This window comes from Anomalospiza imberbis, chromosome Z (assembly GCF_031753505.1).
Source record: "Anomalospiza imberbis isolate Cuckoo-Finch-1a 21T00152 chromosome Z, ASM3175350v1, whole genome shotgun sequence".
Classification (NCBI taxonomy): Eukaryota; Metazoa; Chordata; class Aves; order Passeriformes; family Viduidae; genus Anomalospiza; species Anomalospiza imberbis.
This window is the reverse complement of record NC_089721.1, coordinates 28,148,337-28,292,515: the sequence shown is the minus strand read 5'-3', so window position 1 is coordinate 28,292,515 and position 144,179 is coordinate 28,148,337. Positions and strand designations below refer to the sequence as shown.

General features: G+C 38.9%; 1 protein-coding gene and 1 long non-coding RNA gene across 6 annotated transcripts in view; both read left to right on the top strand.

Moving 5' to 3' along the window:
• Positions 1-30,449, top strand: part of LOC137464711 (uncharacterized) — a 93,245-nt gene extending 62,796 nt beyond the window's left edge. Inside the window, exon 5 of one of the 2 annotated variants that reach the window (XR_010994381.1) lies at positions 29,906-30,449. This is a non-coding gene — a long non-coding RNA (uncharacterized lncRNA). Of the gene's footprint in view, positions 1-15,963; positions 16,608-29,905 lie in introns of those variants that run through there. The other variant, XR_010994383.1, reaches the window with a different exon arrangement.
• An 8,421-nt stretch (positions 30,450-38,870) lies between these two features.
• On the top strand, positions 38,871-137,397 carry LOC137465114 (transducin-like enhancer protein 4). 4 transcript variants are annotated; one of them, XM_068176876.1, is made up of 20 exons: positions 38,871-40,148; positions 40,580-40,677; positions 41,792-41,855; positions 43,239-43,283; positions 70,483-70,545; positions 78,513-78,587; positions 93,966-94,167; positions 94,572-94,588; positions 123,309-123,428; positions 123,971-124,024; positions 125,052-125,204; positions 126,396-126,528; positions 126,799-126,992; positions 127,183-127,259; positions 130,344-130,593; positions 131,677-131,924; positions 132,804-132,951; positions 133,586-133,736; positions 134,064-134,140; positions 135,673-137,397. In XM_068176876.1, exons 1-20 carry the CDS (start codon positions 40,104-40,106, stop codon positions 135,778-135,780), a joined length of 2,322 nt encoding a protein of 773 aa, XP_068032977.1. In that variant the 5' UTR covers positions 38,871-40,103; the 3' UTR covers positions 135,781-137,397. The 4 variants fall into 4 exon arrangements, with proteins under 4 accessions (XP_068032977.1, XP_068032978.1, XP_068032976.1 ...); XM_068176877.1 differs by having other exon boundaries at positions 93,963-94,167; positions 126,396-126,513; XM_068176875.1 differs by having other exon boundaries at positions 93,963-94,167.
• The last annotated feature ends 6,782 nt before the right edge of the window (positions 137,398-144,179 follow it).

Genomic DNA, 144,179 nt, shown 5'->3' with positions numbered 1-144,179 from the left:
ATGAAGTCTACTAGTCTGCAGGATGTCATCACTTTTATTCTTCTCTTTAAAATAATTAATATTAATGAAAAGTATATTACATGTAATTGCAAAATTAGAGTATTTTTAATACTGCAGTTGGATGTGTTTGTTTATTTCCATGATAAACCATGCAAAATCCAGAAAAGGATACAAGAATAAAAGACAAGTCATTTTTAGTTATGCAGGGATTATTCTATATGCAGGACCAAGTTGACCTCTTATTTACAGTGGTGCAAATAAATGGCAAATTTAATTATACTCCAATTTACAGAAGAATGGTCAGGAACCTCCTTATTCTAGGGACTAATATATAATGTGAGAAGCCTAAATAACAACTGTGTGTTCCTCGAGGGACGATGTGCTCCAGTAGAGGAGTCCAACACAGTACTTATGTAAGGGGCTTAAACTTGGTTTATAGGTATGGGCCTAGGCTTTACAAACTCAAGATTCATTAGGATTCATTTTAACAAGTCAGGAGGATGGAAAGCAGCTTTTAGCTTTCAGAATAACTTCTATTTTAAATATTTTAATGTTTTTTGTAGCAGGCTTTAGTTGATGTGTAAATTGTACAATACAATTTCAAAAACAAAAATTTGTAATGAGCTCACTGACATTTTAAATTTCAGTTTTAATTCATCTGTAGTAACTCTGAGTTTGGAGAAATATGGATTTTTCATTTAAAAGAGGCATTTTGTCCTTAGCTAACCTGGCAAAGCACGTTGGAGGCTCATGATTTTGAAACTTCATAAAAATTACCTGTGTTTTCTTCTTGCAACCAACAATATAAAGAATTTGGGATAAAATATTTTTGTTCCACCATATCAAAGGTATATCTCTTTGTAACCAGTTCTTTCTGTGATGGTTGGCTGTGATCTCTTTTGGGATCAGAATTTACAAAGATGATGCTCGGACTAGAGTCAGAAAACTCTCACCCTTCCAGAATAAATTAGCAAACAAAAGTACTGCTGGCAAAGAAAAGGGTTTAGAAGCTAAAGTGTTAGGATAATTAAATGCACATTTCAGTAGAATTTATTTGGCATTGATTGGCTGAGGCCACTTACTGTGAAGAGTTGAATAGTTAATTCAAGTGCTAGACATCTCCTAAAGGAGATGACCTTGGGGTTATATAATTGTAACAGTAATTTCTTTAGTCGAAGCAAATGAATATGTTCTCAATTAGCTTAGCAGGCATTATAATAACACTCTTGGGATTTATATTTGCTTATGTCACTCTGCTGTAAGAATAAAGTTATTTGATCTGTTTGCCTGCATTTAGTTTCCCTGTTCATGATTCTTCAAAGAAGAGATGTAAAAGTTTTCTCCACCTGATTAATAGGTGACCAATCCCAATGCTGCCAATACTGGCATAATCACTCAAGGGAGCTGTGGGATATACAGCAGTATCACTGGCAGAAGACAATGTTACTTACTTAAATCTCTCATGCTAATTTTTCCCCCTAATATATATTCTAAAATTTACCCCATAAATTGGTGCCTGATGTAAGGTTATTCCACCACTGGGGCTCTTGAAGTTTTATCACAGATATTTTATTCTGCTGGGACATTTTTTCCCACTGCCTTAATCTGCTGTCAGTATAAAATTGGAAAGTACTAAATCAACTGTTCTCTACCTCAATAATGCTGCAATCCTCTGGTCTAAACTTCCTCATGTATTTTTTAAATTTTCAAATATTAAATATTAATACATTTTCAGTCTTCACTGGTTGGGGTACATGCCAAAGAATGTACAACCTACCTGACACAGCAGCATATGATTGATTAATGGAAACATGCAATCTAGAGTTGTCCATTATCACCAACTACCATTAGAAATAAAGCAACCATTGTGATTTTGTAGAAATTGCTCCATAATAGAACTGGAAAAAATGGGTCACCAAAAATTTTTTTAAGAAAAAGGAAAAAAAAAAGGAAAAAACAAAGGAAATATTTTCAAGGCTTGTCTTTCAGCAATCAGAAGATTGAGTAAGCAGAGGCTTACCGCGGCCAAAGAGAAGCCCAGCGTGACTTCCTGAGCTCTGCCAGGAGAGGTCTCTGCAGGACACACTACTGCAGAAATGGCTGGGCATACTGTGTGTGGTCCCAGACTTCCCCTTTGGCAAAAAGCACTTGATATATGTTCCTACTCTACTCTATGGTTAGGATATAGGCAGCTTAGTTTAATCACATGCTTCCATTTATAAAAATTAGAGGCAGGTTTGGAAATCTTTTAGAGTTATAAGTAGACTAATCAAGTTGTTAAAACAATCCGGTCATTTCTAACAAATACCATTCACATGCCCCAAGAAAGATTTGAGTGAAACAAAAATCTTCCTACCCTCCTTGTGGCATTTACAAATCATGCAGAGCACTTATGTCCAAGCTTTATTCTCTTACTTATAAACATGCTTAAACATTTCATTGAGCAGAGCTGACTGTTACTCAGTCTGTATAATAATTCCTTGATTGTCTTATTTTTTCAGTCCTGGGGAATCTGCTCCCACTGTTTTCCTGATTGAGGGAAGTCAACACATGCACACAGCACTCCCAAAAGTCAGAGGACATTCGGTGGTCAAAGAAACTTTGCATAACCTGCTTAAAATTCTATGTGATATAGAATATCTGTCCTCCAAAGTGTGCAATAGGTAAAACTGTGTTTAATTTTTCTAGTATTTTGCAATCAGTGATGGTACTGAATTTAGCATATAGATACAAATAATTTTGTAGCCAGTGCCATTTTACAAAATTTTCCGAGGAAAAGATAGTTTCAAAGTAAGTTCATTTTTCTGCCTATGTTGTGAAGTTGTGCAACTCTGTCTGCAGATGTTTGGGAGAAGAATTGTTTAGTTCTTTTCAGTCTCAAGCTCCCTATCAACTAGGATAATTGTAAAAAAGAAAAACCAAATGAGAACTTTACAGTCATAGTAGAAAACATTTTAGGAGCAGTAAGCAGTATGTTTTCCATTTATTAGTCAGTGCTTTGAAAGAAATTTTTGGCAGTAAACAGTAAATGAGTAACTTTGATCAGGATACTTATTTTGGTGTTGGAACATTGATTTCAGTGTCTGTCTATGGACATTGGGGCTTGAAGGTTGACTGTTACTTCCTAACAAGTTAAAACTTTTTTTTTTTTTTTTGTCCCTTGAGTCCATTATGATATTTCGTTGTAAAAAGATTATTTACTGTTGGGAAAACAATAATCCTAAAAAATCATCCATCCTTTCCAGTAGAGTCTCATCACCTCTTAATCACTAGAAGGTGATTAGGAAATTTTCACTCTGTCCCAGCTCTCACTCTACTCACTGTGTGAGGCCTCCTGTTGATGTTATATTAAGGCCTTTAGGGCATGACAAAGGCTATTGAATGTTACAAGTTAATATGCACATGCACCTTCAAATTAATAATGAGTAATCTTCACAACAGCTGTGAGAGTTCTGGCTTGTTGCATGAAATGCAGTATTCTATAAGTGAAAGAATATCTTTGTGCAGTCTTTCACTTTGAACAGAATAATTTTGAAAAAATCTTCTGTATGTTATGTGTCCTGTTTTATAGCAAGTGCTGTAGTATTGTGCAAAAGCAGTCTGAAACACCAAGGTTTACCATATGGATTTTACAGTGACTATTGTAATGTTCTGTGTGACTGCTTCATATAAGCACTTTCAGTCTACCAAGATAAACATTAGTTTAAATACTGGAATGCTGAATGCTGTAGGTCCTATTTAGATCCAGTGTACGTAGGCAGAGCTTCACTGACTTGGAGGAAGTTGAATCCACTCTCACCAAATCTGACCATGCCCACAGCAGTGACATCAAATTTCTTTATATGGAATAATCTGTAGTCTATATGTAACATATATGTAATAAAACACATTTATTTCATGGCAAGCCAAGTATTTTAACTTGGTGGTGGAAAGGCTGGAAGAGATGGGTAGAGGAACTCTCTCCATCCCTTAACACAGGAAGAAGTACCAGAAAATCACTAAGATGCTTCCCCAGTGCTGTGTTTCTGTGATATGTCCTCCAGGAACTCCCTATCCCTGGCCACATGCAGCCTGGAGGACAGTATCCCAACAACTAGCACTGCTGCCTTCAACCTTAGTCTCTCCCACAGTGACAGCAGAGTTCTTCAACAAAATTTTTGCTTTCTGGCCTCTCCCCATTAAATTCTCAGGTCAAACAACAATAGAAGATTTTCCTGCTAGTTGTGTTGTTCCATTTGCCCATGTTCTGCATTTTATGCTCACAGAAATTCTAGTGACCACTGAAAAAACGGTTGTCTCGGATTGTAATGAACTGCAGAGGCAAAAGGGACAGATCAGCAAATAAATGACATATGGAAAATCTGTGACATTTTGAGTTGTCTATTGAGAAAAATTCCACAGGTCTAGGTTTCCCACTGGTGTAGGTTATCTTTTATTGGCATCAATGGCACTTGGCAGATAAGCTTCCTTGGGAAAATTACTGTCTTACTGTCCAGATGGCTGACCAGTAACCACATGAGGAAATCATCATGGTCATGGTGGAACAGTAGGTTTTCTGAAGACAGAGCACATTCTGCCTCTTGGTAGAAAAGACACCTTTCATCTCAACAAGCTTGAGATATGGGATTTTAACATTATAGTCTTGCTGAAATGAAAGTGCCATGGGTTATATCAGTACATTTTTAATAAAATTCTATTACATTGATCAATCTATGCCCTTAATGTAAAGCTGAGATTAATTCCCCAAGACACACTATGGTACCATATTAATACTTGAAAATGTTTATTTTGTATTTGGCATAACTAGTGTACCACTATAGAAAATGCTTCTATTGACCTTCAGAATACAAATTCGTTGGATTATCATGACTGACATATTCAGAATTACTCATTCTTGCCAAACATAGCATAACAGCTTTTTAACATTCCCTTTTCTCTCCAACTGCTTCCACTTTCATTATATGAAATATAGCTGTATTATATACACCCTCTCATTGCCTTACATGTTTTTTTCAGAGTTCGAGAAGATTTACATTTGGATCTAAATGTTTCAGTGATTGCTCTGTTGGATTTCATTATACTAGTGTAGTTAATCAAAGCAGGTCCAGCCTTGCAACCATGATTCATTGTACTTTTTCTGAACTTAGTCATTTATACTGAATGAATATACACATTATCACCAGAGTACCAGATTTCCTCTAACAGCCTGCACAACACTGCACTGTAGTGCCTTAGTAAACTGCTTATGCCATGAGCACACAGCAGCTGCTTTTTTGTTTTCTTATTTTTTTCCCTTTTTGAGGAATTAATTTAAAGCCATTCTCCTTACCAGGGGAATGAGGGACTCACTGGGTGTGTAGCCAGTGCTAGGGAGATGGTATTCTGTTGTGGTCCTAATGACTGCAATTTCACTATACACACGGATGTTTTCAAATCTACACACTACAGGGATATTTGCAGATCTACTACACATGCAGCTGGGTGCACAATAGTTATTAACGAGAAATCCCCATATAATTGTAACTTGCTCAAGTTAGGCTGATGTTTATTCAACCACATGTTTAATAGTGTAGTTCATTTACAGGCAAGAGAACCACTGGGTTTGGTATGGCTGAGAAAAGATTTTGAGGTTTCTGTTTCTTTCTCTTGGACAATCTAATCTTGGTTTTGCCACTTCTCTTGAGAGATAAAATGCTTTTACGCTCCAAGAATCCCTGGAGGTGAAGAATTAAGGTAGTAGCCTATGTTAACTAATACTTTCTAACTATTTTGCAGAGTCTCATGCTGCCTAACATCTGTATTTAATGTGATGGCAGAGTTGAGTTAAAGCCTCAGCAACCTCTTTTAAATGCTATAAATCAAACACACAGAGCTATTTATCTGCCTAGAGGTGAAGATGGGTGCTTAGTAAGATTTATCTAAATGCCTAAACAGGTCAGGTACTTAATTCCCACTGAAATCAAATGACAGTACTTCCAATACCTCTGTAAATCAAGATGCTTGTACTTCTGCCAACAATGGATTTTTGAAATGTGTTAATACTAGCACCTGCTATTGTCATACTTTTATTCTCTGTTGGAACACTTGTGACAGTCACATGTTTTTAGTATAATGTGGAGGAAAGCAGTACTATGTGGAGGAAAGTAGTACTAGCAAAACCAGTTTTGACAAGTGTCTTGATAAAATTCAGACACAGCTGACTATGGTATCTCTGTATTCCTAATCTCTGTTTATGCACAGCTGGCTCATTACAGCATACTCTGTGTTGTTCACCATTTCCAATACAGACAAAACACACTGGCTGTTAGGTATAAGGTATGACTGAATGAAAAGCCAGTCCATGTAAAGAGAACAATGGTGATTGTCCACTTTGCATTAGTTGCTTAGTATAAGTAAATGTGGCAGGATGGGAAAAAATATTAATCCTGTAGATAATTCAGTATGTTACTCTTCTGTGAACACTGATGCCAGCTTCTAAACTCAACTACTGTAAGTCTGCATCCAGTATGTTAAATGGATACAAATTAATTGTATACTGATATATAAGATTTCCTTGGTTAGAAGTATCCTCCACTTATTTAATGCCCCCCCAACAGATCCTCTGACACAGCTCCTTTTAGCCGTTGTCATAGAAGAAGTATATTACAAAGTGAGAAGTGATTTTCACCTCCTCAAGCAACCCTGAGGACAATGGTTAGATAGCACAGCATGGAACAAAATCAATTTTGAGGATGACTATTGGACAGCTGTTGCTACTGTCAGCCTAGTTTGCTACTGCCTAGGAACTATTTTTTTGTTTTAACAAAAGGTACCCAACAGCATCAAACAATTAGGGGACATAGACAAATAGTATGCAAATATCTGCCCCTGGGATTGTCTTTGTGTCCTCAGTGTCACTTATCTGCCCTACCAACAGCATATTGTTAATTCATTCGCCTGTCTAAAAATGAGATTGCATATTGTGTGGCTATGTGATAATGACAATCCCCTTTTGTGTTTGCTTTCTACACTCATTTGAATGATTGCCTTTTACTGGCACAAATGGTCATAGAACACATGCTCCTCTGTCACATGCAGGGGTATTCACTAAAAACTAAATGTCATAGTCGCATGTGTAAGTATTTCTTTCAGAAGTATATGGTTGTTTTTCTACTGCATGAATAGAAAGAACAACTTACGACTCATCTGGCTCATCACAATTAAACAGTCCAACCAAGTTATCAAATACTTGCATATTGGTTTTGGCTTCATCTACATGGTTAATAGTTACTTTTAAAAAAAAATTATTTCATGTAACAAATGAATCTGGAAAACGATGAGCTATTTGCAAAAAGAAGGCAACATGTGTCTGATGAAATATTAATTGTGAATTATTCACCAGACTCAAACTGTAGTAAGTGTTATGATAAAAGATCTGTAAACTCATCAAACATTCAACAAAATTCACCAAGCCTGCTGCATCTTTCTTTTTTGTTGTTTTTTGGTCATGGCATTTCTGCCTATGAAAATATACTCATGAATTTGCAAGATTCTACATATTTTATGCTTATTTCCCAAACTAACAATTACTCAGCAGTTAAAGCAAATCTATATTTCCAATACATCTGTGATGTTCTTTATTATTGCTTTACTTCAGAGATATATTAGTATTTCACACAGATTAATGCTTCTTAGAACACATAGCTTAATTTCTTCCCAGTGCATACGATTCCAACAACTCCAACTCTCCAACAAGAGGGGAAGATTATCCAGTCTTCCTGATATTAAGTAAAAAGAATGCAAGTAGGAGGAAGTAGTAGATAAATATTAATTTATCTTAATCATCCTTGTGATTTTATATTATTAACTTACTTACATGTAAAATTTTTGTTATCTCCACTAAGCCCTGATTTGAGGGCATGCATTGTCCTCATACAGGGTGTTGAGCTATTTGCTTCTGGTGAAACACTCCCCAATGTACTAGGGCTTATATATGTGAAGATAGCTGGGAACTTTCCTATGGATCCTGTAAAGATACACCTGTATAGATAATCCCTATTGCAAGCACCTTGACTGCATTTTGATGAGTAAATGCAAATTTTTGGCAATTTTTAAAATACCTAAACAGTGGAATGTACAATTGTTGATTTTTCAGACCTAAACCATCATTCAGTTAGACTATTTTTGGCAATAGAACTTTCACCACAAAAAGTCTGACTACAAAATTTCCTGACCTCTGTATAGGAAGTGATTGTATTTTATGACAGGCTAGAAAAGGGTTTATTGGGGGATAAATAGCCTTCTTAGATGGGTTTCTTGAGAGAAGTCGTCCAGCAGATCACATTAAAGATTGCTTTTTTAATAAGAAATCCTGCACATAGTTACACTCAGACAGGAAATACAGCATGGGTTTAATAGAATAGCACCATCCTTTTTTTGTAAAACACACAAAAGCTATACTGGTTTACTTCCAATTAGTGAGTAGGAAATAAAATGTTATACTGAGTATGAAAATATGTATTTTTAGAGCACTTAATTGTGAATACATAGAATTTTTCAGGCAAACACCCCCTTCCCCCAGTTCTTCAGAAATGTGACTTCTGAAATCTATAAATTAGGAAGAGGCAGGAAAAAAAAATCCTCTTTTTTTTTTTTTTTTTTTTTTTTTTTTTTTTTTTTTACATATATAGATAGTGTGGAAGAAAATGTCTATCTAAACATTTGGGAAGATGCTTAAAGTGTGTACACAAACCCTAAAGCAACAGTTGGTAAGTCACCAGATGGAGATACTAGAAGGTGGCTTGAAAGTATTGATCTGTTGTGTGCTTTGTTATTGGTCAGTTGAGTCTGTTGAAGATGTTCTAACATTTTACTGTCAATGACAACAGAATCCTGGAGTTGGGATCACTCCAGCATTGTTAGCATTTACTAGGATAGATGCAGGCCACATTTCTAGATACATCCAGAAGCACTAAGTGTGAAAAGGCATCCTTCCTAGCCAACATAGTTAAGTGCTAGTTCCCAGTATAGTATGTCCAGGCACTAGAGCACAGGGTGTATTGGTCTCTTATTCATTCATTTAGATTTATTTATTTAATTAAAAATCAAATGCTTACAAAGTGCATGAGGAGACCTCAGGTGGGATGAATCACCTTTATCTTTTTCCACCCTCAGTAATCCTGCTATTTGACTCATGATACAGGCATTTGAAAATAGATACTAATGGTACAGAAATGTGTCTTACTAATTTTGGATCCAAGGTACAGGTACATATATGAATGATCATTTCAGATAAACTAATTTTCACTAAGACTGACTGTAACTTAAGAAAATGTTATTTTAAGATAAAAATAGGATTAGCACCACCTGTATTCTCTGGCTCACTATATGAAATAGGAAGCATGTCGGAATACACATCAGGGTATTAAAAACAACATATGCTCCCATCAACTGCATGTCACATACTACAAAAAGCTTACTGCTAAGACTACATCAGAACTGAAGTGAACAGGAAGATCCCTTTAAAATTATTAGAGGTTTTAATAATGAAGTTTTAAAAATGAACCCAACCTAAGGAGAGACAATCCATGTCCATGTTATAAGCTTCATGATGTGAAAAGTCTCCTAAGCACTACTTGCATGCACAAAATTGTTGAGTTTCCTGCTATTTTAAAGGCTACATTTTAAAAGTTAGGTTTATATAGGAGGTAAGACTGCAAACCAACCTGAGCAACAGAAGGGTAAGAAGAGACGAACAGCTCTTCTAAACAGTGTGTTTAGGAAAAAAGGCAATTTCTAGAGCTTCGGTGTTTTATTTAGAGGCAGTACTGTTCTGGATATTACCAGAAAAAGGCCACTTTGAGGCTGAATGACTCAGTGTGAATATCTGTGAAGATTAGCCCAGGCTACAGCATGATGAAGCGTGAGCAGTAGTATTTAATGCAAGGCCAGCAGGTGAGTGCCTCCTTGGTAGGTCCTGACAGATGACCCCATATCTGAAAACCTTCTGTATATGTTTTATGTGAGTCAATTGAAAAATTCATTGACTTTATAATCAGCACCTCCTTTAGTCCCTTCTTGAAATGGGTCAAGGGATACAGGAAATAAAGAATGCCAGACAAAGAATAAATAATATAGGCAGAGGCGAAATTAGTCAATGCAATTATATGCTTTGGTTATTTTACCAAAAAACCAACCCACCAAACATGCAAAGCCAAAACATCCCAAGAATACCTTGCATTTATTTATTTATGGCTTAGCTGTACTTGCTTCTCATAGAAATAGTCTGTGTTGCATTATTATTACTATTACATTATTATTATTTATTTTTCCAGAAAACTACTTCCAGAAAAATACATCCCCTCTGACTCAGGGGAAAATATGCTTACACGTAAGCTATCTTGGCAGTGTTCAGCCCTTTCTGTCATATTCTTCTGCTGTGCTTATATTTAAATGTGTAAGCTCCAAAATTATTTTAGCAGTGTAAAGTTTTTCTTAGCTCTAATAAAAGACAGAAGACAAAAGTGTCACCAACTGTTATGGAAACTTCCCTGTCCAACCATCCAGGATCCACTCTGGCAGTCACTCCTGTGGCACCTTCACAGCTACCCCACTATGCTCACACAGCCAGAACAGGTTTCCTGACCAGCATGACCCCACACATCCATAGCACTCTCTGGTGTCTTGATCCTTAGAATAATTTAATCTTGGTGCAATAACTAAATAAGAAAAGTAACAGGTTGAGACGGGTGCCTCTAAATAGACCCTGAACAAAGGATCCCCTGGGCTTTTACACCCTCACAGTCTAAGGAAAGGAAAGGAAAACCTGGGACTCACCTGCTCCTGCGGTGTTTCAGTGTCCCCCCACTTGGCCAGGCCACGGGTCCCCAAGCCCTTTGTTACGGAAAGGGTCAGCAGTTCCCAGCCTATTGCCCAGCACCCTCACCTGCAGCTCCTACTGAAGCTGCACCCACAGCTACCTGCACTGAGCATGTTCCTCAAAAATCACCACCCTCCTCCACCCTACACACTTTATCCTAGGCATCATTAAGCTGGGTTTAATTTCTATTTACTTATTTTTCTCCAAATCCCTTGGGCCCTGTGCATCATTATCTTCAATGAACATATTTAGTAAACAGGACATTTAAGTATTTTTGTGTTGTTCTGGCTTGTTGCAGTTGTTTAACAGATTGGATCACATGCTGCTTTGATAATTTAAAAGAGAAAAGGTTTTTACAGCAAAATACACTTGAATGTTTTGCAGCAGCAGAATAAGGAGAGAGCTGTATTCATTTTGTTTATTTTCTCAATGACATATCAGTTTTCAAATACCTCAGAGATTGCAGAATCCCTCCCCACACACACGCACACCTTCTTATCATCTTGACTTTGAAGGTTCAAGGTTAATCACTGCCATTGCATAAAGAATTCATTTTTCCTTAAGAATCTTCTGAAGTTAATTTCAAAGTGCACTTGAGTTGGGGCCTGCCATGGAGTACTTCAGGTTACATCACACATGATCTTGAATCATAAATCTCTTGGTTTGTTGCTAGTCTAAGATAAGACAATTTTATTACTGATACCTACAGAAAAGATTGGTTCTTTCCTGACTGTCGCAGTGCACTGTATCGTGCTGGGCAGTGACAGCAGAGGCACGACCTTCCCACCGTGAGCTCTGCTATTCCCAGTTATCGCTTGGTCCGATGCAGGAACAGATAATGACGACACAGGACTTGGGGTAAAACTGGATGGATTTATTAGGCCCACGACCTGGGACCCGAAGACAAAGCCCAGGGGGTCTGCAGAAGTTTTTATAGAGGGAGTGGTATAGGGCAACCAACCAATGAGGGCATGGCATGGGAGGAATCTAGGGCAGGATTAACATTCTATAAACCCATCAGGGAGAGCAGGGGAGGGGGATAATACAAAGTAACAAATGGGGTATGGAATACTACAAGATAGACAAGGAACACTCTGGAAAAAGGGGTAGGGATAGGGAGGATTGACCATTTGGGAGGGAGGAAGTTAGGGAAGGGCTTGGGGAGATGAGTAACTCAGGAGGGGAGGAGATTAGGGAGGAGAACAGTGGGCAAACACAAACTTAAAGCAAAAACCACACCACAGCACTTGACAGTTCTGTAACTTTGGACTGATCTTCAGGTTTGAATATGAATATATTGTTCATCTGATGAAGTTTGCAACAATTAGAGTAACTTGAAAATTCTGCCTTAGTGGTAGAAAGAAATAAAGTGGTTGTTTTGAGTAAATCCACGCATGCTTAAGTAAAACAACAGCTCAAAATACGGAAGACTGGTTGTTCTATGTCATATAAAGATTTATTTATGTCTCAATATGGGGGAATTTAAATTGGATTAGAACTGCTTTGGGCTGCCCATGGCAAATCAGCATGACAGTAGCAGAGGGAAGTGAGGTTGGTCACCTTCGCTCCATTGCTCCCTCCTCATCCCAACTACTAGACATAGATCCTAGCTAGCTCTTTTTGCTATGTGTTTTATAATAGTCATATCCCAAAAAGTTCCAGTCATTGGTTGGTGACATGATACCACATTTCCAACTTGAGTTTTCTAACGAAAATCCTATGTGTTTTATTTTTCGAAAATTGTTCCACAATCTAGAAGAAGTGAAGTTTTAGGGTCAAATCTTGAAAAAAGAAAGCTGAAAAACTACATGAAGAGCACACACTCTCTCCCACACACACATGGGCATTTGCTCACGTGCCTGTTGCTTGCAGCTCCAGTAACACAGAAAAGCACTTTTTAATCAGATGTCAATTTTTTCATATGCTACTTGGAGCCCCTGCAATGAAATTTTAAATGCACAAACATGGTTGGTTATACTCTTTGTATGTAGATATTCAACTAATATTAGTAATAAATCACTTGAGGTTTCTTTTGTATTAATTCTATAAAATGTTTTGGGTGAGCTTCATATCTAAGCACAGTGAATCTGAACAATGCTAATAAATCCAGATTGTAGGTTTTTACACTAATTTTGCTTAGCTAGAAGTAGCTGCTCAAGACAGAGAGTCAAAGAGTGAATATTTGTGGAATTAGGCCCTGTATATAAAGTCTTCTTTCTCGGGGATTTCAACAGCATTAATTAATTCTCATCATCCTGCTGTGTGTAGCTAGAAATTTTACTATCCCCATTTTATAAATGGATAAAATTAGTCATATAAAGGTTAAGTGATCTGTGCAAGGTCATGTAGTAACTCTGTAGCAGGGCTTAGAACAGAATTAAAAGTCACAACCTGTGTTACCTTGGGCTAATGACAAGTCCACATGCCACGTGTTATCCTCTCATAAATGACAGATACTCAGACAAGGGCTGACTATAAATTAAGTATTTAAGAGATTCTTTATATAGCTCTTCATATTGTAAGTATCATAAAGGGGTTCAGGTGCACCTGATGAAACATTTGATTCTCTGAGTTGAGAAATAGCCTTGTCCAATTGGTGAAATGCATAACTTGCATGGACAAAATGAACTGTATACCAAATGCTCAGCTGATCCTAGTGTTGTTGAAGAAGTCTGTGTACAAGACCGTAGGGAAGAACAAGTCAACTAGATTAGAAGAGTGAAAACAATTTCCGTGGGAGCATCTGAAATGAAATCCTTCCTTTCATCCTTAAGAGAACGTGAATGCCTTGTGTAGGTGAAAAAACAGAAGTTCTTGCAGGGTTAACAGTGAGTAGATTCTCCAAATCTCTGAAAGAATACAAATAGTCGAGAAAATCTTCCATTGCTGCAAGACATAATTTCCTACAGTTGCCATCAATGCTGAAGCTAACAAAACTCTCAATGTCTGTCTCATCTATATAATTCAGCAGTAATTTTATAGCTCTGGGATAGAACCACTTCTTGGTTCTGCTTGTCACTGAATAAAAAAAGTGTCTGTGTTAAATGACATGGCCTTGACTGGACTTGTGGTGGTGGGGTGGGGAAACCATGACATTCAAGCATTTATTTATGAAGAGGAGAAATTATGTTTGTCAGTTTCAGATAAAGCTTATTGTTCCAACCTCGAGACAACAGACAAGCAAAAACAGGAAGGAAAATTTCACTGCTTTAAAATAATTTAAGTTTTACTTAAATGTAATAAAAAATTAATTACATAAGAAACTGGCTGAGTTACTAATAAGATTTGAAGTGTCAGATAGTACTATTGCAGGAGTTAGTAGTCAGAGATCAATGATGTGTTTTTCTAAATTGCATTCTGATGGTACCCAAAAAAGTCATCAAGATAAGGATTGAGTTATAATTTTTCTTTTTTTTTCCTGCTGTGTATTGTACTAGGCACAAGGAAAACACACAAAAAGAGCAATCCCTGCCCTGTCCCTTACAGTCAAAAACAGTTACTGGGATAATAAAAGGGTAAAGTAGTATCTCAGTGGTTTCATTTCCTTCACTTTTAAAAATTCATTTATTTTCATTTTTATTACAGTAACAGGGAATGAGGAAGTTTAAAGTGGCTGAGGGAGATGAAGAAACAGCAGAAAATTAATTGGAAAGGAAAGAGGACACCAGAGTGGAGGTGTGGCAGGAAGGCTGAAAGTCAAAAGCAGAATAGGAAAGAAAGGATGGAAGGTAGCTGGCAAGCAGGGAGCCAGATGAAGCCAGTTAAGTATTTTAGAGCAGCTGTGGGAAAGGGGTTTCCCTATGAAATTTTAAAAGGGCAGGGGTTCTCACAAGACTCCAAGACTTCTTTCTTTTGTGCTATATTGTCCTAGTGATTAACACCACTAAATTTTTAACACCAATTAGCAATGGCAGAAGCCTCAGATCAGTTCTGGTGCTGATGTTTTGGTTCTCCTGGCTACAAACTACTTTTGACCCTTCCAGCATATAAACCTGCCCCCAAATTGCCTCTTTCCATTATTTTTAATGACTGCAGAGATACTCTACTGGTAGGGTGATTTTATTTTATCAAGTGGATTTGGTCAAAAATGTTGGGGGGTAAATGGAGGATGCTGGTGGGAAGGGAGGTGTGCAGTTAATATATTGATGTGAGGCCTGTAAGATCAGAGATAAAGCACAACCATTACCTTCTCATACCTTTGCATTACTAGCCATTACTGAATGACATGGTGCAGAAAGGCTGTTAGAGAAGGCTAATGCCTATACAGCCAGTGTAATGAAGAAATGGAAGATTTAGGCACAGGAAACCACAGCTCCAACAGAAGAAGCTGAAAAGATATAGATAAGATTAGTGACATATGTAAAGGCACAGATAATGTGTGACAGAGTCTGCCCAGCTGAATAGGCTGAAGCCAGCAGTAATAGGAAGTCCATGTTCTCCCTAATCCTCCCAGATAAGCTGTTCCATCCAGAATTATCAGCCAAAAATCTTCAGGGTATCAGGCTGAAAATGAAGTTTCAGACTGCTTTCATGCCTCATCCATAAATGAGAAAGTGCCTGAAGGATCTTTATTTATTCTCGCTCCCTCCGAAACACTCTTCAAAAAGTGCCAATATACTAGCAACAGATGCATAAAGCCTCGCTTACTTTGATTGACAGAACATGATATAAAGCAACTCTCACTTGACATTTCATTTTCATAAGGCTTCAAGCAAGTGCATGTGTGTGTAACTTTAAAACTTCACAAGGAAAGGAAAGGGGATTTACACAAATTTCAAGAAAATGTTTTCTGAGTAGTGTACAACACTTACCTTGTTTCAAGAGCTTGTATGACAAGTAATTTCACTGTATTGCTTCAGTCCTATGTTTATTAAATGCCTGCAATTCTTGCACCTGTTGGTTTTTGTGAACTTTTAAAATAATTGATATATATATCCCTAGGAAATATATTTAATTTGAAAAGTTAAAGAAGTTTAGAAAAAACTTTCAGAATATAAATCAGCATGAAAAGGAATATGAATTCATATCTTTTTTCAAACAAATTAGAATTATCAAAAAGGTAAAAGAAGAATTTTTGTTGGGTTTTGTGTTTCTGTTCCATACAGGGATGAAAGGAGAGTGGTGGAACCCACCTGTAGTATGCCTGTTTTCCTGATGTAACTACTGTAGTCTGACTCCCCTGAGGAAGCAATCTGGGCAATGGTTAGGAGAAATATTTGCACTGTGTCCTCATTAGTTTTTATGCTTTAATATGTTTTTCTATTTTTACACATGATTTGTCTGGAGCTTCCAGTGACAATATATTCTAAATACATGAACACTCCAGAACACTGACAAAGCTTGGGTATTAAACAATTTGTACCTGGAGAGAAAGGAAACTCCTTGAAAGAATCTATAACCCTCAACCCTTTATGATAGGATACATCTGCTCTTCCTAATGATGAATGCTTTTCACCTCTGAAAGAAAGAAAAAACCAAAACCCCTCTGTGTGTAAGTTTTGTTGGGGAAAAGAACAGAACCATGATCAAAGGGAACTGGCAGGTTTCTTACTTTTATTTACAATGGGCAACCAAGATAATTAAATAAAATATGACTAGCGGAAGAACATTACAAAAGGGAAATTGTTCCTGAATACTATCAGGAAACTTCAAAGAAAGGGTGAAGAAATGTAGATTAAGCATTCCAACTTTTCTTTCCTCTGGTTCTATTTCCCCTACAAAAAGCTGTAAATTACCTGCCTCCAAACCTTAAAAAAAAAGTTGTTTGCACCTATTAATCAATTGTCAAAAAAAAGCTGCTAATTTTTGCAAAGCAACTAATATTTCAGAATACTAATTATACGATAAAATAACTAACAATTTTTTCAGAAATAATCATGTTTTTCAGATATTGCAAGACTTTTTAAGGCACTAGCTTTACCAATACTACTAGTACGATTGTTCTATTTCCTCTTGCTCTTGCTTGATTTTATTTAACGTAACCAAGATAAATGATTGAAATGTCCTGTGCTATTTCCTACAGAGAAAAGAGTAAAACTGAAGGAGATACCTTTCTAATACTAATTGCAATACAGTTACATTTTGAGGAAGTATATGCGAGCTTTGAGAACACTAAATACATTCCTGATTGATTCTCCATAGTGTTTTGCATTTTCCATTTTAATTTGTTCTATTGGCATGACTGTAAAGAATTTCTCTTTACTATGTCTGCTGGTTAACCTGTGCTGAAGAGTGGTAGCAGGTCATTACCAAATCACTTACAGGAATACACTCTAAAATCAATGCCCCTGCTACTGAATGCAGTGACAGGACTAACAGAAATCTCCAATCCAAGGAATTCTGTTGGAAAATCTGGGAATAAAGGAATGAATCTTAGCTAACGCAGAATTAGAAAGGGAAAGCAGTAGAAGTTAGAATAAAGGTAGGTTTGGAAACAAATACTTCATCTTCAAATGCAGACAAAATGTGTCTTTCTTGTCCTCCACTACTGGGCCATTCATATCTTTTCTGAATTCCTAAAACAGACAACCTAGAAAACAGGATACCTTTGCCCAGCTTTTCATCTCAATATATTGTAGAAAATCAGAAATGTAGTTTTGTTTCTGCACTCTTAACTATAAGGAAGTAGGAAAACTCTTAACTCTCTCTCCCGTTACTAGACTTCTGTTTGCTGAAAGATATTAAGAAGAAAAATAAACTAATATTTACATTGTTGAGTGTCCAGTTGAATACTGCAGAACAGTGGTGGGGAGTAATGTCCATGTTCATGCTTGGAGTCATGAGACACAAATGCAAAGTCTCACCAAGGTCAGTAGGGATTGTCCTTACTTAAATGACCTTGGAACTGAATCCTTTTGATGTATCTTTAGCCATCTTATCAATTCAATTAGTGGACTTCAACATATGTTGGCCTTTTTAATTTACAGGTGGCAGCCATTGTGAATGGGCTAAAGACAAGTCTGTAGGCATTGCTTAATAAGTTTTCTCAGCTGCAGATGATTCTCTTGTACATTGCAGCTAGATGTTTGTCTGTGGATATGAAAAAATGCCTTCAAGTACCATATATGTTTTAAGTGAATAGTTTTCTTCAGCCATGCTTTAGGATGAATTTCAACTGGCTAAGAGAAAAAGCACAGTTGGAAGACTGCTCTTTGTGTACCAGTGAGACCATGCTTTGCCCATACATAATATGTGAGAGAGGGCAAAACAAGAAAAAAGAGATTAAGGGAAAAAAGATAGGTTCTGTTGATTTCAAACAACCAATTGAAGACATTATTTTGAGGACAAAAATGACATTGAAAGGATTAAGAAATCTGTTAGGTTTCTCAAAGCCTTATGGCAAGGCTGTTTCCTCCACCTATGAGGGTAGGTTAGACAATGAGGTGAAAGCTTGTAAACCTCCACTTTTTTGTACTGCTCAATTTAGTTAGCGTAACTGATGTTCCAAATGCCTTCTGCACAATGCAAAACACCTTCTGGAAGTCCTGCCATGCTGGCATAACCTGTATTCCAAAAACAAAACAAAACAAAACAAAACAAAACAAAACAAAACAAAACAAAACAAAACAGCAGAAAAAGAAAAAATAAAAACAAAGAGGAGCTCAGCAAAGAGTTAAAGAGTTAAATAATTTGAAATGCCACAAAAAGTGCTCCCACAGTTTTAAAATGTTAATCAGTTATGAAAGTGTAAGTCATCCCCTGCTGATAAAGAAAATGAACACAGGAACAGAGGAAAAATTGGAGTTTCTGAATTAAGAATCTGTGTGGCTTTTCATCAACACTTGGTAGGCAATCCAAAGACTCAAGCCTGTCATCTAGCAGACTGGTATACATTTTGCATCTGCATTTTGCATTACATATGCATTCAGAACCATGATGCCTACCTGTGTTTCTGTGGTAGCCATTTTTGCTATGCAGGTGCTGGGGAAGACAAAAGAGAGCACTGAGACATTTAGAGGTCTCTCTGAAAGCACTGAACTCACTGATTGTTTTCATTGCCAATTACCACGATTCTAACTTAGATAGTCCTAAGGGAACTATCACCTGCCCTATATCCTTTGCTCTGGCTGATTTAGCTCAAGTGGAATAAGAGACAAAGAAACAGGGAAGTTGTTACTGCTCTGTGGATATTTGCAGAGATGGATCTTGGATTCCCACCCTGCCACAGAAGCCTCTGTGCAGAATGAAGGGGAGCTCTCTAAATTACATCAGCTTTACCTTGCAGTACATCTGCAAAGAGATTTTGTAGTTATTTCATTTTGAGTGTCCTTTTTCTTTTGGTCTTCAGCCTTTGTCTTGATATTTTTAGTTTTTAGAGCTTAATTTGATAAGGTGAGGACAGAGGATGGTTAATTCTAAAGAACCAAGGTGATGAGAACCCCACTCAGGGGGCAAGTCTTCACTATAAGGAGCACACGGCATAGTTTTTTTTCTGTAGATTATACATTATAACAAAGCTGGGAGAGAGATAAAAAACCAGCAAATATAAAGCATATTTTTTCTTCTTTTGCTGCAATCAAAAAGATGCCTTAAACTTCTTGCACAAAGATGAAAATACACAAAACAGACTTTTCTAATTTTAAACTGGCATTTGCTTTCTGCTTGTGTATTTTAAATATGTTGCATTTCATAAATTCAAAACTTGTAAGCTCAGAATGGGATGCCTCTCATGGCCCCAAGCAAACATCTCTATTTTATACATTCTATTATGCATGGATGAAAAGCTAAGCTAATAACTAATTTTCACCCTCACAACACAGCCATCTTTGACAAGATTAAAAGTGATTGTTTCTAAGGGATGTTTACTAACATTAGCTCAAAGTGGACAAGTGGGCAAGTCAGGAGGCAAAGTGCGATTCTGCATTAGAATATTAGAACCAGGCAATTTTGGTACTGCAGATACGAAAATACACCACATTCAAAAGACAGGAAAAGACATGGGCAGAGACCTCATCATATTAATAAACTAAAAGCAACAGAGGAAAAGACTATGAAGAAAATGCCTAAGTGATTTATAAATGAGCATTTAGTTTCATGCTGTCTGTGAATATTACACAATCTTTCTTCATCTTTATGCCCAAAATGGATGTGTTGTGTATCACCACAGCATATATGAGAGTGTGTGTAACAACTGTATAACAGAGAATAACTTCTTCTGCATTAATATGAGCGTACATACAGAAATTTACTCCTTATAGTGAAATAATATAAATATTTTTCATCTTGCAAAATAGAACCACTTAAGGAGCTCTCAATAGAAACAGAAATGTTATATCTGGTCATGTAAACAATTCCTTTGTTCAACTTCTTAACAACTGCTGTGGGTGCACTACATTTTAGCTTACAGAAAATACATATCTGTTTGTGGTCATCAAAGGCACTATGGTACTTTCCATGGAGATGCTTGTGGAATGTCAGTGTCAAAGTTAAACTGTAGCTTGGGTATCAAGGTCTACCTAAACTTCCCCATGTGGTTTGTCTGAAGCTGTTCTCTGTTTCCTTTTCTCTCCAGGATGGCCACACAGTGCAGCTCTGAATGGCCTAATAATTACTGCATTTTATCTGGTGCTGTATGTGACTGCATCTCAGCGGAGAAATTAACGATTAATTATACTCATCCATGTTTTTCTAGTTTAGTTTTGTTGTTTTGTTTTATTTGGTTTGGGTGTTGGGTTTTTTTGTTGGTTTGTTGTGAGAAGCCAATGAGTTTTGCTATGCCTCAACAAAAGTTGCCAGAGGCATATGGGGGAGGGGTTGCACACGCGCCATGTCCAGGAGGCAGCCAGGAGAAGATGGAGGAAAGCCTTGTCTCTGGGGGGACTTTACCTGGCCACCATTTCATGTCTCACAGGGAACAGGCAGTCAGCAGGGGACCACCAAAGGCACTGTGCCCCAGAGACACTCTCCAGTCAGACAGCAGAAGGTCTCTGCCTATGGATTGCACCAGGACATCGGACTGGGCCATGGTCTTCTGTCAGCAGGCGGACTCGGGGAGGAGCCGGGGGCACAAAAAGTAACTGCACCGGGGGCTCCGGGGGCTGTTCTGGCCCTTGCCTTTCTACTCCTCTGGGAGCTTTTCGAACTTGCTTTTGAAGTTCTGCCTTTTGGCTCTCCTGCCCTCGCTGGCTCTTGCTCGCCCTCGTGTCTGTCCGGCCTCCCTGAGTCTCTGACCAGCGCCCTGCCTGCTTCGTCCCAGCAGCCCTGTCCCAGTGTCCAGCCCTGCCTGCCTCCGAGCCTGACCAGAGCCCATCCTCACCGCGACCCTGCCCAGGCTCCTGCCCGATCCCCCTCCCCTCGTGTCCGGCCGCTGCAGGAGCCGTGCCCCGGCCAGCAGCGTGCACAGCCCCCCCTCACTGGGGGCCCCCCGACCTGCGGGGATAACGCCCTCTTTTCCCTCTGTCTCCTCTCCCTCTCTCTCTACACCCCCCCATTCTTTGCCCGTTTTTCTTCCTCTTGCTCTGTCTTCTCTAAAGACAGCCCTCTTTAGTGGTGTAACTTTTTTTTTGGTTTGTCTTTTTGTTACCAATAAACGGTTCTCAGATACAACGTTTGCCTCATTTGGCTTAATTTCGTTCCCAACCAACCATTTTTAAAAGAGCTCATCGCTGTTCCCCACACTGGAACACGACACTTGTGTTTTGGGGATTTTCTTTCTGAAGTGCTGTGCACCTTTAGAAGTCCACTGAGATTTCAGGGCTGTAAAAATTCTCTTACTCATTATCATTACTAGCAACACAAAGATGCTGTTTAAATAGAAAACAAAGCTAAAAGTCCTGAATAAGAGAAAAGATGTCAAGAAATTACCCTTATAATTACTGATGACTGCAGGTGAAATATAACTGTAAGGTTGACACATAAATTGATATGGCCATTACCAAACTGTGCAACTTGTGATGTATCTCTTAGTGTCAGAATAGATAACAAGATCAATTGCTCATTTCAGCCAAAGAGACAAGAGTGAGTATTGCCTGACCAGGACCTGAATATTGCCTGACCTGAGTTTACACCACTGTACAAGAAGCAACTGCAATTTGTATCAATGCAGTTAAGCTAGATTTAAACTAACTCTGATCTCAATGGCAGTGTAGCTATAGAGATGCAAACTTAACTAGTTAAAGGCATTAACCATACCCATTTTCCCATGCTTTACACCTCTCTCTCCAGAGAGCCAGTGTAACCCTATTTGTTATTCAAGTAAGTTTATTCATAGCAGAACTCAGCATTTCTTTCAATATTGCTGTCACACGTGGAGTGTGACTTTTTTGCCTCTGTTTGAGTGGTACAACCATCTGGAAAACGAATCTAGCTGACTTGCTGAAGATTACCCATTTGTTAAAGCACCTTCCCGGAGTATGGCTCACAATACCTGACCTTCAGTTCTGAGTGACCCCACAGAATCTCAGGTAGTCAGCAATGACAGAACAGTTTTAGATGGCTCTATTTCATGCCAAACTCAAACTGGCATCTGCCAATCCCAAAATCACAAGACTATAAACATAGATTCAGGCCATGCTTTTCCTACCTTTCCTTGTAGTTCAGGCAGACAAAGGGCTTATCCAGCAGCTGTACACTTACCGATTAACTCAGAAAAGTCTCTTCTTAAACAATTTAGAAATTTGCCTTAAAAATAAAAATAGTTTATATTTAGGATATTGTAGCTGAGAACTGAAATCTGAAAGCCTAGGACAGCAACCTTAAAATGCACCCTTTTCCCTTTGTTTATTTTCCCTTCTACTCAAGAAAGAATAATTTCTCAGGGAACAAAACACATTTATTTATAACACAGTATGTGATCAGTTCAATCTACCCTCTACCAATAGAATTGACAAATTTCTACTCAGAACACTGAACAGAAATACATTAAAAACATGACATGGGCCCTTCAGAGGTTTTCAATTATTAGTTTTCTTGCATTGCACAGAAGTACAAGCTGTCATTGTATAGTGGCTTTTTAAAATTCAGAGTATGAAATAGATGAATTTTCTCCATATACAGATGTTAAGCCCTACCATTGCAAGTTGTAATCTCTCCGTCTTTTTAATCTCCTTGTTTCTTTAATGATTCCTGAATACTACAGTTTCATAGATGGAAAATACAACAATGAAAAGCATCAGAGCCCATGGAGCAGGATATGAATCTTTGGGATGCTCTATTTCTTCTCCAGGCTATGTCATTAGCTCCCCATGTTGCCACAAACCGGTCATTCTGTTTGGATACTTTGGGCTCCCTGTTATGCAAAGAGCAACAAGACCACTCATCCATGTTTTAAAAAATTCTGAGGAAATAAAATTAGATTTACTTATTAAAAAATTAGACTGAGTCTGAAATTCAAGACCGAAATCTATAAAAGTACTTCTACTGAAATAAAAGTCATTATAATAAATATTATTCCTAGTAAGAATTTAAATGCAGATAATTATATATAACTTATTTAGATTGGCACTTTTCATTAAATGTATAAAATAATTCTACTTCATATCTTTATTTAAAGATGACAGTAAAGCCAAATGAACTTGTCATCTAAATTTATTCCTGTTGTTGGAGGCTACCATATCTTTAAAAGTCTGCTAGTGTGGTGATAGATTCTAAAAATTGCCTGTTAATGTAACATGTTTGTGAACTTCACCCAGTACATAATTACTTAATAAGTTCTTTAGACTAGGGAGAACAATATAAAAATTATAAAACCTATAGTCTTGAGTCATAGATCAGAGTCATCTTGTGCACAGAGTTCAGAGATCCCTGCTATGTCTTTTAGCTTCAGGTAAAGACATACTTAAGCACAGTGAATGGGAACAATCTATGTCTTCACACTTACATAGGAATTAGTATCTCCAGCATAAGAATGTGAAAAAACCTAGCTTAAGATATGGTGTTTGGCACGTAAACCTTTCCAAGATTCCAAGGAAAATCATGGTGTCTGAATTTGTCTTGCCCTTTCGTAGTCAGTCACTCCTGGGAATATGGTATAGGATATATACTTTCTTTAAAACTCATATAATGTATTTTTGGCTTGCAATGAGTACTTTCTGCAATTAATGCAGCAAGAAGTATATTGTCAAAGAAGTTAAAAAAATTGTATAACAGTGGTAGACTCTTAAAGGATTAGTTTGTACCAATGCTGCCATAACAGCAAATAGCAAAAACTTGAACATTTCAATATATTTTCTAAAATATTAGCAAATGTGCTTTAGAAAAACTCTGTAGAGATTGATGTAAAAACAGAAGTACTATGCTAATATGCTTTCAGCCATATGTTATGTTGTTTTATTTTTCAGCACATGTCATCAACAGTTTTCTTTTGGTATGATTAAAGAACCATACACATTCACTCAAATAAGGTATAAAGAAATCTGTGCTTCTTTTTTTCTTTAGTTTTCAATCTTTCATTTTGTCTGTTCTCTAAACAAGAAACCAGGAGTGTTCTCATGGCTAAGATGTATATCAATTAAAAGTGAAGTATGTACTATAGGAACACTAAAAACTTCAGCATCTTTCAGATATGTATATTAATGGTAGGAACCTGATTGCACTCCAGGGAGATACTCTCATTGTCACAAAAGGAAAAAACACATATACAGATAACTGGATTAATTAGAAGCAACTATTTTGGGTTAGTGAACTGAGCTGGTAATGGTATTCCTGTATACACTCTTAGTTTTCATTACTGGCTAGAGGAAAACATTATTATATACATTTGTGTTTTTCTGGCTGGGCTCCACAAGTGCATCAAGATAAAAAGAACTTCCATTTTTGAAAGGACTTACAGTAGTGGTGCAAAATCTCCTCACACTCACTAATGCCAAAATTAGAGATTGATGCAATAACATAAAGCCACCAGACATAATCTACCAACATTTTCCTGATCCCATGAAGTCTCCTAAGATAGTTTGTACTAAGATGGAAAATCTTTTAATATATTCATTATAGCCAGTTTGCACTGGAACACCTATGACTTCAGCTCAGAGAGAAGGAACAGCCTCATGGTGGGGGGGGGGGGGGGTAACTACTTTCTATATTTTGCATGTTAAACACTGAAAAATCATGACTTTGCCCAAAAAGTTCTCTACCAGTCTTAAAATAAGGAGGATTTCTGGGAGCCTTTTTATAAATGCACCATTCAGATTCTTCTCGGATGCCCTGTGATTGTCTTCCTTTTGAGAGGGAAGGTTGTGTGGAAACTTCTTTTCTGCAACTAGAGAATCAAAGCTTGCTCTAGAAAAAAAATTGTAGACACTTTGGCAGATCCACAGCTCTGAATGTGCTCCCTTATCTCCAGCATGTGAAGAAGGTTAAAGGAAGGGAGCATGAGCCTAGAGATCTTGCTTTCATACTAAGCCCCACTTATAACTGTAGTTAGTGCAGTTCAGCACTCTTGCAAAGCATTATAAGAGCTGAATTTCTACTATGTCTACGTACTATTTGTACTATGCCCTTATATTTCTAGTTGTGATTGGCAATGTAACTGCTTCTGTGCCTACAGAAGAGATGTGTTTTGGCCATATTGATGTTCACAACAGCCAATATGGCAAAACTATTAAAAAAAAAAAATAGTGTCAAATGCCTAAATTGTCCTAAACATTACTTCTCTTAGTAACGTAATGCTATTTTACTTCAGAAAGTCTCAGGTTTGTGTGGAATGAGCATTCAGCTTCTCTAGATCTGCCACTACAGAGGTACTGCTTAGTCTATGTGGGGCAACTATAAGCAGAGGGTGTGTATGTGTGTGTGTGTGTATACCATGGCCACAGCAAGCTGGTAGCAGAGGCTTCTCCTGTTTCAGCTGTGCAAGTGCTCAGCTAATTGACCATGGATTTAGACAGTAATATAGGAGCAAGATACAAGGTGTGCATGTCTAAAAACATAATGCACAAATGTACCATCACAGGGCATGAAACCTTTTAGAAGGGTCGGGGACCAACACTATTTTGTAGATTTGGTGCTAGTACAGACTTTTTTAAAGTGAAGTTGAGAGTTTCATGACAAGACTTGGAGCTGAGAATATAATAAAAAATATCAAGTACTGCAAAGTTGTTGTAAAATTATAAGCACCAACAGTGTCATGCAGAAATCCTCCCTTCACCAATGTCATCAAGAGTTTTACTGAGGACCTGAGAGGGCAAAGGACTTCATGTTATGTTTTTATAGGTGATATAAAACTATGTTAGTCTTGACCTGCTCATTTCAGCTTGCCTACTAGAGCCCTGGAAACTTTTCAGTGATAGCATTTTTAAACTAGAAGACCTGTTTAAATACAAGTTTCTTAAATACTGAAGACCAAGCATACCTATGTGTCTTTACACATATATGTCCAGTCACAGAAACAGCAAATCTCTTAAAAAAAAAAAAAGAGAAAAAAAATCTGCATTTTCAAAAAAAAAAAAAAAAAAAAGAGAGAAAATGTACAGTACAGACAGTCAAGAAAAGGGATCTAATATATAGCTTCTGAAAAGAACAAAGAAGTTAACCCAAGGATACTGGCAATGATCCAGTTCTAAAAATTTGATTTTAGCTCTCTGAATTTCTTCTGTAATTTCATACAGATATAGAATTTTTTCAATCCCTGTCCTAAGGTGTTGTGTAGATTTGCTGTTCTTTAATGAACAATGCCATTTTCCACTCAGGCAAAGCTTAAGTCATACATAAACTATCTGAATTTTATCAAATTAACCATTAAGAAAATGCCCTAATTACAGTTTAGTTACATGTAACTTCTCAGGTAGTTTCACTAGTAAAAAGAATCATGGTTCTCTAAAGTTCTACTTCTTCTCTTCAGATTAAATATCTGAGATTTTGATATTACAATACACAGCAGTGGTATCTTTTGAATCAAATAAAAGGTATGTTATTCAGATGACCACAAAAGGAATTGTGTTACTCTAGGCAAAAAATTTATATTACTAACATTCAACAACATGTGTATCTACCAAAAAAAAAAAAAGATAACAGTTTTTCCTGAATTTTACTCTGTCGCTAGGTACATTTTTTTCTGATGTTCAGCCTTTACTGAGTACATTATGGACTTCTCTAGGGAGCAGAAAATGTGTTTTTTAAGTAAACATGAAATGCTTTGATAAATGAAAACACTCAAATGAAATTGCTATTGGGGGGAAAATGTATTCAGTTAAAACTCTTGTTCTATCATTTAGGATAATAATAAAACCCTTTATCCCAAAAGACTGAAACAATTTTTGATTCATTGTGGCCATACCGCACAGTTCTAAAAAACTAAACTGTCATATTGAATGTAAATAATGTATTCCCATAAGCTAATCAGAACAAAATGAGAAATTGTCTACAGCATACTGAGTAATCAATATTTTAATGCACTAATAAAAAAGAATCCTCAACTTTTCAGTAAAAATATTCCTGTTTCACAGATATTCACCCTTTACTCATTCAATAGGAAACAAAGCAACCTCTACAAATAAACCATCCATCTTTTGAATATTGACCTGTGATGGTAAATTTCAGGCCACTGCTTAAAATAGTCTTACCTAACTCCAGAGGATTGTTTTTACCCAAAACCCTATACTTCTTACCTTATACTGTTTTAAATTACACCTTGAAATCTTATGGCTATGCAGAGATTTGTTCTTAAGGAGGTAAACACCCAAATATCTACTTTTAAGTGAAAGCCTTATTTTTCAGCTTTAAAACCCAGACTGTAAGCCTAGTACTACAAGGCAATATGCACTGTTCAGCAGTGCCTGTTATCTCCAATAGGCTCCTTGCAATTAATTTGAGACTGCTCCATAAGTGGAAGATGCAACATACATTTTACATGCATTTCTTATGTACTGTACTACAAGTGATAAAGCTGATGTTAAAAGTGCTGAACAGGAGAAAGAACTTCAAAAATGTAACATGTAATAGCCTCATTGCAGTTGCCTGGGGCATGGTGGTTTAGAGCACTACAGATTTTAGCTTTGAGAAAAATAAAATTAGTAAATATGAGCTACAAGAATATGAGCCATACACAGTAGAATTTGAAAAGTTTAGGTAACTAAATAGGAATTAGTTTCTAGGTAAGTGATGGTACTTCTAAATCTTGAGAGATCTCTTGCCCCAAAATGACTTTCACAGAAATCTAACTTCACCACTTTCAGCTGGATCGTGAGCTCCTAAATCAGCAGCTCTGACCTCAGCAAGTTTGTAAAGGACACCTAAATCATAAACCTAACAATCTGCTACAAGTCCAGCAAAGCATTTAGGCATGAGCTTAATTGTAATGCAGTGATTAGCTGCACTGAATTAATAGCACAACTCATGGGCTCAAAGTTAAGCGAACACTTAAAGCATCTTACAGACTCAGTTTCAAGTATCAGATCAGAGTTTCCCAGTGCTGCTTTTCTAACACTCACAGAATTCTAGTTATTGTGAGACTAGAACAAGTGTTGATGTCTAAGAAATCCCTGACCTCTGTTAAAGCCAAGAAGCACACAAATTGCATGCCTTTGCAGGGATTCCTGAATTTACATATGCTAACCTTGGAGCCTCTTTCTGAAATATAATAAATAATTTACAGATTCCACAGTCCTATAATGCCAATTACAGCAAGTATTTTCACACTTCTTTAACCAAACTGAAAAGAAATTGTCCAAAGCCAGGCAGTGAGTGGCGAAGCTGGTATCAAGGTTTTACTACCCATTTATTTGATCCTCACTTCGCTTTGCTATCTAAATCAAAGATTTAAACATTCTTGTTTGAGAAATCAGACTTCGGGCTGAGGTTATTGCATTTAAGCTAATCAACCCTAGGTGGAGTAACTCTAAAATTCTTTCTTATTTTTCTTTGGCCTTTAGTTTCCAGGACGGGAAGTAGATGAACTTTTTAATTTGGAAACATAGCATCAACTTTTAGGATTCCCTAAGTGAAAGAATGTGTGACAGTGTGCAAGTACAAACTTCTCCTTAGAGAATCCAGAGGAAAAGCACATCTTGTTGGAGGGGGATGTGGATGGTCTTTGTTAAGTGTGCTTCTAGATACTGTTACCAGAACTGCACCTCCATCATCAGCTCTTTCCGCTTAAAGTGCTGCTACCCGAGGATCTGCATTCTTCTCATGACATGGAGTTGTGAACTCCAACACTTTACTATATGAAATAGCATTCTAAATGTTAGAATCCAAGGCACTTCTGTATGAATCAAATAGCACTCTTAACCTCTTAACTATACTGCAGTCTGTAATTTGACAGTTATCATTAGTAGACCCTATAAAACTAGTACAATAGGTGTGTGCACAGTGCTCTCTAACTCAGAATAATAATCTTTCTACAATTGTGTTCACTGTTGTTCATTTAACTTTAGGGAAAAAAAAAAAGAAATTTATCAATGCAATTGAATGAACTCAGTATTTACCTCTCCCTTACCATCTCATATTAAAAAAATACAGAGCATTTTTCATTATATCTGTTTGGTAAAGCCAATTGTAAAAGGCTAGTGTAGAAAATAAGTGCAGAACATTTAAACAAAAATATTCATGGAATTGGTAAGTATACAACTTTTATAAACTGTTTTCTGCTGGGTTGCTGTATTAGGAGTCTCAAAGCTTCCTCCAGCTAAGGTTAATTTATTGTTTATATTAGCACATATGCCTTAACAACATAAAGAGCATTTCCTACAGATCAGTTGATAACATGCAACATAAAGAAAGGGTCAAATAATGTTTATTACAGTCTACTTAGTGAAGCTATGACTACAATACTCCTCTGCTGAAGTCAGTGAAAAGACACCAGCACAACACAATCCTAGAAAATGCAAGCTGATGCAGCACAAAAGATTCTCTGTTTAAGAGCAGCAAAAATGTCCAGCAATTGTCTGAAGATGCATGGCATAAGAGAATGCAATTAAATAACAAAACAAATCCAATCTAAAGGACAATCATTATAAATCAGGATAGGGACACTTTGTTTTAAGTGCACACAATGAATTTTAAAGATCTTTCTTTAGAAGGGGAGTGGGATGATGACCTAGGAGCTAGGGAAGGGCTAAGGCTTACTATCTAGGGCCTACAGTGTGTACTCTGTGTTATCTTTGCAGATGGGAGATCTGCATAGTCAACATCAAGAAGGGATGAACTGACTGAAGGAGGAAGTCCTATGGAGACAGGAGGATGGTCCTGTTTTGGCTTTGAAGAATGACAGAATGGCAGACTCCTATGACTGGAACTTTGAAGGACACCCTAACAAAGAAAAAATAACTTTTGCCTGACTAAGGGTTATTTAAATTGTAAAGTGCACATTCTGCATATCTTAACAAGCTCAATTAATTACATACTATGACATGTATTACTATTTTACACAACTTGCTACCTGTATCTGCTACATGTAACACATGAGAAGGGGAATAAGATTGGACTGTATATAAGAAGGGTAGAAATTTCACTTAGGAGGAAAACTCAGAAAGCCTTGAGACAGAGGACTGGCTACTCTCCTCCTTTTTCTTCTGACCAGTGTAAATTTCTAATTATTATTACCCAGTTTAACACAATGTTACTGTTATTGTTAGAGTTATATCCCACCTAATGCATTTGTCAACAGCAATTCCTAATCTGTATTTCTGTTGCTTCAATAAACTGCAATATTCATGAATTTTTGCTCTCAAGGCTCTTGAATAATGTGACCAGACCTATAGTGCCAGATTGGTTAATCACACTATTCATGAATCTGTGATGGCATGAGTTCTCATTGAACATGACCTGACCTATAGCACTGAATTGGTAAACCACATTATTTGTGAATCTGTGGTCATTGAACATCCTATTGAATGTGACCAGACTTAACAGTGCCAAACTAGTTCTAATGAGAAATTAAGCCCAGTTTGCACCCAACTCTTCTGAACTCTGAGGACCAGCTAGAAAACAAGTGTGTTTATTTTCTGCCAGATTTCTTAATTTTAATGCAAAAAGTATTATGGAAGAGTGACACATTTCATGGATGAGTGGGTTCTAAAAAAATCTATTATTAATTACTTTTTAGTGTTTGTTTCTAGTAGATTTTTATTTTATTTCTAGCAATTTTTATTTGAACAGGCCACATGTTAGTATGGTTTTGATTGCAAGAAGTTACTGACTGTTTTTAAATGGGATACTATTAATTTGCTATCTTCAAATTCATCCCTCCTTTTTCTGATAGGGATTTTGTTGTGTCAGGTGCTGTTTTTAAATTTAAGGGGAAAAAAAAGTCATGAAAAAAAGTTTGTTTAGTAAATTACTCCCTGTTTTGTTTTCAGCCAGCTCATATCAAATTCAGTCCAATACATGTTGCAAGTTATTCTGAAAATAAGCAATTTAATTGCCCCTCAAATTTAGCCCAAATCAGTTTGACCCTGTGGGTTGCATCCTTTCTCTCTTTTATATCAGTGTTCATCCAAAGCAGTGCTACATAACCTGATGGAGTCACTTGAGCTACAAGCAAGTAGGGAGTAAATCTCCATTCACTGTTTCCTTAAGTAAACTTTACAGAAGTTAATGAGATTGCCCTATTGAAAGGATTTGTTATCAGAAACAAAATGTCATTGTTTACCTTTCAGGCAGGTATGGGTTAAAGGGCTGGCTGATACCTGGAGTACCTGGAGTGACAATCACTGCATGCATACCCAGTTATACAGATATATGGATTCCTTCAATAACAACCATTTCCTCATTACTTTCTTTAGTTATGATTTGTGAATGCCCATTTGTCAGTACCCAGTGAAGAGAAGTGCATTGTGTTCAGATTTCATGGAGACCAGACTCTGTCCCAACTATAAATCATACCTAAAAGAGAAAGCAGAGTCTCCCACTTACAGAATCCACTCTTCTCTGCTCCAGGAGAGTGACAACAGCTCTCCATCCCACAGAAGATACTCTGGAGTCTCCACTGGGCTTCTCTTTTATACTGGGGACAGGAAAGAAAAATATGTCAAGGTCAGGAAAGACAAAGCTGTAACACAGGAGAGCATGAACTATCAACTCTCCAAATCTGTATGAACAGGAGTAACAGAAAGGTAACCTCATATGTGGCTTTGACGAAATCTGATGTCTTGGCAGTATTTCTCTGCATCACTGCAAAATATGCATAAAAGCCACAATAGCAATTGTTGACCATTTTCTGAAGAAATTACTCCATCGATATGTCCATGTCCAGGTCATGAATATGACCCTGTCCATACGATTTATCCATTAAGCACAGAAATAGAAGCAGAATGCATTCAATGATTCTCAAAATCCCACATATTGTTCAAAAGTTTCAATGCTGAAATACACTAAAAAATCAAAAATGCCTGCACTGTAGGACAGGAAACTCACATTTCAACTACTGAACTTACTTGAAGCACATCATCTCCACTATTTCCATTCTGAATAACAACTGGAGAGTATTTCTTTACATTCCTTAGGAAGCAAAACTGTGTTTAAAAAATAATCCTGGTTGTTCATCCGATAAGAACACATGGCCATAGAATTAGTTTTCCATGGGTTTAGAAGAAAAAATATATTTACAGCAGCTATTTCCTGAATTTGGTCTCTGCTAAACATATTTATCTTTATCAAATAGTAATTCCACAGCTACTATAAGAGGTGTGTACATCTTACTTCTGAAAGATGCTCCTAAGGAAGGGCTGAAAGAAATAAAGCTGCCTCACAATACATAGCAGTAATCTCCCAATTCCTGTGCTGGCAGAGTCTGCAGTACCATGACAGCATGCAATTAGATTTCAATATATAATTAAAAATTAAAAGTGAAATGGTGTCTTCACCTTTTCAGAGCAACTAGGAAATTTTCAGTATAGGATGTGAAAAGGAGAAGTACAAAATCTTATTTACACTTTGAAAAGAAGTTAAAAATATTTTTTGAGGTTCTATATTAGATAATATTTTTGTGCCACTCAGTTTACTTAGTTTTGCCAAAGTTAATTTTAACAGAGCCACTATAAAGAACATTAAGCGAAAGACATACTATATCCAGTTAGAATTATTTTTCTTTTTTTTGCTTCTTACCCTTCAGTATGAAGTTCCCTTTTCTTACCTTATTTAAAGCACTTCAAACTTGCAGATTTAAGTTCTCTTGCATGTCAAAATATAAATAATTTGAAAATGTTAAGTTCCAAACTGGTGGTTTCTCTTTCATCAAAATTATATGACAAAAATCCCCTTTTCAGCTTAGTATTTACTTTTAAAAAGCTAATGTTTTGAAAAACGCGGAATAGAATTTATTGCACCTAGGAAAATGTCAGTTAAAGAGTTAAAGAATTTGATTTAGTAATTAATATGTGCCAGAGATGAAATAGTGACATTTTTTAATGGTATCGCAAGGGCTGGGAGAACTTTCTTTACTTTCAAGGCCACAGACTGCATCTTGAGTAGCAAGAAGGAATGCTAAGCCCATTCACCTCATCTCCTAATACAGTTAGTAAACTACTAAAATTGCAGTAAGCACTGAAACCTTGTTAGAGAGATTGAAAGGCATGGTAGAATGATAAGCCACGTATTCTACTATAATTATCACTCCTAATAAGGAAATCCTTGTTCTTTTACTGGGGTCAATGCAAGAGAGGCTCTGTTGTGTGAGTGGTTGACTTCCTTGTTAAAACTCTGGATTTTAACAAATATACTTTTTTACAAAACCATCTGATTAGTTTTCTGTAAGCTAAGAAAATTGTGTATCTGATGTTGCAAATCAAGTGGTGGATTTTAAGTTATTGAGACTAAGGTGTTTCTTATGAATAAAAGAAACTCTAATCGTATCAGGGGTATAACCTGTGATGTAGATGCAATCTGACTATAACTGTAAGAAAATGCTTTGTTTAGGTCTGGTTTTGTCAGTTCAAGCCTTATTGCATTTATTTAATGTTTATTGCAACTAAGAATATTACCACAAAATGTGGAATAAGCAGCCTTATAGCGATATGCATTTAATAAATTTTGCAGGTGGGCCTTAGGACTTAAGTTGCTTGACTAGGTAGTACTCACATACCGAACATTATAAAAAGACTTATATACAACTTAATGACAGCATAGGACTTTATGAGACTTCTCTGATAGAGTTAAAGTTTTCCTCCCAAAGAATTTGTTGGGGTTTGGCCATGGATAAAAATATTTGCTGCTGTTGCACCACTCAGAGTCCGCCCGAGTGACCTGGCTAGAGGGGCACGACAAACAGCAGAGGGCACTCCCTTGGGATCCCTCGGGTTTTCCAGGAATGCCTCCGGAGGAGCGATGGACAGCTTTCCACTGAAGAAAGAGGCTGACTCTAGTTGGGAGTAAAAGTCCAGGAGTTTATTGGGAGCTCACACGAGCCCAACTACGCCCAAGAACACCAACCAGCAAAAGCCCCGTGAGAGATTCGGCAATAGTTTATAAACAGGGGGGTGGAAAGGGGAGGGGAAAACTCAACAACCAATGGGATACACTTGTGGAGTGGCTCTTGATAAGAGGGGCAGTGATGACAGCGTATCAGGGAAGGTTAGGGGAGGGACCCCTGGTCCTTGCCCAATCACTCGATGCCCTTGATGGAAGCTTCCAGACTGTTAGGATGGGATGTCGAGTGATGGACAAGGCACCAGGGAGGGGATACAGGAATGACTCAGCAGTTATGCTGAGTCAGGAGGCAGGTTCAGGGAGGATTGACATGGGTGAAACCATAGGGGTAAGGAGAGGGTACAGGAACAAACCATCCATTCAACAGAGGATTAAACACAGGGATAACCAAACACAATACAACAATTCGATACTGCTAGTTCACAGATTTTAATGCAGAAAGAAGCAATGACTAAGAAAAATTACATTAATTGCAAATATCTGCCTGAGCCATTTTGCACCACGTAAATTTGCAAATCCAGCTTCTAGTACAGGATAATAAACTATTATTCTTCCTGCAGAAAATAATGCCAATGTACTTTAACACGTTTTCCTGCCACATACCAAGTGCAGTTCTTGTAAGGAGAACTGTGTCATTACAAGAATTCTGCATGTAGTGAATCAAGCAAAGTAAGATCATAATCCAAATCACTAATGCCTGTAACAGAACTAAATAATATGTGACTTTGGCAATGTAAAAGAAAAAATACTTAGATGAAAAATAGTTTAGAACATGGAAAATTCTTGTTTTGCAAGGGAGCTAGATATAAATTGGCATATAAATCATTGCATTATACATAGTACCATAAAGTCTCTTAATGTGCTTACCAGCAACAACATATCCCTAAGGTCACTAATGACTAATTGTAAGTAGGGAGTGTTTTAACAACTTGCTGAGACAGGGTCACTCGATAGCACTTGTAAAACACCAGATCATAAACTGTGTGTCATGCTGCTACATTCTTCCACCAGTAGAACCCAACTTAATTAAAATTTTTAAGCAGAGAAAACTTAGTTTCAATTAAACTAACAACCACACTGAGTTTTATCTTTCTGAAAGCTAGGAAGAGCATTTGTTACACATTGAACTTAAATATGTATAGGGATTTAAGATTTACTCTGGGGCATTCTTAACTGATTATCAGTTTAACACTTTATTTTTATGAGTGTCTCTGCTTCTGTGTGTGTGTATGTGAGTATACAGATGAGAAAGTATGGTGACCTTGTAACTTGGTCCCAAAATAAACTAATAAGTTGCAGTGCTAGGCACAACGGTCTTGGTCTTCAGCTACAGTCATACCAGACAGGGAATATGTGGGGTTACATATAAAACAGCCTCAGGATTGAACCCTTTCTTAAAGGTGCTGATAAAATCTGTACTAAGGTTATGATGTGACTGTAGAAAAAAAAAAAAAAGAAAAAAAGAAAGAATCACAAGAGTCTGAAAGTGGGTTAGAAAATTTTCGGTGGAAAAGAGTGTTTTTTTCATTTATTCAATTAAGTACATATATAAGCACATATTGTTGTGTTGACTTCACTCTAAATTTTGAATGTAAACAAAAGCAGGCTAGTTCTGAACTATAAGGACTAAATAACCAGTTGCCTTTCTTGACAAAAGAATGGAAGTGATATTTTGCAACCTCTGGCTCCTCTGAGATATTTTATAAGGGTTTTTCCACACCAGTCAAAACCCAGCACACTTACTGTGCATACAAAACTGCCTAAATATTTCCTGCAGTCGATTCAATTATGAAAAATCATTAGAAATATGTATAAAACATTTAAAATCTAGCTTCTGCACTTCTGAAGTAACAGTACAGGTTATATAACCTACCACAAAAGATTTTTCATAAAAGAAGGAAAAAACAAGGAACTTTAAATACAAAACAGCCCATATTTAAAGATCCATCAAAGCTGTGTCAGAAATGACAAAGGATAGGAAAACAGAATGACAATGACATTCTGATCTTAATTCACATAATTTAAAACTGGCAAGTTATAGCACACTTCCTCTTAAACTTCTGAGTTATGGATCTTGACAGAATGCTGCGAAACAGTACAAAAATAGACATTGATTAGTTACATAAAGAGTTAAGTATATGGATATATATGTCTTGCTAAAGCTTTGCAAACCAAGCTCTGCCTTAGTTTTAGCTACACAAATTCACTTAAGACCAATGGGCAAGCAAGACCAAACACTGGTGAAGCTTCAATCAACATTGCTGGTAAACTGAGCAGCACAAGAAGACCAGGGATTGCTTTGACCAAAAAGCTGTACACTTTTGCCTTTAGGTTTTGCCTCTACCTAATGCCAAACTCATGCAGGGCAGCATGGAACAATGAATCCTGCTGTTACTTTCAGAATTCAGTTTCCTCAGATATATTATTTATTTTATAACTGGACTTACCTTCTCCACTTTGTAGATTTGATAGTGATATCCACTGTGAACACCCATCAAGGTTTCTAAAGATGCTTGCAGCTCTGCAGAGTGAATTGTTCTGTTCCTGCACAGCTTTCACACTATCAGTGACAGCCACTTAAGCATTTCTAGATTTGGCAGCCATACTTCTGAATGTCAAGACTTGGTCCAGGCATATGGAGATTGTCCTCTATTTCAGAGGAGTTGGAAGTGCGCCTCGGTTTAGTGAGCAGTGCTCGTGATTGATTTTTTAGAAGCACTTTAAGTGATGGAAGATTTAGACATGTGAGAAGCAGCATTTTCATAAGTAGGCAGGTGTTCTATCATGAAATCTTTAAACAATATTTAGATGTCTCAATCCCTATAGAAATCCGATTATGACCTTGGTAAATATAAAAATTAGAGCAGAAACTACATATGCAAGTAGACTGGAGGCTGAGTACTGCAATACGTAACATGTAGATATTTTTGGTGGCATAAAAACAGAAGGTGACAGGGGTGGACATATTTTGGCCCACTTTGCCCTTGTGATTTGCACTTGCAAAATCTTTTTTCAAAAGGATTAAGGATCTGTTGTGACAAACTGCTCTAGATGCTACTGATGATAGCACTCACCATAGAGGACCAGATTCTGGTTACAAACTCCAGAAAAAGGTAGAATTTCTACTGTGTGCCTCTTGCAGCTGAGTCCGAGGCAGCAGCAGAAGACGGATGCCACCTTCATCATCACCACAACTGTTCCACTGGATCAGTCCTTGAAGGTCACTTTGCAAGGCAAAACCTCAATAGTAAAACTTCGGTGGCATGTCCTATCAAGGCCTCAAGGTGCTCAGTAGCTGCAGGCCTTAGCAGAGATTTGTAGGCAGTAAAGAGATCTGTAGGCTGTAAAGAGAATTTACAACCAAGCCTCTAAGCATACGTAATTTAGCTACCATCATTCGGGTATTAATTGCTGAGTGTATGTTTTAAGACTATAGATTTGGTATACAAACATCAAAAATGACATGACTAAACCATATCTATTTTGCATGCAGGTTCAAACTGCAACTCATCAGGAATACAAACTGCTTGAAGGCAAATCTAAGCATGACCGACACAGAGAAGAAAAGAAATCCAACACTATATGAGCTTATCCCTCATGTATGCATCATTGCACAGCACTGTCTAGAGCGGGGCTCTGCAGAAAAATTGTTCTGGGGTTTTTTTAGGACACAGCACTACTACGTGCAAAATCGTTCCTTTTTTTTCGGGAGAGTGTGTGCGGAATCAGGTGTTCACGTTCCAGCTCTTCAGTGACAGCCCTGGAAAAAGCATGTGACACTCAGGCCTGGGAGAACACCTGGGAGGACGCCTGCTCCCCAGATCCCCAGCCTGCAAAAGGCAGCAGCCGCGGCTGCTGCAGCAAGATGAAGCCGTAGTTTCTGTCCTTTCCTCCCCACAGGTCGCTTCCAGGTGTGTTTACTGTACGTTCCAAAACGTGCAGTACGCAGAGGGCGCAGCCGCCCTGTGAAGCCGGGACAAAACGCCCCGTCGAACACAAACGTGGCATTACAATAGAGCATTTAACGACCGGGTCTTGAAGCGTTCCTCTTGCGGGTGGAGAACACCATGGCCCTGTCACCGCTTCTTCGAGGAAAGGCGGAGCTCCTTCAGTAAAGCCGAAAAAAAAAAAAAAACAAACCAACAAAACTGAAATCACGTCGCATTCGGCGACTGTAGCAGGGCACCGCTCAGCGTGCCCAGTGGCACTGGGAACTGCGGGAGCCATCGGGCGGCCGAGGCTGCCCCGGCGGAACTGCCGCGGCCCCTCCCGGGCGCTGGGAAAGGCCTCCGGCCCGGCCCGCCGAGTCGAGAGCAGGCGGGAGCGCCCCGCCTTCGCGGCGGGCAGCGCAGGGCCAATTTCCCTGCCCATCCACGAGGGCACCGGCGACGCCGCACCCGCCTTTTTAAGGCGATGTTGCCCCTCAATAACGCCCGTCCCCGGCGGTGTCCGCGGGCGGAGCGCGAGGCAGAGCCCCCCGCCGCCCCCCGCTCCCGCCGCGCCACGGCCCCGCGCGGAGAAGGAGGAGGCGGCGGGAGCGGCAGCGGCGGCGGCGGCGGCGGCGACAGCCGACACCGGCCCCACGTTACTTTGATTGACGGCTGAACAAATGTTTCCCCTGTTCGCACGCCGGCGCCGCGGAACGCCGGCGATCTGCGGGCCCCGCCTCGGGCGGCGGGCTAGCGGGGGCGGGGGGGCGGCGGAGAGCCTTCTGATTGGTTAAAGGTCCGCGGCGCGTCGGGACCCCACGTGGGGGAGAGTCCGGGGCCGCCCCTCTGCCCGGGCCCGCGCGCCCATTTGTCAGCGGGGAAGTGATGGGCATTAGTGCCGAGAGGCGATTAATGGCAGCCCGCCGCCCATTGGCCGCCGCTGCCGCCCTTCATGGGCGAGGCGCGTGGGGAGAGGCTGACGGCGTCGCGGTGCTTGATGGGAGGAGTAGTCCTTGGAGCGGCTGCATGCGGGTAGTCTTAACGTTGGCAGGACTGCGACTCCCAGGATGCCCCTCAGCGGCGGTCTTCCGGCTGCTGTGAATATGTATCAGAATGTTAATGACAAGCCGCTGCTAAATTTGGTCAAAGGAGTCACTTCGGCAGAGCGTGCTGTGGGAGCGGCGCGGAGCGGCGTCCGGGCTGGACCGGACTGGGCAGGAGACGGCTGGGCCGGGCCGGACTACGCTGCGCTGACGAGCCGAGTACGGGGCTCCGCTTCGCGCGTCGCCGCCGGCACCACCGCCACTTCCCGGAGTTTTGAAAGGCGCGGAGGGAAAAAGAGAAAAAAAAAAAAAACATAAATAAAGCTGCCCAGACCGTACCGTATTTTTAAATCTTTCTTGCTCTTTATTTTTTTTTTTTCCAATTAAAAACCAAAAGGCGGTCGAGCAGCACTAGCGGGGGAGATGCGGTGCGGGCGGTAGCAGCGAAGACCGGACCGCCGCACAGAAGGGCACCGCACCGCAAGCACCCCCGCCGCGGCAGCGGAGCAGCCGCCCGACCGCCGCAGCCACCGTCCTCGCCGGGGCTCCGCGGCTCGCTCCGCCCGGCGCCGGGAGAGCCGCCGGCAGCAGCAAGTAAAAGTTTTCAGGAAGGGAGGAAAACTGCCGGCGGGGGGAATCTCCGGTGGAGCGCGCGCCGGCGCCGGCGGAGGGGCTTTCCCCGCCCTCCTCCACCTCGCCCTCCGCCGCACGGGGCTCGCAGCCCGCCGGAGCCCGTGGAGAGGCGGCGGCGCTCGGGAGAACCGGCCGGCGTCGCCCGCTGATCGCCCCCGGGGGATGTGGCAGCGGCCCCCGAGCGTCGCGGACGCCGCCGCCGTCGCGCCTCGCTGCTGCCGGCGGTGCCCCGCCAGCCCCGGGGCGGCGGGGCCGGGGCGTCCCTGCCCGCCGTCTCCGCCGCCGCGCCTGCAGCCGTGATCCCCGCTGCTCCGGCCGCCAGCGCCCCCCGAAGCGGCGTGGATGATCCGCGACCTGAGCAAGATGTACCCGCAGACCCGGCACCCGGTGAGTGGCGGCGGCGGCCCCGCGGGCAGCGCTCAGGCGCGGGCACCGCGGAGTTGTAGCCATTTTCTTATTGTTGTCCGCCGCGCCGCCGCCGCCGCCTCCCGGGGTCGGGGTTGGCTTGTTTGAGTTGCCCTCGCTCGGTGCGCGGCGGTCCGGGCGGCAGCCCCGCGTCCCGTGGCTGCCGCCGGTGCGGAGGGTCCGAACGGGTGACACCTCTTCCAGCGCCCGTACCGCGCCGCCGGCGGACACGTCGGGGCAGCATCTCGGGACGCTTGGGGCATCGCGCTTCCGCCCGCGGACGAGCGGAGACCTGGGGGGCTGCGCTTCGGCGGAGCCCCGGTGCGAGGGCCGCAGCGGTGGACGGTGGCGGGCGGGAGGTGGTGACCGGATGAGAGGAGGCGATTAAAAGACTTGATGTTCCTTGCTTGCAGGCTCCTCACCAGCCAGCTCAGCCCTTTAAATTCACCATTTCAGAATCCTGCGATCGGATTAAGGAGGAGTTTCAGTTTTTGCAGGCTCAGTACCACAGGTAAGACTTTGCCCGAGCCCTGCGTGGTCTTTCCGCTCGCCGTTTTCAATGCCGCGCCGGCGGGGTGCGGGACCCCTGGCGGAACCGGGAGCGGGGCGGACCCACCCGAGCCCGGCGCTCCTCGCCGGCTCCTCCACATCCCGGTTCGTTCCCGGCCCTGGGGACGAGGGGCTCCTGTGGGCCCCGAGCCGAGCAGTGCGAGCGGATTTTCTTGTTTTCCCCGCGTTCCGTTTTTGTTCGTGTTTTTTTTTTTTTTCCCCTTTTCTTTTTTTTGGTCTTTTTGTTTACTTTTGGATGCAGAGTGGGGGAGGGCGGGTGTTGATAGAAAAATATGTGTCTGGTTGGACTCGTCCTTTGGTTTTCTTCGAAACGCCGCTCAGGACAAGCATCTTGTCTTGGCTCGGCCCCCTCGCGCCTTTCATTGACATGTCAAGTGCTGATAACCTGGAAGTGAGGCGGCGAGCTGTTTCATTATCCTTAGGTGGAACAGTGCTGTGTCCTCAAAGCGACGAGTGACTTCTGGCAGGATTGTTTAGCAGGCTTCTGAAAACAAAATAAACACTGGAGGCGTTGGTATTTGCCACGGTATTCATTAAATTACACGGAGTATTCTACTTGCAGTTCTATCATCAGTAATAGCAAAGAGGAAAAATTCAAATCCACAAGTTTTTCTTCTTGAAGTGGTAATGTACATTTGATTCTTCTGTGGGTTGAGTAAAAGAAAGAGGTGTTTCTAAAACACCTAAATAAAAACTCTGAAACCCAAATTACATTTTTGTTAGTAGCTTCTCAAGCTTAACTGTTAAAGATATGAACCCCTGCATGCTTCTTCTGTGAACCAGTGTCAGTGTTTAGCTTTTTTGTCAGAAAAATAATTTTCTGTGTATACCACATGTATGTCTGCAGTTCTTTTAGGAGATGAAGATGTTCCATAATAACCTTTGAAAATGGAAAAGTGCAAACCCCCATCTTAAACTCCCAAGCAAGTGCTGGAATATGCATTTATATTTGGGTAGTGGAGAAATGTTTGAAAAGGGGAGCAGCCAGTGCTCAAGAGAATGTCACTTTAGTGTTATGAAGTACCCATGCTTTTTCCTTTTTGTCTCTTGAACAGTTTAAAGCTAGAATGTGAAAAACTGGCCAGTGAGAAGACAGAGATGCAGCGACATTATGTCATGGTAAGCAAGCTGCATAACAAATTCAAATGTCTATTAGCCTGGTATACTGAGACTGACATACATTTGGATTGCTGGAGGCGAACAGGAAGATTGTAGTAGCACTGCTGTTGTTGAGGTTGCATCAGTGCTTCCATTATGAATCAGTAGTTTCTAGGGTCTTTTAACTTCTTTGCACCTGTCAGTATCTGTGTGAATCTGGCTTTTTAACCTTTTAAGCAATTGAGGATGTTTCTTCCAAATGCTAGCAAATCACTTGTCAGCCCTTCCAAGCAGTGTGCAACTTCTGTAGTGTACCTGGGGATGATTTCACTTTTGTAGACTTTTCCCAGTGGTCATATCTCTGTAAAATGGTTCTTGGTAGTATTTTTTCCTATGATGGCAGTAAGACAAAATTGTACCTAAGTGCATGCAAATCCAAAGTCTACTTCCTAGAAGAACTGTTGCTCTTCAGCAGCTGAATCATTGTTTCATTAAATTGAGAATGCTGGGGATCTCAGCTGTGAAAGGGATTTCCTCAGCTGATGTGGTCTGCCTGGTTAAATAATGTGCATAGAAAGACATCTCTAAATAGGCAATTGTGTGATGGATCATGATAACTGTAGAGGAACTCTTGCTATCTCTTCTCTTGTACATCTCTGAAGGATTAACCGTTTTCCATATGCACATGACAAGTAATACTCTTGTATACACAGAAAGAGTAAATAACCTTGAAAAAATCTTAAGGGAGAGCACAACCAAATTGTAAGGCTTGCAGTTGTCATTTTAATGCCTGATATGCCTAAGTCTTGGAGATTGGTATTAACATTGCACACTGAGCAGAGTTCCCTGCAGAAATCAGGCACAGCAGGACATACTTAGATTGGTGTGTCTGCTCTGGCCCTGAATTTCCATGCACTTTTCTTTTTTTTTTTTTTTAATACCTGCAATTTAATTACATGTATTTTTTGTGGATTTTTTTTTTAAATTTAAAATATTGAATCGGTCTGTTAGATGTTGCTGATTTGTATGTTTTTATGCTTGAAGCACTTTGGGTGGGTTTTTTTTTTTTTGGAATATTTTATGTGTGCTAGTGAATAGAATCTTCATAATTTTCTGTTTCTAATCCTTGACTCTGTTTGTGATTATTTTTCGTTATTTTTTGTTGTCTGTTTTTGCCTTGTTTTACAGCTGTTCTTTGTAAATGTGATATGAAACAATGTAGATAAAGCAAAAAAAAAAAAAGTTTATTCTGAGATATGCTCTTGGCAACTCCAGGACCTCTTCAAGGCAAATTAATGTGTATAGGTCTCTATGTCTTTGTACAGATGGTATTTCAGTCAAAATGAATTCCAAAATAGTTTTCACAACTGCAAGGACTAATAGAGTAATTTTCTTTTTTCTTAGTATTACGAGATGTCCTATGGGCTGAATATAGAGATGCATAAACAGGTAGGTAAAGAATTACTTTTGTTGTAAGAATGGTCTGTATAATTTCTCCCATCAATCTTAAAACACATGTATTCTGTCTGATTTGCCTTAATTGCATGCTTGAGTGCATCAGAATTTTTTTTTCTTCACCTGACCCTGAATCTTTTGTCTCATGTTTGGTATGCAGACTCTTTGTAAGTTACAGTCTTGTCTGCCAATTGTGCATTATTTGCTTGACTTTCCACATGCAATTTTTGCACATGCAGGCATTCCTATACTTGACAGGGAGGGTGTCTGTGAGTATGGATGGGTTTGTGGGTTGTATCTTCTTTTCTATCTGGTCTCAGACCTTTGGGGTTTTTGAGATATGTGTATTAGGAAGAGGAGAGTGTGTGGAAAAAAAATGCCTGTTTTGGTTAACCTGGGCTGATATAAGCTGGAGCTGCAAATGCTGTTGATGTTTCCCTCAGGCTGCTTACTTGGACTTCTATCCAGAACCAATGTGTTAGCATCTCAGACACAAAGGAGTAAAGGAGCTTTCTGTGAGGGTGTAAGCATAGAATCACAAAATGCTTTGGGTTGGAGGGGACCTTAAATAAAATCTGGTTCCACCCCACCCTGCCATGGGCAGGGAAACTTCTGTTAGGTAAGGTTATTCAAAGCCCTATCCAGCCTGGCCTTGAATATTGCCAGGGATTGGGCATCCTCAGCCTCCCTGTTCCAGTGCCTCACCATGTTCACAGTAAAGAATTTATCATAATACCTAAACTAAACCAGCCATGTATTCAGTTTAAGGCCATTTTCATTTGTCCTATCACTACACGCTCTTGTCAAAGGCCCTTTACAGCTCTCTTGTAGGCCCCCTCTAGATACTGGAGAGCTGCTATTGGTTCTGTACCTTGAACTCTAGCACTTAGGCCAAGATTAGCAAGAGATTAGTCAACTAGAGCATGCTAGTGTAAATTAGAGTTTATTTGATAATGTTTGTTTTTTAACCTTTTCTAGAGGAGAATGCATTGAATATCTGACCTCTTTTCCAGTGAGGGAACTTTTTATGTAGTGGCAACTCATTTTAGCAAATGGTTGAGCAATTCGCCAGCATTGCTGGGGAGTGTAAACTGCAAAAATAAAGAAATGATTGGATGGGAGAAGAAAGATCACCTGAAAATTAGTTTGTATGTGCTTTTGTTCAAAGTTAGGGATTTGCAACTTCTCTGGGTTTGGAAATAGGATTTCTTTATCTTGTTGATCTTTATTGGCAGACATACAATTCAAAAGTTTTTTCATGTTATTTATTATATTTTGTATTCCATTAGCATGTCAATGGCAAAGAACTGATTAGGGCCATTTTTGCTAGATGGCATACATAGGAAGACCCTGGGATTTCCCTCCTCAAAGCATTTTGAATCTACAGCTCCAAACTTATGGAACCTTGTACATACAAGTTATTTTACAGACATACGTAGATCTTTAGAATTCTCTGAATCCTTCTCACAGATAGTGTTAAGACTCAACAAATGGCTGACAGGAGAAGGCAGTGATTTCAGCAGATTAGATTGTGTGCACATGCTGATTCTCTGGACCTGATCCTTGTCATGTCTGCTGTTGGAAAGATTGGTCACTGACTCTAAGAAGTGTTGGGTCTGTTCTCAAATGAATATCTGGATTGTTTCAGGTCCCATTAGAGTAGAAGAAAAACCAAAATAAAACCAAACAAGTCCTCAGTCAGTAAAGCTGTAGATATGGAAACAATTCACAAAGACCAGAGTCTCTACAGGCCACCTACAAAGCAAATTCTTACAGGCATTTGAAAGCAAGCATTGCAGTCAAACTTGTTTATATTTCTAGATACCCCATTTTTACAGCAGTGCTTTAGACTTACACTGACGGCACAAAATTCTTTGCAAAAACATCAGCTTGCAAGTGCAGTGTGTAATGGAATTGTATTAAGCAAGGGGAAAAAAACCCACAGAAAAAGACTTAATTTTTAAATGCTTTACTTCAGACATTTTACACGTTTATGGTGATGGAGTCGTCAGTGATACTCTGCAGAAATTAAATACTTAGTGACAACTAAGTGTGGAGATTACAAAGGACTGGGTTTTAATTAGAACACCTTTTTCCATCACCATTAATTTTATTTGAGTTTTAAGTATTGTGCTCTTATGCAAAACACTGAAATATTTTGTCAGACGATGAATCAAATTAGTTGCAGCTAAGAAACTTGTTCACTTTCATTCTTAAATCTGGTATCAATTTCCCGTCTTTCATAACTCCCTTTCTATTGACACAGTGTTGTAGTTTTCCTTTCTCCTCTTGCCTCAGAAAATGCAAAATATTACCAGTTTTCATTATGATCACAGTATTGCTGTCCAGTTTGGTCTTTGTATAGATGGCATTGATTGCTTCATTCGATGTGTCCAAAGCTTTTTCAGTCTACCACCTTAAATTCCCTTTTCCTCCTCTCCCATCTTTGAATTTCATGCGGCTGAAATTGAGCGATTCACCCTTTTTTATTTTCCCTCTCCATCGCCCCCCCCAGCTTTCTAAATTCAATCATATAAAAAATCCTGAGGGCAGTTTATCACATTATGAAATACAGACAGCCCTGCAAACCACCAACTTATTATATTTTCTTTCTTTTTTTCACTTTAGCACAGAGGCATATCTGTCTTTATTTGTTTTTCTGGGCAAACAGCCTTGGTTCCTCTCAGGTTCTTTTCCAGATGTACTCAATGGATGCCCTTGTAATGGAAAGCAGGCAATAATGCGGTGAAGTTGCCCTTCGGCTTAATTGGGCCTAGTTCTCAAGATCAGGTTAGGCTTATTCACTTATTAGATTTGTGTCTCAAAGAGTTCAAGAGCAGGACTCCCTGGAGTCCTTGGAAGTACCCTAGTAATTGGTGGCCCTGATATTTGAAACCTTTGTGTGTTTTTCTGTTAAAGCTTCTGTTCTTCTTGGCTGCTTCCAGCCACAGAGTATTTATTTTTAGAGAAATTTTTCACTGGAACAGAAAATGATGTGTGATAGAGTCATGACTCTGTGACTTAGCAAATTGATAAAAGGATAAACGTGCAGAAAGCAGCAGTAGTGAGAGTGCCTGTGTGGCTGGGGGCAGAGAAGGGGGGAAGAGCATTTCTTTTCCCACCCCTTGTGTGATGCTCATCATCAGTCATCCTGTGTTGATTTTGATAGAAGACAATTAAAGTGAAACCTATGGGGAATTTGTCATTCTGAAAGGAAAGCTAATGTAATTAGTACCAATTAAAGTACATTTAGTAAATTGGATTTAATCTTAATTAAGCCTGCATAATGTTGCCAATTTTTAACAATTATGTTTGAGAACATAATTAATTTAAATTTTGGTAACTGAGTAAATAACATTAGACTGGTAGAATTAGGCATTTGTAATTTTTTAAAAGACAAATGTAGGGTGTGCTGTCACATGTGATGTTATAGCCTAATATACTAAGCTGATTTTTGATATTCTGTATTAGGATCAATACAGCTTCAAAATCAACACGTTCTGGAAAAAAAAAGATACTGGAATAGGAATTTTGGGCTGCAGTATAAGCAGATATGTCCCTACTGTTATAAATTTTAATATTAGCATAATGCTTGAGTATGGTCTAAAGATGCCCATTTGTTACTAAGTTGCTTTTTTAAACATTTTTAAGAGGCTCAGTTGATAGTTTGTGAATGAATAGTTAATTGACTGATCTGTGTTTCTAACATAGTGTTGGTGCTTGGAGGTGGTCAATTGGTTTAATTTGTGAAATTAGAGTGTTTTAATGTTATGGTAAACAATTTATTTAAATTGCTGTAATCAAACACTCTTGCTGAATGCTTAATTGAGAATTGTAATTGTAAAATAAGTAACTGTATTTGGCTATAGACAAGAGATATTTATGAATGGGACTGATGAAAAGTATAAATAAGATATGGCATTAATCTTTTATGTTTCTTGGAGATGTCAATACATAAATTCTTTTTTGCACTTTTTGCCTAGACTGTCATCCCTAAACTAATTCATGTACTAGAATGCTGAATTTCAGCATTTTTGGAAGGAAAATTTAGGTCTTTTAAGAAGTTGGGTATTAAAAAATAAATGAAGTGGCTTTTTAAGATCACAGGGAAAAAAAATCAGCCCAATCCATGTAAATTTTATTACAAGACTTGAGTAGCAACCCATTTGAGTGCTGCTAAAATATTAATTGGATAGAAATGAAAGGGTTCTGCTAGCTGATAGGATATCATAATCATAGCTGCAGTAGTCGATGGTAAATGATGATAAATGGCATTAGGAACCTTTTAGCAAGCTGTAATAACTACGAGGAGGGAAGCAGTATGGATTTGCATTATATCTGATACCCTCCAGTACCAAGTGGATTGCCAATACTGCTTGTTTAGCATTTTCTAAGGGCAATAGGATATTGATTTCTGTCTTACAAGGAATAGCTCTATTTTCACCATTGAAAAGTATTGCAGGTTGTTAAGAAGAAATTGACTTGAAGAGGCCTGACTGCTGCCCATCATGGAGCAAATAAAGCAAAACTGCCGAAGCATGGTGGAGCAGTGAGATGGGGCCCTCAGCAATTTGTTGCTATTAATTTACCATGCTCGACAGCAAATCAATCGGCATCTACTTCATCTGCTGGAGAAAATGCTGTCCAGGGCAGATAAAAGGCCCTGTGTGGTACAGGGAATAGACTGGATTGGCCAAACGGAGGCTGCAGTTAATGTGTAAATAAGTGAAATCAAGGCCACTGTTGCCAAGAAAGCTGTTTTTAATTAGGTTAGGGCTTTATAGTGAGCTATTTAAGAAAGTACTATGGAGAGTAAGGGAAGATTTATTGCTGACTGAGTTAATATATGGGCTCTATGACATCCCAGCCTTTACTCTGCTTGCTTCTTAAGACTCAGTAAATTATTTTCCTACGGGGCTAAAGATGGGAATAAATTTGTTTAATTTATGGCAGAATTTTGACTGTTTTTCATCTTCATGGTGATAAAACACATACATTACAGAGAAATGTTTTTTTGTATGCTCTACCTGTGCAACAGAAAAATACACTCCTCTTTCTCCTCTTTATTTTTTGGCAAAAACCTGGGCTTGGCATGAACGTATGTTCATGCATGTGTGGACTTTATTTTTGACACATTCAGTAGCTGAGTATATGTTGTCTTGCATTTGAAAAATAGCTGGAAAGCCAACTAAAATTATAGTGACTGAATTTGTTCTCTGTTGTAAACAGTAGGAAAGATTTAATAGAGATACAGGCAGTGGGTAGTCAGAACTAAACGGAAAAACTTCAAAATGAGAGAGATTAGAAGTGAAATTTTGAAGACTTCAGCTTACACGGTACTGTTAAGGAGAAAGAGAAAAACAAGTGGCATTTTGATTAAAGTCACAAAATGTAAAAAATAGGCTGTCAAATCAGTTTGACAGCTGAGGCTTGTTTGTCCCAGTTTTAGGTTATTTAGCCTCTGAAGCCAGCAGAAAAGCTTAGAAGCTTATGAAAAGTTGGAAAATCTATTATTCTGGAGTTAAACCAGAAACCTTTTACTTGGTAATAGCTGCTAAATTCTGTAACAAGGTTCTGTGCTTTCTTTTCCTCACAGCTGTTAGGCAGCTGTTCTGTGGAAAGGTCCTGATAATTACTGAGAAGTTTGTTGTTGCTACTACTCCATGAGTTACTATTGAAATAACCTTTCCCCTTGCAACTGCAGAATAGTATGCGTGACAACAAGAACTTCCATATAATCCAGTTTTCACTGTTCATCAGCAAAGTGTTGTTTTCTCCCACTTGTTTAGGCAAATTCAGACAGATGCTTAAGACACAGGAAGTAGCACAAAACATGCTGAGCAAATGTTTAAATTAAGACATATGCTCTGTTTTTACTGGCAAAAGGCTGTGCTCTACCGTGCTTAACGTAAAAGCATTTCTCTATCTTTGAAAGATACTAATTGCTATGATGCTGCCTCACTGACTGTATTAGTTTATGGGCTGACTTGCAATTACAGAGGAGGCCAGTGGTGACCCTGTGGTTATGGTCACCTAACAGTTCCCCTTATTAAAAATCCTTGCATTTAATTTTTTTTTTTTTTTAATTAAAGGAACTGCTATAAGGAAGAGTGTTCTGGTGAGAACCCTCAGTCCCTTTGCAGCAGTGGTGGAGGAGAGAGAAAGCAGAGGGAGGGAGAAAAGTGATGTGTACCTTTGCAGTGAGAAGCTCCCCTCCTGCCTGCCACCACTGCTCTTTGGGTTGTCTGTTGTGACTGGAAATACAACACAGACATAAGGCTCCTTCTGAACAATCAGGACTTACTATCCACCAAGCAAGACAAGCTGTGTCACCATTTTGTGTATAGCTTTTGCACTATTTTGTACTGTGAGATTTGCTGTCCTTCTAGGGGCAAAAAAGAAGTGCTGAGGTCATTCAGCACAGGAAAAAAACATTAATTAGCAGATAGGTTTCAGAGTGAAGTATTGCTTTGCTGGGATGCCCAGGCTTTACAGCATTTGTGTAAACTTGATCCTGCCCTATTGTGTATGTGCATTGTGTTGCAGGTTTTAGTTATATACTCGCTGATCTCATTACCAGTTTTCCTAGAGGAGCTCTTTCATTGCACAAAATAGACATTAGGAAAGTAGAATTAAGACTGCAGAGCTGATTGTAAAGCTGGTTTAAAAGTGTTTGGCTGCTTGTCTCTGTTAAGGACATAACTTCAAACATAAAGATTCAGGCATGTGAAATAATTGCCATTGTAAGCTCCTTAAGATTCTGATTTTGATTTATGTTACAAAATGTGAAGGGGCTGCTTATACCAGTCAATGACATTGAATACCATAGACTTGGTGAATTAAAACTGGTGAAAAATTTTAACATTGAGGCTCTCAGACATAGAGAATTCAGAATTATCAATCTGGTCTTACTTTTTTTTCTTTGTTTTATGGATAATTGTAGTGTACTGTTTATGGATGTAATAGAAAATTGGGCTGATATGTGGGTCCGTTTGTGAACAGTGCAATTGTTAAAAAAGTTACCTTTGTGGTCTACAGATTGTGTACATCTCGTCACTGACTTTCAGAAAACCTGTTCAGCCACAAGGTGCAGTGGGAGCAGAACAAAAATGATAATGTGAAAGGCGGGCTATATAAGTTGTTGCTTGCATTAGCTAGCAGGTGACAAAAGTGTATCTGGAAGCCAGTCCTATCTATAGTCAAGAAATGATGTTCTACGTCAGAAATTGAATGTTCAAGTTAAAAATAAATCTTTGTTTTAAAATGCAAAAATATTTATCAGTTTTAAGAATACCTACTTGTCTTTCTGTTTTTCTGTGTTCTTACAGGTTTTGTCTTGGTTCAAGGTGATAGTTTTACAGTTTCAGTGGTACCCAGTGGAAGATGTCTCTGCCTATGGCAGGGACTAGATGAATTTTAAGGTCTCTTCTAACCCACTCTATTCTGTGATTCTACTTCTAGTACTTCTCTGAACCTTTTCCCCTGATAACTGTTTGTCTTAGTGGTGGCACAAACTCTGTAGTTCAGTGTAGGAGATATGGTTTTGGGCATAATGTCAAAACCAGGTGTCCATATTCCTCTTGTTTAAATAATAGTTTTTAAATATAACTGAAATATGTAACAAATAATATATAGAACTCTAAATGGTGATTTCTTGCCTGTGTGGATAGGATTTCAACATAAAAATCATCTTAGCCCCAGACAGGTCCATAATGCTCTGGTATTGAACACTGGTGTTACGGTTAAGACACTTAAATATGCAAATGTCAGGCAAGTCAAAAGTTATAGTCCCCATACTAAACTTGAACTGGTCTCTTTATGGTTATGTAGATGTATGGTATGCTGTATTGCCAACTCCAAATGTTAAATCATGCCAGTCACTGGAATATCATGAGACTGGTTGAAAATTAATAATGAGATATAAACATAATAAGTTTGGACTTCATTTTACTTTCATTCTCATTTTAAGCTGCCAAACTGTTCATGTCTCGTGCTTCTTAGATATCTCTCTTCTTCTTCCATAATTGGTTTGTTTTGCAAGTAAGGAGGAAAACATACCAAGATTCAGGATAAAGCCAATGGAGCGGAGTATGAGATACAGCTGACAATTTTTTGTCATACTTTCCAGCTGTCAGAAAATGTGTGAGGTGTACTCTTCTAAGTAGAAATAGTACCAAACTGAAAATATTTAAAGAATCTTTCTGGAACTGCTTGTTGAGTTTTTGTGTTGTAAGGTGGCAGAGATAGGGTGGTGACAGTTCTTCATGTGTTAGAAGGAAACAGAACATAGTTTTGAGTGCTGATCTTCTAAGTTGGCCTCTCTTTTTTGGTCTATTTAAATAGCTTCTCTGCAGAATCACACACAGAGGTTTTTGACATTTGCTGCAGTAGATTCTAATCCTTCAAACAAGAAAAACTTTTCACTGTTATGTTTGTGATGTGAAACATTGGCAGTAAGAACATGTGCTTTTCTTTTTTCTTGTGTTTGCTTAAAAAACCTTGGCAGAACATCTCACAATTGAGCAGAAGTAAAAGTTGTCCCCTTCATTTTATAAAGAATCTGTATAACACTAGACCTTGCCTCTAGATTTTGTTTAGTATGTATTAGTTACTGTGTGCATGTCCTGAATGATTACAGATAGCATTTAATTTTTAAAAATGCTGCTCTCTGTCTAAAGTATAGTAAACCTCTTTTATGTTAGTCTGCTTATGGATGTGGCTTGGCTGTTTGGAGACTTTGAAAATGAGAAAACCCCCCTGGGACCCCATTCTAGCTTACCCCAGAAAGAAGTGATTGCCCTAGGGCTGAGTAGCCAGTGAAGGTGTAGCACCATAGAGAGGGCAGGACGAAGCTGTTGCTAAGGCATCATCTGCATTTCAGTTACAGGTGTAGCCCATGGTGCACATATACTACAGCAAAAGAGTGCTTTAGAGAGCAAACAAGATGTTATCCATTTGTCTTTTCTGACTTTGAACCCTTAATCAACAAGTCAGAACAAGGCCAATACAGGCTTCTCTGCAAATTCTTAATAAAATATTGTGGTACTTGTCAGCAGTCACTGTAAACGCTTTTGGAATTTAACACTGACCATTTGAAAACCAGGAACAACAGCAAAAAGGCGTTGCTTGGGTCTATTGTGTCCTCAAGGCAATTGGTTTCCTCCCAACTCAGGAGTGCCCATGGAGTTAACAGCAGCAGACTCGGCTGTGGATGCGGGGAGGAGCAGGTAACCTGCTGAACTGGCACAGTGGTGAGATCCTTGTAGAGGGTGGTAGAACACTTGCTTGATGGTGCACAGGCCTCAGAGCTGGCAAAGTCAGGGTTACAAGATGTCACCGACAGTTGCTCCATGGCTGAAGCTGTCATTTGCCATGTTAACTTGACAGTATTACTTAAAATTATTCGTAAGGCAAACTTGAGTGAACTTTTAGCTGGGGGGTTAAGGAAGAGAAAGCATTTTGATTACACTTTTTCAAGTCTTTTCGTTTCTTGGCATGACAGGTGGATCTTCATTTTTGCACATTCCTTATAATGAGATAGACAATGGGAGTTCTAATTTAAAATATTTGCATATCTAGTTAATCTCTCTTTCTCAGTAACTTACATGTGCTGGTAAACCAATTTATCCTATTTTTCATGAGATTAAAATGTGACTTTTTAAAACTAGAGAGAAAACAGAAATCTTTGAGCAAAGTTTTTATCTTGGATAGCCACTTTTCTCCTTTTCTACCCTTTTACAGGGGTGAATAAGAAGTTCTCAGCCATGCTTCATATCTGAAATGATTCTCGACTTCTTTTTGATGACACAGTGCTGTTTTCCAATTACACTTTCCTGTTAATAAGTGCAAGGGAGACAAAATAACTAGTGCTGTATTTTCACCTGTCTGCATTGAGAGATCTTGTGTTGGAAGTGGACTAGCCACCATCTTGCTGCTTGACAGCCAAGAAGCCAGTGGCAGCATGGACTCCATGTGGGTGTTTGTGTCCAGCAGCTGAGACAAACTGTGTCATGGTTTTGGTTAAGGGGGATTTGAGTCTCCACAGGAGTTTTATGGTGGCTGCAGGAGGCAAAAGTTTAGTACTTGTCCTTCATGAAGCATCTGCAGAGAAAGTCAGTGTTGCTGTTTGTTCTGTTTTGTGCTCTAGATACCTGCTGATGCTTATCCAGGGGCTTGCTTGCCTCAGATCCAGGAAAGACGCCATTTTTGATTTAGGGCATCTGAAAATGGGGTGGCTGGGGTTTCTCCAACTGTGAGTTTGTGAGCTCTGCAGCCCTTTGCAAAAGTCTTTTGACTTTTCTGTCTCTGACTGAAATGGTTGTGATAGGTATGTGATGGTGTGTGACCTAAGATTTAGTTACTTAACATCCATTATTAGATAAGAGATTCTAGAGAATCCCTGAATATTGATTGAATATGTGTTTGCTGTGGAAGGAAGAGGACTTCTTCCAAACACATGTTCACTGTGTAACAAGGTCCAGCAGTACCTTTACTGCTTTGGAGTCTCCTTTGTCCTTATGCTTCAGGGGTTACCAGGAGATATAACATCACAGATACTTGAGCAGTCCTCCTGTCTGCTATTCTGTTAATTGTATTTGGAGACAGGAGGACTGCTCAAGTATTGCAGTATTGCAGAGGACTGCTCTGGAAATTGCAGAGTCAAGTCTTTGTGATAACATTCAGAGAAGGAAAGAAAAGAGTGCAAGACCAAACCTAGCCAAAACACTTACACTTTTCCATTGGAGGGACAAGGCAAAGAAAAGGGAATGTTTGGAGGAAGCTGTTAAATTGGTTTTCTTCTTACACCTCCTACTTCCATGCGGTGCCATTCACTCTGTATGAGAACCATCCACTTTCTTAGTGCCCTCTTTGAAAGATGGCACTGTGCTGATGTGTAAAAGAGAGTCAGCTACAGCACCACTAATGTCAGGTTTCTGTAATTTTGTAGAGCATGTAACTAGATACAAAGTAGGTACCTCTCCTTGAGATACACACAGTCTTGAATAACACATGGTTTGAAAGACTTTGGGCATAAAACACTCCCTGTATGCTTGTCTCAGTGTGTTAACAAAGGATAGATTATCTAGTCATATAGTCAATTTGACCAGTAGACTTTCTGTCCTGATTTCAGAAGGCTGTTGCAGTCTGAACATGTTGCTTATTTACAGTTTTTATCAGTACTTCCTAATTTCTGCTGGCAAGATGTATGTTTCCTTCCTGTCTCATTCTAAACAATATCTAAAACAACAGCAAAATCAAGCATTGATGAGGCTTTCCTGCTTATTTGTCATATTAAATATCTTTGGCAACTTCATCCAAATGTCAAGGGACTTCTTATGTCAGAGCTACTTTTTATGTATTTATTCTTGAAAAGCAAATTGTGTATAAGTTCTTGGTGTAAGTAATTCAAGAGTGATATACTGTTTCCTTTGCATCTCCCTGCTTTAAGTTTTTTCTAGAGGTGGAAAACAAAGCTCATAATGTGTCTTGAATGTGAAGAATATAAATTGAACATTTTCCATTGCTATCTACAAGGCAGTTAGTTTTCCTACCTCCACAAAGTTCCCTTTTTTGTCTCTATAGACTAGCGACACGAAAAAATGCATCCTGTTTCGGTTGTTGGCGGCATAAGAAAAAGTCTTACAACTGTGTGCCTGTGACATCCTAGAATTTCTAGGGCGTGGTTCCTTTCTGGCATTTTTTCCTAAACCCACAATCTACCAAGGATTCAAATTGTTCTTAGGTTTGATCATGTATATAGAGATGTAAAAAGCAACAACACCACAAGACTGTACAAGAAGAGGGGCCCCATGAGCATACATGTGGTTGCTTTTTTCTTTCTGAAGTTGTAGGTTCTTGTTTGAGGATGAGTTTTCAAGCATGTATACAAGATGCTTTTAAAACTAACATTAGCAGCCTTGCTATTATACACCTAAAGAACCTTTGTCCATGGAAAGACATGAGACTTTTCTTTGCAGATACAAATGTCTAGCTTCTTCGCATATGCAACATTCTTTTTTCAAATATTCTTTCAGTCAAACGGACACAGAGGCCTTATGAATGTAGGAATTGTCTTTTGTCCTTTGTTTAGTTGCTGTCAGCTCATTTTGTGCCTGGAACTCAGGTGTGTATTTCATCTGAAGCCTTGATTTTTTTAACATCTCTGTGTAGGTGAAAGAATCCTGGAGTAATCTTAGTTTACACATTTTGAAAGAAAAATGCAGCGGTAAGTATGCACTGCATTAAGGGTCAAGAGGGTTTTGTTCAAGCCTGTGACAGACCTGAGGGCCTGAAAATCTGTAGACATAGGAAATACCTCTCTGTATTAATATAAAGCAAGGCAGAAAGCTCTCAGATGGATGAGATGCAGCTGCCAGGATCTGGGGTTTGGAGGGAAGCTAGTGCAAGTTTCTGGACTATATGTGAGACCTTAGATAAGCTACTTTGACTGCTCTCTGCAGCAAGATGGGAGCAGTGGTGTGGTGTGGGTGCTTTTACACCACTGGGCTGCAGAATGAGGGCAGACAAGTGCTTGATGTGTGTGGTGTAAGTGAAACGGTACCAAAGAAACCTAGCGCACACGGAGGAATAGGCATTCATAGGGGAATGTTGAAGTTGCAGGAATGTCTCAAATCTCTCATTGCTTGAAGTCACCACATTAGGTGCTGTCAGGACATGTTTCCTTGGCTTAGTTTCAGAATCACTTTTCAAAGAGTGGCACCTAATATTTATATCAAAGTAGAAGCATAGTATGGGTTTTTCTTAAACAAGCTGCAGAAATCAGGACTCTTGATTCATCTTAGTTCAGTTGTTTTTTGTCTACTAGCAAGACCCATGTTTCTTCTGTCCCAGGAAAATGACTGATATACCCAGCAAAAAAACCACTCTGGTTTGTGTGAGATTACTAATGGTCCACTAAAGCTGAAAGAGGAGAGGTGCATTCTGTGTTGTCCTCCCTGGAAAACTCTGGTCAGCTGGATGACTTGTACTGGGTTACAGTCCCTGCCCAAAATCTATTTACATTGTTTAGCCTGTGGTGTTTTTTCATGTACATTGGTTCTAAGCAGCGACTGCAAATGAGACTTCCCTTCTTCAGGGGAAGCAATGAACATATTTCCACTTTTCACAGAAATCTATTAGACAGGGAAAGAGAAGTAAAGAAAGAATATAAGTAATGTCTAAATTGGTCCGACTAAGCTCTTTAACCACTAAGCTGTTACACAGAAGTCGGTCTGATCTCCAGACCTTTTTTTTTTTTTTTTAATGTGTTGCTGCTGGAGAAGCACTGAGTTTTGGGAGTTGCAGGGACAAGGTTTTTGCAGGGCTGAGTTGTGAGCTGTGTGACAAAGAACTCGATAATTTCTAAGCCAAAGACTCAGCAGGATTAGTGGGTAGTTTCAGTGCTGAAGATGGAAACTTGTATGTGCTTTTGGTGACTTCATCACTGTGTCATTCCTGTGTGGGGAGACTAGGGGCTGAAGACTAGTTTGGGATTTTTCTGGTAATGTGCTTTTTTTTTTTTAGGATTCAAAGCTGTAGTTACATAGCTATAAGTAAGGGTAGAAGCCCCCAGGTGCTTAGGTATTCTAGAAAATCCTCTTGAGTATTTGTCTGTTGCTAACCTTCTGCAGAATTACATGTCTAGTCTGTTAAGACATTTTTAAAAATCCCATTACATATCTTCTGGAGACTTCACCTGTGGCTTTCACTGCTTCAGATCTCTTTCTGGGAAGTGGAAGTAATATTGTTTCCTGAAGCATTGCCCTTACAACAGGGGATTGTTTGGAGAGCAGTGTGTTAAGAAATGGGAGGTGAGATGCTATTACATGGGAGTCACTTAGAAGTGTCTGTGTTTATCTAATAGGGTGGTATGCTTGGGACAAAGTGCTCTTTCCCAAGACAGTTTTGTCCTCCTTTTGTTTCCCAATATGAATCCTGCTTTCTTCTGTCCCAGCTGCAATTAACAGGTTCCAGTAATGTACCTTTCAGTGGTAGTGCGGTCAATGCTTTGGTTTGTATTGAGGAAGTTTGCCTGTGGTAGTCCATCTTCTCAGCCTCTGTCCTCCATTTGGACAATGTGGTAATACTGCTTTTTTACCAGGATGGGATTTTCTGGGGAAAACCAAAACAAAATTTCTTACCTTGTGGTAGTATTCGTGCAATCTGTGTGCCCAAACCTTTACAATGCATGTGTAGCTATGTGTGAGTGGTTGCAGCACAGGGGGATCTTGGTTCTCTGGTAGAAGCAATCACATTGTAAAGTTACAGATAATAGGGAGTTTGATACACTTTTCTGTGCTGGGTGGTTCTATGTGGAACTATTAGTCTGAGGCACGATCTTGGTGTAGCTCTCTAATAGATAGTTTCTCAATCTCTTTTTAACCGCAATTGTATTTTTACCTGCCCACTAGACAATGAATTCCTCAAGGCTCTTTCTTGATTTATTTGTTGCAGATGTTGAAGGAAGGAAGGTAATGACAATGAGAGATGTCAAAAGATTAGGCAAACCAGCTTCATATTCTGTAGTGAGGATCACAACGTTGACTGAATCATCCCTCTTTGGTATATGAATACCCTACACAAGAGAAGCTGTAAATGTAATTTGAGCATAAATGCAAGTTGAACTTTTGAAAAGAAGTGCTAGTCTAAGGACTCTCACCAATACACTATAAAAGAAAGGTTTGATATTTTGCTCTCTCTGCTGCAACACTGCTCTGCTTTTCCACTTTGGTGAAGCAGTGGAATTTAGGTGGTAAAGCAGGTCACTTTTCTGTATTCAAGCATCAGTTCCTTCTACCTAATTTGATTACCCTCCTTCAGAAGGGAGTCAACTTTGGATGCAGAACAGCTATGAATTTAACAAAACTATAAAATCTCTCAAGTGTACAGTGTAGGTTAGTCAGTAGAGCTGGAGAAAGTCTGATTTACAACCATAACACAGGTTCTGCAGTGGATATTGGGAGTAATTCTGTACTGCTTCAGAGTGCAGAAAAATAGCATCTATTTTAAATACTTTGTTTACAGGTATAGAGTTAAAATAAAGTGGTGTTTGATGCATGTGGATGGTATTTAAGAGAGACTGAAGTACACACAGGTGTGCTTCAACAGACTTGCCCAGGTCCTAATAACTGAAGAGTTCGCAAGTTTTTACTGTGCTGATTATTTGTTCAACTACTTGGGTTATTCTGTAGCTAGTTTAAAGCAACTTCTGTTTTGTGTTCAGGAACAGAAGTTATACTTGTCCTGGTAAAAGTAATTGTATCCCTTGCTGGGGACATAAAAAATAAAGGTTTTCTCACTTCTCTTTTCCTTGCGTTCACCCACACTTGGTGTGTTATAGTAGTGAAAATGGACTTATTTCAATAAATAAATAAGTAATTTTATACTGATTTCACTTTATATTGAAGTATACTATTTTCCAACTTATTCTCACATCTTCACTTTTTCTCACACAAAGGAAGCACAGTCTGAGCTATCTGCTTGTCGTCAAACCTATTTTCCATCCTACTCCTCCCAGCATTTTCTGCTTCTTTTGTGAAAAGCAGATAATGATTTTACACAAGCAGGTTTGCAAACTGGCAGTAGGTAATGCAGTAATTTTAAGGTTTCCATTCTTGTATTTCTGGCAAATTTCTAATGCAAACAGATCAGCACAACCAAGTCTCTTAATTGTCATGGGAAGCTGCTATTACAAAAAGGAATAATTATGATAGTTTGTGCAAACCAGATTTTCATAAACCAGAATATAGCCAACCTCTGTGTATTTTTGTGGGTAAAATGTTAGGGTTTGAATGAGTATTTTTCATGTAAATACTTGCCTGAAACCTTTTTCATTAAGAGTGGCAAGATTACAGACCTAGCAAGCTAAATATGAAATTAACAAGCCCAGAGATTGCATTTTGGTAAACCATAGAATTATTCCATGACAAAAAGCCAGAAATGCATTAAATACACAACAAACAGGGCATGGAAATGTGGTTTTGCTGTCTCTCATTCTGTCTTCTATAATTGAAAAAAACATACATTGTTTTGTGAGTGTGGGTTTTTCTTCACAGTTTTGACCACAGTATTTAATTTCTTCATTTGATCAGTACTGACTTGGTATGTCTGCCACTAATTTGCACTAGTTTGTATTTATTTGTTGTTTTGAATTCACTGTGAAGTTGGATATTGGTGATTTGATTTATCAGATATTTATCAGGTGGCTCTAAAGGCTAGTTAAAACTTCAGGCTAAACCAATCATGATACTAAACTAGAAATAAAACGTTTTGGATATGATTGATACCAATATGACTTGATGGCCGTGTAGTGGAGGAAGTGAAACAGGGTGCCTTATCTTGCCCAGAGAACTACTGATATCTCTAATAAAATGAGCAGCTTGACACAAATGCTGCTGCATGCTCTTAACTGTGCTTTTGTTTTCTGACTCAAAGGAGTGCTCAGAAAAATTCTCACCTTGGAGATTTTGTGTATCTAGGACTGAAGTCTTCTGTGCACTTTGAGCGGGCAGAATACGGCAGTAGTAATGAAAGGGGTGATCCTACATTTGTGTCAACCCTGTGGTAAACTGGGCCAGGGATGGTGTGTGTATTTCAAAAAATATAGTTGTTTCATTTGGAAATGGACTCTGCTTCAGTGTGGATAAATTCATTGCTTAATTTATCACATGCCCACAAAAATGTTATCAATAGAAGAATGGCACAAGAAGGATGGCGCAAGAAGGAGCTGGATTAAGGGTACTTCTGTGGATTAAGGCATCTTCTGTGCCTAGTGCATCATAATTGGTGAGTGTGTAATCCATGTTTCTGGCCCATACATGTTTATAGTAGAGGATCATGGGTGTGAAACTGGTACAACATTGTGAAGGAATCTTCTCCTGACTAATGCCTCCTTTAATATGAACATAATTAAAGAGAACTGCTTTAATCACATGGTTAATCTGTTTAGAGAGTTATTTACTCCCTATATTTGCTTATATTTGATGTGTTTACCATGTTCTAGATGCTCTTATTAGAGTTTATTGGTGTAGTATCACGAAAAGCACATTTAATATATGGTTTGTCTTGAGTATTTGTCTGAAATTAATGCAGTTCATAGTAGCGCTCCACATAGGATGATCCTACAGAAGTTACACACTGGAAAATGTTCCATGAAATCTCTATTTCCTAACCAGATAGTTCTTCTTGCTCTATTCTTTCTGTTCTGCTTTTTATGGCATTGTCTTAAACTTTGCTTTTCTACAAAAAGTTATTTTGTGTTATTTTGAAATCCCTTTTAGGTGAAGAGTGTGTGAAAACTTCAATAATGCTGCTGTAATTTAAAGATAAATGCCATTAGTGTTGCTTGACTCAGATTCTGTCTGTTCTGGTAGGAGTTTTACTGGTGAAATACCATTCAAATGAATTGAAATCAAGATGTACTTAGTGTATCCAGCTGTCTTGGATGAGGGAATTTTTGTGAACATATTAAGCATGCATGTCTTACAAATGTCTTAGCATTTCCTTTGCAAATATGTCTTCTTAGGAAGGTTGAAAAGAGAATTGTAAACTACTAGTTATGATGAACAATGATTGAAATTATGAGCAATGAAAATTCATACCAATATTTTCTTCTTGATAGAATTTGGAACTATGGTCTTTTTTCTGTTGTTCCTCTTCAGAAAGCAGTATTCTTTTGCATCAGAAATCCCCTCCTTTTGGGCTGGTTTCTGCAGCAAGTCTTTTACTTAAAAAAATGCAAATAGGAATCCGTATCATCTGAGTGTGAGATGATACTGAGATGTGTCAAGTGTGGAGTGTCCAGTCTTTACTTGTTGGCTATTCTGCTCAGCTCCTCAGCTCCATGGCACCGTCCCTTGTAACCTCAGGGCAACATGCTTCAGAGAAAAAGGGAATTGGGATCCTCACTGGCTGTGTCATCCAAGGTGTAAGCTCCTAGTGACAAGCTGCTGTGACCTACATGGTACTGGAAGTTTTCTGCTGGTGCTTCTGTAGGTCTGTGTCATTGCCATCTCAAGCATGAGGAAATTACGAACCAACACCTGAAGCTGAAACTTGCATTTAAATTTGGAGTAAAAGAAAATGTGTCCTACTTATGCATTCATGGTATTTTAGTAAACTTTCACTTGTAGTATGTTGAATTAACAGACAAAAAACTATTTAGATCAGAAAGGGAGATAGGTGTCTTAAATGCACTCTGCTTCTCAGGTGAACACTCTATTCCAGCATCAGGAATTTGATAGAGTATGAATCAGTTCTTTATATTGAGAAAGAACTAGCAGGTATCATACTTCAGTTGGTTTAAAATGTTAGAGAGTAACACCTTATTTGACTTTCTGTCTTCATAAGGATTCAAAATCGAAACTTGAAAATACCATTGTCACAGAATCCATTGCACTGATTTTTCATCTCTTTCAGGGATGTTAAAATGTTGCTGCTTTGTATTGGCTTAAAAGGGACAATATTTTTGTCTGTTGTTTCAAATACTGAAATCCGTTGTGTTAATCTGAAGAAATTGCATCTGAGTATTGCTCATTTTCATGGTAATGGAAAATGAGTTAAAATGTTTTGTTTCCTTTAAATAAATACCTTCTATATTTTCATTTTTTGAGCTAATTAACTGGTGTTTGTGACATATTGAGAGATTGCTGGGTAGGAAGAAGAAATGAATAACTGAAGGTAATACACAGCAATGCTTTCAAGTACTCTGTAAACGGAATTAACAAATCCACCAAATAGGTCAGTGTTTATTCTTAGTATTTTCTTTTGTGGAAGCAAACACAATCAAGTGTGACTATCAATGAATCAGACAAACTATAGGCTTCACCTTTCCTGACCTGCAGGGCTGAGGCAGGCAAAGGAAACCAATGGTGGAAGAGAAATAGTAGTCTTGTTCCTGATGCAGAAAGACTGTTTCTTGGATTCCAGATGAGTTTGGAAGAAAATAAACTTGAGTTCAGCAGTCACATTGTATTTTTTGTTTTTATGAGTGACTTCTGATTGCTGCTTTTATCAGTTTATTGATTGGTTTTATGTAGTTCATTAAAATTTGTAAGAATACTTGCTGGAGAAACTTAATTTTTTTTCTTTGCAGACTGTTGTATGTTGCCACTGGTTGCAGTACTTTCTGCAAGTATTAGGACTGTAAAGTATAAGTTTTTTAGGTGTAACTGGAAGTCTGTCCTAATCTTTGCAGTTCTCAACTCTGGTAGCATGTCAGCTTCTAAGTGATTAACATTTGAAGCACGCTGCTCCAGCGTACGCAGTGTAGCCATAATATAGAGAGTGGATGCAAGATAACAAGTACCTATAGCTACTTCTGAGTCTTCCTTTGTATGTATTTGCAGATAAAAGTGAATTTCTGGCAAGGGTTAGAAGTGGACATTAATGGTTCCGTTTTGTAGTGGGAAAATTATTGCAGTGTTTATGGTAACATTATTTCTTTAAAAATCAGAACCCTCTTTTGTAAGCACAATATATGTAAATTTTAAAAGCATGGGTTTTTTTAGATTAAAAGGCTAGATATTTTCACCTTTTCCATGGAATCTTACCCCCTTAATATTTTTTCAGAGCAGTTAAGGCCTCCACTTCAAGTTAAACACAGGTCTGTAGAGAACAGGTTTTTGCTCTCTTTTCTTGTCTTTGTTTAATTTTTCATGATACACCATTAAAACTACTGATCTGCAGCATTCTTTTCCTATTAGTTTTCCTGTTGCCCCTGTGAAACAAAGTGTAAAAAAAACTTGTGATGTAAATAAACATAGGAGACTTTTCTTTTCCCAACTAAATTAAAACTGGAGTCTAAAACCAATGTATGCATATAGCTGCAAGGACAGGCTCAGCCTGGCTTGTGCCATTTCCAGCAGGTGCAGAATTGTGGTCAGACTCTTTGGCAGAGTGTGTGAGGGCAGAAATTGAGTAGTAAGAGATTATGCATGTGCTATTGTCTTTCAGCAGTTATGGGAAAGATTAAAATGGGAAATTCTGAACTAATTGCAGTTAGAAAACAGATGCAAAATACTGAACTTTGAGCTGAAGCTGCCTTAGTGTGGTGCCATAGATCTGTAAGTTTAAAACTTTTTTTTTCTGTATTTTATTTAACTGTGAAATCAAAGTTTAAAAATTGGTAGAGTGGTGGAAAGTTCTCATCCCTATGTAATGAGGACATATTTCACAAAAAAGGTATTGCTGTGAAATGCTGAGGATTGCTTGCTGGTGAAGGCGTAGTACCTTAAAGAGGACTTCAAAGCTCTACAGACAGAAACAGCATTTCCTGTGGCAGTGTCCTTTTACTCATTTTTGTCTGGTTTTTCAGCAAGTGTTTCCTGCTGCCTTTGAGGAAGGGAAATTGAAGCCAGTCTTTGTCATTTCAAGTTCCACTTGCAGCCTTTTTTTGGATGCTTTGCAGGTACATAGGGCAGGGCAGGGCAGGATGCAGCTTCATGGCTGCCTGAGCAACTGAAGAACTTAGGTAATCTCCAGGCTGTGCATATCTGTTTTCCTACTTGCTGATGCAAGTTGATGCTAACAAAATACCATCAACTTCATCAGGTGTCAGGCTTGATGCATGTTTATATGTCACCCTACTTGACTTGCTTTTTATTGTCTTAATCATGAATGTTTCAGGATGTATCCTTTTGTGCTCAGTTCAGCTCCATATGATTCTTGAGACATTTAATAAAAGCTGTGTCTTATCAATTCACTTCAGCAGCCCACAGAGCAGTACATTAGAAAATTGATTTTGAGAAGTCTGCCACTCCAGTTTATTGCTTATGCTGCTGTTTATAGTATTTTTTGCAAAACAGACAAATAAATGAACTTACAAAACACTAAATTGACTTGCAGAGGGAAAGTTACATCACTTTATGAGCTTAGCTGGAATGTTTGTAAAAAAGCTGGTAGGAAAGTGAGGTGGAGAATGCTACTTGTGATTATATGGCAGTCTGTTGGTGGTGGGGAATTGTATGTGCATTGCTAAAATTGTTTCTCCTAAACATCTGCAATTGGCTTGGTGAAGAAGATCTTTTTTGTTTAGTATCCTTCTTGCCACAGAAGGTAAGAAGATATTTTCCCTCCACTTGATTTGACTACAAGGGTAGGCTCTTTGTCTCTTGGTTTCCAAACACTATTCCTTTAGGGCTGAAGAGAAATTTCATATTCAAGGCTTGTAGTATTTCTTCCCATTCTGTGGAACTGGAGTAAGCATTTCCAGACAAAAATCTGTGATTAAAACAAAACACATTCTTCTTTATGAATGAAGAGTTAATTTTCTGTGAAATACTAAGATTAGCTTTTTTGCTTGCTTTATTCATAATCATGCTATGTTTCATAAAGTGTAATAATGTTTTTTTTGTTCTCACTAATTTGTGAAATGCTTGTTTAGGGTGTGTGCATGTGTTCTTGGTAAGCACTTAATAAACAAGATTGATTTTTTTGGCAAAGGCTGCATTGTGTAGAACAAATTAAACCTGAAATAACTGTTGTTGCAGATTATTTTTCTGAAAGCGTAATTGCATATATTCTTCTTCCTACTGGCTGCTGAAATGGGTTTCCCAATAATGTTTTATTATTCTGGTTTATTTCAACAATACATATATAGTAGTTTTGTTTCTATTTAACTGACAAACCTAGAGCCTGCAGTGGTAATTCTTTACCAGCAATTTTTTATAATTGTAATAACCATGGAACTTTGTCAAATACAGTGAAAATATTTTCCCAAAGTTTATGTGCTATAAATAAAATCCCAATTTTCTTTTTTTTCACAGAATCATTTATGGTTTTTTTTCCCAGGAAAAAGAGAGTGCAAATAGATATTTTTCAACAACAAATTTATTTTGAACTCCCTGTCTATTAGAACATTTCTGAATACTTTAATATATGGAGTTTATATGACTCTTGCTTTTTTTTTTTAAGATCCATCAGTGCTAAGAATTGGGGCATATGCTAAAATGCTAATTAAGACACATAAACATATGAACATGCTTATGTCCTATTTTAGCTGTGTGTGGCAAGGGTAAATGGAATTAAACAACTACGTACCCATCCTGAAAGGGATTTAGGATTCTAATGGTCCATTACATGCTCCTCTTTTCCTACAGCTGATAACTATGGAGCCATGGTTGTACTGCAAGGACCAGCTTTGCTGAGCCCCCTTCATAGACTGGGTCACCTCATGTGGCCTAAGGTATAGTCTATAGACTTACCTTTGAACATTTTTCAGAACACTTTATAGGCACTTGTGAACTTAAGGTTTCAGGTTTTTGGGTGTATTTGAAATAAAGTACCATTTAACTGTCAGGTAAAAAAAGATTTCCCTGTCTCAATCAGTAACTTAAGCTTTTGCTCTTGTGTGAATCCCTGCAACAATGCTGAGGGGACTGTTAACTGATACAGGTCTTTGTAATTTAACTGGGCTCAGATTCTGGCACAGTGATTTTATCATCATCTCTTTATATGCAGAAAAAAATAAAAAAGTTAACATTGTAGTTAATAAATATTTGATCAATCTTTTTATAAAATGATGCCACGTAAGGGTCAATGAAAATAGATCAAAATTTTAAAAACAGTGTCTTGTAGGTATCTCCTAAAGGATGCAAACAATACAAGCTTGCATTACATAAGCAAAAAGGCAATTCAAGACCAAGCCTTTCCTTTCTGCTTTTCCTTCATCTTTTCTGGTTACATGCTGGTGTGTTTTTATGCAAAACCAAGCATCTTTTGTCTTCAGGGAAAGGAGTAATAGAAGTGTCGGTGTTTGTTAACAGATTTGACAAACTGTGGCAGCCAAAGCTATCTTTTTTATATTTTGGCATGAACAGTCACCCTTTTATTGGGCCATTAATGCTGTTTCAGAGCGTTGCTCTGTATCCACAGGCAATAATTTAGTAGTTGTTTATCAGGACCTTTCATAAAGCTTTGAATAGTATTATAACATTCAGTAACACTAACAACAGCATTTCAGAAAACGTGCCAGTTTACATGGGATATCCGTGAATATAGTTGTTTGGGATTGCATGACCCATATAACCTATAAATGTAATTGAAATTTACAGTGCTGGCATAGGCTGATGGATAGCAGATTAGAGCCCTGATTAACCTTGTGATTCACAAGCTGGGAATATATTGTCCTAAGGAAGATTCATTAGATGCAATCAGAATTTCAAGTGGTCAGATGAAATTCAAGTATGCTGTTTGCTTTCCATCCTCCTCACCCCCCCCCCCTTGTGTTTTTCTTTTTAGGTTTCCCTTTTGCTCATTTATTTATTTATTTTATTTCCAGAGCTGGAAAATACTACTTTGATGAATCTGTTCCTCACTCTAAAGCTGTCTGTCTGTTATTCATCAGAAAGCAGGTCGCAGTTCAGTGAGCAGAAGAAAAGATTTTAATAGAAGCTGTGCCAAGGGCTGTAATGCATCATTTTAGGTCCCTAATTACATTACAATGACAAATATCAATGGTGACAACAGCAATAACCTACATCCTTTAATGGCTATGCTGGAAAAGGAGTTTGGGCACTGTGCCATCAGATTAGACTTAGTTTAAAAACATAGGCCATTAGAAGTGTGTGTGTCCACAGCATTGCTGGCTGATAACTGAAGCCCAGTGGAAGGGCCTGTAAATAAATGAAGCCTCTCTAAAGCCTGGTCCTGTGGGACAAAAGAGGTAAAATTAGATGACTGTGGAAGCAGCCGTGTTTCCGAGGCAACTTTGACTTTCTGTGTGAGGAATTGGATGCCTGGTTTTATGAAATCATACAGTTAGACTGATCATGAAAAACCCATTGACCTGATGCCTAACAGAAAAAAGAAATTCTGAACTGTTGTTTAAATGTAGGGTTGTAAAAATGTGTGTGAGTAGAAATGTGAATTTGTGCTTTACCTTGTGTCAGAGTTTGTACCTTAGGCAAAGAAGGAGTTTCCAGGCTTCCTCCAGGAGTACTAGGAATAGGTCTACTGAGATACTAATCCATGTCATCAGTACCTACACCTTCAAGCTTCAGGGCAGCATCTCAAGAAACTCGCCCAACTAGCTTCTGGCAGCTAACACCTTTCTTTCTGTATGTTTCTTTCTTTCTGTATGTTTTGTGGCAGACAATCAAGCCTGTTGCTGTGGCATTATCTCCTGCAGTTAATTGTCGAAACAGCTGAAGTATTGAGACAGAGTGTACTTCATATTTACTGTGTGAAAATGTCTGGTTTGAGACTTTTCTTGGTACAGAACGTGTACCTTCCTGTCATTTGTGCATGTACACAGTGTTTTCCTTTATGCCTTCAGACTGCATGTGCCTCCTAAGGTAGGTAGTCTGTGTCTCAGTCATGCTGTGTCTCTGCAGTCTGCTGCTGCTCAGTTGGGCTGTTTCCTTGCTACCTGAGTCTGGAGGATGATAACAGTATGCATAACCATGCAACTGGGGATGCTTTTTGTTAGGGAAAGTGAGGACTGTTTTAATAAGAAAGAATGCAAACACTTCAGCATAGCAAGGGCTTTTTGGCTTTGTTGCAATTGGCCTAGCAGAGAAATGCTGCTGAGGAATGTTTTGACATCACTTGAAGCTGTTTTAGCTTCAAGTCTCCATCAGCTCACTTCCCTGTATACAGCATGAAAAGACTCGTTCTGCAGTCCAGTGGGATTGATATCAGGAGATTTATTGCTGTTGTGAAATTTTGAATATTCAGCCACCTGTTTTCAGTTACAGCTTTTTAGAAAACTCTTTTTAGTTGAACATTTTCCAGGTTCAGAATATGCCAGAGGTGAATTTTTATATAAATACTGAGCAAATACATTTTAGCCACATTTTGGCTAGAAGAGCAGTAGGAGAGAGACATACTTCTCTTGGGGAGCGGGGAGAGAAGTGATCAAAAGAAAAACATCATAACTGAAATAACTTGAAATATGGTTGAGTACCTTACTTGAGAAGAAATGCCTCAAAGTGAATTGAATAAAATTATTTTTGTTGACTAAGCTATGTTCTAGTTGAATGGTAATTTATGGGTTTGATGGGGAAGCCAGTGAAGTTTTACAGCCTGTGTTACTCAAGAGGTCAAATAAGACAATTGCAACAGTCCCTTTGGGCCTTAAAATCTATGAATCTACAAGCTTTTTAAAATTAGATGCTGAGCTCCTGCCTAGCACTTCGAGCTGGTTTTGTTCTCAGTTCCTTAGCAGTGCAGTAAAGGTATCCAGCTGAGGTAGCTGTGGAAGAAAAGGGGTTTTCCGAAGGCTACTCCCATGGAGCTGTGCAGGGCAAGGTTGTGACAGGCATTTTAAAGATGGGGAGGAGTTGTTTTGCAGCAGAAGAAATCATGTTGTGCCTTTTTTTTTTTTTTAACAAAGGCACATGTGTATGTTAAATGGCAGGTCAGAGTGGCTTCAGCTTATGCCAAGACAAGGGTACTGGGAAATTTTCTGCTCATGTGGAAAAGCCTTGAAGAATAGAATGAGTAGTTTTCTCTCTGGCTTTAGGGCACCTGAGAGATTTCTCAAATAAAATAGCAGTGTGGCTGAAACCCAAAATTTGGAAATGACTAGACTAATGGTGCTTGAACCACTAAGAAGAGGTACTTTACAGCTATGTGTTGTATTACAGTCTACATTTCCTTAATCAAATACTGTTACTCAAGTAATGCTGTACTGGATTTTGCAGCCTTTCTGACTGAAGCTTAGGTGCACACAACTTGTCACTCCCTGTGCTGCTCTGTGTAGCAAGTAGTTAATAAATTTCCTTGTCATGTAGTGTAATGAATGCTCTCTGATTAAAGGAGTATTTAAGTTTTGCCTTCTGGAATATCTGATATTATACATGTATTTGCAGTTTGTGGGTAATTTAGATTTTTGCTGAACAGAACATATTATAAAGTATCCTATAAGGTACCTATGCTGCTGAATAAATAAAAAAGATGTAGTAAACAAATACAAAAAATCATTAAAATGCATAAATTTAATGATATGAGGACTTGCATAAACAGTGAAGACCAGTGGGGAGATACAAGGACATTTTAACACAGAAATTGCTATATAAATAGCATATGGAAATCTAGGTGGATTTCAGAGAAAGGGAGAAGTTGTATTCAAAAATAACATGTATTAAGTTGTGTGTATCACACAGTATGCACAAGGGGGCAGAGTTAGTTTCACATGTGCTCTTACCTCTTGCAAACCATGCCTCTAACAGTAATATTCCTTGTACCCAGACTAATTTTTTATGAGCTTCTGACTTTTTACTGCTACTTGTGAGCCTTTCTGATCTACATATTCTTTTCCAAGTGTTTGCCATTTAAAAGACAACATAGCAAAAAGGCGGGAGGGTTTGCTTTTAGAAGAAGGAATGCTAAATTGCATGTTTGTATGTCTTCATCCCATGATTCATAACTTTGCAAGAGGAAAAGGATTCTGTTCAATCATAAAATGAGGAACTGATCCTGGTTAGAATTTAGTGTAAGAAAATTATGATTTATGGTAGGAAAGTCTGTGTGGCTTTGAATATTCTGTTTCTGGAGCTGTAATTCTTGTGTTATTTAAACAGATCTCCGCTGTCTCTATTGAGATTTTCAGATTAAATACAGAGAATTGATTTCTGGTATGAAAATAAAATATCGTGTATTATTAATTTGTAGTTACTGTTGCCACATAAAAGTAACTACTACTAACCAGGAGAATAGATAACAGCAGACGTGTGTTAGAAGACTGCAGTATTCCTTTCTGAAATGTAAGGTAGAATGATTATCAGTAAGATTGTATATTACAATGCTAATGTTCTCATGATATGCACTGTTACAAGTAAATGGTGTATTTGTTCCCTTTGCTTACAGTGGCACTGCTCTTATTTGAAGTGATCCTTCCTTTTGCGTCATAGGAGAGAGTTCAGTTTGATACACAGAATTTTGTTTATCTTTTTTGTTACATCTCCTGAAGATTCTGTTCTTTAAATTCCTGTGATTGTGTAATCAAAATTAACTACTCTTTGTATCACTTTGTACCACTTCAAAATAGTGTTTTTTTTAGGAAAAGATTTTAGCTAGAAATTACTAACTTCCTAAGTACATTTGGATCCATGTGCAAACACTTTTGTTATTTTGAGAACATCTCAGAGAATGGCCAGAATTGAAAGAAAACAAATGTCTCTTTAGGGTTCATGGGTGACAGCTGCATTTGAGAATTTATGTAATTGAACTTCTTTTTTCTTGTGACTTGCAGGCAGAAATTGTCAAGAGGCTGAATGCTATATGTGCACAAGTCATTCCCTTCCTGTCCCAAGAGGTAGGTAGTCATTTGTATTGCTTCTGATCTAAACAATTGCATCATTGTATCTATTACAAAAGTGGAACTTTGTGTTGAGACTGTTTTGTTATGGATTTCTTGGCACTTGTAGATGACTTTCTATGGTGCTGTTATTACTTAATCATCATTATCTTAAAGTCTATTACAATATCATTTAAATATATTTATGAAATGGAATGTGTTGTAATGTCAAAGCAGAATTCTAGTTTAAATATTTTTCTTTAATGTACAGTGTAGTTTCTCTTGCAGTTATGATTTTGTGGACCTGAAATCAAAGGTAGCTTGCAAAAATGCTAGAAAGACATAGTTTGTGCTCCATCCTTGGCAATGTACATTAAAGTTCAGCAGAAACTTCTGTTTTGGTACATGAATAGTGATGTCCAACACAGCAGGCATAGGAACACAGTTTTTATGTTGGCTTTTTTCTCTCTGTATCCCTGATTATTTCCTACCTTAAATCCTTTTATGTTTTTGTATATTTGGGGAATACAAACAGAAAATTGAAAAAACTCACTATGAGCTTATTTCTCTAACCATTAATTTTCTCCAGATTATGATTTGCTAGTATTATTGTGAGTACACTGTAGGTAATTTAAAAGGCACTGAGATTTAGGGGAGTTGATGGGAGCTAATGAGGAAGGTTCTGAGCAACTGGCGTGTGTGAAGTAAATAGAAAGTGTGGTTCATGAAAGGAAACCTTTGGTGCATAGCAGCCTCCCTTGTCCACCCCTCTGAGGGAAATGGACTGAACACTGGGATCTATTGGTGCAAGTTAGTGTCCATCAATTTAGCACATGGTTTCATTTCAATACAATATGTAGCTGCAAAGACAGAATTGGAAGATGTATTTTTATGTATTACATCTGTAAAACGTCATGCCTGAGAACACGATATAACTTTCTCCTGGCTTTTCAGTTGTTACATAAAATGCTAGTGCTTTTCAAGAGAGCTGCTCAGCTGGATGCAAATGAGTGGCTGTGTGCTCCATGTTGCTGTTCAGCTAATGAGCTTTGTGCATGCCACACCTGTGCATATACATGTGTCTTTAAAACAAGAATGATGCCATCAAATCTAGAACCTAACAATGTTTGTGAGTGTCACTGTACCCTCTTGCTTATTGAAATGGATTTGTGGAAACTAAACGATGTGGAATGTTATTGCTCCATTGCTGGAGGACCAGAATTCAAGTCCTTCACAGATCTAAAACAAGTAGCTGTTTTGTATTTTTACTGCTTCAGAGTCTCTATAGGTGTAGTTACATGGTTTTATTTGCTGTTCAGAAATAGCATACCATATATAGACAACAGGGAAGGATTGAGAGGGGAAGCATAAAAAAGCTTTTCATGTGTCTTGACAGTGAAAATGCCAGTGACTTTTTTTTGTAATGGGTTTAGGAAAATCTTGCTAATTGTTTGATCTCTTGTAGTAAGAATACATACTTAAATCAGTTTATATTGGCATACACTGATGTGTCGAAAGAGAACTGAGCTTCAGGTTTGAGTACACTGATAGTCTTGGTTTCTCTCTAATTTGTGTTTTTAAAAAGTTAATGTCTTAATGGAAGTCTCTTTATTTCATCATCCAGATTAATAGGGAATTGAACTGCAGCATGCTTTTGCTGTTTATGCATTTTACATGCAGTCTAATTGTGGAATAGTGGCTGAAAAATGTGATCAGGCTTCTTTATATTGTGCCTGAGGGAAAAATGAACAAAATACAGTGGTTGCATGCACTGATGGCAACATTATTGCCTCATAATAGCACCAGGTTAACTTGTCTTATTGCTTGTTAACTTTGTAAGGAATCAATGGCTTGTGATAACTCACTCAGAAGAAAGAAATTGTGGGCAAAATCACTAGAGGTCTTGTGAAAAGGATACATTTGTAATATATCACCCTACTGTGTACTACTATTTGCTTTGTTTCTGGGGGCAGTCCAATAAAGTATTCAGTAAATTCTCCAGGTCTCAGTCAGTTTTATTGTGCTGTACATCATTGAAGCATATATTTAAAACAAAGTTTCTAACCTGCCTAAACACACAGTCAATTGGTACCTTCTTTTTACATTTATTCCAGTTTAGGCAGACTGTAAAAAACAGTATCAAGAAATACAAGCTTCCCATTTTTGTAGGAAAGAGTGATTCTGTGGTCAAAAATGTGAAATGGACCTCAGGGTCAATGTGTGTTCAATTTCTGCTGTGGTTTTGGGCTTCCTGTGCTGCAACAGTCATTTTCCACCTCTGTGTGATACTGTTGAGATACCAGTGTGCTCAAAGTAGTTCCTATTGCATAAAATGAAAGAGGTGCCTGCATGGGTGTAGGTTGTGGTCATTTAGTTAATTTAGTTTTTTCTGCTGCAGTTGGTAGATAGTTCAATGTTCCCATGCTTGAATGACGAAGCCAGTACAGTGCAATTAATTTTATGTCTATAGCCATAGACAGTGCCTCTGCTAATTTACACTTCTCAACTGAATTTACCAGCTTCAGCAGAGTATAACACTTTCACAACCCTGTGGCTTTCAAGTTGGGGCTGGTTCCTGTCAGCTCAAGGTGGTATGCGTGGCTGGTTGCAACCTTTGGCTGTTATTGTGGGCTAAGTGCTGAATGACCTCAAGTGTTGGATAGTGGCATTTCTTCAATGTGTCTGGAGATACATATCACAGTCACCTTCTTTTGAGTAAATACTGTCAGTGTTTATATTCATGAAACACATGCAAGCTGGCTGATGTACAGCAAAGGCTGTAGTTGTGGCAACTTGGAGCTCAGCACTACTTGCAAAAGCGACTTGAGAAGCAAGTATTGGTCCGTGTCAACTCACATGCCTCAATGTAAGCATTTTGGAAGGCTGAAGGAGGCTGTAATAAACTTTTTTGGGGGGTTCACTTTCCTTTCCAACTGCCAGTGAACTAGCTAATAACAAGCTAGATGGATTGTTTTTTAACAGGCATCTTCAGTTCCTGGTAGGTAGGTAGTAAGGTATACCTTCTAGTATAATAAAATGCAAAGCACTGTTATGCAAACATCAAAAGGAAATTCTGCTTGGAGTCTTCTCTTTTCAAACGTTTTGATATTGGTTGATGGTTTTTCTTTTAAGAGGTTGATGTGGACCATAATATGCTTGCTCTTCTTTGTACATACTTGCCCTAGAGATGTTCTAAAGTCCTGCAAATTTGAATGAGGAATATGAGATCCATTATGTATTAGGAAAGTGGGAGTTCTTATGTACTGATCAAGAGGAAATAGCTTTTGGTCTGAGATGTGAGGTTGAGAAGACAAAATTATTTGCCTCCATCACAGTCTTGCCCCAGACTAGAGCTAAACAGGAAATGCAAGGAAACAGTGAGAGATCTGTAATCCTTCTGCCAAGGAATGCATCAAATTAGTAATTCATGCATATATTGTTAATAATGCTCTCACATTTTTCTGTAGTAGTTATTATATCTTGTCTGAGTTATGGTGCCTGAATGCAGTGACCCAACTTGTACCTTGTAGCTTTTACAGTTTGTGCTGTACTCCATGGTAAATGTGTATTTGTTTTCCAGTTCTCACTAGCATTTTTGGCATGGCCTTGTCTTATTATGCTGTCTCTAGATAGGGCTTCCAAGAAGAGCACTTCCAAGAAGTGCTTCAGTTCTTAAGCAAGACCTGTACAACCTCTAAACATATCATAATACAACCAAATAATACAAGTAAGGAATAGCAGAGGCTGCTTGCATCTTCAAAGCAAATTTTTCAGTGAGTTTTGCTTTGGATATTGGTGGTGATTCTGAAGACAAGCTATAATCAGGAGTTTTTAACACCAGTATAATTGTTCCTGTGCCTGGGGGAATTTTGGCGGCTCACTTGCTGTCAGCAGAGCTCCCCATCACTGGGAGTTGTGGAGAGCTCTGACATGGTATAAAAAGCCCGGGAATTTTCCACCTGTGCATAAGCCAGGGCTAAGTGACAAGTGTGTGGTGAGACAATATGATGGTGAAAAAAACCTAGATTCTTCTTGTGGTCTCTGTAGTTGTTGCTACACACTGTGAGACTTAAAAGAAATGATTTTCCAAAACGAGGCAAGTACAGGCACACTGCTCGTTATAGAATGCAAAAAGGGGAGAAGAAACAAGAGAGTAAGTTAGAAAGGAGAAACAGTACTAGTCTGCATGAGTTCATTGCTCTCGCATGTTAAATGCAGTGCAAAATACTGTTTTCCCACAACTGAAAAAAACCCAGATCTATCATTTGCTTGTGTGCACAGATGAAGGCTAGCATTAAATGTATGTGAAAGTTGCAACCCCGTGTCTATATTTGGTTGGGTTCTTTTTTGTTGTTGCTGTTTTTACTGGGCTGTAAATCACTACATGATCACTTGATGGACAGGTGGATAGGTACTGCTTGGTTTTAACATAATGCTGCTTGTTGCTGGTGGGCTGGTTCAGGAAGGTGTTCAGGCACATGTGGTAGGTATTGGAACCATCCATCCGTGGATACCAATTCAGGCTGGGCCAGCCAGCTGCCATCCTGCTCAGTGGGCCCCTGGGCTCCCTGCCCCTCACCTTGGTTTGGGTTGCAGTGGGTCCCTGGACCCAGCTGGGCTCCTTCTTTAGGTGTAGAGATCCCCACCTGTTTCTATAGCCATGGCTGGTAACATAGAGCCCCCAGTCCACCCCAGTTTCAGAAAGGCTGTGAGCAGACAGCTCTTCAAAACCCTGCATGGGCTTTTGTGCACCTTTTTTCACTCAAGTGTGTGTTCTTTGTCTGTAACTTGAAGTAGTGCCAGGGTCACTCAACCTTGGGTGTTTTTGGGAGCTGAGGAAGTGCCTCCTCTGTTGCTACAATGAGCTGGAAGTGATAGTAGAGCTAATTACAGACCATCTATTTTGAGTCTTTTGAATATAAAGCCACTGAAGATTAAATCAATGTTAAAGCAGCTAGCAATAAGAGAGTTTTAATTGTCTCTACTGTACCTAATTTAGGTTGTGTTACTAGGCCCTTGGGTTTTCTCCTCTCTGTGAAGTCTTGATCCCAAACCTATTAGAATCAATGCAAGATGGATTGTGTGACTGCTCTGGCAGAAATCTGAAAGTGGTGTTTTGGTAGTCCATCCCTTCACCTTCTCTTCCTCTGACCTAAGAATGAAATAACATTTTTCCCAAATTCTTCTGAGAGCTATTCTTTATGTGTTTGCTGTAAGGGAACAGAAAACACTCTAACTCTTGTGGAGTTGACTTATTTTCCAAATCCTGGATGCAAATTGAAGTAATTTCTACAGTAATTTTGATAAGTTTAGGCCAGCTTTTGTAGATGCCTTAGAAGTTTTTTCTTCTCCTGGGAACAAGATTTAAGTAAATGGATGTTGGAATAGAACACTCACATATACAAGAGCTTTCTTTACCTCAGTGCAAAAAGCATTGCCTATGGTAGGAAAGAGAAGATGACTATAAGCTTCTCAGTAAATGCTTTTATTTAAAAAGTAAATATTTTAAAGCCTCTGCTTTGTTCTTTTTGTTTTTTTTAATGAAATCTTGAAAAATTCCATGGTGTGAATGACTTCTACCAGAAAATAGTGGTGTAATTTTTATAATCACCCTGTTGACATATAGAGTCATGGGTCACCAGGCTTGCAGCTATATAATCGATGAAAGCTGTACCTATCCTTAACAAGTGATAACCTGGAGCTGATAATACATTATCAGGAACTTGGTGTTTGAGTATAATGATTTCCTTTTTTTCTGGTATCTGTGGCAGGGGTACACTGCATTTTTAATTTTAAAATTCTTTTTCTTGAATACCACGAACATTGTTTGCTGATGTTCAACCTGCTTTTTAGTCTTCACATTGTCTTCTTACAAGACAGATTAGGCAGATTTGGTTTTTATTGGCAGCGTAGTTTTACAAAACTCTGAACGGAATATATGTGATTCTGTTTACACCTAAAAAGCAGTAGTATTCTAAGTGGTCTCCAGTCATTTCCTTCATTCCCTTAAAAACAAACACCCTAAAACCATTTTCTTCCTTCCAGGAGATTTTGTAAATTACGACCTTCATTACTTGCATTTTTCTGTTTTTCTTTGTTGGGATCAGAATTTCTTAGTGTCGTTGGTTACGAATGGCACTCCCCAGTTCAGTGTTCCCACTAAGAAGAAAACCATGCAGCCATTTCACCCACCACCTTCCTCCATGGGAGAAAGAAGTTCAGATCAGAACAAATTACTAGAAACAGCTATGAGATAAGAAAACAGACAGTAATAGCAACAATGCTAAAAACAAAAATGTACAGAGAGAGGCTGGTATACAAGCAAAATTGCTTACCAAGCCCAGGACCAAAAAACAATGAAAGAGAGACCCTCCAGCTGCCATGCTTTCCTGGACTAAAAGCCATTTATTCTGGAAGCCTAAGAATCCCTTATTTTTGCCCTGAAGCAATGAGGTGCAGTGGTATAGAACTGCCCAGACACACCCAAACCTCATGGCTGCTATGTAAAAATAACTCTGTACAGACCAAAACCAGGACATACAGTTATGGGTGGGTTTTAGGTTTGTTTTTCCTTGCCCTGAGAACTTTTATGCAAGAGGGCTTGTAAGTGAAAATGCCATTTTTGTGTGTTGCACTGAGAAATCTGGGAAATCTGGGCCTGCCAAGCCCCTGAAGTAGCAACACCCTTTTTTACAGCCCCTCCCTTTTAAGCCCCTCCTGCATTGGGGCTTAGGGTTCTCGCTGGGGAGTCCTGATGCTCTTCACCTAACTTTTGTGTGGGAGGTGACCTTGAGGATTTGTGTCCTCGTTTTATTTTATGCAACTTCTTGCTTCTGCTGAGGATGCAGAGGAGGAGTTGCAGTACAAGATGGTCTGTACCTTGGCTCTGTTCTGCCCATATACACAGCCATGGTAGGGCAAACTTGAATCTTTAAAGGGACCTTCTAAACCTTTCCCTTAAAATTTGTGCCAATAAACATCTGGATGCTGGTTTTGATGCAAAGCTCATGTTTTATTGTTACAGTTTTTGCACCCCTCCAGAATGTCAGGACCTCCCTCCTGTTTTCTTTTCAACCTGTGGCTGTAAATCAACAATGTCTCACTCTCAGTGCAGCTCATACAACCTACTCACAGTTCTCCATGACCCCTCCTTGCACCTATTTGTTCTGTGTCATCCTGATTCTGCGAGACTGCCTGTGAAGATTAATTTGCCACTGGTGGAGGTCTGAACAGGCATGGATCTGGTTGCAAGATGAGTGCCAGGGTCATTATTTTCTTTGTAGTTGGTGTTTTCAAGTAAATACCAATTGGCTTTCAGCATACAGCCATTTTGAATTTAGTGCCTGAACACAGTATCACTCGAAGTGATACAACCACTAGAGTTTGTAAACTCATGTGTTTTTGATGGACTTTTTAAAGCTGTTAAAATTTACATGTTGGGGATTGAAATAATTAGGTCTCTTTCACATGTTTGACAGATTTGTGAATGTTATTTTAAATTTTCTTCTTACAGTTGGGCTGTTTTGAAATGGACCTAGAAGGAGAATCTGTATATTCTTCAGTGATGTGGTTGCCATGTGCTTGTTGAAAAGGCACACCTTTCTTTTCAGAAAACTGGGTGGGGTTTCTTCGTAAAGTTTCCATGGCTGTAAGGAAAGAGGCTTACATTTGAAGATGGCATTTAAATTCAAAAGCACACTCTGCTGATGAACAAAAGGAAGACAGCTTCCCATTTAGCCAGGTTGTGAAAGAGCTCTTCAGGAAGCAAAGGTGTAATTCCCAGCATGTGATAGCATAAAGATAAAAATCCTCCCCTTGTCTATGTATTTTTGCTTATGAACTGACAGTGTGACTGTCTATTAGAGAACAGTTACTTCAGATCCTGCATGTCTTAGAAAAACAAATAAAAACAGTAAAAGTAAGAATCTGTGCTTAAAAATTTAGAAAACAAATAATTTTACTCTGTTTCTGATCTTTATTTATAGCACCAGCAACAAGTGGTGCAGGCTGTGGAGCGTGCCAAACAAGTGACCATGGCAGAACTGAACGCAATCATTGGGGTATGTGGTCTTTCCATTTTAGCTCTGATAGTGTTTGTAAATTGCTTTTCTTTTTCTTTCTCTCTTGCATGAACTCATTTCCATCAGGTGGGGAAAAGTTGTGGGCAGTGGTGAAGTTCAGTAGCTTGACCTTCATAAAAGCTGGTTACTACCTGAAGACTTTTGCTTGCACTGTGCCAAGAAGACTAATGGGGTAATTAATGTCTGTGTTGTATCTATTCCCCAAAGCAGGCTCAGTATTTGTTTTTTCTTTTTTTTTTTTTTTTTTTTTTTTTTTGTTAATTATTCTATTTAAGTAACATTGTTTCCTTTGCATACCACCTGCCAGTCTGCTTCTGCAGCCATGGTAACAGGTACCCTTGATATAATAGACTTTTTTCCCCATCCTTGCTGCTCACATCTTTTTCTGCATGTTGGTTCAAGACTCTGAGTATTAACCACAGTTTTTATTTTTACATCAAAAAATAGCTGTTACCTTAAAAAACAAAGAAAGCACCCCCACACCAAACCAACCAACTAAAACACGCCCAAGAAAACCAAAATACCCAAACATACAACCAAGATAAGCAGCAGAAAAACTCATCCTCAGTGTGCTTATAGGTGTCCTGCTCTTAGTCATCTATAAATGCAGGTGTGTGGAGCCCCTCTTCTAAAACCTTTGCTGACAGTGGTATTAGCCCAGTACAGAAATTTTATAGGTGTGGGCAGCCACAATGTTTATATTTTATAACTGGAAAAGAGACATAACAAAAACTCTGGCTGTTCACACTACATAAAATAAAGATGAGAAATCATAGCTTAATAACACATTATTCTCTTGTATAATTATGCAGCTGAAGCAAGCAGTTGTTTTAGTTATTGTAATGAAGACATTACAACTGTACTTCGTATCCTCTGCATCCTTCCAAATGCTTTTTCTTTTGTGTATAGATTATACATAAAAGTATTTTTCTTTTTTTATTCAGTGTATCACACACACTTTGAAATGCTAATTATTCCATTTACTTTCATTAAAATTCAAATTGCTGAATGAAGTTGTGGATAAGGGTCGCCGAATAATCAATCTGAAGTGAAGATATGGCTTCAATTATGCCTCTGTCTTTTAACAAGGAAATCAGGACTTTCTGATCATTGCTGACAGTAGTTTAGAGCAGCGGTCTGATTGTAGCTTGTTTTTAATAGGCTGTTTCTAACTGTATTTTGTATACCTCTGACCACAAGAAAGCACTGGTAGTCAATTAGAAATTATAAATGGAAAAGAGTAACCCTTATTTCCTCTGAAGTGCCTGTTAGAAAGAAGGGGGTGAATCAGAGCGCATCGTGTAGAATCATAAATAACATTTGTTGTATGTCTATTATGCTCCAGTGGGGAGAGTGGGAAATGAATAATTTCCCAATTAGTTTTCATTACCTAACCAAAAATATTGCCTTTTATTAACATTCTTTGCATAAAGTAAGTAGCTAAAGGTTGGCTTTTTTGTTAAAGTTTTTATATGTGTTTGGTGCATGTGCATTTGTGGCACGTGTGTATATGTGCATGTGTGGTTTTGTGTGTATGTGCACACTCATACTTCATAGTCTACTTGTGCATGTTTTTGCCATTCACCTCTGTTTGCATTGGAGAGACTGCAAAAAGAAACTTGATTTCTTGTAAAGGAAGCAAGTGCAAAGTGTGTGATGTTACAAATACTGGCCATCATGCTAGTTATTTAAATTTGTCGTGCTTTGTTGGACCACTAAACCACACAGAATAAAAATAAACAGATAAGACACTTTTCTGGGAGCCTGGCAGTAATTCTCTTGGTCTTCCCCCCACCATAGAGAAGTAAATTTTCTTTTCTCTTCCTTTCTGTATTTATCTTTTCATGTCAACTGAAATTCTATTGTCTCAAACTTCTCTAAACCCTCAGACTTTGGGTTTGTTCATTAAAGCCTCCCGCACAAGCCTGATTTTTTTACCTGCCTTTTTTCGCTCAGCTGTTTTATGTTGACTTAGGAAATACTGTGTGTTCCTCTTTAATTTTAGAAAAACAGGAGCAATACAGACTGACATTGTGTACTCATTAGGTTTATAGATAAGTAATCTCATACAGTCTTTTAGTGATTTTTTTTTTTAATGGAATAAACAGGAACACAAGTTATCTAATAAGCATATGATCATATTGCAAGAATCCCACAACAGTGTTATGTCTGCACTTAGAGAGATTTAAAGTCTGAAAATGTAGCACAGGGCTAGAAAAGGCTTGTCATACTTTGTAAAGTGAATATCAATAAAAATAAAACAAACAACATAATTGGAAGGCATGGGTTTTTTATGTATCTGATTATGTCGCCTTATGTTATTTTTCTGTTTAGTAAATCTGGCAGGGTTTGTGTTCTTTTAACCCTATGGTATTTTAAAAACTTACAGTGTTTGTTTAACCTATTGAACTTTGTATCAGACAAAAACAGAAGCAGTATTTGGAGTTTTTGAAATAAGATTGTAGCTTAGGTCTCTCTTTATTTTGCGGGCATCCTATTTGGTTCACCTCACTCATGCTAAACTCTCTTGGTTAAAACAGAGCAAGTCTGGCCTTGAGTTAAAAATACATGCTACCAGAATGGAGTGTGGCACAAGGAAAGAATTGAAGGTGCACAGATCATATCTTTCTTTGTGTTTCACATGTATGTATTTTTGTATGAATGTGCTCTGATTTAATGGAATCTGATGAAACACCTTTTAACTTTGCAATATTATTCTATCTTCATTGGTAAATGAACCAAATCACTGATCCATGCAGTTTAAATGCAAAATACTGAAGTGAGCCTGGAACCCAGAGAGGCTGCCTGTTCTCCTGACAATAAACTAGTTATGTTTAATGGAACGAAGCAGAGTTATAATGACTTCTTTCACAGGTCATGTTCAGTTTAAAACTGTTGATGGGCTCAAACAAGTTAAATATCATCTATCATCTTCTGGAGAGATGCAGTGAGAAAAGCTAAACCAAAACTGGGTATATCATAAGCATGCTGCAGGAGGAATTTAAATCTGCAGGCATCCAGGGTCTACCTCTGGTGTGTGCCATGGGCAGTGTGTTGCAGCATTCTTGCTCAGGGCAGTCTGTACTGCACATCCAGAGCTACTTTTTCCTTTGTTAATAAATTGAGTCATCTAACTTTCTTAAAACGTTGGGGTTTGTTTTCTTTAATCCATTATACTATACAATTGGAACATGCTGTGTGAGTGTGGTTACATTTTAATAAGGGAACCAGGGAATTAACTCATAACTTTTTAGGAATTTTGTCTGTTTAAAATAGTAATTTTTCAACTGCAGTTGGGTAGTAAGGCAGAAATGAAGGCTTGTGTGCCTGCTTATCACAAGGAGAGAGATAAATGTACCAAAAACTTAAGAACAGGTATGTGATGGTGTTCAAAGAAAATGCAGTTTAGCACAAGAAATGCTGAACCTCAATTTTTAGCAGTGACATTTTAATGATAGGAAGTCTGCAAAATTATTTGCCATCAATTGTGAAGGCAATAACAAGCCTTGGTGGTTTTTCACACCCTCTGTGTTAAGTGCTTTCAGAATGACAGCGTAAACTGTGTTGGAGAACTCCAAGGAAGTAAAACTGATTAAAATGTTCATGCTTGAATGGTGCTGATGGAATAGTTCATTTGGACTTTCTCTACCTCCTGCAGCTCAAGCTGAAATATTAAAATTCAGTGAATTTAAATCTCTCTCCCCTCAGCTCAGGAAAAAAACATTACATTTTAATAGGTTTTAAACTCATAATTCATTGGTTTCGAGCAGCACTATTAAATCTATTCAAATATTACGTGTATTACTAAGGAAATGATTGAAATAATTCTTTTTCTTTACCATTCTATGCATCTGGGTGAAAAAAGAATGGCTTTGGTTTAATTTTTAAGCATTTTGTTTTATCATGCTGCTTTTATTATCATCTTAAAAAATAAGCAAATGCAGTTACTGAAAGAAAGGACTCCTTCTGTCTTGTCAAATATAATTACTATGTTAAAACGTTTCTTCTTAAATGCACTGTTTGTCACAATTTCAACCCTGTGTTTGAGGCCAGGGTGCTTGTTTGACCCGTCTCAAAAGGTCCGTAATTTTTGTTTGCGTTCAGGAGAGTGATTGTTTTACAGCTCTGGAGAACAGCAGCTGTTTAGAAAATAGGCATGGAAACCTTTGAAAGCAGTGTGGTACAGATAAGTACACACAACTTGAAATGAAGAGTTGGCCTCAGTGCCTGCCATGATTGCCGTGACTCCTTGTCTAGGGTTGCAGATGCCAAATGCTGCTTAACATGCAGAGGCATCTCCTGCTCCTCTCAGATGGTGGCTTGTTTCTGGCTCATTTGTGTACAGGTGCTGTGAGGAGTGAGGGTTTTCTACTTGAACCAGTACACAGTTTGTATGGAAAAGTTGTTCCTGCCCAGGTGTGTGCATTCATAAATGGTGGTGTCAGGGAGGATGAGCAAGGGCAGTTAGAACAAATGTGTTGTAGCATGGGGACAACAGTCACCTCTTTCTCCAGCCCTTCATTTTTGCTCATTCAGGGTGTGATAAGCAGTGGTTAAAGCTTAAGTTCTGTAAAACAAGTTGATGGTCTGCTGTATATTGTACACAGGTTGTTAAAGTGGGACAGTAGAGGTTGACTTAATAGCTATATGCTTCAAGTTATGTTTATTTGTGTATCCTAAAGAAATGTTGAAATCCATTGATCCCCATTTAATTACCCTTGTTTACTGATTTTTATTGAGTGGTGATATGGTCCTGCAAATATTTTGATTCTGCCCAGACACTGAAATTGATTTGTAGAAGGCTTTTGGGTGAGCATTTTTGGTTTTGAATTACTCACCTGAAATCCAGCTAAGTTAAAGACACCCTGTTTTTTGGTTACAAAGAGGTGTTTCTGAGGAATTTATCATCTTGTTCCTTTATTCCCACGTGCCAGCCTCAAAGAGAGCCTTGAAGGTGAGGTCTGATTTAAATAAATCTCTTCCATATGCAGCATCTACATTTAAAGAAAGTAAAAATTATATTTTTAGGGATTTTTGAGGGAATTAATTGGAATGTAAACAATTTCCAGGTTCCATATTGCCGAGGATGGATTTTAAATACTGTTGCTACACTTTGAGAGGGCTGCCGCTGTCTTCTGCTTTCTGTCCTATTTTCAGTAGCTGTGGTAGCTAGTTGAATTTCTATTTGTCTATCACTATATGAGCAGTCAGTGGCATTGCAGTATGAAGTGCTGACCACTTACAGCATCTCACTGCCAGTATGCTGGTGCCAGAGGCCTTTGCTCATTCTGTTTAACTAAACATGTATGACACGAGTGCTGTGGCTCACACACTCGGATCTCATCAGGTAGAAGAGCTGATGCTGGCCTCCACGTTTCTTAGGGTTTTACAAACGCTGGTATCAAAGTTGTGTGGCCACTGCATCTCGTTTTTTAAATTAGGGTTAATCAGTGCAGATATGAAGAGTCTTGTGGAGAATTTTTGTGATATTCTGTAACATGAACATATGCAGTATTTTATTTATGACTTATATTTGTGTGCTTTCACTTCACACACTGTAGAAAGCAGACAATACTGTTGCCAGTGGGGTCTGTACTCCAGTAAGTGGAAGCTGTTGCCAACCATATACAATTGTGTTGTGCTCCATCTTCGTCTGTTATATGCTATGTATTACCTTCAGTGATAGCTTTATACCAGTTTTCTGTAAAAAAAAAGAAAAAGTCTATCTGTTGGGTTTTGAAGTATTGTGAAGACAGGGATTTTCCAAAACCACTTGACTGCAAAATTAGCAATGTTTATGTACTCATTGACAATGCTGTCTATTTAAATAGATATCCTTACTGTACAGTATGGTTTAAAGAAAGGTGCTATTATATCATGGTTTCATACAACAGGAGTTATGATACCATCCCTAAACAAGGTCATATATTTGCCACCTAGACTTCTTCCCAACCACACTTCGTAGGCTGCTGCCTGCAGCATTGAATGAGGACCAGGATTGTATTGTAGAGTGGGTCAGTTAACTGTTGGCATTGCTTCAGGTGGGTGGATAGTACTTTTCATGTCTTCAGTCTTAAATGTAGGACCAGAGCAAAGGCTCTAGTGCTTAGCTGGGATGGACACTAAAGTACTGCATAAGTAGAGTATTTCAACATGTTAAGTCCATTGATGAAGAAGGAATTTAGGAGGTCTTAAATTCTTACATTATCTGATATTTCAGAATGTTTGATTTTTATAAGCAAGTCTGTTAACTTGCTTATTACTTGGTGAATTCTTCACAGTCATGGCCTTGGGTATATGAATGCATTGCAAACACTGGTGAACTAACTCAAGGAATGTTTGAGGAACAGGGGTCTACTGTTTTCCCTATTATACTTTGTAAAGAGGCTAAGGCAAAAAGAACAAGTTGTCCTTCCACAGTCTTGGGGCTGCAACTTAAATCCAGGTGATTTTGATCCTTGTCAAGACCTTCCTTTATGAAAGCCACTGTAACTAGGAAACTGCACTAAAGCAAAATAATTCACTTTAAGTTTCAGTTACCTGGCTAATGGGCACTACATTAAAGAGGCAGAACACAACATTGTGTAGTGAAATCTGCTTGGAGAGAGGTAATGGTATCCACATGTCCCGACACTTGTGGAAAGAGGCTGCTCACCTCCAAGAAGAGCAGGCATTACAGTCCTCTGCACAGGACCACAGCTGCACCAGAAATAGCCATCTTTAAAGACACAGAATGGGTTGGAAAGAATGGATCAATCTGCACAACCCAGGTTTTTATCTCAAGGAAAGACAACTTGCTGAAATCCAACACAGTGTGTGCTTGTGTGCTGTAAGCATGAAGAAACATGGTGTGAACACCTACAGTTAAGGAATCTCTGCTTCTCAGTAATTGCTATGTAGAAATTTGACTTGGTAAGGATTAACTTGATAAGATGCATTAGAGAAATATATCTGTGAGATGCATAACATGCATCTATTTTATACTGGTATTACATGGCTCTAAAACCATACCTTGTGAGGAATCTTAGAAGTGAATTATAGCTGCCACTTTTAAAAGCTCTGGTAATAGAATTGCATATAGATTTAGCCACTTGAACCTCTCTGTGATCAGTGCCATTGCTTAACTTCTAGCTTTTATTGTCTGATTTGTGATACATTTCAGATGGTAATTTTTTCACGTTTTAGCACACGGTTTCAGAAACTATTTACTGTGGTCACCCAAGAAGATTATTTAGAAGTCTGCTGGGAAAAGCACAGACATTACTCTCATTTCTAAACGAAAGGACCAAAATTTACAAAGTCCCAACAGAGGTGTTGTCTTTTTACTGTTAGTCCAGAGGAGAAAAAAAATCTCTTCCCAGTGTCTATGGATTAGTGGAGCATTTGGTAAATAAGGTGCCTGAACCAGTGTGCACCTACTTAGCCAGAGATTAATTTTGCCATCTGTTTATGCATAGCAGAATACACAGATTTGCTGTCTTGTTATTTTTGCACTGGTCTGTGTGAAAAGATTTTGAAGCAGAGGTTTGGTATGTCAAAGCACATATCACACCACTGGCACACCTCATGGCAAGGCCTTTAGCTTACAATTTTTTGTGCTTTCTGCCTTCTCTGGCAGATGTGGATTTTCTTTACCTTAAATAGAAATGGATGGGGGAGAAGGAAGAAGAGAGTTTTAAGTTCTGTGATTTATGTGGGAATTTCTACCCTTTATTAAATGATAATAGAAAGTGATTTGAAGAGTTTAATTCTTCCTCCCTCCACCTCCAGTGTGAAATTGAGGTGAAGTCCTGCAATCAGAAGAAGGAACTCTAATACTGTGTGAAGGTGAACTTAGCTTTTTGCAGAGGACTAGGGTTTTCCCTTTATAAGATTATGTCCAATTTTTGGCCATGAATCTTTTATTTGTTAGTAGGTTGTATTAATTTTTTGTTCTCTATCTATGCTGTTTTGCTGGGTGAAAAATAGTCATTAGAGTGGAAGGGAGGACAGACGATGAATACCCTGACAGATTTTCCCATATATATGATTAAGAACGGAAATGTGCTCTGCGTATATTGCCTTTCATCCCACAATATGATTTGGGAGATGACTTTTTGTTCCTAGATCACTTAAAAGATCTTTGAAGCAATTTGTAGAGATATGATTCTGATGGTTTCTTTGTTATTTATGTAGGAGCTCTAAATGCTCCTCTTCTGATTAATAACAGCTATTGATTTTTTTCCTTCTCCCCTTAGTTTTGTCAGTAGAGCTTGCTTTCCTTCTGTGGAATCAGCATCCTCAAAGACATAAATTACTAAATCTTAGGGAGCAAGTAGCATGGCATTTGATTCTTAAAAAAAAAAAAAAAAGAAGAAAAGCATTATTATTTATGCTATCATAATTATTACTAGTCTGCTCCTTATTCATAATTTTTCATTCTTATTCCTGGATTTTTAAGGTCTGTATTCATTCTTCTTTGTGAACTGACACATCTAAATTTTCTAGTAGATCAATTGCATCTGAGTACTTAGAGTTTCCACTAATTGCTGATACATTTCATAGAATCACAGAATTTTTTTATGTTGGAAAAGACTTCTAAGATCATTGAATCCAACCATCAGACCAACATCACTGTGTTCACAATTAAACCATGTTCCCAGGTGCCATATCCAGAAGTTTTTCTGAGTGCTTCCCCAGGTATGGTGGTTCCACCACCTCTCTGGGCATGGAGATGCATGACTGTGTTTTCAGTGAAGAGGTTTTTCCTAATATCCAATCTGAACCTCCCCTGGAACAACTTGAGGCCATTTCCTCTCATCCAATAGCCAGTTGCCTGGTAAAAGAGACTGACTTCTGCTGCACTAGAACCTCCTCTCAGGCTGTTGTAGACAGTGATAATGTCTCCTTGAGCCTCTTTTTCTCTAGTCTAGACAGCCCCAGCTCCCTTAGCCACTCTGGACTCAGGTCTGGACATGTGTTCCGGACCCTTTCACTTGTTCTGGTGCCCTTCTGTGGACACACTCCAGCATCTCAATGTCTTTCCTGAATTGAGGGACCCAGAACTGGACACAGAACTCCAAGTATGGCCTCACCAGTGGGAGTACAGCACAATGATCCCTTCCCTGGTCCTGCTGGCCACACTATTGCTGATAAAGGCCAGGATACCATTGGCCTTCCTGGCCACCTGGGCACATGCTGGCTCATGTTCAGCTGCTGTCAACCAGCACTCCCAGGTCTTTTTCCACCAGTCAGCTCTCCAGCCACCCTGCCTCCAGCCGGTAGCAGTGCATGGGGCTGTCGTGACTTGGTCTTGCTGAACCATATTCCATTAGCCTTGGCTCATTGATCCAGTCAAGAACCCTCAGCAGAGCCTTCCTGCCCTCCTGCCCGATGTGGTGTCATCTGCCAGATGAATGAGGGGACACTCAATCCCCTTGTCCAGATTGTCAGTAAGGATGTTCAGCAGAGCTATCTTCAACACTGAGCCCTGGGCTGCCAGCTGGTGTAACTCTTACTCACCGACACTGTGGCCCCAACCATCCAGTCAGTTTACCCTGCGAAGAGTGCATTCATCCACACCATGAGAAGCCAGTTTCTCCAAGAGGATGCTATGAAAAAAGGTGTTAAAGGCTTTACTAAAGTCCTTGTAGACAACATCCACAGCATGTGGAGGATGTGCTTTTCATAAACCCATGCTGGCTGGGTCAAGATGGCCTCTGACCAGCACCTTTCTCACTAATCCTTGTCTGTTCACAAACAGCAGGTCCAGTGAGGCACCAGCCCTTGTTGTCTCCCTGTCAGGGTCTGTCCGAAAATCCCTCATGTTTGCCTCACAACTGTCTCCAAGGACTGAGACCCTAGACCCTGAAAGTAGCTCTAGCCTGGCTGAGGTGGAAAGTCTGCCAAGCCTTAAGGACTGGTATGCAATGCCATGGGAACTCAGTGCGAGAACAATGGACTGGTCATGGTGGACTGAGCCCTAATCAGTTCGTCCTGTACCCTCGGTCCTGTACCCTTGGTCCCGCACCGACGCGACGGTTACAACTGGTTCCCAAAACAATGAGTCCACACCCACCGTGTAGCCAGGAGAGCTGCTGCTTTGGCCAGATGCCACCCGCTTTCAGGAACCCTATAAAAGACTCAAAGAGTTTTGAGGACTTTTTCCGGACCCCACCTGGAGAAGACAGCCTATGAGCATCTCGTCAAGCTCCGAGGGCCTCGTCTCTTCAGACTGGTAGCTATAATCCCCTTCCCCTCTTTCTCTATCTTTCACTCTATCTCTTTATTTCTCTCATACCTACTGTGTCAGGAAATTGTCCTCCAGGAACCTCCTGGACTGTTTCCTTTCTGTTGTGTTGTATTTCCAGCAGACATCTTATAAGTTGACATACCTTATCAGAGGAAGGGCCTGTGATTCTGAGAATTCTACTAGCTGCTTATAGAATATTTTGTCTGCATCTTCATCTTAGTGGTCTGTAGTAGGATTCCCACCAGGATATTTCCTTTTAGTCTGGGCACTGTAATAAATTTCAAAATGCTCACTCTTCCTTTAAAGAGTAAGGGTAGTCATTTGTTCTACTCTGCATCAGTACCATTGTTTCTTTATGCAAACCCATTATTTGAGATATATCCATGTAGATCCAGAACCATTACACTGGAGGAACTGCTATATGACTCTCTTTGTGGGCTGTTTTGGTGTCTTGTATCATAACATCAGAAAAACTTTTTTTTTGTTTTTTAAATATCTGCCAACAGAGAACAGTACAAATGGAGTACAAACAGTGCAGATCACATCAAGGATGTGAACAGGCACAACAGATAAAAGTTGATATCATCTTAAGTACCCTTGTAACTGTGTATGCCAAAGAACTGCCTTTGCTTGTTTTCAAACCACTGACATTGATGTGGTGTACTCTTGAGCCATTGTTTTTATGTCTTTGTTTCCTCTTCATCTTGGGTTCTGTTTTGTCTGTATGTTACTAATGATTCACTCTGAGCAACCAACCATATCACTTAACTCATTTCAAACAAACAGTGAAACTATTTGATTCAGATTTTTTGAGGTCCACTTCTAGCAGTATTGCAGGTACGAGTAGTGAAAATGTGTAAAAATATAAAAGAGAAAATATGTTTTTGAGACATTAGTTTGTTAACATTAGAAATGTCTTCAGGTTAGAGTAGTGCGTTCAGGTTGTTTGAGTAATGGTCGTGTCTTCTCAGGGTCTGTAAGAGGGAAAGAGATAGATTACTGCACCACAGAGCTGTTTGGAAAGTATCCAGTAAAAACCTGAACTTCTTCCAGGAAAATAAACTTTGAATGTGCTGACTATAACAAGAGAGCATTCAAAGTTAATTTGTTAGTGGGTTTGTTATCACATTTTACGTAAAAGTTGATCTCTTAAGATGTGTTGGGAAAAGAATTAAGCTAAGCATCAAAATTTAGAATGGTGGTTCTAAAAATTACTGTTACTCAGTAACTCCAGCAAATCTTTTTTACCTATTTGTGTACATGTGACTTTGGTGTTACTTTTCCTTACTCTAGACAGCCTAGAAGAATATATAGAAAATAAAATACCATTAGTAGCAGCCAGATGTTATCTTTATTTGATGTGTGTTAATGTGTTTTGAAAGCTTTACTTCAGTTTTTACTACTCAGCTGATTTAAATTATCATCTTTCTAAACTTATTACTAAAAAGAATGCAGTCTTCTTTTTTTGGCTTCTTTCTGATTGCTGTGTTTACCCTGTGCTCTTATATTTTGTGTGTATTGAATGCACCTTAAAAACATTGCAATCTATTTTGTAATTCCATAGGGTGTATTTCTTGCTAGTAACTGTTGATGTTTTTATTTTCAAATAATTCTGGAAAATTTACAGCATCATAAAGTCTGCCTTTCCAAGTTTTCACCTATTGTGCATTAATGCTGAAGATGTATGCTTGACTTTACGCATACTGTAGTCAACTGTGATGGGATTGTCTGAAGTTAACCACATGCTACACATGCTAAGAGTTCATAAATAACATGACCAAAGATAACAAATTAAAGAGAAGATGGAGAAGGGGAAGAGAAGGCATTACAGCAATTTCAAAAAAATTATGTAGTTGCTCAGTTGGCTCATTTTCAGGCTTCCCTTGCAAGTTTTTAAATTGTGTCAGGTTTTATGATCTAAATTCATGCTACAGGCAGAAACAAGTGTGGACTTTCCTCCATAGTGAATATTTCTTTGTGTGGAGAGTAAGTATCTCCATACTTATTCCTCCATAACTTTGGGATTTTGATGAGCTACTCATCAAAACCCTTTTTTACCACTTTGTAGCATTAATCTCATGCCCAGTGGGCTAAGGAATTGCCCATTTTTCTATAACTTTCCATTTAAAGAAGTAGCTGCATGTAGGACGCCTGATGCTTACCAGTGATGCCCATAAGCAGTGGAAAAACAAAGTCAGGCTGTTCTTGTGTAGGTATTTGAATACAGTAATAGGAAATGACAGATATGTCACTTCATCTTTACCTTCTTGACTAAGCCTATTAGCAAACATTTTTATTAATTATGTGATTATATACTTTTATTTCCTTTTCCACTTATATATTTTGAAAGCAAAAACCTACTCATTGTTTCACTTGTTTCTGGATTTGGACTAGTGCCTCATTTTTGGTGTTCAGCATTGCTCCTTGTATTGGAGGAGTCTTTCATAGTCTTTCCCATACCAACCCAGTCATAGTCCACGATCCTCCTTCTCTTGTTGTTCTATTTCCACCCCATCTAACAGTATGCAACAATATTATCCTTGTGTGGTACAAGATGTGGAGCTATGCTGAAATTTAGCTTAGACTTATTTTGCTGTCTAGTTTTCATACCAAAGCATTTTCTTTCTGCTGTTACAAAGTGACTTAATGACACTTAAATTCTGCTGTATAAGTAAATGACACTTTGTCACTTCTGAGGCCATATTCTTACCAGATTTCAGGTTCCCATTACTTCTATTGGAAGAACTTGGTCTCTTCAGAAAAGTTCTCTATGGCAGGAAGGCTCTGGGGTTGATTTTTTAATTCACCACTCTCTGCAGTTATTTTCAGAGCTCTCTGCAATTCAACTTGCAGTGAAAACACTTTGAGTCTTGGGCAAGAAGGACTGGGGCAACCCAGCTGTTCTGGGTGATCTCAAGCTGCTAGGCTACTACTCTTAAAGATGATTATGTCTGAGTCATTAATGATATTCAGTACATCCAAGCTTCAGTCTGTGCAGTTTTCTTACGGCTCTTTGGAAACCATCCCATGTCAATAGAGGAGGTCATATAATGCAAATTAGGTAGGTCAGTAGGCAGATCTGTATGGATTGTACAATTGTGTGTAATGAGTGTTCCTCTTCAGTTGACAGTATAATAGTTAACAAGGGGAAAGCTCACTGTTGATATTCTCAGGCTCTTCTCAAAGTCTTTACTTTAAGCCACTGGCAGATTCAGACAGAGATCTTCATGCACTGGTTTATAGCACATTCTCAAATAGGAATAGGAAATTCCTTGTTCAGAACCAGGTAGCAGAACCCAGATTATTCCGTTCATCCCTTTTCTTTTGCTTGTTCTCCTTCCTTCCCAAGTCAAGGCATGCCAGATTGTTGTAAGGCCGCCCTGTTCAAACCCTGAAGCTAAACAATACACTATTTCCTCTTGACTTTGTTTCATTGTAGTTAATTTAATATTCTGAAGAATGAAGCATACTGCCATAAGAGCATCTAGCAAGCAAAATGGATTTGATGCATTCTACAAGAAGGAACACCTGCTGGAATGACATGGGTTCGCAAGCAGGAAAAAGATTTACCCTTGCCTCCTTCTTCCATTTGGAAGAATGTTCTGTCTGGGTTTTTGTTTGTTTGGTTTTGATTTTGGTGTCTGCCTCCCACGGTCTTCTGTATTTTTATTCCCCCATAGCTTTCTTGTAGATCATTGCCCTATTTTCTCTGGTACTGGTCTGGATTAGATGATGTGTGCATGCCGCTGGTAGTCTTGATTCCATTGCATGAGGTTTGTTTCTAAGCAGAAGAGAAGGATCTGTACTTTTAGGGAAGGGTGTCAAGGGAGCTCTGTTTAAAGTGTGCTGCAAGGGTTATCTGATGTGCTGTGACTTGCAGCCTTTTACTTTCAGCTCACCTTTATATTAGTAAGTCTTAAAAGTTTAAAGTGAAATGGTTTTATGCAAAGCAAATTAAGTTTTTTTTTTTCTTCTAAAGTCCTGTGTACAGACATGCAGGTGGGAGAGAATAATCCTAGACTTATCCTGAGCAATAACTGCTTGAAAATAAAAATTTCAGGGGTAATGTGGTTTTTCTATGAACAGAAGTTAGTTGGATAGTTAGTGTATAAGCCTTAGACCTGACTAGATCTCTCTTGGGATGTATTTAACTAAACTTTTTCACCTGTTTGTTTTTTGTTGTTGATTTGTCAGGGTTTTTTTCCTCTGCCTTCCCAGTGAATAGCAACAGTCTATCTACCTCACAGTGGTTAGTTTAGCACAGAGCTTGATGCTGCCCTGGTTGAGGTCAAGAACTCCAATTCGAACCTCTCAAGGGCTTTCTCTATGTGTTGCCAGTGTACTGGTAAAAATTACTTTAAACTCTTGTCAGTGCAGTTACTGGTGCATGCATCACAGTCCCACTCAAATAAACCTGTCACAACACAGTCAGCAGATAGACAAGAGTACAAGGGCAGGCCTCTAGCTTTTCATTCGAGCATCACTAAACGTGCACAGAGTGCCCAATTATTTCAGCATTATTGAGCAAGCCTACAGGAGGACCCAAGCCTTGCTACATTAGATTTTCTTTAGTAATTTGCTCAAGTACCGCTGAGGACACTTAAAGGGCTTAAAACGGTGGCTGCAACCAGTTTCCTTTTCTGGATTGTTAATTCAGGTTTTCTCTTTCAAATTAACTTTCACTGCATGCTGTGCAGTAGCGCTAGGAGAACTGTTTAACACTAATTTTCTCAATTTTCAGCTTTTTTTTCATTATATAACTGCTTTTACAGTTACATATGTTTTGATTAGATGTGTACATGGTGTATTTCTACTGGAAAAAGAAAAGCATAATACCTTTGTCAAAAAATAAAAAATTCACCAAAATGGTACCATTCATTTGCTTTCTTTTTTTATTTTTTAATTTTTGTTGTTGTTGTTTTCTAGTTCAGTCTGAGTTTTACCAAATATGCTGTGTCCAAACATCTGGACATTTTTAAGGTACTAGGATGTTTGTGAGCATTGATATCTTGGATCGATCAGATGCATTGATTGATCTGATCAGTCACGGTTGATGTAGGTGATCAATTGGACAATCCCCAGCTCTCTGAACAAATTCAATATCTGTGTTTTGTTTTTCACAGCAGCAACAACTCCAGGCCCAGCACTTGTCACATGGACATGGTCTTCCTGTACCGCTCACTCCACACCCTTCGGGCTTGCAGCCTCCAGCTATCCCACCCATTGGCAGCAGTGCTGGTCTCCTGGCACTCTCCAGTGCATTGGGGGGGCAGTCCCACCTTCCAATTAAAGATGAGAAGAAGCACCATGATAATGATCACCAAAGAGGTAGGTGCTGTCAAAGGAGTGTGTGGCTTTGGTTTCCTTCTTTTTTTTTTTTTAATTCTCCTGTTAAAGCAAGCAAAGGAGGAAGAGGGAGGAGCAATTTTCAGAAGAGTTCCTAGCTAATTACTTTAGCGTTTATTATCTAGCAGTAGCCAGAAATTGTGTTCAAATGCTAGAAATCCAGTTTCATAAATCTGGCTATACACCATTAATAATTAACTGTACAGAAAAGTTAACATCTGTGCAATTTATTATTTAACAGGCATCAGGATTCTTTCTTTGGAGTATGATAAATGTATAATTTTATGTAAACTAACTGGTATTTTTCAATTTCTTTCTTCCCCCTATGCTCATCCCCTGCCACCATATCTCCCCCTCCTTACGCACGGGGGCTGCTCTGCATGCAGACAGAGACTCCATCAAGGTAGGATTCCATTTCGTAGGTGTAAAGGGTAGCTCGACAGAGCTGCGTGAACACTGCATTTTTCCAAAGTGTGGCACAGAGTGGTGGAAAAAGTCACAAACTGGAACTGGGTTGTGGTGCTTGTGTTGATTGGCAGCACCCTGCATAGCCTAGTGTGTCACATTTAGGCAGTGGCTAGTAGTGGGGCAGCTAGGATTGCAAGCTACATGCTGACTAGCGAATTTACTGGAACAGCACTGAGGCTGTTCTTGGGTGGAAAGGAAGGTCTGCCCAGGGTCTGTGTCCAAGCTTTTGAGTCAGAAAGAATAAGCCAGTAGTCTTAAGTAATGTGGACACTGTGTATTGTAATTCTGATATTTCCTTATAATGCAGTTGAGGAAGGAGAGCTCTGTCGCTCACAGGGGGAGATGCGGGGTGCTGCCTGCTGTCCTGTAGTTGGAGAGGAGTGAGCTGCCCTTCCCTCTACCCTGATGAACGTGGTACGGAAGCTTGCACTGAGGATTCTGCCTTTTCTAAAAGTTAATTTTCTAAAAGTTAATTTTCTAATTAACTTTTCTAAAAGTTAATTTTGTTAGTGACTCTGCAGCATACCTGTATCCTGTGTAAGGTGATGTTCATAAGTAGATGTAATAACATACCTTGCAACTTGTATAATTTTGAGCATTCAGTAGTAGATACAAGTATGAGTCAGTGACATGATGCTTTTCTATACTGATAGCCATCAGAATCTCTCAGGGACTCCTGGGGTTTTAATGCTGCAGATGGAGAGATGTGTGTTAGTCTTGTCCTCTTCCTTGATGGGTCTGCTCTCCTAGTTTGCGTCGTTTACAGAAACACAAGATCAAGCCTTATTAGGTGCTCCTGAGTGTGGAAAGATACACTTCTCTTAGAAACGGCAAGACCCGTACCAACCTTATGGAGTACTTAGAAACAGTTTGTCAAGTTTCTAGTGATGCTTTTTTTAGGAAAATATAATATATTCTTGGAGTTGGGGAAGTGATGGAAGAGATGTTCACAGCATGAGTCTAGTGTCCATTAGACAAGATTAGCAGGATCTTGTCAGGCAGCTATTACTAGTGTTCCCTTATGGTGTTGGGAGGAGCATGGTTCTGGGCACAGGCTTTGCCCCCACTAGAGACCTGTCCATCCAGGGCTGACACGAGAGCTGACACCTCGGTTCCTTGGCAACTACATGTGGGGACGTGTCCCACAGCCTATCCCAGCACACTCATTCTGCCACTGGCACTCCTGATATGTCCCAGCCTAGCGCAACTGAGCCAATAGTTGTCAGTTTTGCTGTTACACACATGGCTCTGCATAACAACCAAGAGCTGACAGGAACTGTCAGTTTCACTGTGAGCAGAAAAGGCACTGAAACTGTCTATCTGCCGACATAAGACAGCAGCGTGTTGGATTTCACTTCAGCCTCTTTGTCATGAGGGCTGGAAACGCCTAATACTGCTTAACACGATGAGGTGGGACCCCACATTAATGATGATTTCTCTAGAAAACCGAGTCTTCACTGTGAACAGATAAGTTTAGTCCATTTCCCTTTTTCCTGCACTCAAACTAACAAATGCAAGTGGGGTGGATACCTAACTGTGAGAGCACAAACCCATGTGGTTTCTTGAGTGACTTTGCTTACTTATATAGTTGAAACCATTGATTTCATTCAAGAAAGTGACTGAGAATGGCGAATATATGCCATTCACTGTTTCTAAACAATATATCCTAGTCGTGTTTCTGTAACACTTCTGAGGTGTTAGGGTATTTATGCTGCCATGGGTGTTAGGGTGAGCATTTGTACTGAAAAGGCTGATTTTGTCTGGGATTGATTCAAAAGTGCTGTTACTCATACAGCTTCGGGAAGGAATGAAGGGCATCTACTTTGTGCAGTTTACAATAAGTAGATGTTTGTCTTGCACGGTGCTCAGGTTGTGAATTGGCTTGTGTGTCAGCATTTTGGGGCTTACTGCCAGCTTTGCAAGGTGAAATAATTTGCTAATTTCCTTAAATGTTTTCAGTGACGCCCAGAGTAGCAGTCAGTTGCTTGTTCAATCGATCCCTCCTCCCTTAAGTGGTTCCCGGTTAAGAGAGGCTTTTTATGATTGTCTGCTGTGTGACTTGAGACAGTTTTTGTCAGCCAGAACCAGCTGGAGTCTATGTGCTTGTATGAAATAATTTATTCATGCAGGATAATGCTCCTTAACATTTAACAGGTGATGAACGTGACATAAATTTCCTTCTTCCTTTTAATTTTTCCCTTTCCTCTTCCAATGTGCAAACAGGCAGGCTGTGGTACTCTAAATAGTAAGTAATTTTTGGCCATCTGTCAAAAGGAAATTTCAATACAAATTTAAATTAATGATGCCTGAAATTTTTTACAGCTCCTCTAAAAGCCTCTAATGTGCAGAAAATTCTGAATCTGCTGGTAGTAATTAGTGTAGCATGTAATGAGGATATGGGCAATGTTATACAGCCCCAGTGTAACGTTTTGATATGGTAGCAAAATTTTGATTTATATAAGGTTGTGCCTGGGTTTAATTGTGAGAGACACTTTAAAGTGTTTTCTTTCTGATATAGATTTTTAAGCAGGGTGGATTTCAAAATAGCTCATGATGTGTAAATTTACGCTTTAGTGTGCAATTCAGATAACAAAGGTACAGTACACATTTCTACAAAGAAAGGAATTTGGCTGAAATGACCCATTTCTTGCCAGTGCTTACAGTGCTTTGGATTTGCTGGGCAGTTTTCTTACTGAAACTTGCTGTCTCTAGCTGTGCTAGTCCTGACTCTCCTCTTAGTTCAGGCTGGGGAAAAGGCAGTTCGCATTGCTCTACCAGACATGATGTGTTACGCCTGATACTGCCCAGCACCTCCCCTGACTGAGTAGTTCACTGCTGAAACTGAGTAGTCACCTTCAGGTAACATGAGATTGTCCAGGAGCTGTTCCGAAATAATAGATCAGCATTGACACAGCAAGCTCTGTGGAGAAGGCCAGCTTTGGGAGCTCTTTGATTTCTTCTTGGATCCAGTCCTCCAAATTCTTTGCAAAGTTTGAGGTATGGGAAAATTCTAAACGCAGTAAACTTGGTCATGGGAGTGCTCTTTGTGCAGTGGCAAGGCTGTGGAGCAGACAAAAGGAAGGGAAGGGTGACATGTGCCAGTGCTGTCCTCAAAGTGCAGCCCTGGCTTAAGGGCTCTGAGAGAATATAATATGTTTAGACAGAAAGACAAACAGCTCTGAAGTTAACCAAACAGCTTTTTATGGAGGACTTGGTGTGTCTCCTTTTCAAAGCCATTAAACTTCTTTTTCAAAAGAGGAAAAAAAAGGGAAAAGGTTTATTATTTTAAGAGGATACTTTCTTGCAAATTGCACTTGTACAATTTTTTGTAGGTTTTTTCCACCTCCTGTGAGAACTCTTGGTGTAGGAGGAGGCATGGCCTTCTTTCCAGCCCTGGTATCATCTCTGGGACAAATGTGGCAAAAGTTTCTCTGGCGCTTCACAAGTTCCTTTTCTAATACATTCCCTTGGGAGAAGCTATGTAAACGTTTTGTATAAAAAAGTTCCAACTGACAGAAAGTAGTGTAGTCCTGGCACTCTCTGCCCATAACTCAGTGCAGCAAATGGAATGAAGGAGCTCCCAGATGCTGGCCAGGTTGTGTACCTGCCAGAGGTAGCCTGGATGTCCCTGAGCAGATTGTTCAAGAAACTCAGTCTCCTGAAATGTGTGAATTCACACACAGGATTCAACATGTGTAACTTTTTATCACTTCTAGTGTAGATCTCTTGTTCTTTATATGCCTCTTATGGACTGCCTTTCTTTTGGGGTTGGTTGGTTTGTTTCTTTGGGTTGTTTTTTGGTTGTTGGGGTATTTTCCTTTATCCGATTTTTAAATTATTTGGGGCAGAGACTATGCCTATAGTAAGACTTGCCAAGGCAATGAAACCTTTTTTTCATTTTGATCTGTTTCAGCAGTAAGAAGTGCCAATAATTGAAAATTGCAGTCTTGTGACAGGAATAAAACAGCTTGAGATTCCTCTGGGGGGAAAAAAAGAATTTTAGAAGAAAGATCTGAAATAATGCATCAAATTGAGCTTTGGGGTGGATTTCTGGCCAACATACTGGTGAATTTGGAGAAGTCTGTCAGGGCAAATTGAGGTGAATTTAGAAACAAAATTACTTTTGCCTTAATCTGTGTGAAAGCTAATAATTACACATGTGGGCGATACAGGGAAAATGAATGGATGCGATTCCCACATTCCATTTACATTTGTGGTAGCAGGTGCTTCTCAAGCTGTTAGCCACTATTAAGTGTTTAGGCCCCTTTTCATTTAGTTGTGAGTAGGCTGCTTACTCCTTAATCTGTGAGTAACCTGATGCTTGAAGGAGTTGTGTGAATGCATTATTGGAAGGTACAAGATACTTTAAAATAAAAATGCCCCAACATATAATATAAGACTTCTGGATATTACCAAATGTAATTATGTTGCTGACTTTGTTCTTCTGCTGATAGAGGGACACTACATAACCTGCTGTTATGTATTTTATGGATTTTGCCCTAATTGTCAGGTTTCTTTTAAATGGGACTTCTTCTAGAGGTGTGTGTGTCCTGCCAAATGTCTCTGCATTCAGTGTCTATTAAACAAGCCAAAAAAATGTGGTTACCTGTTAAAAACTTAAATTTGCAAAATTTATTTCCTGATCATTTTGTTATTTGGCCAATTAATCACCATTCAGCTTAAAAGCACTTCACAGGCTTGTTAAAATCCAGACATTTCAGACTCACATAATGGATTCTGTTTGTACCTTTCGCCATTCAGGAATGAAGAATTGCATTTATTTTGCTTTATCTTATGATGAAGTGGTAATTTTAAACAGAGCAGAATTGAACTACACTGCTCTGCAACAGGTGTGTTTTTGACGTTCGTGGGTGTTTGGGGGTAGCATTACCAAATAATAATGAGTAACTTCTGTTGGTTTCTGATACAGTAATTTTGTCAGTATTAATTGATATCTGCCTCTGGGTGTGTAAGCTGTGCCGAATGTAACAGGTGCCCTAATTCCAGAAAATGTGTTGTAATTGTTTGTTTGTGGAACAGATGAATAAATATCTTTGGGGCATAGCTGGTCCTCAGGTGGTGAACGTGAGCGGATTAATGATGTGATTGGGTGCAACATGCTTGTTTGTTGCAGTCTCGTTCAGTAACTGTCTGCTGAAGCAGAACAAATATTAATTAGCTAGGTCCTGTTTGTGGTCTCAGTCTATCTTATGGATATGATTTTTTGGCACTGCTTTTTTTTCTTGATAATCTTTTCATGGCTAAACTTGTAGTATGTCATTCAGGCCTTGTGGTTTTTAAAAGGAGCATGAAACTAAACCTCAGGTGTGTATCTCCCTGCTGTATTTTTGTCTTCTTTCCTCCCTCCCCCACCCCAACTAAGTTTTAAATTTCTTTCATTTGTGCAATATTACATCTTTAGTCTTTTTCAGGAGGTCATCTGGGAAGTTTAATTTAGTGTAGAGTACTCATATTCATATCAAAGTGACAGCATATACTCTGGCATAAAAGAATTTGCTGCTTCTGCTAGTTTTGATGGCTTCATCTCTTTTACCCAGTAGCTTTCTACCCGCTTCTCTCTATTAATGGCACACTGTCCTCTTATCTTACACCTTTCTGCACGTTACCACAGGGTGATTTTTACTCTGTGTTTTGCCCACATTTGGTCAAATTCCCATAGTGCATCCCACTGTCAGACTTTTATATTGCCACTTGTTGATTTTGGGTAACTCAGATATTCTTTTTCCAGATGCTCTCTTCACCCAGAAGGCAAATACATACATGGGCTGTAATTTCTAACCTGAGCAGTCATGTCTAATTATTTCCATGGCAACAGACTGTAATGTTGATAACACAGGATTATGATTTCACATCATGGAGTAGGAAGAGGAAGTTTGCTGGAATGAGGAGGTGGGTGGAAAGGTCTCCAGTGCAAAGGCTTTGACAATATAATAGCTGGGAGAAGAGAAGTAAAGGGAAGAAATTAATTTGTTTATTCTATCTCTTCTTCAAGTTCTCCTCATTGTAAGCATGCAATTAAAATCATACTTCACATGCTGGAATTCATGTCTTACACTACTTTATTCATGGTGGATGAGTTGGAATGAGGAACACATTTGCAGGTCAAGTTACATAGATGTTTGTCAATGTAATGGGAGAAAATAAACAACACATATCAATTTTTGTCAAATGTGGGACACAGGCTAGGTTTTTGCCTTAGAGATTTCTGTTGGCACTGTGATTTTTCCTTTTTTTCTTTTTGAGTATGTAACATTTTGATTTTGTCTTTAAAACCCTTAGGTCTAAAGTAACTTGAAAAATCGCTTATTTTTACATGAATCAACGAATTCCTTGGGCATGCAGATTATCTGCTAAAGGGAGAGAAGGAGTGTGCCTTCTGGATTCAGTGACATGTATGACATGCATTGGAAGTTTCTGTCATATGGGTGAAGTCACTGAATGCTAATAGTGTATTTGTATTTGTGTTGCTCTTACCTCTTTTCTGGCACTGGTAAAGAAGCACATTCCTAGTCTAAGATGATTAGGTTGATTTTACAGTAAGTTTAGGGAAATGGGTAGTCTGACTGATATGCATGGTTGAGTGCAACATGAACTACAAAGTTTTAGCAGTGCTTTGAGGGGAAAAAGCAATTAGACTGGCCAGCAGGAATTGGCCATTGAGGGAAGTTTGCAGGAAAATTTTACTGTTTCCTGCCTCTCTTTGGTACAGCTCTAATTGAGTTGAATAGTTAATTAAATATCTAAAGCTTGATTAGCCTATTCTTTATAGCAATTTGAAAAGTTCTGTCTTTTCTTAATCGACATTTGGCCTTTTGAAGAACAAAATATTGGAAATGCTAATGTTTTTCATCCAACTAAGGGAAGAAAATAAAAATGTCTCCATAGCAACAAAGCTTCTTTCTACATGGTTTCCTAAAATATGCCTGAACCAGAAGCAGATGCCTGATTTGAGAATCTTGCCTTCTTCAATGTAAACAAATAACTTATAGGCAGGTGTTGGAAATAATATGGAAATCCTATTAAAGAGCCCTGGGTTCCTGTCAGTCAGGAAGCCCCTGCCACAAAGGGGTTCGTTGTCTGAATAAAGGAGGCAGAGTAAATTCTCGTTAGGCTTTAGCTTTTCCCAGGAAATCATTGTCTCTGCATGCTCTTTCTCCTGCAAGTCTGAATGCAAGCCGTTTCTTCTACTGATCCCTTCTGCCACCCTCGCTTTCTGCCTCTCTTCTGCTGGATTAGTGCTTGATGTCAGTGGCGGCTGTTGCTGCTTGGGGTGTTGTGTCATTTGTGATTTTAACCCCTGTTCCCTCCTGCCTGCAACCCTGCCTTGACTGGTGAGAGGACAGCTAGGGGAGATACCTGATACTGAGAGGAAGGGAAGTTCTCTATGTAAATTTATAAATTTTGGAAAGGTTTTGGCATGGATGGTTTGCTGGTGTCATGTACTGCGGTTTCAAATAAAACTGTGGTGTGTCATGTGTCTAAGAAGGTTGGTGAAATGGTCTTGATTCTTTTTAATCTTCTTTTGAAGTTATTGAGAAAAGGTGCTTGCCATCACTTATCTGTTAGTCTAGCGTGACACTTTTGTTACATTTGCACTTTCTGATGTCAGTTTTGTCCCCAGACATGGCTGTACTGAGGTCTCCCCTACAACAGCTTACCTGCCAGCTTACCTGCGGGCTGTGGGTGAAAACTTCAGTGCAGGGCAGGTGGGAGCAGGTGCTGAGGACATGCTTTCCAGGGTCTCTAAGCTGGAAACTGAGATTATGTTTGCCTCCTCACATCCTGTCTCTGCATTCCTCGTCATGCCAGACATAGTGGTGCTCTTAAATAACACTCAGAGGGTTAAATGTGGATAAACACAAAACAAGGCTTCTGAAAAGCCTGAAGATTATCATGCAGCATTTCTCAGACTATAGCCCCCGAGACGCACTTCATAAACCCAATAAAGCGCGCGCTGGTGGTCTCCCGTTGCCCTGGCAACGGACCACAGGGCACCCTGTGTGTGAAATGCATGAACATCTGCGAATTAATCTTTTTTAGTTTGTTCTTTCCTTGGCACCAGTGGAGCTGTGCTGGCTGGTAGCAACAGGGCCAGAGCTGGAGGGTACCCCAGGGATGCCCCAAGCTTCTGGCAGAGGGTGTAAAGCCAGGTCCTTCCCCAGCAGTGCTTCCCACAATGAAGGGATTGAAGGAATTCAGCTTGATGTCATTTTTTTTCTGAGAGGCTGTTAACTTGCATTTGGGTGCATGAGGGGAAGAAATTTAAAAAGTATTTTTCCTAAGCTGAGGTATTGTTTGGCTTGTCAGTCTTACACGAAAAAATAATCCAAGAGGAAAACTGAAGTAAACTCTTGTGTCCACACAACATTTTTACTGGACTTCACCACTCTTGTGCTTCTCTGTCACAACACTGTAGAAGAAACAGAACTTGAGGGGTAGAAAGTCTCACAGAAATCGTAAAATGGAGACGTGTAGCAAAAGTCAGCAATGTGGCAGCTGACGTGGCAAGAGGCCCAGCCACAGTCATGCTTAAGAGATGCAGATCCTGGAGATGGTATTTTCCATTGCCTCCTGAAGGAATTACAGAGACCACTAGTACAGGGGTTATTGACTTCCTGTCAGTTCCCTGTTAGGTGCCTGGTGTTCTCTTCCTTTGCCTTCTGCCACCCTCACCCCTGGTGCTGTGCACCAGGGTACAGATTTCACGTCTGTTTCCAGAAGCTGTGCTGGCTGCTGGCTCTGATTGCTGGCTGCCAGCTCAGGGCTTGCCCCAACTTTCCACCAAGTCTCAGGGAGGACTGTAGGGGGAACACTGTGAATGTTGTATCATCAGCAATTGCAGGATGCAGTCAGTGTTTTAATGAAGTATTGTAAGTGAAATGCCACTTTAATCTGCTAATTGCATTAAAAGGACAGCAGATTACTCTTTTTCATCTACAAACTTAACAAAGAGTACCAAGGAGCTTTTAAGCGAGGTATAGCAGCCAGTCCAGTGTTCCTTGTTTGCATACAAATATTATTAGGCACAGCTGCACCTCTGTTTTTCTGCCACTCAGGAGGAAGTGAATACAGCTGTGGGAGTGTTCTTAAGGCATACTTTTGAATAAGTGGGGCAGAGGGGTAGGAGAAGGAAAATATTCAACATGGGTTTTTCCTTTTTTCCATTAACTGGGTGAGCTGTCTATCATAGATTCACCATACAGAGAAGCTGGCATGTTTCAAGCCACTATATTGTTTGAAAGAGAGCATACAGTATTTTCTTCACTATATTAATCTTGACAGATCAAAATAAACAATAACACTGGTTTTGCTAGCAGGGTCCTGCTTTGTCTGACTGGCATTTTCTGCAGAGCTGCAGTGCAGGAATATGGAAAAAAGCCCAGGAGAGGTGTCTCCCAATTCCAGCGATCCCCAAACGGGTTTTCTGCATTTGTGTGTGGTTTGTGTTTGGCACAGACCACACAAAGCATAAAACTCTTCAGCTACAGCAGCGTATTTGAGTCCTTTTCTCTTTTTATTATATTAACAAAGTGGACTGACAGTATAGAAATCACTAGTTACATTGAGTTGAAAAGCCAGTGCTGACCTAAATAACATAAAGCTTTGCCTTGTGATCTTCCAATACCAGGCATTAGGAAATCATTGTATCTGGCTTATAGTAATTGCACCTGTGTGCTTATATTTCTCCTTTCTCCCTGATATATTTTTGAAGCCATTCGATATTTCGATATTTCTGTCTCACCTCTCCATTTCTTTTAAAATACCAAACTGCAGTTTATTTTAGCCCTGTAAGAAATTAATGTTTTACTTTTCTTCCCTGCTTTGAGAAAAGTTTTGAGCCATGACTTCCAACTACTATTTTGTAATGAGCGTTGCTGTCCAATACTGCAGAAGAATTCAATGTCTGAATAATTTAAAAATAATCTCTTCAAAATCAACTACAGTAAGCCTTGTGAGGTTAGAGAAACCTTCTTCTGCCATTCTCTTGCAGTGCCATATTTATTTAAGTGCCATGTCAGTATGTATAATTGACATGAGAGCAGCAAAGGGACCCCACCTTAAGCATACAGGCATCTGTCCATGATTAGTTTGTTGCCCTTAGAAAAAGTAGTGTGTACTCATGATCTTGGGTAGCCTAAAAGCTTTGTATCACACTGCAGGAGTTTGAAAGCAGTAAAGTTATTTTACAGACCTGTAGAACTCTGGTATGCTTGTATGAAGGTTTTCTGGTTAACAGCATTACCTTCAGCTCTGGCGAAGGCTGGGGATGCCATTTTTCAACACTTCTTCCTGTTCTGCTGGATGTGGAACAGGAGACACCATCAAAAATTGTGATGTTGTCTCTCTTTTCCATTCTATCTAGAGTACCTAGCATCAGACTGTTTCTGGTGTATCTGTCATTAGAGGTTTATCCCATTTAATCTGCGTAAGTCACAACTCTTTTGATACGTTTTCTGTTGTACAGTACCTCTCTGTTGTGTCTTTACTTTCTGTGGACCTTAAGCAGTTTTACAAATCCTGGAAATTACTATAACAGTCCTGCTAATAATAATAAACAGACTTAGTGTTGCAAATAGCAGTAACCTGATTTTTAATAGTAAATCTAACAGAAGTTTCCCACCAAGTAGTGTAGGGCTGTAGTGGGTACTAACAGCTGTGGTGATCACAGCGTGATGGAGCTGCTGCTATTTAGTAGACAAATGTTTCATGATTGTTTTGGACAGAAAAAGGAAGAAAACTTTATTTGATAGAAGAAGTCTCTCATGTTGACAACACACAACACCAGATTGCTACAGTGCAATCACTGCAAAGCCGCATGTTTTGCAAACAAAATATGTTGCAGATTCTAATTATAAAAACAAAAATATGTTCTTTAATTTGACATACAGATAGAATTTCTCCTACTCTTTTTCTAAGTCTTAAAACTGCCAGGAATCCTCTCTGGAATACTAGTTGCTCAGTGTGCGCAACTGTTACTGTAGATGTCAAAAATAAAATATTCATAAGTGTATTTTTGTTGTATTCTGGCTCAAGATACATATCTGTCCAACACTGCATTGTGATGTATATGTAAACTGGTCCTAGAAAAAACATTTGTTCATATCCATGGTTGTTCTTGCCAGTAATGAGATTAAATCAAAACAATCACCATTTGTTACCTAATTTGCCCATTTTCTTAAAGTTTGCTAGAAGTTTAAAAGTAATATGTTAATGTAATGGAGCAATTGTGACAAAAGCCAGCAAAATCAGGGAAGCTCATGTCTGAAGGTGTCTGTTTCCCATACTTAAATGGCAATTAAAGTAAAACATGTAATGCTTAGCACTGGGTTCTATGCAGTAAGAGTGCTTCGTCCTGCTCTTTGAAACTGTAAACATAAACCTATGTGAAACATCTGGAAGAAGATGAGTGAGCATTTGGATTGTGTCAAATGAACATCGGGGGCAGTGGAGGAAGAGAGATACATGCAAATAAATGCATGTTGCCTCTCTGCATCCACGTGCCTAGCTACTGTGCTTATTTTTAACCTACACTTTACATACTCTCTGGAGAGAACTCTTTTACAATTCGCATGAAAAAAATGAAGAAAAATTGTACACAACCTTGATTGTGCTGCATAGAGATCAAGCAGCTAGTAAATTGATGCATGCCTAACACTTGTATGTTAAAAGCTGGGTGTTCTCTGTATCAGCAGCAAGGTCTTAGAAGGCATTAATCCTCTAAACATGAGTTCTTTTCAAGATCACAGGTTACCATTGCCCTCTTTTATGTCATAGTGTGCCTTATGTTCCCTTTTCTCCTGTAGGACATCTGGTGGTTCCATGGAAATATGTGAAGAGCCATCGTTTAGCAGTTTGAAGGGAAAGCCTTGAATAATTCACATAACAAATTATTAGGCAAGCACTTGTCTATCTAACTGAATTATTCTGCTTGTTTGCTGAAGCAGTTAAGCAGCAGAACAGCATTTTCTTCTCTGGAGGCTTTACAGTGGTAGTATTGACCCACCTAGTTATTGGGTTTCAGCCTTTTGTTGACACTGTTGTAAATGAAAGCAGTCTGGACAGGCACTGAGCAGCTGGGCTGGATAATTGTGAAGGATTCATGCTTGTTGCTGTTACCCTCAGTGTTTGTAGTGGGTTGTTTGCTTTGACTTTTGTTGAGTTGTTGACAAAAGCATTAGATACAAATGGGAACAAATAAAGTGGTGAGATGCCAGGAGGGCTTGGCAGAAATGGTGGTTTTTATTCCAACTTAAATGGTGAATGTTGGCACTTGTCTGGATGGGTAAAGGAAGGTGTATTCAGCATTTATGTGCTTTTCTCTCCCCTTTCCCTTTCTTTCCTTACTGCTAAATAGTTTTTGGCAATCAGGTGAATAAAAACAGAGCAGAGGCAATTTCACCATTGCCTTAACTCCTTGGCACTACGTTTTTGAAGCTCTCTCTGACTGTGGATGTCTTGCTGGGAAAATCTAGTTCCCGAAATGAAAGGATTAAGTATATAAAGGGAAGGGGAGAAAAAAAAAACCAGAGAGAAAAGGACAGGGGTGTAGAAGGGCTAGAGATGAGGAAAGAGAGGCTTAAATAGAACAGTATACACTAAGTAGTATAGCCAGCAAAATTGAAGTCATTTACTGGAACGCTTTTAATTTGGTTTAAACAAAATACTCTTTTGTATATTCAAATGGGGAGTAGCTCAGCTGTTGTGAAGCCAGAAAATTAATGGTATTTTTAGTGAAATAGCAAACGCATGTCAACAATATAGCTGTGGATGATAATGCTGGCATTTTATTCATGAGGAATTATCAATGCAGGTTACTGGACAACATAGTGTGACTGGAATGATTGAGCACAGGGGGGAAGCAGCTGTCCTTCTGTAAGACGATTTCATTTTACATTTGTTCAAGAAGAGAAGAAGGAGACAGAAAGCATTTAAAAAAACATATCTGAGATACCTGTCCTTGTGGTTTCTGGGTCTCAGAGACTAACCTCTTTACCTCTGTCTGACTCATAGTTTTCTGGATGTCCTTCTTTTCAAGTCTGTCTTGAGGGATGGCAGAGAATAGATGCAGAAGAACATCATCACATTAGGATATCTTTGCTGAAAAGGTAGTTTTGGCCCTGGAGGAGCTCAAGGTTTACTCTAGCCATCACTGACACTTGAGTTTTGTGCCTGGGTATTGTTTGCTTGGGACCCATAATACATCTAATGTGTTGTGAAATATGGTTATGCTGGCTGGTTGTGGAGCAAGTTAGCATATGATCTGGAAGGTCTTCCACTTGGCAGGAGAGATGCTTTGTGTTTATTTTGACTGTAGTTTTCTCGTAGTGATCAGCTTCAGGGTGTTGTGCAGGTCAGCTGGAAATTGGCAAGTCAAGTTCACAGGGGTGAAGACACCACTGCCGCGGAAGAAGAAGGCACTGTTCAGTAGTGCTGTCTGAAGGCATACAAAGGTATTCCTTGCCTCTGCTGTAACATGTGCACCTGCTGGTATCTGAGGTAGCCACAGGGTTTTGGGGTACCAACAGTGTGGTATGCAGGTATTTTTTGTCACCTGCCTTCATGGATCTTCAAATTGTCCTAAAATCAAATGCCATAGTAGCCAGATAATCATGGTATTTATGGACCCATTTTGAGTAATCATCTGTAAGTGTTTTCATTATTTGCCTTCGTTATGGTTACCATATTTTTCCTGCTCTCATCACGATAAGAAAAGAAGGGAAGCACAAAAAGAGATAAGAAAGAAATTGCCTTTCACTGCTGTTACTGCTAAAGTTTCTTGTAGTGTGCAGGATGTTTGTTGTGTTAAACCATAGCCCTGTTGACATCAGCAAGAAGTGTTTTGCCCAGATGGTAAATACTGTGAGATCAGGCTTGAATTTGTTATTAATCCTACAAATATCAAAACAAAGGGTTAGAAATACCAAGCTATTTCTAGCAAATCTATTAGGAGTGGTGTTACTGTACATATTAGTTTGTGCATGATGAACCCCAATTCTTTTCTCTTTGGGAAATACACATAACAGTTCTAAAGGGAGCTAAAGGTATTATGATAGCAAATTTCCACCTTGATTGAAGGTAAAATGAGGACTTTTTGAAATGCAGGGACTTAAAGCCCAATCAAAACAAATATATTTCATAACCATGTTTGAACAGCATTTGGGAAACACAGTTTTGGATCACCTAAATTGTATGAGAATTCACAAAAACTAACTTGTGAATGTTCTGTGGCATTGCCTTACTTTTTTTAGACAGGTTTGGATAGTTTTGTGTTTTCATGTGAAATGTACTTTTCCCCGTACTTAGTTACACAGAATTAGCTCGTTAGGGTAATCTGCTTTGCCTGCCGATTTTAAGAAGTTTTGCCCCAAGTTTACTTGGAGTTTCACAGAGTTTAGACCAGGAAACAGGAAGGTGCTTCTGGAATGAATTTGCATTTAAGTAACAGTAGTTTTGAGTGAAGCAAGGAGGGAAAGAACTGGTGAGATGGAATTGGACTTACTCAAGTCACAAAGTGATTATGCATTGTGGGGCAGCATTTTTTTGCACTGTGGTGTGAGATAGTATGCAACTGGAGTTCTAAGCTGGCCAGTTAGGAATAAGCGTGGATATGGGAAAGAACATTTGTTGCTTGCCACAAACATTCAGTAATAGGAAACACTAAAATAAGATGGAAATAACAGTATAGCAGATAGATGAAGCCCTAAATCAGTGGTGCACATCCTTTAGCCACAGAAGGTCTTTACTGGCAGCTTGCCAGGAACTAGTGGGCTGCACTATTTTGAATATAAGGTATATTGGATTTTAATCAGAAAAGCACAGACAGTGTTTGTTTTTCATACTTATGTAGTGCTTTAAGTGCAAATATTGCATAGCAAAAAGCCATAAAAGACACTGTACCTGGTGGGTTATAGTAAACAAAGTGATGATGGAAAGACTGGCTCTGCATTTCTGTAGAAATCAGGGAGGTTCATGTGACATCTGGCTGTCTTTGAGAAGTCTTACATATTCTGAAGTAGTTGCTTTAGGTTCTCACAGTTTGGCTGATGAGTTTTAAATACAAAGGAGAAATACTTCCTCTTTTACATTTCTCATGTCTGTGTCATACAGATTTATGCAAACTAAGAATTGGCTAAAGTTCTATGTTTGTATAGTTTCTGGAGTTTAGTACAGGTACTCTGTTACAGCGATTGGATTGCTCTAATCTTCTAGTTGGAATATTGATTACTCCTTCCTCATTTTTAAATTTCAGTCTAGCATATGTAATAGATCCATTTTGGTGATATCGGCGTACCTCTAAATCTTCAATCCATGAATCCTCACAACAACCCTGTAAGGGAAAGAAACACTCTCTAGACTTCTGAAATTATCCTGCTTTTTGAGGCATGAAGAGGCTTAATTGACTTCATGTGATCAGACAAAAGAGCAGACTACTAAACCTACATTTCCAAAATACAAGCAGTTTTCCAACCTCCCACCGTTAATTTTTAGCTCAAGCATCAGTGTTACTTTGTGATCCGTCTGTACTTAATTCTTCCTTTTGAAAACTTGCAGTGGTTTTGAGTCCTATTCTTGGCAAGTACTTGCACACTTCTAGTTTGACCACTTAGTCCTTTTGAGCTACTTCCAGTTTCATTTGACTGTCTAATTTCTGCATGTTTTTGCAGAAGACAAGCTTTGGTTGAATTTTTCATCCTTCCTTCAAGCTTGATTACATTGCTCGTTTGTTTCTGTGGCTCCTTCCACAGCAGGTTGTTGGACACAGGACTGAAAGGGATACTGAGCATGTTTTCAGATGATACAAAAGTGGGAGGAGCTGTTGACTCGCTCGAGGGGAGGGAGGCCCTGCAGAGAGACTTCAACAAACTGGAGGACTGGGCAAGCACCAGCCACACAAAGTTCAACAGAGGAAAGTGCTGGATTCTGCATCTGGGATGGGGCAACCCTGGATGTATGGACAGACTGGGAAATGAGATGCTGTAAGCAGTGCCATGGAAAGGGACCTGGGGTCCTGGCAGGTTGAACATGGGTCAGCAGTGCCCTGGCAGCCAGGAGGAACAACCCTCTCCTGGGGTGCATCCGGCACAGCGTCGCCAGCCAGGCAAGGGAGGGGATTGTCCTGCTCTGCTCTGAGCTGGGGCGGCCTCACCTCGAGTGCTGGGGGCTGGTTTGGGTGTTAAAATATGAGACAGACATTAACCTGTTAGCATTTAAAGTGAGGATGGTGAAGGGCCTTTGAGGTGAAGGTGTATGAAGAGTGGCTGAGGTCTCTTGGTCTGTTCAGCCTGGAGAAAAGGAGACTGAGGGGAGACATTGCAGTTACAACTTCCTCATGAGAGGAAGAGGAAGGGAAGGCACTGATCTGTTCTCTGTGGTGACAGTGACAGGACCTGAGGGAATGGCCTGCAGTGACAGGGGAGGTTTATGTTGGCTGTTAGGAAGAGGTTCTTCTTGCAGTGGGTGATTGGGCACTGGAACAGCTCCCCAGGGAAATGGTCACAGCACCAAGCCTGACAGAGTTCAAGAAGCATTTAGTGTGTGCTCTCTGGCACATGGTGTTACCCTTGAGGGTGGTGCTGTGCAAGGTCAGGAGTTGGACCCAATTATCCTTGTGAGTGCCTTCCAACTCAATATTCAATATTCTGTGATTCTGTGATATGTAGCTGAACCAGCACAAGCCACAGCACTGTTGGGAGGTTCCTGGAAAGGGGAGTTTGTGTGTTTGATTGTGTTGCTCACCCTGGGGTAACCAGCTGTCACACAGAATATGTATATATATATATATGTGTGTGTATATATATATATATATATATATATATGTATATATATATGTATATATATATATATATACACTATGCAACAAAGCACAGTGCTGAAGCCCCAGGCTTAATGTTAGCCCCCCTTAGGGCCACACCACCCACCAGAAGCAGTGGCTCTAGACATCCCAGCACTATGCCTGAACTCTTCCTCATTGTGTTACTTCCAGCCTAGGGCCACACAGGCAAGGCTCTGCCACGTTCTGTGCATAGAGAAGGATTGTTCAGCTGCGGATAAGGATTTTGGGCATTGTGCTCCACTGACTGTTAGCAAGGTCCCAGCAAGGGCTGCTGCACAGCTGGAAGACTCTTCCAGACTTCCTGCAAGGCTGCTGGAGGGGAGCAACCCTAGAGGTGGATGTGGGAATGTGATTTTTGTCACTAGTGAAAGTGCCCAGTGGGGAGACCATACAGGCAGGGTAGGATTTCCATGGTGGGCTGGATACAGTTGTATCTGCTGTGAAAGAGTTTGTTACACTTTCTTACTGTGAAGGCTCCATCTGGTGCTCTAGGTGTTTTTAAATGAAAATCTGCATTTTCTGTCAGAACTAAAGTCTATGTACAGTGAGCATTCTGATAGTATTATCTGTCACAACAAATAATGAAAGCTTGTCCTGCACTTGAACCCTGTAATATAAAAGGGGCAAGGAAAGGCAGTGAAATGAAGGGGGACAGACTAGATAGGTTCAGAATCTGTCCCCACGTTCACAGGAAACAGCAGTGAAGACCCACTTTAAAATTCAAGGTTTTCTATCTTAAAACAGGACTTAGCCCATTACCCAGAATAAGCAAGGTAGCAGTGCAAGGAAACTCCAGCAGCCCAGATGTCGCTCAGTAAACAGTGGTGTGACTTCCAGCTCAGCGTCTTAAGGTCTGGCTAAAGACATGCAGGCAGCGCTCTGTGTACTTAATGTAAAGCCCCACTCACTCTTCAAATTTGAAGATGATGTGTGCAGAGATCATCATTGTAGTCAAGCCTTGCATTAGGAAACACTTTGCTAGGTATTCTGACTAGTGCCTTGAAAAGGAATGATCTTGGCAAGCTGTTATGGAGAAGAAATGCACTGACAAACTGTTGTAATTTGAGATTGAATAACTTCCCAACAGAGAAGACCATTTTATAAGTCACCCCATGTGTTCATCTCAGCTCCCTTTTAACCTTCTCACCTGGATCAGTGTTTACAACTAAATTAATTCTTGACTGTGCATAAGATCAAGCTGTCTATTTAGGTGTCCTTTAAAATGTGGATGTTGGTTTTTTGCTGTACTCCAAAGCAAGTAAAAAAGTGCATGTCTGCACTGTTTCACCCAGTCAGTGGGTGCCTAGGGGAAATTATATGTATTGAAGGAGCCTGTGGAGGCTCTCCCTTAACCCTGTAATTCCAGCTTTTATAGTGCTTCTTGGGCCTTTGATCTCCACACTCTTAATTGGCTCACAGGGAGATTATTTACAGTCAACAAGAAAAGTACCTTAAACTTGTAATTTTAATAAACTTGTTACTTGCCATCTTCTCCAGAGGCATCCCACATGGAAATAAACATCTTTCATTTTGTTTTGTAAATGAATTTTTAAAATGGTTTCCCGGAACCTTGATTAAATATCAGGTCTTTGCAGATCTACATGCTTGGTGTTCTTTAACATGTACTTAATGCTAGATTAGAGAACATAAGACTTTTTTTTAGTCCCCTGTTTCCACCAGCTCATTTCTAAACTATTTAAAATAACGAGCCTGAGCATGTATGGTATTTTATAAACCTTTCACATTAGGTTTTTAAAACAGATCAATTTCAGTATTAGAGCGTTAGCAATTCAGCAAAGGAAAATTCAATTCAGGATTGTGTAGCTGTAATAATAATGTATTATATCAGTCTTGAAAATTATTTTAACAGTAGAGTTGAACCTAGTGAATTACATAATTCAGAAGCATTTGTCAGAATGCTGTTTTAGGGATATTACTGTAGTCTTACCTTAAAAGCAAGTGGAAAGATGAATCATATTATGAAACACTTAAATGAGAGACAAGAGTCTTCAGAAATTACCTAAAATAATTAATTTGAATAGAATAGAAGGTCATGTGCATGTATGCCAAGTTAATCACATTTAACTACTTGGCAGAGTGCAGGGGGAGTACAAGAGGGAGATTTTTACTTTTGCTTTTCTCTAACCCAAATTAAAAATGTATTGGCTACTCATTGCTAACATCAAAACATTTCCAGCTAGCCTGAAGTCAGTATTTGATTGTGCTTTTAACATTTAAAACATTAACAGTGTGACCTATCTAATATAAATAATGGAAGGCCCAGAGAAGTAAAAGCTACTGCTGCTTCTCTTGGCAAAGCTCTGCGATATTCAGGAGTTGTAATACATCTAAAATTCTGGCAGAAAGGACCATGTGTTTTTTTTTTTCAGTCTTCAAAAGTAGGTGTTGCACTTATGATATGCTATTATATACTGATGTAACTGCTTTAAGGCTCACTGCAGAATCTGTGTTCCCACCACTCCTCCAACTATTCCACTTAGCAGAGTTCATTAGTGAAGAATGAAACTGAGGACCATTATGTTTGCAGCAGGCTGAGGTCCAGATTCAGAGTAGTGCACAGTAGGCATCTAAAGTTCAGCACATATGTACATTCCACTGATTTCTTTTTCTGCTTTGTGACTTCCATAAGATCAAAGTGTGTGTCTCAAATCTGGCATCTGCTCTAGTGCTTTCCTGAATAGGAAATGGGATAATTTCCTGAACAAGGGTCTTGGGAACATGAATAAGTGAGGGTAGATGAAGTGAGGCAGATACAATGGGCTAGGATATTATTTGGGCAGAGAGGAGAATAGTATCACTCAAAGATTTTTTTTTATGGAAGATATTTTTAATAGATGGTTAAGAAAATGTTTTGTTTCAGAATCAGCATGACATGGAGTCTGCAAATATTTAATAATATCCAGTTATGTTTTATTCACTCACCCAGTTAAGAGTTTGGTTGGATAAAAAATTCTGTTTTCAGTGGACACTTACCAGTGTCTGTGGCTTCCTAAATTGTGTAGGGTACTAAAAAAACAGAAAATAAATCAGGTCTTCAGAAGCCACAGAAAATCTAATGGAGAAGAGAGGACCAAATTGCTAATCTCTTGCTTAATACTGGAGAAAAACATATTAATGTGTTTCTGCTAACAGAAGCAGTCAGGATGTGGAGTGAGTGTTTCTATTGAATTTTAGGGGGCTTTTTGTAATCATGGTATCATTTTGAAGGCTGCTTTTTTTCCCCATCACTTTTCTACTGATCAAGTCAGGAACAAATACAGTTAAGAATAGGGATAAGGGAGATAACTAGTCATAACATGTAGAAAGAGATCATCAATTCTATTTGTGAATTATTCAGTTAAAACAATAATTTGCTTTGTCTTCTTAACATCTCCTGGGCCACCTCTGCAGCAAGACAACTATAAAATCCTTTAGAGACAAACAAGCTGAAGGGAAGAAAATGAAAGTGTTTTTCCCTGGAGGGTTGGTACATATGGATAGATTGGAAGGGAGCAGAAATGTGAAAACTCAAAACTGATGTCTTTGCCATGAATATAGCCTTTGTTAGATATAATCAAAACTGAAAATGTAGGATACTGGGGCACAGTACCTGATGGAGGGAAGCTAAATTGAGCATCTTGTGGGACTGTCTTCATATGTGATCTCTGTGGTTTTAAAGCAACAACAACAACAACAACAACAACAAAAAAGGCTCATTTAGCAGTAGGTTAGATCCTTCTGGTCAAAATGGAGAATAGATAGGGAATATAAGTCCCAGGAGAAAGTTGTTAGGACCTGTCTCATGAAAACTGAATCTACTAAAATATCCCTGGAGAAGGCAATACTTAAAGCCTGATCATTTTGCTGCTTGAACATGGAAAATTTAGGGGGTGTAGATGTGTGTATTTTTTATCTCCTAACTTTTGTTGCTAGTACTGAAGAGATTTTTAGAACACTTGTGCCTTGAGATGCTGCAGGAAAGTGTTTGCATTCAACTTGGCTCCGTGCCTTACAGTCCATTTTAATCACTTTGCGAAGTGGAAGGATAACAGTTCTTCTATGGTGCTTTGTCTGAAAAGAGGATTCTGAGTGAAACCCAGTTATTCTTCAGAGGGATTTCCTGATTCTTTCAGGAAAAGAGTGTAAAGCATACTGACACAAGCCTTGTAATGGTTATCATAAAATATTCCCTCTGTAGTGTTTTTTAGAATTCTGAAAACTAACCAAGTATCCTTGTGTATTCTGTTTGAATGCAGTTGCTGTGAAAACATAATTAGTGTTGATATTCTGGAGATATGTTGGATGTTGGGAATTTTTATGCTTGTCCGTCGTTGGCTTTTGAAGAACAGTAATGGAGTGCTGCTGCTTTTCCTTGCCTCATGGCATGTCAGTGACTCAAAACCTGTAATACAGACTGGTGGCTATTCTTCTCTCTCTCTCTTTCATGATGGTGAGCCCACAATTGAATTGCTGTATTGAATGCTTCAGCTAGTTGAGCTTTTTCTTTTACTCTGCTTTCCCTTGCTCTTTCTCCCTAGTTAACTGCCCATAGTCTCTGTTCTCTGTCTGTGTTTCTGTTTTGTTAGAGCTACTCAAATTGTTTCAGGTCTCTGCTAAAGGATATAGCATGAAAGATCAGTAACTGGAACCCCAAATAAATATTTGAGGAGAGGAGGGCTATAGTTTCACGTTTCCTTGGCACTGCTCAATTCCTCAGGTTTTCAAAGATATTTACCCTGAATTTCTGTAACTTGATGACCTTTGACCCTTCCCTTTGAGTACATCTGATTTTAGTTACAGTAACATTTAGAGGCTTGCAGTCTTTGATGACCAACATGCAGGTGTGTCTTAGATTTTCACACTTACTTTCTAAAATGCCAGCAGGACATTTTTCTCTGGTAGAATCTCCAGGCTTGTGGTGGTGGAACACATCTCCTTTCTGGAATCATTAGGGTTGATATTCCTTTGCAGACTGCATATGCCCTGGGACTCACCTATGGTATTGTTTATAGCAGTTGCAATTTGTACCTTAACACCTTCTTACAAATTCTTTCACCCCATTCAAATTACCTACTCTGCTGTGTTCTGAAGCATATATTCTTATTTTAGGGTCTGGTCAAGGGAGGAGATAGAATCACTGGATGGTGAATGGAGAGAATGGATCAAGTGAATTGCTCTGTAGGTTGAGTGGGGGTGGTTGTTTGACAGTGCCCCGGTTGTCTTACTGTCAATTAAATTCAATGTTAATGAGTAGCAAAATGTGGGTGAGAACAGACTTCCTCGTAAATGTAATATTGTGAACTTTGAGTCTTCTGTAAACCTATCAGAAATGTTTAACTCCTTTTCCTGCCATCTGTTTCTTTTTCTTTTGTTCCCTTCTGAAATCAAGTCCTGTGTTCAAACTGTTCTGCTTTACCAAAGGGTGCATGTTCCTCTTGGCACATTTGATTTCACTATCTTCATGTGCCTTTGCTAGGATGTACTTTAACCTAAACCTGGCCTTAATTTTTTCACTTTTATCTGTGTTCTTCTACTGCTTCACTGCTTGTCTTAAAGCTGCATTAGTTATCCCCATCCTTTGACCCTCACAGTGTCGAGTAGTGATTAGGCCTTATGCATGTTATGTCCTTCAGCCAGTGATTAGTGGAGAAGCTGTATTTTAAAGGATTTATTGCAAAAATCCATCTGCAAAAGACTAGCCATCAGACCTGACCATTGCTTTAAACATCTACTTTCTTGTCACCAATATGAACTTGTACACCAGGAGGGGCCAGAGAAGCATCATCACATGCTGATAGGATTATGCATCAAAATTGCTAGGTATCTTCAAATATTGCTGTGTGGCCCTCTCAGCTTTTCCAGCAAATTGATAAAAATATATTGAAATACAACTGGAATTAATGTGTGCAACCATAGTAGTTTATTGCTTAGTTTTATCACCCATTTCATAGCATCTAGACTTTGATGCTTATTAGCTCAGATTAAGTGCTCCAGTGGTACCACCAATGGCAAGCAGATCACTAGTGTAAACCGTTACATGGGCATTTTTTCTGAAATTACACACACATATACATAATAAACACATGTATCTATATTTCTCTTGATGTAACACTTATGAGAACACTTAGATTTTGAAGACTGCTGACCCTGCATATTCTCTTTGTTCTGGACTTTTTTATGGTCTTCCCATTGCTCTTGCAGGCAGCACTGCACATCCAGACTTTGATGTTTTTTTGTGGCACTCTTATCCTCTAATTAACTTCATTCATTTTGCAATTAGTGAAAGTTAATCAGTGGTTAAAAATGCTATATAAAACTTCAAAGTTTGCATTTTAATCATAGTTTGTATTAAAAATAATTATCACACGCTTGATGCAGTTAGCTCAGACCGGTCATGTGATATTAAAACCAGCTTTGTTCTGTATCTTTCCTAGCTAGTCAGTTGCATTTTTTACTGACAATTTCTGAGGCTTTTTCTGGTATCAGAAAATGCAGCCATAGAGAAAAGGCAGTGAGTAAGACCCAAAAAAAAAAAAAAATTGCTCATGGTATGGCTGAGTGGAAGTTAGGTTTTAGTTTGGGCAAGCAAAGAGACAAGTTTGGAAAAGGGGGACATGAAAATATTAAAGAAGTCCACCATGACCAGTGACTGACACATGTGGGATCAACACTTGCCTACCAGCATCCTCTGATGAACCATTTTGGTAGTGCTGTGGTCCTGGTTGTACTGCCTGACTGTGTCAGCCTGATCATGACCCACTGCGTAAACCTTAAGGTTAAGGGCATGGTAAAATCTGCTTGCCTATGGGCTGCAAAGAGTGTGTGTTGAAAAATTAAAGCAAAGAGTACGAAATGACCATCCATGCAGATACTAGGATGTAGTAATAATAGTAATTTAATAGTAGTAGTAGTAATAATAATAATGATGATGATAATGATAATAATAATAATGATGATAACAATGCCATCAACAAAATGGCTGTGTAAGTGTGGGTGACTTCAGGAGGCAGAGTTACTGTGCAAATGCTCCATTATGGTATCTGTAGATCAACCCACAACATTTCACACCATATTCCTGAGTTTAATCAAAGTAATGCTTTTGTGCATATAGATGTATCTAAATGAATTCATTTTTTAAACAGGTAGATCGGTGTTAGCTTAGAGCCATTAGGCTTGCTTTGTGGGAGCCCTTGGCTGCAGTTTCCTCCCTGAGCACATGGTCTCTGGGCTGTATTTACACTGCCTCTCTTTCTTCTGCCCTGGCATCACCTATCTGGTGGGACATCTCCCACCTCATGCCAGAGCAATCTTCATCTCACCCTTAGGGTGCCAGAAGTCTTAACCCTAATTTCTTACTTTCTTTACTTTTTTTTTCACCTCTGATATAAGCTTACAGTGTTAGGCAGCTTAGTGCCCAAACCTAGGGCAGTGCCTGAGTACAAGTTCCAGTGCTGGTACTTCCATCTACAACATTGGCATTGACCAACACAAAGCAGCATTACTGCCTGGTCATTTCACTGTGATGCATATTGTATCCATTTTTATAGTTTTTTTATGCTTTCAACAGTCTTTATAACAGCAATAATGTCATTTAGATAATTATATTGTAATTGACCTTAGTGTTGAGCATCCTTGGCTTTTACTGCAGTTTGCTTAATACTTCAGTATGGTCAATTATCTAGTAATTCCCACTTTGTTGGGAATTATTGTTTTAATTATTCCACTCCAAATACATCATTTTGGCATAGTAGTAAGGGTACACTGGGGAATGGTCATACTCGTGGATGCTTTAAAGAGTTACCAGCTTCAACATGTAGGAAGGCTTTTCATCTTGTCATCCCTAGTCATTACTTTTAACACTGATTTCATTTAATTAACACTTAGTGTGCTCAGGCCAGGTCTTATCTGGAGAAGTCAGCATATGGGGAGTTGAGGCTTTCAGTTGAGGCTGTACAATTTGATTTATGATTTCCACACTGATTGCTGCCACATTACAGTGTGAGCTACATATGTTGATATAGCTAAATTCCAGTAAAAGGTGGGGGTAAAACAGTGATTTTTTTTTTCCTCCCTAGCAATTATCCCCTAGCAAACAGACAGTGAGTATGCTGGTAAGAATTTTATGGCTGCATAGGAGACTTGTGTGGCTCTCTGGATACTGGTTTAATTTGCACCTGTATGGCACTGATACTCCACCAGGAGCAGCATTCTGATGGTGTTGGAGAGAAAACAGCACGTTCCTTCTGGTGGGAGACCATTTCAGTTAGCACTGTAGCTCAGCACTGCCCAAAACAGAGACTGAATCATAGCATGCTATGCTCTATAGCCTAGTGTGAAAAATGCTGTGGGTCCAGCACTAGAAAGACACTGTTCTGCTTCTTAAGTGAATTATGTGAACATGGCGATGTGCTCAGCCTTTCTATAAATGTTTATGTTCACTGTTTTTTTTGTCAGCACTTTGTGATGTATTTACCATGAATAAAAATGTTCTACCAAAGCAGAAAATGAAAAGCTGGCATGTTTTTCTCAAACACAAAGTAAGTGTAACCTACTTTCACCAAAGAGTATTTTTTCCTATGTGTGATATAATTATTACATGTGAGCAAACTCAGCATTGTTTAGTAGGAAAATGCTACTCCTCTAGTAGATTAATGCATTTTATTGAAGAAAACAGCAGTGTAAAAAGACTTCATTTCTCTATAAATTTTAATAGTTACTAAAACAAGGACTCTGGCCCATTAAGTTACAGCCTGCCAAGTCACAGTGCTGAATCACTTAATTTCTCTAAGTAACTATCCTATTCCAGCTTCTTAAAGGCAGCTGTTAGGAGAGCACTGATGTTTTAGTCATGGAGCAGGGCAGAATCTATGAGCTGAACAGTGTGTTTTGATGGGGTTTTCTTTCACCATCTGCAGATATAAGGACCTATCTTGGAGTTTGTGGGCTGGCACACTCAGGAGCCAAGGTGTGGGTGGGTACAGGATTATTTGCAGGAATCTGATGTCAGTGGAAACCATGAGGACATTGTTACATCCCAGTATTTCTCAATGAAGGTAGGTCCTTATCAGTGCTTACAGACTGAAAAGCTGTTACAAACAGCACAGGGAACGCAGTTTGAATAATACTGTTGTCTCTCACACAGTGAACATAGTAGGCATTAGGTTAATAGGAAGATCCAGACCATAACTCATTGTCTATGTATGTGACATATCTTTATTACTTAGCATAAGAGATAAATTTAGATCTGTCAGCAAAAGTATCAGAGATCCATCCCATGAAGTTGCTGATCTTAATGTGGCAGGTGCATTTCATGTTGAAGGGAAAAGAAGGCAGTTCTGCAGGGGTATTGGTGCAAGGAAAGGGGTGTGACAGTTAAAAGTGGGAGTGTTTAGATTTGGTCTGTAGTAATTGACTCGTGAGGCGAAATAATGTCAGTCCTAGTACACTGGCCTAATTTCAAATTGGTGAAGGAGGTTCTGCCTGCTGTCTCTGTTTTTTCTGCTAATGTCAGGTAAGAATAGTGCAGGAGGATTCTTTCATATGGGTATAAGGTCAGATCCATCAAGCAGTAAAACCATTAAAGCAGTGTGCATTGCCCCAGTGCCCAATGTCGTGCTCTTCCTTTAATGTGCTAGTGATAATTAGCTATCTCATCTTTCTAGTAGGGACCTTCAATTTATTACTTTATTAAGTAGTGAAATCAAAGATTTAAATGGTATCTATAGCACATAGATAACCAGATTGTGAAAAATGGAACCATATGGCTTCAGATTTATGAAAATAAATATTTCTATTTAAATAAGTGCAGTAGTTTAATTCTTTAGACACCACTTTAATTTGTAGTTTATTGGTGATTATTTTCCTTCGTTTTAAAGCAAATTGCTTTCTGTAGTGTGAAGTTGAGAAATAATGAATTGAATTCACATTACAAGCTACTGCCTTCTAAATTCTAAATAAATATAAATGTAATAGGAGCTTAGTATAAAAATCTTTTGCAAAAGGCTATGTTATATCATTGCAGGAACAAATACATTTTTCAAATCATCAGTTCATTTAATGTTGTATTTCTACTTGGCCTTTATTATAATAGGGCTTCTGTAACCTGGCACTGCTGTCTCCAAGTGTCTTAACATGTATTGTCGCTTCAGAGCAAAAAATAACTTAGTTAGTTTGTGTTATTTGTTATAATCGTTGATTAATGACCTGCTTTAAAACTAAATTAGGATTTTAAGATGTATTTGCACAGTATGGGAAAGGCACAGGCTGTGCCTTCAACACTAGCTTTGTTCTAAAATTTTTATTTCCTCTCAATGTTCTTAGAAGGTAATTTACAATTACCAGTCAAAAATATGGAAGATTTTTGCAAATTCTACCACTCATTAACCTAAGCTGCTGTTCTCAAGAACTGGAAATTTCAGCAAAATGGAGAGGAGGACCTGTATCCCAGTAGGTAGTAATATTCTCTTGTGTGACAGGGCCAATGACCACAGCTTAATTTCTGTGGTTAAGTCTTCCTAATCCTTTCCAGAAGTTTGTGATATAATAAGGAAAAGAAGAAATTTTGTTATAGTGATGGAACAGAAGTTACTCAATGTAAATGCTAATTTCTTGGTTTGTATTAGTGTTAATAGCTGCACTGAAGACCCCAAAACCAAATTGCTATGTAGTACAGTTTTATGTGGAAAAACAGCTGTCCATGATGCATGGAGGGTAGAAAAACCTTGGATGAATGGGAGGATCTAAAATCCAGCAGTCGGAACTTCTTTGGTTGTTCCTCACCACCCCAGTAAAAAAGGACAGAGATGGAAACAGTCAGCAGGATTTCAACTGACAATTATTTTCATCTCCATTGCTGTCATTTCCCATTCTGCAAAAAGCCTGAACACATCCTTACTTATGTGCATTCAACCACTGACTTCAGAGTGAGATAAAGTTTAGTGCATGCTTAAATGCTTTCTTGAATTAGGGCCAAAACTGCTGCTGCTACTAAAATCAGTCCCAGAGGGAATGTTGCATCTTTCATTGCTTCCTTTTTTGTATACAAAGATACAGGCTCCACAAAGCCTTGGAAATATTGCAGCATTTGATAAATGTTGCCTGCCTTGTTTAACGGAATAGAGTGAAGTTGTTGGATGATAGTGCATAAAGTACACATTATCTTCCTCTCTCTCCTGTCCATATATGTGCTCTTTAGCAATCGTTACTAGGTGAGCACTGTAGAATAGCAAGAGAATCACTAAGCCAGTCTGTGTTTTGTTTCTGTCTGCTGCAGTCATAGTCTGTAATTGTAAAAGGCAGCAAAATAAAATTAGGAAAGGTGTTTTCTCATGTTCTTGCCTGCTTCAAAACTGTTCAAAAGCTTGCTTCTTTCTTTGGTAGAAATCTTCATTCAAATGTTTGCTGAAGTGTGACTTGCCTTGAGCCTCTTTGTTCTTTTTGATTTACACAGGCAAACACACACACGTGCAAACACAGACCCCTCTTCTGGGACTATTGACTTAACCCTGCGTATTTGTAGAGGAAACAAACCAAAACAAGACCAGTGCACAGTATTCATAAAATTCATCCCATTGGCAGTGCAGATAGCCACTATGATTTGTCAGTTAATCACCAATACATAGTGCAGTTTTTAGTACAAGACACTTGCTGGGTAGCTGTCACTGGTTAAAACCCCATGTACAGTCTGTGAGAACAGCTCCAGACCATACTATCAGCATAAGATGTATTGAGGGGTGGTGACAAATGAACCACTGTTGTGAATGAGGGCCTGATTATGCTTTCTTCTCTTTTTGGACTACAGAGTTCTTCTGTATCTCCCTCAGCCAGTTTCAGAACAGCAGAAAAGCACAGAAATTCAACAGATTATTCTTCAGATAGTAAAAAACAGAAAACAGAAGAGAAGGAAATAGCAGCTCGTTATGTGAGTCGATTGTCTACATTGTGCAGTGTTGAACTTCAGTGTTCCTGTAATTTCACCTGATTTCTGCTGCATAACTAATTTTAAAATGAGGATCAAATTTTAACTGGTTTTTGTTGCCTATCTCTAGTGTCTCTGTTGGATTACATGTTTTGGTGCATATGATTGATACTGTTTTTACCAATATAAATGCAAAGCGCCTGGAAGTTGTGTGACAATAGCGCTGAGCTTTACTTAGGCTGGGACTTGTTAATGAAGTCTATCTTGACTCAGCTTTATAGTGCAGTGCCACTTTGGCTGAAGATTTTCACCCCATGTCCTTCTCCACCAATGTGAAAACTGGCAAAACTGCTGTAGTTGTGGCAGCCTGCTAAGCAGAAGCCCTGTAGATGACCGAAAGACTTGAATTGTATTACCACATAAAGTTCGGTAAAAGTGAATGGTACACTGCAGATTTGTAAGCAGCCTTCCTTTGTTTTCATAGTTATTAAGAGACATTGGATATGAAATAATTTTTTTTAACACATTGTGATTTGTCATTGCAGGACAGCGATGGTGAAAAGAGTGATGACAACTTGGTAGTTGATGTTTCCAATGAGGTATACACAATGATGTTCTTTCAACCTTACAGAAATGGTGGTGAGGGTATCTTCAGTGGTTTCTGTGCATATTGGTTTTATGAATAGGATTATGGCATTTGAACTTGAAATGCCTGACAGAATCCAGTCATATCCTCTTTCTTTAGAATACAAATCAGATCTGAAATTATTTACTTCCACAAAGTTGTAAGTACTTTTATAAAGCTTGTAAGAGTGTCTGTCTTTTCTTTCACTTTGGCCGTGACTTCCTGTCTGAACCTTATCAGATCTGCGAAATGCATCAAATCCTTTTAATCTATCACTTGAAAAAATATATTTACTTGCCTATTTCAATATCCATAGATTTTTGGCATTATCTTTAGTGGTTTAATGACATCAAATTTTAAGAATTTTTTTTAAAAAAACAAATTGTCCTTCATTATCCCTCCCAATTTTACAATTGTATCAGCTAAATCAATTAAAAATGGAAGAAATATATCACTTCCTATGGCAGATCTTCATTCCAAATTGAGGTGATGCCTTGGGAGGCTACCTAGAACAAAGGCTAGACAGAGTTAAAGGAACAAAGTAGGTATTTATTAAAAAGCCTTCAAAGGATACATCTTGGGCAGTACAAGAGCCCAGCCATGGCTCCACCCAAGATGGACCCAAGATGGACTCCTGGTCATGAGTTTTCACACTTTTGTAAGTTTTGGTCTATTTACATATTGGGGTTAATTGTCCAATTACAGCTTCAGGTTATGAAGTCCCATCCTCCCAGACTGCTCTCCTCACTTTGCTGTTGTTTTTACATATTGCGCCTGAGGCTGTAATGGTGTCCTTGGTTCTCAGGCTGGAAAAGGACTGTTTTGTCTAAACTGTGAGGAGAACTTGCTAACACTTTATATGAAGTTCAGAGTTATATACTAATGCAGTACAGAATATGGAAAATATGACAGCTAAAACTTAAGGCGTCAGAGGACTGCTCAAGACAAGAACAAGTGGCTAGTATGAAGCTTTTATGCTAACCCATATTCCTGATATTTAGGATCCTTCTTCTCCCCGTGGAAGCCCAGCACACTCTCCACGGGAAAATGGCTTGGACAAGACTCGACTGCTGAAAAAAGATGCACCAATTAGTCCGGCATCTATTGCATCCTCTAGCAGTACTCCTTCCTCCAAATCCAAAGAACTTAGCCTTGTAAGTGCTACAAAATGCGTCTGACCCCTAATCATAGGCTGAAATACATGCTTACCAGACTTCTGTCTGGACACAATTTGTATTTCCACAGCTGTCAATAAAGCACTTTGAAGCATCAATTTAGTATTAGTTTAATTTATCTTTTCAAGGGAGTCTAATAGAAAGTCCACAGTCTGTTTTTTGGGATAGGAAGAGGTTATTTTCACTGGTGGTCTGAGTACATGATAGATGTGGTGTTCTGAGAGATATTTTTCTCCACCCCCATATGAAGAACTGTTATTCTGAGAATAAATAAAAGTACACAGGGGTTTCTTGAGCTGTTTTCCTGTGCTGTGCTTTATAGCAAATTCAGTTCCCTGCTTGAATGTGATTTGGTTGTTAGCTTTGTTTGAATTACCAGGCTATATACAACAACAATAATTTTTATTTTCTATCTAAAAAGTAATCTGTCACTTACAAGAGCCTTCCTTGACTTGCATCGCAAATCAAAATGCAAAAGAAAAGAGCTGCCTGCAAGGGGTGTTCTTTCCTTTCCTGTTTGTGGCCATAGTTAATCACCTACCTGAGCTGCACAGTAATTCCCTTCTTGGTTCTTCACAGGGCAGGATATGCAATTACTTAAAGAAATAAAATAAATAAAAAGAAAGCTTAAACTGAATATAGTGCTCATGAAGGGTGATGGAATGACAGGTTCAGGCCTGGGAATCAGTGGTGTGTCTGATGAATGAGCCTGTCACAAGAGCAGTACTGCACAGTTCCTGACTTTATACCCGTCACTGTCTTCATCCTGTGTTTTGCACCACACTTGGGTATGAGTAGTTGGTCAGTTTGGGGATTTTTTTCCTACTCTTCTTGTCCATTCCTAACAGAAAATTATAATGGGAGCAGGTCCATGAGCATAGTGAGACCACTGGCTGATTTCACATATGCTGCCAGTTGTCAGAGGGAAATGATTTTCAGTCATTTTCCTCATTCTGAATCATACAGATTCTCCTGATGAGAAAAGCAGTGAGGACTGTAGTTAATTTCCAAAGCCATTCTGTCTTTTTCAGTGTCTTTGCATCTTCTCTTCATTGCCAGGGAGTGTTGAAACCCCAGCCCAGAAGCTAAATACTAGTAATATCATTAATCACTATCTATAAAGATAAAATAGTTTACAAACTCTCTTCCTTTTTCCTTCTTGGTGATTAGAATGAGAAATCTACCACTCCTGTGTCTAAATCAAATACCCCTACTCCACGGACTGATGCCCCAACTCCAGGCAGCAACTCCACTCCCGGACTGAGGCCAGTACCCGGCAAACCTCCCGGTGTGGACCCGATAGGTTAGTGTCTGTATATTTCGGTGGTGACCATTTGTCCCTTGTCAGACTCCCTTTAAATCTGTAATGACAAGTTAGTATGGTACAGATGCTTAAACTGGGTGCTGATCTGGTTCTTCAGCACTGTAATACAGTGTTATGTGGCTTCCCTTGGCTGGCTGGCTGGTTGGTTTGAGTTATTTGTGGGGTTTTTTGCAGTTTTCCAAACTCAAGTTACTTGTGATGGCTCTAGAATGCCTCTGTGACTTCTCACTTTCTCCCCTCTTCTTATAGCTTCAGGTTTAAGGACACCTATGGCAGTACCGTGTCCTTATCCTACTCCATTTGGTATTGTGCCACATGCTGGTATGAATGGGGAGCTGACCAGCCCTGGAGCTGCCTATGCTGGTCTACACAATATTTCCCCTCAAATGAGTGCAGCAGCTGCAGCAGCAGCAGCAGCGGCAGCTTACGGGCGATCTCCAGTGGTAAGTGTTTGCCATTAGTGCATTTAATTTTGAGAGCTGTTTATATTAAATATAAGACCTACGGGGTTAACTCTAGTTCACTCATTTTGTGTTTTGGGGAGTATGCTATGGCTAACATGAATTAAACAGTCTTCCTTTGCCTAACTCTTACTTAAATACACCTTTTTGTTTTGCCTGGGGAAAACTACAGGTTGGTTTTGATCCACATCATCATATGCGAGTCCCAGGCATCCCTCCTAATCTCACAGGCATCCCAGGAGGAAAACCGTGAGTATCAAACATTCAGCTTTAAAAGTCAGTCATCTCTTGGAAGTCGTGTTCCCTTGCTGGATGGAATTCCCCTAAGCTACTGAAAACTATTGTGTGAATAGAAATAAGTATAGCTATTCAGCAAGAGCAGGAGAGTCACTGTGTAATCTTAAAGTTGCATTTGTGAATTTGTTTTGAAGACTAAGAGCAGTTGACATGGACGGGGTGATACAAAGTAAAGGAGACAGAAATAAATGGAAAATGGAAGCTGGAATGGGATCTCAGCTTTCCATCTCTACTGTACTCTGCTTCTCAGTTTAAAAAAATGATTTCTTTGTTCACAGAAGCCTTGCAATTACTTGCAAGCTTAGCAGCTGTGTGCAGAAAAAAGGAATACTGGAATGTTTTGTTTGATTGAAAATACTGGAAAGAATTATTTTATGATAATATTCAGATTCATCCTTGATGGAACTGACCTGTATAGTGTGACCTGCTTTACCAGTCTTTTCGTGTTGTGAACCTTGGAAGAAAAATTACAGAGAGAAAGAACTCTCTGCTCACATTCCTCTTGAGGTAGAGAGGAGAAAAACTAAAACAGCTATACAAACTGGCTATAAACAAACAAGCTATAAATATATATTGATCCAGATATTCTTTAGGTTCATCTGGTTTCCCTCCCTTGTCACACTTTCTGGGAGACAGTGACCAGTTCATACTGGAAAGTTTGATAGTCAAGGGCTGTTGGTACCAGTCCTTCTCAAGCTCTTTTATGTATGAATGATTTTTTGTAGGAGTGGTTGGGTTAGTCATACACCTGGATTTGTATGAGTAAATGCATATGCTTACCTGCCAGTGAGCTTGCAGATGCACAGGGTTAACAACATACGGTGACAAGTGATCAGGCCTAGTGCCTGTAACTCCTTGTGTACACATGTCCCACAAATCATGAGCCAGGTCCAGATCTCTCGGGCATCTCACACTGGCAACCACCTTCATGTACTTTTCTGCTACTTGAGCCACTCTGTTAGGTGACTGCGTAAGACAGGTGTGGAAATTATGTACAGCAGCTTGCAGACCAGCTGCTTGCATTAAAAATTCTGTGGGGCACAGATCTTAATCCATTATATACAGTGGGCTCTAAGAAATGTGTTGATGTAATGTTCAAATACTCGCTGGATTTAAGTTCCAGACTGATGGAGTCAGTCACCTGGAAAGAAGTGTCTCTGGATCTACTAGACTTTTCTTGCTGTGGTGAGAGAAATGGCAATTGCAGGGTTTCAGAGACATCCCTGCTCACATCTTTCTTCTGTTAAAACTGAGAGGAATAAAACATGAGGCAAACTGAAATCAAATCGCTTCAATTCTGGTTTATCTCCAAGATTTTTAAATGTTGTTGCTCTGTTGATGTCTATTTTAAACATTTAAATGTAACTGTCATTTGTCTACCAGAGGGCTTGAAACTTTTAAAATCTGTGGTTCTTTCAGTGTGATTGTATTGACTTTTCTCTGTCTTGAGCATGACAGTTATCACATCTTCCAGGATTATTATTTTCTCATCTACTCCATTTTTACCTTAGGGGGAAATCTCTGTAAGTTCTCTGCACTGTTGAGTGTCCCGAAATGAAGTGGGCAGCATATGGTACATTTGGGATCTGGCCCCTAATAACTAACTCTCTTTTGACTTCAGTATTATATCAACTCCTGAGTATTGTACAGTATATAAATACTGAAAGATAATATATAAATAGGAAAGATAGCTAATGCATTTTGTCCCACTGAAAATTATTGACCTAGTGCATTATGAATCTTAAATGACAAATTCAGTAGTTTAATTGTGAATACTGTCTTCTTTAGTCACTTTGAAGTATCCATTAAGGAAGTGAACTTTCAAAGTATTCTCATAAAACAATTTCTCTGTGAGCTCTTCTCATCCCACCATTGTGACAATGGATTTTTCACAAGCATTATGATGATGTTTTAGGTCTAAGAAAATTAAAGCCTCCAGTAAGCATACCTTGATATGTATAGGTAAACCCTCTTAAAAAATTTGTGCTCTTGTAATAGATGTGATGGATCAAGTAGCATCTCAGAACAAGGCAATTTCACAACCTAACTGTTCTCCCTGGAAAATACTTTGAGATAAAGTGGTTGATAGGTTATTCACAGGTGGCATAAGTGGCAATCACAGAACAGATTCTTTCTCAGTGAGAGGTCTGATTTTGGCAAGAGAAACTGGGGGCTGGAGCAGTCGTGTTGAGTGCACACAAAAAAACCCCAAAAAAGCCCAAACCCAAAACAACCCACAAAAAAAAAATTCCATTGCAGTGCATTTTAGCTGGTCTATCATGTCAGCTGTCAGCAACCATGCCTTGAGGACTTAACTCCTCAGTGTTGGTGGAAGTTTCACTCTACACCCTTAGGTACAGTGCTGAGCAGTTTTGCTCAAGGGGCCTGGGGCCCACAGTACATTCAGGACATATTGGCAGCAGTCCAGCTGAAGCTGCCACATAAGAGTCAGTAAAGTGAGCAGCCAAATGTCCCCTGGCAGGCAGCTACCCACCATGCTCAGGCAGCAACCAGCCAACTACTTCTGTCTTCCAGAGGGCCCTGACCCAACCTTCCTTCCCTTCTTTGCATGCTGTGATATCCCCATCCAAAGTTGAGTGGTGTCATATAGCCTCACTCATGCCAGAAATCATCATAATGTGAGTTGTAAAAGTTCATTTGATTAGTGCTTGGCTTTCCACATTAAAAGCTGAACTCCTATGTTTGTGCTTGGAGGGCCATGCTACAGATAAATAAATGTTTTTTTCTTGTGATTAAAATACATGATATTTTAAAATACCCAGCTGAGTAAAGCATGGTGCTAATAACACCAAGGTCATGTGTTCAGTGCCCATACTGCCATTCACTTAAGGGTCAGACTTCAATGATCCTTGAGGGTCCCTTCCAGCTCAGAATATTCTGTGAAATATCTGTGAAAAAACTGAGCTGAGGGCACAACCTGAATACCTACAGGGGAAGCACATCTTTGATTCTGTTTTCCTAAACAGCCTTGAAGTAAAACTCCTTAAATCATCCCCTTAATTTTTTTCCCCTCAGAGCATACTCATTTCATGTAAGTGCAGATGGTCAGATGCAGCCAGTTCCTTTCCCTCCTGATGCCCTCATCGGTCCAGGAATCCCTCGCCATGCCCGTCAGATCAACACCCTGAACCATGGGGAAGTTGTGTGTGCAGTTACCATCAGCAACCCGACGAGACACGTGTACACGGGTGGGAAGGGGTGTGTCAAGGTTTGGGACATCAGCCACCCTGGCAACAAGAGCCCTGTTTCTCAGCTGGACTGCCTGGTAGGTGAACAGCAGCATACAACGCTGAAAGAAGATAGGAAGTTGTTAAGGTTACAGTGATACCACTAAGGTGTAAAGGGCAAGTGGTTATTTGATTTCTGTCATGGTATCACAGGTTGGTATTGCATTTGTAATTTTGTTGTTTCTATTATAACTGAGGAGGAACTGTGTTCCTCACCATACTTATGGGTTTTTTCCCCCGCAAAGAATCAAAACATTTTTAATATCTTAAAATTGTGGTAGGAGGAAAGATCAAAGACAGAACAAAAAATATTGTTTATAAACTTCGGCATTTGCTAGCAATCTTACAGCTTGTTGATACCCAATCATGCTAAAAATCACTGTCTTGCAGCTGTATTTTCTGCAAATATTTGGGGATTGTGTCACATATTTTGTATCTGTATATGTGTACAAATGCATTGATCTGTCTTAATGTGGCAATTAAAAATATCCCTAAATGCTATTCACAAATTATTTGAATGTGCTAACAAGATGAACTATTGTTAGCAGCTTTTCTCTTGTCATTTACCAGTTCTTGCTAAGATGTTGCTGTTTGTTACAGAGGCAGTAAAATGAAAACTGTGCAGCATGTGTAGACTTATAATGAATTGCTACACAAGTTGCTGCACAAGTGAAAAAAATTGCCCAAATATTTTCCTCTGACATCTCCTATATGGTGGCAGCAAGTCTCGCTGGAATGGGAAGGGGGAAAGTCTGCAGGGAATTTGGTACTCCCCCATGCTGAGAGGTTAATGTGCTGAAATAAACAGAGTATGAAAATACAACTTTCTACACCAGCTGTCAAATTCAGCTATCCTGAATTGTTTTGGGCTGGGTTCAGGTCTTTGCATTTTGATGCTAATTAAGATTAAATATCTCTCACTACTGAATTTTGTAGATCAAGTTGAAGTACTTCCCTAATGTCATGTAATTTTCTGGCATTAATACACTTTATCATTGTCATAAGTATAAATGGCTCATTAAAACCAGGAGGGAATACAATACTTTTATGGATTTCTGCTCTCATGTTAATGCTGTTTTCTTTCCTCATGAGTAATCTCTTGATGGCTTCTGTCTCCACAGAACAGAGACAACTACATCCGTTCCTGCAGATTGCTCCCTGACGGCCGCACCCTGATTGTTGGTGGGGAAGCCAGCACATTATCCATTTGGGACCTGGCAGCTCCAACTCCTCGCATCAAAGCAGAGCTGACATCTTCTGCTCCAGCTTGCTATGCCCTAGCTATCAGCCCTGATTCCAAGGTCTGTTTCTCTTGCTGTAGCGATGGCAACATTGCAGTGTGGGATCTGCATAACCAGACTTTAGTAAGGTAGGTCAACCAAACTGGATCATCAAGTTGTGGAGAATTGTTTAGGCACAGCCATAAATGTGCTTTTACATATGTATTCTATTTTCTGCATGCAAAGATGCTTCCAGTATTTTGTTGTTCAGCATAGCCATGGTATTACCTTGACAAAAGTCTATATATGATTATTTGTAGGTTTTGAGAGTTCCATAGTTCCAGGCTTTTGATCAGCCCATATCTATAATTCCCTAAATATCAGCTGATCTCAGTACTGCTGTAGATTCCTTGAACAGATTAATTTTTCTGTTTCCATGCAATACACTGCTCTCACTCTAATTCCTTTTATCTGAGATCCAGTGAATATGTCTTGCGTAAAGATATGTGTAAATTACTGCATTGCAGACTTATCCCTTCAGGACTAAGGATTGATGCTCAACACTGATAGACAGTATACTAAGAGCTGGGCACACAGAGCTTCTCTGTGCGCTGCACTGTGTATATGTTGTTACATATAATATCAGCGTTGCATGTAAGTCAAGCTTTTATTACCTGATGTTACCATTTAGACTGCTCTTTTTTTTAACTCCAGTGACCTGCACCTTTTTCTTAAATTAAGGTAATTTTGCTGATCATGCTAGGGGGAATTACTATTTTAAGCTGAGTAGTGGGTATCCAGCCAGCAGCAGAGATTGCCAGAGTACCTGACTCTTAAAGTGTTCTTTTTGAAATCACATTAGCTGTCTGGCCTGATTGCATCATCAATTCATCACAAAACTCACATGATTGTTCCAGAGTTTGTATTCATCTGGGATTGCTACTAGAATCTAAGTTAGAGCTCAGGGACTGAAAGAAGGTATTTGTATTTTTGCTCAGAATGTGCTGATCGTCTTTTAATATTTTCAGGCAATTTCAGGGCCACACAGATGGAGCGAGCTGTATTGACATTTCTAATGACGGTACCAAATTGTGGACAGGAGGTCTGGACAATACAGTGAGATCCTGGGATCTCAGAGAAGGGAGACAGCTACAGCAACATGACTTCACATCACAGGTTCAGTCTCAGAACCTTTGGAATGTTAACAAAATTTTCTCATGGTTTTTTAAAACAAGCAAGCATTTTTAATTTTTTTCCCCTCCTTTATAAGCAAAATAAGCAGTCTTAAAGAGAATTACAAAGAATTTTTCAGTTAGTCTCATGTTCCATACTCCCATTTTTGGTTTTTTGGGTTTTTGTTCTTGTGGCAGCTAAATATCTATCTGGATTATAAGTGTTTGACAGATTAGTACCTCTCCCACGGGAGTAAAAGGGACTAAATTTTATTAAACAAGTGCCAGATTAAAATGTTCCTCTCTGCAATTTGTTCCCATTTCTGTAGATTCAAGTTCAAAAATGTTTTATGAAAATATTTTTAAACACTGTCAGATAAGCTTGGACATCAACTTCTATAGTTTGATTCAGTACTTCACTATTGCAGTTTCAATAACACCTAATAGCATAGTTTTGCAGCTGTGTTTGCATGAAATAATTTATCTTGATTACTGCAGTAATTGAATTATCATGTTTTTAAAACTGCAGTAGACCAAAAATGTGTGTTTGCATAGTGCTAGCACTGTAGCAAGGGTCAGCTTTGAATATCTCAAGCTCATTCATTTACTGATTGAAGCATGTGCTGTGCTAATTACAGATCTTCTCACTGGGCTATTGTCCAACTGGTGAGTGGTTGGCAGTAGGAATGGAGAACAGCAATGTCGAGGTGCTGCATGTTACTAAGCCGGACAAGTATCAGCTGCATCTTCATGAGAGTTGTGTGTTGTCACTCAAGTTTGCTCACTGTGGTAAGCAAATGGTTCAAAAATCAGTGTTTTCCTCTACAAAAAATTCATAAAAGGTTACCTTTAAATGAAAGTGCAATATAGTTATTAAACTAGAGAGTGTAGTTTAAAATTAGGTATTAAATTTAAGTATTAAGTTTATATAAAAAAATCTATCTGACTGCTTTTTTCTATGTACTGCTTATTTAGTGATGGAACATCGTAGTGCAACCAGATGAAAATGTTACTGTTCTTTGGATATGTGTGGATGTTTTGTTATGATCATCTGTTTCTGGAGGTGTATTCCTTGAAAACAAAATGCAGCAATAACATTTAAACAATCTGTTGCAGGCAAATGGTTTGTAAGCACTGGAAAAGATAATCTTCTTAATGCTTGGAGAACACCTTATGGAGCCAGTATATTCCAGGTAATAATCTCCTAGAAGCTATTTTCCACAGGCATTACAGTGCAGTAGAGCTGCTCATGGTAGGGTGTGTCAGTAGCCTGAGTTGTTTTCAGGTAGAAATGCAGCTAATTACTGTAGTCCTTAAAGAGTTTGTCTGTAATTAGGGAAAGAAAATGCTTTTGTCTTTTCTACTATTTCATTAATTCAGCTCTTACAGTAAAGTAGCCCTTTAATCTAAAATTTTTCTTAATACCCTTCTTTCTCACCACCTTCTGCATATTGGTGGAACGCAATACGCAAGTCATGTTGTTAGGCGAACAGGCACTGAAGATCCAAAATGCAGCTAAACCAGTGGAAGTCATATTCAACATGTATACTTTCTTGGATGAGGTGTGTTGATGGATTGGACCAGCAGACTCCTGAGCTGAAAACTGAAGCAATATAGACGGGCCCATTGAAGTGTAACTGGAAGCTGTAGCCTATCTATAGGCTGTGCCCAGTTTTAATGGCATTCCGGTGCCACTATAGAAAAGTGGGATTTTTGGTGTGTCTTTCCATTCTCTCACCTGCAGGCACCTCTATGTTGGGAATATTTTTATTAAATTCAACTGCTAACTGGCTCTAGTTTAAATGACCACTCCCATGTGTACTGATGGCTGCCATGTCTCCACTTTTGGAGACAGTGTAGTTTACCTTGACATGAGAAAAGTAGAGTCTATGTTTTCCTAGTAGAGGCTATTCATTTCTAGAATCAATCCCCACAGACAGCCCAAATCATCCTAACAAGAGCACATCTCCCTAAAAAGTGATTAGCTCTTGTGGTAACAGGCAGAAAATGATGTGGACTTATATTATGTAAAGAAAACATGCACTGAAACAGCAAGGTGAATGTGGCAATGCATACACTTCATCTTAGAACAGACAGCAAAGCCAGAAGAGACAGAGCTAGTGCAACCTGCTGTATCCTGTGTGCCATCCAGCTCCTACACAATTGTTGTGTATCCTGTTCCACCACTGTGTATTTTCCTACTTGCGTCCTCTGTGGTAATTAAATTCCTTTGTGCAAAGCTTTTGTCGTCTTGTGTTGGGGAAGCAGTGAGAGGAGATACAGTTATTTCTGTGGAGTCTCTTTGTTTCATACCTGTGGGTAGCTAGGGCTTTGAAGTGTTTCTCTGTATGAATTTCTTGTTTACAAGAGAAGAGATGGGAAGATGATGGGTTTTCATTCATTCATTTTTATGCAAATAGAATGCATAGAATATTAATAAATGCTCATTCCTTGTAAAGTATATAGAAAGGACTACTTCTATTTGTTTGATAGATTACCTGTACGTCCATAGTATTCACATCCCTTTCTTCTGCTGCTTTACTTTAAAATAGATATTTCTGTGGAGCAAAAGTTTTTAAAAAATTTTTGCCACTATGGTACTGATACTTCAATGAGCTTTTCATGTATTCCCTATCTATAAATTCTTTCAATTAATCTTCAAACTCTTCAGGATTGAATAACTGGAAAGATGTAATTTTCTTTTTCCTTTTCCTTTGTCTTGTAGTCCAAAGAATCCTCATCTGTGCTTAGCTGTGATATCTCTGTGGATGACAAATACATTGTCACTGGCTCTGGGGACAAGAAAGCTACGGTCTATGAAGTTATTTATTAGAGATGAATCTGAATGCAGACAGAACTCCTTCTCCTAGCACTTTGCTGTATATTCCTTTTTTTTTCCTTTCTAAAATGAAAACTTAAATGCTCATCACGGTTGTAGAATTTATTTTTACCTTCTTAACTTGCTATTGTTTTATGAATGTTCATTAAGAACTTGTGATACCAAATTGTCGGATATCTACTTGGAAGAAGATGGAATAAGCATACATAACAGTGACCATGACTTTTTAATTATGTATTATAGCTGTAATGTATTTATTTTGTTTAAAAAAGGCTTTCTAACAATGAACTGACTAAATAAAGCTGTCTGGCCCGGCTTTAGTTTGAAAGATGCATCATATACTTGTGTTTTTGCAGGTGAATAAATTGGGGATCTTGGAGAAGGATGTTCAGGAGATAGTTAAAATTACACTAAATAGACTTGTAGTTTCTATTTAAAAAAAATAAACTTTGTTATATTTTTTAGTCCTGTTCTTGGATGAAACCTCTAAGTGTTATTACAGTATAATTATTTGGTGGGAAGATGCCGTATCTTAACTATTTTAGACAGTCTTGGAAACCTAGGAAATTGCAAACTGTAGCCAGTGATCTACATGCCTGTGATGAATGGCAAATTCAGTTCACATCTAAATTAAATTCCCTTTAAGTAAGAATGTGCTAATTTATATATTTGCAATGTTAATATAGCATCTTGTGTACAGATTTGTTCTCAATGCTTTTCTGTTGATAAACATAAAGCATTTTGGTGTCAAGCTAGGTTTTTTAATATAAACACCTCTCTTTGTTATATTGTAGAGAGTACAATAAGTTGCCTCAAAGAATCACCTTTGTTACTTCTGGAAACTTTTGCAATGTTTCCTTGAAAATGGGGATATGTGTCTTTGGGCAATTTTTCAATTACAAGAGATTATGAAAAATATTTGATATGTTCTTTGGAAACTGCACTGAAATAAGAATGGATGCCTACCAGTATACAAACTACAAAAGCAATGACCTCTGAGGTAGGATTTACAAGAATACTCATTCCGACATACTAAAAAGGAATGAATTCTCATTGGGATAAGGACTTGCTATGTTCGCCAGCAGTTCAATCCAAGTCTTGATTGGATGTCCCTAAGACGGACGCAGACTGAGCCATTGTGCCAGAGACAACGTGTTATCTTTTTATGTTGTTGTTGTTGCTGTTAAACTATGATCTGTGACTTTCTTTTTTTTTTTTGAATGCTTAAAAAAAAAAATCTTTAAGTCTGTGGATCTGCTGATGTACAGTGCCTTTGCTGCTATGGATCAAAATCAAGAGACCCGTGTAGATAAATCTTATTGTATAAGTAGAAAATTACTTAATTTCATACTAGAAATGGATTGATGCTGCAAGTTAAAATGGACTGTTTATTGAAGTTCCAAATGTGGTAGCAAAAAATGGTGTCTTAAGTGCTTAGTGTTTGATGTCATTAACAGTTTCGTAATACTCTACATTGTAGAAAGATTTTGATACTAAACTGTGTCATTGTACATAGTTCTAATGCATTGTATTGACCACCAGTACTTCTATAATGGTAGATTATTGTTTGTGCATTCAGACTTTTAAGCATTAAACATAAGTAACTTCTAAGATGCATTTTTCTTTTTTTTTTCTCCTCCCTCATTGTCATGCTCGTGATAATCTCAGTCACACATGCAGCCATTCAGTCATGGAACATACCACTACAGATACTTGTGGTTTTGCCACTGAAACACAGTGTAGAGTTTCAGCTGAGATAGTGAAACCTATGAATTTACAGTTTCTCACGTTACTTGACTGCACTTACTCTGAACACTTAGAGGCATCAGACTTTGCAGGTCACCTAAGAGCTTGCCTCTTCCTAGTTTTGTGGTTTCCTATCTGACAAATCTGTCCCATACCTTCGGAGAGAGTGAAATTGAGCACCATTACTGCTCACGTGCCCAATGAGTATGGGGAGCTCAGCAGGATTTGGGAGGGGTCTTGCAATGCAGCATCACACCAGGGTTTCTTCATCCAGACCTAAAGTTTGTTCATGCTTGCAGACAGACTTCACTCACTGACATTTGGGTTTAGATCACAGATTTAGCCCAGCTTCCATGAAGTTAATGAACATAAGTTAAAGTGATCTAAGGCAAATTAATGCACTGCTGGGAGGGGTGACAGAGGGAGGATTTATGCTGTCTGTAACAAGAAAAAAAGAAAATGGAAAAAATCCAGAGGCAAATTTGAATTTTGTTGTTCTATCATCATTTTTTTGTTGTTCTAGCATCATTTCTGAAATTATGCTGTGCATGGTAGACATCCCAAAGCATGCAAGCCTGTCATGATATGCCAGCCTGTGGTGACTGCTGGTACATGAACCCAAGCTTAGAAATATTTTGGGTTTTCTTGAAATGTCAAGACATAAGTTGACGAAGTCATTTATTTGTACTCTGAGTGATTAGGTAGTACTTGTTGATGGAGGAGAGTGTAGAGGCAAGTTTCTCTGAGAGCTATCAGTTCCTTACAGTTAATGGTGAAGAGTTTTCCAGGTTTCCCCCAGAAAAATGTAAGGTTTTATACTAACGTTCTGTGCTACTTAATACAATAATGCTCCATAAAAGTAAACATGGTACAGATATCTTCTGTTAATATTTACTCTTGTCTGAAGAAATAGAAATTACTGGTTATAAATACATTGGAGACACCTTGTCTTTTCAAAGCAATTAAAAAATATAAAAGGCTAGGGTGTACACTGTTTACTAAAATAAAGAGAATCCACCTGCTTAATGTTTGGAGAGGATGTATTATTTTTATGTAGTATTTCAGGCATGAGATTACTTAAAACATCTAAGATAAAGCATTCTTTTAAAAAGAATAAAACATTGCATACACCTGAATTTGTAAGTTTTGACAGCAAAGTAATATACTGCTGAAGCAGCCTGTCATATATCTGTTTATTAATGTTTGTATTGATGGCTTGTAAACAGTGTAGGAATCAAATACTTTAATCCAGGATTACTGCAGTTAAATGTGTAGTCATCATGATTTTTCCACCTTCAGGACTGAGTGCAAGTGAGAGATGGTATACAGCTAATTTCTGTTTTTCTGTTATGCATACATAGGGTCACCTTCCTTTTTCATTAATAAGTTTTGTTTGCAGCTGCACAGCAATTTTTTGTGAAGTTTTTTGATGCAAATGTGTTTCATACCACAAACTTGTGGCAAACACACTCCAAAGGTACAACCATCTCTTTGTATTCTTCCCTTCTCAAATCTTATTTAATATGGTGATTGATTAAGAAAGGTATTTCTTTTTAATTTTTATCTCTTTTCTGACTGGCCAGTATAGGTACACTTAAAGGGAACACTTCCTATCAAACCAGTGTTTTCTAAAGATATGCAATTTTAAATTATATTTTTCTGTTTTTAGCCAAAAGTGAGTTCTCTCTCCTATTTTGTAAGCTGCTCCATTACATTTAAAAAATCAAATTTACTTTACCAGCCATGATTTTCATGTATGAGGGATTTTAAATCTGTACTGCAATAATTCAAATTAGATTTTGTGTATTGCATTGAATTCTGGCACCTGAAGCACATATAAAATTCCTTCTTCCTGAAATGTTTATAGGTGTGTTGGAGAAGCAGGAAGGTAGTTATGCAGGTCTACATATGCCTGGACAATAAGCAGGAAGGTAGTTATGCAGGTCTACATATGCCTGGACAATATTCTACAAAAATATATTAGGTTCTTGGCACAATTAAATGCTTCTCCTGTTACTACCTTATTTATTTCTGATCATTCCAACTGAAATCCTGATATGACAAGCTTCTCAAGGATTTGTGTTGTGAGAGAAAATTAAAATTAAATTAAAATATAAAATAAAATAGAAAAAAAATACAGTTTATGTGCAGGAGTCAAGAAATTTAAAGCACAACTTAGTCTGCACTGTTTCTCATTTATGATGAATATACTACATCTTTGTGGCACCAAATTAACACTGCATACAGCAATACAAGAACACTTCAGAACATCAAGTATGGCTACTGAGAAGAATGCCACTTCGAATTTTTCAAAGCAGATGCACTCTGAACAGCTCATCCAAAGAGCTGCTCTCACATGGTATGTAATTGCCTTCAGTACTGGAGAGCTTTTCTGATGCTAACGTTTTGCAGTGACCACAGTGGTGTTGAAGAGGGTTTTAGCAGTTTGGGTTTGATGTGCAGCCAGCCAGTTCTGCCATATATTTACATTAGAATCCCCTTCCCAATCATAGCAGGAGATGAATCCTGGAGTGGTGTGCTGTAGAAGATCATCTCTGACAAGCTCTTAAATAATGCACCTGCCACATCTGCTTTTGAACCAAGAGTTACTGAACATAGCCCTTGAGATTTCATGTTTCTTCCAGTATTTGGACAACAGCATTTCCACTGCATAGCAAGAAATTTTTATGTCAAAACCAATAAATGTTCTTACTCTTACCAAATTATTTTCTGTCCCAGTTACAAGGAAACAGTATTATAGAGTCTTTTTTTATTATTAAAAATGGTGTAGTCTGACATTTACAACATGTCCATAAACCTGGCATGGAGTGCAAAGAAGCTCTTCTGTGGGGTCACTTTGACTCGCGTGGTTATGTTCTAAAACATTGCAGAAATAAATCTTTCCTTCTTTTGGGAGAGATTAACCTGTGATGTCATATGCACACTGTACAAATTTAGGGGAAGTACTGTTTAGTGGTTACTTCTGCATCTGTGGTTTGGATTTAGCTGATTACCCCAGAATGCTAAAATGCATCTGAGGGGTAAAATCAGTAAGTACAAATATTTAAGGATTTAAAAAACAATTCTGCTGTTCTACAGTAATTATATTGACCCAAACTGTCTTTTAAAGTCATATCAAGGTAAGCATCTGTATTACACTTTCTTTTCATATTCAAATAAAAGAAGGGTGGAGGAATTTTAAGCTAATCTTTACCTTTCAATCAAATCTGTCTTTAAAAAATATCCCAATGCTAGTGCTTCAGGAAGTAATTTTCTTGGGTTATAGTCATTATACTTGGAGAATTTTATAACGAATGTGCTGTAGCACAATCTACAGTAATGCCATAAATTAAATATGTGATACAGCTGCTATTAAAAGTTAGGGTTTAGAGAATGCTATTAACATTGGGGGAAAACAGTTTGATTTGGTGGTCAAAGGTGTTACCTCATTTCCTAAGCAAAAGCAATATGGAATTTTAGCTTCATGTTTTAATCCACTGTCTATCCAATATGGCTTAGGGGTTCATCTTCAAGGGGTTTCAGCAACTGTTTTGATTTATTTTTACTGTAATTTAGGACATTTCTGATGGAAAAAATGGTAATTAAGGACAACTCTGGTCCCAGGACCATGGGCAAGAGGTGGAATGTGGAATGGATTACTCTGCTTCTGATTCCAGCCTGTGCTCTGTGCTACCTGACACCTAGTGAAATGATTTCCATAAGCCCAGTGTAAAAGTGTAAAATGTTTTTATGTTCTTCACAAAAGGCATTATCTAAAGGCTAGCTATCCATTATTTTGAAAAATTTGTCACAGCTGTATTGAAGTATAGGGAGGCATTTTCTGTTGGGAAAAGAACAAGGAGAACCTCTGGGGAATCAAGCATTTCAACTCTTTATCAAGCACTGTAAATGTGCAAATGAGGCAGTCACGCTGCTGTGTTATAAACTGTCAGTCTTCTGCTAAAGTGGGAAGAAAAAATATATGATACAAAGATAATAGACTGTCTTGTGTTTCAGCATTGCTTTAATGTATTAGGTATGAAGTCTTATTTGCACTCATTTTAGAATAAATATAATGATACCTAATACTTGTGGTATTAATGTGGTTTAATACTTGTGGTATTAATGATGGTGTGTCTGGCCATCTAACAAAAAAATAGCGGCTGAAAGAATGAGGATAGTTACCAGGCTTTCTCATCTCCAACACATGAAGAAATATTATTAAAAAAAAAATCTGTTCATTTTATAATCTCGTATGAGTAGTGAAGTTAATATTTCAATGAAATTTTTTTTTCTAAATAAATGTTAATGTCATCCTCCCATTTACTTATGCACACGTCTTCGCCTGAATAAAAAAATTCCTACCTCCATTGCAAATTTGCTTTTTTCATCCAAGCTTTTAGAAATAGAAAAGCTTCTCTATGTCATATCAGTTTTAGGGTTTATTGCAGGTTGTGTGTGACTCCAATGATATTTTCTCACTTTTTCCTCCTGCGCTGAGAACCTTCCTGAAGCTCGTGTTCAGTGCTCCAAAGATGCTCTTGCTTGTGACTTGGTCTTGCTCTCAGGGGTTGCTCAGTGAATGGGAATGGGAAACATTCACAGGATTTTGCTGGCTGTAACAACTGCTGTGACAGCTGTTACAGACTCACTTATGCATCCTCCTTTCTCTGAGCAGTCTTAAATAAAGAGATGCAGTAGGAGCAGTCCTCTGTGCAGCTGACCCTTCTGCTTTACCAAGCTTCACAGGTGCTCATGATCTGGAAATGACAGAGGAGGAGAAGCAGCTAGGAGTTCTAGGTAGGCTCAATGTGCCAGTGGGAGACAGCCATGAAAAAGACAAATGTGATATAGGATGTGTCTTGAGAGGCATTTGCTGCAGAAATAGGGAAGTATTGCTGCCATTATACAAGGCACTGGTGAGACCTTGCCTAGAATAGTGAGTACAAACCTGGTCACCCGTGTTCAAAAATCTTAATTGAAAATGGAACCGATAGGGAAAAGAGTGTACCCTACCAGGCAGACTGAAAAAATAAGAGGATGGAAAATGTGTCATGTAAGGAAAGCCTATGTCCTTTTTATCTTTCAGGCTGGCAGACCAAGAGCAGATACAAATGGCATCTAAAAATACTTCAAATCTCTATTCATCAAGGGTGATGGTATTACAGCTGAAAGACAAATCTAGCACAAAAAAACAAGTGAAGGAAACAGTGTACCTGGAATTAAAGAGGATCTGTTAAGAGTGGGCTACCCTGCAATGGCTTTCCAGTACAGAGATGGCCAGGAAAAAGCAGTCTGCTTTTAAGACAGAGAATGATTAATTTATGAAGATATGTGTGTGATTGCAGGATATTGGCATCTATAACTCATGTGTCTCTCCCAGTCCTTCTTACATGCTTGATCTGCATATAAAAAGAACGTATTATCATAATTGAATGAAGCGGTGTTTATTTTGGAAATAAGTTTGGTGGGTGAAGAGAATGGGAGAGAAAGGCTGTCAAACATCCCTGGGGGAAGACAGGTACACTCTCTGATGTTACACTGTTCATCATGAGCAGTCCTCTGGTCAAAGGCCCCAGAAATTACTCTGGGAATGCTTCTGGGGTCTTTGATGGCCTATTACCCCCTCCTAAGACATGACCGCTGCCTCTGCTTCATAGTTGAGCCAGTTGTGCCCCTCAGAAGGGATGAATACCCTCTGGCCTGTGTGTGAATGTGAATGACCTGACACCTTGGGGATTTTTACACCTGAGGGAATTGTGTAAAGAAAGAAATTAATATGATAAAAAAGTATTATCACACCTTGCAGGATCTGCTTGTTACTGACTTTCTTCCCTATCTGGCTCAAACCCCAGCTTGTTAAACAGAGGTTAGTTTGTCCTGCTTATCCTCTGGTGGTGGGTGTGCACCTCTCTGCATGGGGGCTGTTTTGTTTCCAGAGATTTCCAGAGATTTCACCACCACACACCCAAAAACTCCTTCTCGCCTTCAGCTGAAGATGCAAACATGGCCTCAACAGAGCACCTGCTGCTTTTGCTAATGGCTGTTTTTTTGAGTTATTAACATTTCGGTCTTAGGCCAGGCTGGATGGAGGAGCTCTAAGGGAAGGTATCTAGGGAAAGTTAGCTAGGGAAAGGTATGCAGGGAAAGGGGTTTGGACTGGATGATCTTCGAGATCTGTTCCAACTCAAAGCATTCTATGATTTTATGAGTCAATGACTCAGTCTCAATGAATCTTTCAGAAAATAATCTTGTCTTTTAGAGTGCTTCTTGACAATCTTTTTTCCATTAAAAATCACGAAAAATGTGTGATGTAGGCTTTTCATCTTCTTAGGACAGCTCTCCATTGTGTTCAAAGTCTCCTAGCAGATTGGCAATTTCTGGTTTTCCCATACTTGCAGCTCAGCAAAAAGTAGAACTCTTTCATTATTGCTTTTTCTTTCTGTGGCATAATTAAGCAACAAAGCATAAGACAGTTAATTTCCTTAAGAATGTTACTGAAATTTTTCAAAATATACAAGTTTGAAGCTTAAGGAAAATATTTAATATTTCTGCCTTTTACCTGGCATCTCTGCTTGATGATTGGTGTTGTGGCAAGATATTTCTTATGGAAAAAAAAAAAAAAGTGTTTGTGTTCCAGATTAGCT

Excerpts from the sequence above, each read along its gene's own strand:
- LOC137465114 (XM_068176875.1), top strand. The coding sequence starts at position 40,104 with ATGATCCGCGACCTGAGCAAGATGTACCCGCAGACCCGGCACCCG. Across the intron at positions 70,546-78,512 it reads TTCCCTTCCTGTCCCAAGAG|CACCAGCAACAAGTGGTGCA; the intron begins GTAGGTAGTCAT and ends CTTTATTTATAG. Across the intron at positions 132,952-133,585 it reads AACATGACTTCACATCACAG|ATCTTCTCACTGGGCTATTG; the intron begins GTTCAGTCTCAG and ends TGCTAATTACAG.